The 144,179-nt window shown below is 36.8% G+C and overlaps 7 protein-coding genes across 9 annotated transcripts; 3 read left to right on the plus strand and 4 right to left on the minus strand.

Annotated features, from left to right (window-relative positions):
• Positions 1–7,531: 7,531 nt before the first annotated feature.
• LOC129248271 (protein RCC2 homolog) lies at positions 7,532–11,181 on the minus strand. Its single transcript, XM_054887757.1, has 5 exons — positions 11,075–11,181; positions 10,425–10,792; positions 9,795–10,373; positions 8,384–8,642; positions 7,532–8,326 (listed from the first exon to the last, which is right to left on the minus strand). The coding sequence occupies exons 2-5, from the start codon at positions 10,752–10,754 to the stop codon at positions 8,049–8,051; spliced, it is 1,446 nt and encodes a 481-aa protein (XP_054743732.1). The 5' UTR covers positions 10,755–10,792; positions 11,075–11,181; the 3' UTR covers positions 7,532–8,048.
• A 4,454-nt stretch (positions 11,182–15,635) lies between these two features.
• LOC129248189 (sesquipedalian-1) lies at positions 15,636–21,583 on the minus strand. Its single transcript, XM_054887651.1, has 4 exons — positions 21,270–21,583; positions 21,013–21,207; positions 18,176–18,361; positions 15,636–16,216 (listed from the first exon to the last, which is right to left on the minus strand). Exons 1-4 carry the CDS (start codon positions 21,469–21,471, stop codon positions 15,951–15,953), a joined length of 849 nt encoding a protein of 282 aa, XP_054743626.1. The 5' UTR covers positions 21,472–21,583; the 3' UTR covers positions 15,636–15,950.
• Positions 21,584–23,852: 2,269 nt separating this feature from the next.
• LOC129248492 (protein slowmo) lies at positions 23,853–25,106 on the plus strand. Its single transcript, XM_054888053.1, has 2 exons — positions 23,853–23,964; positions 24,067–25,106. Exon 2 carries the CDS (start codon positions 24,152–24,154, stop codon positions 24,785–24,787), a length of 636 nt encoding a protein of 211 aa, XP_054744028.1. The 5' UTR covers positions 23,853–23,964; positions 24,067–24,151; the 3' UTR covers positions 24,788–25,106.
• A 3,582-nt stretch (positions 25,107–28,688) lies between these two features.
• Positions 28,689–29,468, minus strand: LOC129249159 (uncharacterized). The gene has a single exon (XM_054888825.1). The coding sequence runs from the start codon at positions 29,347–29,349 to the stop codon at positions 28,753–28,755; it is 597 nt and encodes a 198-aa protein (XP_054744800.1). The 5' UTR covers positions 29,350–29,468; the 3' UTR covers positions 28,689–28,752.
• Positions 29,469–32,445: 2,977 nt separating this feature from the next.
• On the plus strand, positions 32,446–48,079 carry LOC129249372 (phosphoribosylformylglycinamidine synthase). Its single transcript, XM_054889161.1, has 7 exons — positions 32,446–32,981; positions 35,735–36,669; positions 39,113–39,192; positions 41,987–42,247; positions 42,301–42,515; positions 42,572–44,375; positions 47,325–48,079. Exons 1-7 carry the CDS (start codon positions 32,904–32,906, stop codon positions 48,017–48,019), a joined length of 4,068 nt encoding a protein of 1,355 aa, XP_054745136.1. The 5' UTR covers positions 32,446–32,903; the 3' UTR covers positions 48,020–48,079.
• On the minus strand, positions 48,080–60,760 carry LOC129249374 (FAST kinase domain-containing protein 1, mitochondrial). 2 transcript variants are annotated; one of them, XM_054889162.1, is made up of 9 exons: positions 60,356–60,760; positions 58,983–60,295; positions 58,760–58,908; positions 58,426–58,705; positions 54,637–54,787; positions 54,424–54,547; positions 48,605–48,714; positions 48,453–48,535; positions 48,080–48,397 (listed from the first exon to the last, which is right to left on the minus strand). In XM_054889162.1, exons 1-9 carry the CDS (start codon positions 60,695–60,697, stop codon positions 48,196–48,198), a joined length of 2,754 nt encoding a protein of 917 aa, XP_054745137.1. In that variant the 5' UTR covers positions 60,698–60,760; the 3' UTR covers positions 48,080–48,195. The 2 variants fall into 2 exon arrangements, with proteins under 2 accessions (XP_054745137.1, XP_054745138.1); XM_054889163.1 differs by lacking the exons at positions 48,080–48,397; positions 48,453–48,535 and having other exon boundaries at positions 48,674–48,783.
• A 3,925-nt stretch (positions 60,761–64,685) lies between these two features.
• On the plus strand, positions 64,686–85,919 carry LOC129247192 (ER degradation-enhancing alpha-mannosidase-like protein 3). Of its 2 annotated transcripts, none has more exons than XM_054886195.1 (7): positions 64,686–65,507; positions 65,578–65,724; positions 76,845–77,263; positions 77,333–78,127; positions 78,183–78,445; positions 84,387–84,485; positions 84,574–85,919. In XM_054886195.1, the coding sequence occupies exons 1-7, from the start codon at positions 65,371–65,373 to the stop codon at positions 85,261–85,263; spliced, it is 2,550 nt and encodes an 849-aa protein (XP_054742170.1). In that variant the 5' UTR covers positions 64,686–65,370; the 3' UTR covers positions 85,264–85,919. The 2 variants fall into 2 exon arrangements, with proteins under 2 accessions (XP_054742170.1, XP_054742171.1); XM_054886196.1 differs by having other exon boundaries at positions 78,183–78,418.
• Positions 85,920–144,179: the final 58,260 nt, after the last annotated feature.

Raw genomic sequence — 144,179 nt, forward strand, 5'->3', positions numbered from 1 at the left:
TTTTTAGCGTGGTAAATGAACGAAGTACTCGCATTTTCGGTGTCACTAAATACCTGGTTGAAATTATTTACTTATACGAATACATATACTTAGTCTTGCCATAAATTCAGTGACAAATTTTAGACTCGGCAGATGCAAGCAAGTTCTTCGTGCCACGCGGTCAAAGATGAGAAAATTTTCACTGATGAGAAAATGTTCACTGTTGAACAAGTTTTTAATAAGCAAACGACATAATCTATGCTAAAACTTCCAAAGGCGCAAAATATGTTGCTCCAAGGTTTCAGCGTGGCCACCATCCAGCCTCCGTAAAGGGAAGCGTTGGATTTTCCAGCAAGATTCCGCTCCAACCCATAAGGCAAAAACTACCCAGCAGTGGCTGCTAAAAAAAATATTCCTGGGTGGCCATTTCGAATAAAAATTAAATATTTTTTAATATTTACATTACTAAATAAAACTAGCTTTATTAAGAAAAGAATTAATTTTATATCTAATAACGTACTTAACTTGTAACAGATCTTAAGGAGTTCCACGCAAAAATACGGTGGATTGCGTAGCCGGAGTTGGACTGATAAGGGCTATTTTTTTGTAAGCGCGGCCGAAGGCCGCCCACGCGAAAAAGAGTTCCACGCAGAAATACTGTGGACTGCGTAGTCGGAGTTGGTCTGATGAGAGTTATTTATTTGAAGCGCAGCCGAAGGCCGCCCACGCGAAAAGGAGTTCTACGCAACCACCCTATTTGTTTTACAGATATAATAGTCGAATTTTTGTGGAGAAAATCCGTTTATAAAAAGCATGAGAACCCGTTTGTAAAACTGACCGAAATAATACAATACACTTATAAACCGTAATTTTTGGCTTTTAACTACTTTATAATTTTTTGTGATACGCTTAAAAAAAAATAAATAATTGGCGCGTACACTTCTGTTAGGTGTTTGGCCGAGCTCCTCCTCCTATTTGTGGTGTGCGTCTTGATGTTGTTCCACAAATGGAGGGACCTACAGTTTTTAAGCCGACTCCGAACGGCAGATATTTTTATGAGGAGCTTTTTCATGGCAGAAATACACTCGGAGGTTTGCCATTGCCTGCCGAGGGGCGACCGCTATTAGAAAAATGTTGTTATTAATTTTGCTTTCACCGAGATTCGAACCAACGACCTCTCTGTGAATTCCGAATGGTAATCACACACCAACCCATTCGGCTACGGCGGCCGATACGCTTAATATCATTGTTTTTAAGTTTCGATGAGTTGTATGTTTTTATTTTCAAAAATATTTCTTAATTTTAGATTACAGCAAAAAATAAAAACCCTCCACTGAACATCTCTGCATATGAACTTCGTTTTTATTATGTATGGCAACACCAACTTTTCACTAAATTACAGAACTTTAACATTAAATTACTTAAAAACTATAAGGCTTCCAAGGGTGCGGTTTTCAGTTTTAAGATGAGATACACCGCTCTATCCCCCCCTTTTAACCTTTTTTTTCAAAGCGATAGATATTATACTAAATTTTGCCCCCCGTCAGTGTAAGTTGAAATAACGGGAGTTTTGTTTGCGGGAATTCATTAGGAATGTAACATTCTTACAGTGACCTAAAAGAAATATGTTGTAACAGCAAATATTTTGCGCAACGCTAAAGTTTTTTACGTAACACGCGGGGGGACGAATAAATTGTGTGACCACACTATGTACCAGTGATGGTAAATGATTTTTTGAAAAACCCCTACTCAGCCCAAAAAAATTCCCTACTTTTCCCTACGCTTACAAAAAATTTTCCCTACAAAACTCCCTACATTTTTTTTCTCCTGTGTTTACACTATAATGAGGCACTGGCAACGTCAAAATTGAATTATTTGCTTAAGTTTTGGACTTGGTGCTGTTTTGACACTTTCTAATATAAGCAAATTTTATTTCAAATATATATAAATACACATATTTATAATATTATAAACAAATACGTAAAGAAAAATTCAGCAAAAAGACTTTTTTACATTCAGTTCTGTTTAAGACAAGCAGAGTTTTTATTTTTTCAGAGTCCGTCACGAGAGAGATTAAATGGTCCACCATATGCAGCGCGACATTTAGCTCAGCGAAGAACATGCTAAGTCTTATTTCGAAATTTCTGGAACCATTTGGTTCTGGCTTTTTCTTAAAAAAACAGTGCCTTGATATTTTTTTGGTGCATTTTTGTGTCCGCGTACTTCTGCAAATCAGACTTAGTTTAAGAGTTTTAAACTACTTTGTCGCACGCAGCGTATTTATTTGAACGGATAGTTAGCCGCAGCTTCCAACCAGCCACTAAAATTGTCGTCGCCAAGCCACTTGTTATTGAACTTTTGTTTCCGATACTTGCATTGTGTTTTCTGGTGTTCTTCTGAAGAGTCAGTCGAAAAGGAGGAGCTAATTTTTTTGTAAAATATATGCATTTTGAATATACAAAAAGCTAAAACTAAAATAATTGCAAACTTACTTCAAAAGTGAAAAGCATCAGAAAACGCGGGACAACTAACAATTTTCGCGCGAAGAAAAAATCGCGTTAGGGTTAACGAAGAAAAAAAATGGCAATGTTGCCGTATTAACGCTTTTAAAAGTATGCTGCCATAAGGAAATCTTACTGCGGATTTTTATTTTAAATCAACTGCTTAAATCTTTCCCGCTATTTGAAATTTCTTTCCGTCCCTCTTGGAAATTCCCTACATTTACAGAATTAAAAAAAATCTGTCCTTCCTTTCCCTACTCCCACCTTTTTCGCAAAAATCCCTACATGTAGGGAATTTTCCCTACACTTACCATCACTGCTATGTACATATGTACATATATCTGAAATCGATGGTAATGTTTAAAAGAGATAGTGGGAGTTATTGTCGATTTGCAACTGCTGTTCTTTGGGTGAATTTGTCTGTTGTCATTTATGTTTTCTTCTTTAAAAATCAACACCTGTGCGACGTAATTGCGTACTATAAAAGGGTAATATCTTTTGCCAGGTATTTTAACACAATATTTCAATTTGATGTCCGAATAAAGCAAACAGTTTTCACTGAATTGTAAAACGAAAGCATCAAGGTGATCATTGCAAAGCAGATATAACGGTAAATCAAAACTAATCGCGCAACAGATTGTAAGGAAATTGAAAAAGCAAAATCTAAAAAACAGTTTTTTTGACAGTGTCAAAATTGTGTGTTATTTGTTTTTGTTGCTTTAGTGGTTGTTTTTCCGAAGAATTTGAAGTTTTTCTATTAATTCCCTTTAAATTAATACTAAATATGCAGTAGCGCTCCGGTCGATTCTAAGTTTTCTGCTACTACTCCAAGGCTACTACTCTTCTTATGCATTGGGCAGAGCCACTTAAACTCCAATCGAGCGGCATGCATTCCTTCGACCATATTTAATATAGGAGCTAATGCATAGACCTTACACGCTCCAGGGGTCCATATTTGAGCCTCTCGTGACTATAGTTCTTTAGCCACTTTATTGCTTTTCACATTTCGCCATGGTCGGGTAACGGAATGAAAATCCTGTCGCCAACGATTGCGAGATCGGATCTAACAATTTCTCTGTGGCATAGACTGCTTCCACCATTCAGCGAATGGAAAAATTGTTCCCTCCCACCTGACATCGAGTTTGCGCAAGGTTGAAGTTCTTTCTTAACCCCGTTTATTATAGATGTATCTTGAACCACATCAATAAGCCGGTCAGGAGGCACCTTCCCCTAACTCCCCGAAACACGACCCTCTTCTGGAAAACTTCGAACTCTTACACCTGAACTGCGGGAGAATCTCGAACAAGATTGCTGAGATATACGAATTCACGAAACTGCACGGAATATTGGTAGTTGTGGTTCAGTATTTCCTCATTGATACCCAATGATGGCTACAATGTGCGAGCGCGATGGCGGCCTAGCCTTAGAATGTGGAGGTGTAAAGCTGTCCGTTCAGACGATGTCGAAATCGAAATAGTCACCTGCCCGGCGATATATCACCGTGATATTGATGTCCTTATCAGAGGTGAAAGCCGATTGGTATTGGTGCTTTCAACAGGCATCACGATGTTTGATACTGAAATCTTTCAACGACCGTAGAAGACAATCAAAATAATGGGTAACTAACAATTTTTAGCGCTGGTCTGATTAATAAAATAACATGGTAACATCTTGTAGCAGACTGATCGTTACACTTGCCGACTTTATTTTCTTAAATAACTACTTCTATATTAACTTTAATAAAACTAATTAGGTCAGCCTCACGAAATTGTGTAAATACACCTTCGACGCTCTTCCTATTCCCATCGATGTGCGCGTTGGCGAACGCGCCTTTCGCGAGCGAATTACTACTGCTGCTGCTAGCTTCATACCCGCTCAAGGAAATACATTCTTATTTCCCAAAGGAAGCTACCCCTTTTGCAAACGAGTGTGATCTTCTACGCTTGCTGATCTCGGGGATCCTCGGATAATATATTCCAGTTTGGAGATTCGGCAACTGGTAAATCAACATAAGTGGACTAACTGGGTTGAACATCTGAAGACCTGTAACCTCATCTCTGGTGTAAGCAAGCTCCACCCTTTGGCCTCTGTTTAATCGGACGAAGCCCAATAACAGTCGGACAATCACATTTGGTGATTGTGTTTCGAGTTATCAGACGGTGACAGAACTTGCCAAACAGTGCACCGATGAGGTCATCAGGAAGTTTCTAAAATCGGTGGCCCCGACGGTATAAACATCGGAAGTGCGGGGGTTCGAAACACAAGATAATAGAACGTTTTTTCTAACAGTGGTCATCCCTCGACATGCAATGGCAAACCTCTGAGAATATTTCTGCCATGAAAAAACTCCTCAAATTTAACCACCGTTCGGAGGCGGTATAAAGCTGTAGGCCCCTCTATTTGCAGAAAAACATCAAAACACATACCACAAATAGGAAGAGTAGCTTAGCCAAACACCCAATAAAGGGTATATTCTCCAATTATATATATATATATACTAGGGGTGGGACTATTTTCGAATAATATTCGAATAAACATTATTCGAATAAAACGAATAATACTATTCGTTTCAAATAATTCGAATAGTTCATTATTCGAATACCTTACTATTCGAATACCTCACTATTCGAATAGTTTACTATTCGAATACCTCACTATTCGAATACCTTACTATTCGAATACCTTACTATTCGAATACCTCACTATTCGAATACTTTACTATTCGAATACCTCACTATTCGAATACCTTACTATTCGAATACCTCACTATATATTCATTTATATCAGGGAGAAAATGCTTTTAAAAATATAAAAATTACATTGGCCCTTCTCATGGTGCTAATCAGTTTTTCTCGAATTTTGAACATTGTGATTTTTTGATTTGACCGCTTCATGTTTCAATTAGCTAATATGATAATATTTCTTTGGTATTGTTCTTGATAAAACATCGACAGGTATACATACTTATATGTATGTGCATAACTAAATGTGCATAAAAACATCAGAGCGTTTCTAAAAAAATATTTGGTTTTCCCTCGTAACAATTCTTGTGTTTAGACGCCTTAATATTAATATTAGGGTGGCCCGCACCGCACTTTTCAATTTCCCATATAAATTCTATGGAGAAATATGATTTCACATTTTCTATGTCCGCATCGGTTTTAACATTGTCGGTAACGGATCGAAATAATGGTTTTCTCTCAAACGATAAATATGGAGCCTTAAAATCTTCTTTTGCTTAATCTACAGATTTAGAAGTTATTCAAGGCCAATAATAGGATAGAATTATATATGTACTTATTTATGTACACATGCAGATTGCTTTGAAATTGGATTGATGCGCAAATGCATGTGTGTATGTATCTATGTATGTATGTAATTTCAAAAAATTACGCAATAGAAGAAATTAAATAAAAATATCACTTACTTTTTGTTGCTAATGTGTGTACAACAGATACATGACAACAACAACAGATACATACATGACATATGTATGTATATGTACATGTACCTACCCTGCTGAGTGGTCAATAGTAGGTAGATATTTCTTTGTATATTTAGTTATAAGACACTATTTGTGATAAATAATTATCATAGTAAATGGTTTTTGAAGTATTTATGTACGTATGCTTTTGCTAACGCTCTTCCTTTTAAAGTAAACAATTTTTTTTAATTCGATAATAAAATATATATTTTTTATTTCTCTTAAAAAGAAGTCTGAAATAGATTACGTATTTCAGTGTCACATGCAGTTTATTGCCTGAAATGTCCATATACATACATATATAATTCTCATCGCCAGTTACCTAAGCGTATGCATGGTCGTAGGACTGTCTGCACTCGTTTATCGGGCTTAGGTCAGTCAGTAGCAGGTAGAGTATATGGGTATATGTATGTATGTGCATATAATAGTACTGCGAAAAGCAAAAAACCTAAAAGAAAATAATTTCATGCCTCAAGCAAGAGTAGTCCGCTAATCTAAGTAAATATTTACCAAAATATGAAACAAAAACAAAGCGCCGACACAGTAAAAAGTAGGTAGTATTTTCATTTAACACGTTCCCTGTACGCTTAGCCACATACATATGGTTCAGTAAACGTGCGCCTGATAAGCACTGATACGTTCCTGAGCCATATGTGTGTCAGCATAGAAAAAGTTCCCTGAACCACATGTGTTTCATGAACATGCAGAAGCAAAAATGGACCATATGTGTTTCAGGTAGAAATACCCTGCATCCGTTTTTTTTGTTTAGTTATTATTATTACTAAAGCTATCCTATGACTACAAAAAAACAAATTTTTCAAAAAACCCTGTTGGACTTGACGGTCAATTTTGCATTTTTGTATTGGGACAGGGAACGTGTTAATATAAGCCTTTGCGTGGTTTTTGAATTTGCATACATAGGTACATGCACTTGTACAGAAACCGATTAGTAGTCCGCTTATCTAAGTAAATATTTACCAAAAATATTCGAATAGTGAAGTATTCAAATAGTAAGGTATTCGAATAGTGAGGTATTCGAATAGTAAGGTATTCGAATAGTGAGGTATTCGAATAGTAAGGTATTCGAATAGTGAGGTATTCGAATAGTAAGGTATTCGAATAGTGAGGTATTCGAATAGTGAGGTATTCGAATAGTAAGGTATTCGAATAATGAACTATTCGAATAGCATTATTCGAATAAACGAATAAAAAATTCGAATAAATATTATTCGAATTACGAATACCTCTCGAATAAAAGATTTTATTATTCGAATAATTTTTATTCGAATAGTCCCACCCCTAATATATACCTATATATGCTGAAGCATCAGCTCTATCGCAGCTGTAGGGCAGGTGCGCATCGCTGCCGTGATGCACACGCATGGTAAGCGTTGAAGCTTAGCCAGTGCTATCCGCATTATCGGAAAGGCGGTCCTCGATACTTACGCAACCGCTCTATATGTTACCACTGGTCTGATTATCATGAAATACGTCCATCGCAGAATTCTTGGGCTGTCATCCCCGGAAAACCCTTGCTACTATCGTCTTCTCAACATTTCTGGCAACATGTTTTTATTATTGAGTTTTATTTCAAATAGGTTCTTCGTATGTAATTGTAATACGTATGAGTACAATACTGCATTAATGTGATAAAATATAAATATGTACGCCAAACAGTAAAAAATTATAAAATAGTGACATTGAATCTTAATTTATCATTCTTACTACTAAATATGTATGGATTGGACTCTGATATCAAATAATGCACTGCAGACCTATCAAGTATTCTTTACGAACACCTTTTTTCGGATGTGATGATATTAAAAATGCAAAACCAATATAATAGTAAGTAAAATGTAAGGAAATCATAAAAATGTTTCACAAATGCACAGGCCTTACAATATTCCATGACCATGCACAAAGGTAATCAATTTAAATGTATTGTTCTATAAATATGTGTATTGAATTATCTCTTTAAACTTTATAACTCAATGTAAAACCCTCTATCACCGAGTTACTATTCTATCATAAATGCAGAGTGAGGAGTATGAAAGTCAACAACTACAATTAAATTTGGATTGGATTCAATCATCGATGGTATATTCTGGCAGTTTCTCATACTTTTGTTTAGTTGACTCGTGATCAGTATTTACGAGTAAAACTGTGTGAGAGTAACCCATTGCAACCTGAGGTATTTTTATGTTATCCATTTTGGGTACTTCCTTAGGAACAGTGGAAGACTTTTGAAATTCGCCAATACCTAGTTCCCCATATGTGGGAGAAGCGCCCCAGGCGATTAAGGTATCATCAGCTGATATAATAATAGAAGTATTTCCACATCCGATATCAGTTATGTTCCAACCTTTAAAGATGCCATTATAAATATCTTTTCAATAATTATTTTTAAAACTAATATTACCCGATAAATCCTGAACCGGTTTTGGATACATGTTTGCTTCTCCTGTCTTCTTATTCTGTCCAAATAGGAAGAGAACACCAAGTTCGTTGACAATGAGACTGAAAGTAGCGCCGCAATATACATTACGTGCACCACGTCCTTGAGTATCAAAAAATTTTATCAAACGGGGTACCATTTCATCCTTTGGCTCAGCATGCCCCAAACGTCCAAACCCTCCAAATCCCCAACTATAAACGCGCTTCTTCGAATCAATGGCAACCTGCAAGTAAAACAATTCGAACTCAATGCATTTTTACTCTGTTAAGAATATACAATTTTCAATATAATAAACAGTAGATTTAGGATGGGAATTTTTAAACGTAAATTTAAACTGCGGATTCCCCATATTTATTAGTTTTTACACTTCATAACTGAATATTTATGTACAATATATAGTTTAATATGTCTCCCTACCCCCTTTGTACCAGAACAGTGGATGGCAAATTTTCTAAAAGCCTGAATAACATACGTAAAAGGCAGCCCATAAATGGTTTTTATATCAGAAACCTAATTTTACGAAAAAAATTTTCTTTCAAGCTTGATTTCCCCCCAACATTTTCATTTTTACACAATAAAGTTTCTGTCATAAAGGGGGCGATATGATGATTGATTTTTGCTGCGAAAATTAACAACGACCGGAAAGTTCCTGGCGAAGGATAAAAATGAATCCGTTCCCTAAAGTACTCTTATCATGTTAGAAAATTTGATACTATTCTGGCGCAAAGGTGTGAAATTAGGTTTTTTTAGAAATTTTCCAACCAAGGAAAAAAGGAAGGAATATATTTTTCTCTATATCAAGTACTGAAAATCCCGTTACGATAGTGTATCTCCAATGGCTAACAAAAAAACGTAATTTTCGCACCTTGGAGAACAGATTCGTTTTTAGAATGGCAAAATCTCGTAGCCTTGTGTCATGTTGTTCCTTTATTCTGGAGTAAATGAACAAAAATTATTGAGCGAAAATATGCAAATCAGTTAAATAAAATTTGGAAGCAAAAAAAATACATATACGAGTATGTATTATTACTTATAAAACCCTAGAATACATTTCTTCATTACCCAAACTGAAGTATACCATCCTTGCTCATCCTACTACCTATGTACATAAATTAAGCTTGAAATTCGAATGAAATGTGAATATATTTCGAACGGATTTATGCGAATCCAGCCCGAAAATTTTGAAATATAAAAAAAAACATTTTTTCTATTCTTGGAAATCATGAATACATAATTTGAATTCCAGTTTCTACACAAGTTGCCGAAAATATGCATTATTAGAGGATTTATATTCTATGCTTGATAAAATATTCATAACTAATCATAATTCTAAAACACATTACGTCATAAAGTATTTATGTTACATGCCACTAACCGTATGATTGTTACCACAGGCAAAATCCACAATTTGAACGTTGTCCACAGGTGTTACATGTCCTTCCTTATTTTTTTCAATATAAAGAACGACTTTTTTGGGTGAAGATTCAAAGTGGAACGATAACTTGTTGGCATTGACAAAGTACTTTGCGTCTGTGTTATGTCCCAACTGGCCATATTCAGGTAATCCAAAGGTGTGTAAATTACCTTTGATATCGAGGATCACTGAAAATTCGGCACCACAACCAATGCGAATAATTGGTGGGCCAACATAATTTATCGGCGTTGGGATATTTACTACTGGCTGAGTATTGCCAATACCACATTGACCAGACTTATTCTCTCCGCAAGCGTAAACTATACCTGTATCGGTCAAAAAGAGGGAATGATGGCGACCACAGGCTACCTGCACAATGTTAAATTTTTCCAACCCTGGAATCAATGTAGGCTTCTCACATATCTTCACATCAGGTAAACCTAATTGTCCTGATGGATTGCGTCCAAAAGCGAGGGCTTTACGATCCATATTAATAAGAAGCGTATGGGCAGAGCTGCAACCACTTGCACAGTAGCGGTACTGAAAGATAATGGGTTTAGCATTACGAAACTTTATTGTCCCATAACTTACCTTCTCATCAGTAAATCTATGAAAATTATAAAGGTTTGGTCGTACTTTCACAACATTTTTGCGATCTCGCTTTCCCGTTAAATCCCATGTCACCATTCCAGCAATCAGCATTTGACCTGGGGTTTTTTCCAGAGATGTTAGTAAATCATCCGGCAACTTGCTGGGGGGATCCAAGTCGTCATTGGGAATCAAAACTTCAACCTGGTTTGAGGTAGATTGGCCTTCGTCGCTAGAAGCATCACTTAAGTCCTCTTCAAAATCTTCTTGCTTCTTCGGCCGACGCTTGTTTGGTCCTGCACCGTTCCCGCCAGCTTTACGTTTTGCAGACATAATACAAGGAGGTTATCTTTCAGGTATTTTGAAAAAAACTGTAAATATAAAAAGAACAGGTATTCGATAGAAGATACTGTTATACAAAACAAAATGATTTGCATGTAACGTAAACGATGACTTAGTTGAACCTAATTCCATGGGATAAAATTTAATAGTGACCATTTTAATATTAAGTATATGATTCTACCGCCAGACCTCAATGTTCTGCATACGAACTTAAATAATTCATAAACAGAACTGAAGACTTAGATTTCATGAGACGCTTTTCAAACTTTTTAAAACACTTCAAAAGTGAAGTTTTATAGAAAATAACTTACTCTTACTTCCTCAGTATTACCAACAATTCCAATTTATTTGACAAACTTTAGAGAACAAAGTGACGCTACAACGAAAATTGTGCATCAACCCCTCAACCGTGGCAATATTTCAATGTTGTTAACACCCGCCATGGTTACAGCGTTGCCAACCCGTAGCGCTCGGATCATGGTATGGAGAGGGAGAAATGATGGTATTTCAGGGAAAATAATGGTATCTACCGATAAAACAGGGTGCCTCAGGGAAATTCAAATTTTTTATATGATAAACTTCTCAAGAACATAATTAAATTTTTCTCAATAACATTAATAGTTATTCAATAGCTATAGAATCCGATTCAGACATCTTCGAAAATAGAATTATCTCCGCCATCCTCTTCCCCGCTGTCAACCGCTGTACTTCTAGTTTCCTTCGGCTTATCATAAAGAGAGTTTTCAATTGGACGGATGTGATTTGATCGACCGGAGGTTCTAGTGAATTTTTGTGGCGCTCTCGGAATGTGATTAGTATCTAGCTTTCCATTCTTACACCTCTACTTTCATGGACAGAATATAGCTAACAACAATTCAAAATAGAATAGAATAAACCGATTGATCACTTCAATTGTAGCTGCGAACGAACGGTATACAAATGATTCAGTCACGGACTGAAGCCGTGTCATCGATAAAATTGTCCAAAAACTAAGATAAACATTTTAAATAAACGCATCGAAAAAAAAATTTTTCCCAAATCATTCATTCCGTTTCTCCTGAGGAAAAAATGTTATACCATGATACCATGATAGACATCATGGTATATGGTATGGGACTCAGTTTCATGGTATAGATACCATTAAAATGGTATGGTTGGAAACGCTGCATGGTTATCCCTGCTTTAAACACAGATTCGCATTCATTCAAATAAAATTTACCACTTTTACAATACGCTTACACCTTTGCCAAACCTCATTGACCGCAACCGTGATTCTGTGCCTTCTGAACCAGAGAACGTTGATGTTTAGTCCGGGCTAATCCTCATTTTGGGGAGAAAAACAACCAGTTTGCGAAATGCACCTCAGGGTTTTTTTTAATGTTCAGTAGAATTTAACAAGAAATGGAGCTAAAACTAAATGTATGCTGACATTTAACCAAGGCGAATTTATTAAGGTGACAGCATTCACCCAGCTGAATTTTTCACCGTAGGTATGGCTTACGTCAAAATGGTATGCTTTGTTTGTATGTATTGGTATGTTTACATTCGTATGTTTACATTTGCTTGCTGATTTTGACGTGATGGTTTCACCAAACGCAACAACAAATACATGTAGGGTTTTACTTATATGTGTTTGCTGTCACCTGTAATAAATTCGCCTTGCATTTAACGTTGCATATAATTTTATTGTACCTCCTTGCTTAATTGTTTGATTATCCGTCCGATTTCTTCTCTTTATGGACCACCTAAAGTTATATAATTATTTATTCAATAAAAGGGAAAATAAATAATATATTCAGTTCAAAACTAATTATCATTTTGATAGAAGTAATTAGACATACTTTCGTTACAATACTGTTACGTTTTTCTCCAATAAAACTGCTCTCTATAGTTCCTCTGAGTCAGATCACTGGATTTTAAAATACACAAACTAATGGCAGCACAAGTTGCTTGCTTCATTAATTTCAATACTTAATCACTTTACGTTTACACGTTCACACGCTCAACTCAAGACAGATTACTTTGTAAACGTACGTTACGTCAGCTCCATGTAAACGTACGTTACGTATCAGCTAATATGATAAAATCTTATGAGAGCGTCCTGTAAATTAAAACTCACCATCGTCTGCGTGCGACGGTTACGCATGACGCGTACATCTGATGTGAGGAATTTTGATTTTTTCCACGAGGTCGTGTCAACCAAGACGAATCTATTAAAGGTGGTATCGGTAAAACAGCTGATGTGTTTTTTTTTCTTTCGCCGTGTCCATGTGGCTATCAGCCGAGAATGAAACAAGGCGGACTAATTTTTTTTTCTACTTTGACAATATCTGCCTTGGTGTCAACTGAGTGATCTCTCACCACACAGTGTTGTTAACAGTCCGTTTTAAAATCATTAACAAAACAAAAACTTAAATTTTTATTAAAATAATTTCAAAACCATGTTTAATATTGCAAATTGTTATAGCCCCTCAGCAGGCAATGGTAAACCTCCAAGTGTATTTCTGCCATGAGAAAGCTCCTCATAAGAATAAAAAAATTATCTGCTGTTCGGTGCCGGCTTGAAACTGTAGGTCTCTTCATGGAACAACATCAAGACGCCCGCCACAAATAGGAGCAGGAGCTCGGCCAACCACCTAAAAAGGATGTACGCGCCAATTATATACATATATTATAGATAAATTAACAATTTGCATATGTTGGTTTTTGTCTTTGGTTTATTATATAATACAATGAAAAATTGTAATCGACACAAGCAAAGCAGCTGCTTTTTACATTACTCTGCAGGCATACGTTTTGCTCAATTTCGGGTATCTCATGTTAAACAGATACAGCTACTTACCCGTCGAAAAGAGCGGGCACTATAATAACTCTCGTAATTTCTTGACATGGTAACTCGTACTTGCCGGCAACTTCTGTCCCGTCATTTGACATTCTTTCGCCATAATATCATTAAGTTCTTTCAATCAAATCAAATTAATACCTGCATAATATAAATCATTCACAAACATGCGAAAGGTATACAAACATTCACACAGCACTTAAAAAAAAACTCACCATTTATCAAAAATAATAATATAAACACTTTGACGACGGCAGACGATAAGCAGTACCCAAGGCGAATTTATTACAGGTGACAGCAAACACATATAAGTAAAACCCTACATGTATTTGTTGTTGCGTTTGGTCCAAGCATCACGTCAAAATCAGTAATCAAATGTAAACATACGAATGTAAACAAACCAATACATACAAACAAAGCATATCATTTTAACGTAAGCCATACCTACGGCGAAAAATTCAGCTGGGTGAATGCTGTCACCTTAATAAATCCACCTTGGCAGTCTGTCAAACACACACGTTCTTATGAGCGCAGTTATTTTGACGACGGCAGACGATAAGCAGTATCTGTCAAACACACACGCTCTTATGAGCGCAGTTATTTTGACGAAAGTCACCGAAATTGATAACATGTTCCTGTTCGTTCATATATAATTTCTTCTTATCCAACCACTAAAGCAAGCCACATAAATTTTAAATGAATAAAAATGCAAAACCTCAAAATCAGCTGTTTTGATTGTCCATTGTCAAAATATTTATTAAGCGACTTTAAGACGACGTTTGCAGACAAGGAGAATTTTACTGTCGCTACGCCATTAAATACCGTCGACAATGTCTTCATACTATAAAGTGGAAAGATGATATATGTACATATGTACAAACCAAGGCGAGTCTATTAAAGGTGGTATCCAAGGCGGATTACGTACTGAAGGTGGCGCCATTAAAAAACAGTTATTCTCCTCTGAAGTCAGCATTTTACTCAGGAAATTGCATGTTTGTGAAAATTCAGTGAATGGCTTGGTAATATTGTGATTTGTGAAATTAAAACTAATCAAACTAATGCAAATGAAGTCCCGTGTGTTAAATTGTGAAAGCTCAAATGAATATAAAATATCCAAATTCAGTTGTTTGCGTTTGTATGCTGAAGACGCCGTGGCTAGGTGTGTGTGCGTATAATTTCTTAAGTGTGGCTGTTTCTATTGCTTTCGCCTACTCTTCTTCCAGAGAACGTTAATGTATACAATATCATTAAATGTTCTGTTAATGTATACATTAACGTTCTCTGCTTCTTCTTTACAAACAAGTAATTCCCCTCCTTTTTGCTTGTTTATTCATTCGCTTTTACGACAACGCGAATTCGGAAGACGTAATCTGTTTCTCTATCATTCTTGCTAATAGCACGTAAATTTGTTAAAATTTGAATGAAACAACTGGCGCGCTTTTTTAAACTCGGCCAAAATCGCAAAGCAGTTATCGTGCCAATTAAGAAGAAGTCAATTTGTTTTCGTTTTAATTTTTATTTATCATAAGTTCATCATTGTAACTCTAGCCTGTAAGGTTTGTAACTATAGATTCAAAGAGATAAATAAATACTAAACGATAGCCAATGTAAAAGAAAAAACAGAGAATAATTTTTTTTTAACGGCAATTTCATAAAGGTCACTTACAATCCGTAGCATATGTGTATCTAATCGCATAATTTTGTCAGCTCACATGCACCGGATTGCGAATATCTCTATACCTAAATGAATGCATCTGATGAAATACATACATTTGAAACCAAGTTGTGAGCTTTCGTTTAAGCTCACTGGACCGTTTACGTTTTGAAATCGGAGTTCATATTTTTGGCATTTGTATACACAATTTCCAAAGTTTTAAAAGTTATTTTACGATCTATGAAATTTAAAGGTTTTGCGAAGTACGTAAGCATTTACATACATATATGAGCACCCTTATTGTGTACAAAGGCACTTTACCACATACAAGTTTTTTAATTATAAAATTCTTTATGGCTATTGAAAGCCAACTTGGTATCGTTTTAATTCGTTTATTGTCAATTCTGCAAACTTGTAACTTTCGAAGCTTCTGTTATTTTTTCGGAACATAAATAGCTTGAAAATAAAACTACAAAAAACATGAATGATAAAAGATACTGAATATTGGGTTACAGTATTAGCTAAAATGTATACTCCTATTGCTAAAGTTAAAGGTTGCGTTAGGAATAATTAACAATGTTTTGTTGCGAAGCAAAATGCGTTTAAGAAGTTAGCTATAGGTATTCGCAAACATATGTATGTATATTCATGCATATACTTAAGTATACTTAATCATTTATAAATAAAAACATCACAATTCTATGAGTGGCTGGGACGTGAGCAGTTGTTGTGACCTGTACTCAAGTACATCTTTCATCACTACTTCTCGGAACTTTTCATGTAATTGTTCAAAAGTACGATTATTTTTAGTGCGCAAAACATTCAAAGTAGGTGAATGAGTTTTAAGTACTGCTGGGGTATCTGAATTGCTGCAATGCTGCTGATATGGTTGCTGTCTGTTTGAGTCATTTTTATTAGACCTTAGCGGCGGTATTGGACTGTGCTGAAGGGCTGGACCTGTAGATGACAAAAATGTTTAGCGTTAGCTATTAGTAGTTTTCTATTTTAATGCGCGAGAATAATTACGTTAACATACAAACCATAATTATTTTTACACTTATAATTAATTATAAAATTACAATCTTATAACTAAACAGAGCAGATTCTAGGCACGGTCGTACAATACAATAAGATTCGGGCAGTCGTCTAGTATGTGGTTTACGGATGATGAACAGTTGCAATACTGGCACGCCGTATGTTCCTTTAATGTGTTACATTTTCAATGGCACGAACTATTTGCTTTGCTATCGAGTGAAAGTAGATGAATACATTGGTTTAAGAGTGTACACAAAATAATTATTGTAGGGTGGTGGTTGATTCATCTAACAATATCTGCTCTTTCACCGGAGACATCAGTATATAGGACTGACCAATTTTCGCAGAAGCAGGATTTGGAGATTTCAGTAACGAGTTGTTTGTGGGCCGTGTTATGAGTTTTGGGAAATTCTGTAGTCAGTTATAAACGAAGTTTGTCTGAGAAGCTTTGGAAGCTGCGCCATAGTTTTTATTGCATGTACTTCGCTTTCTATTTCTATATGATTGGCGAAGTCAATGAAGCGATTGATTTTAACTTGTATGCATGAAAGATATGTTTCCGTTTTATTTTGTTGTTATACAATTTTGGAATGAGATGATGTTTTTTTGACGTCTTATAATTCGATGTAGCCGGCTGCATGCACCAAAAATGCGGCGTTAACTTGCTTGAAGTGCAGGCGAGAGCGCGAAACGAACGACAAAGAGGCACAATCGGCCCTCGCGTTCGGCAAAGGTCGACATCTGGCTCTCTCCTACTTGAGTGAGCATATATACATATGTATGTATATGCGCATATGTATATAAATTCACATATAATATTTGTATTTACATATGCCTTCTGCCTGTGTGCATGGTAATGAACCATTTCTTTGTTAAGAATAGGACGATGATAGGAAAAGTAGGAAATGAAAGGGAGTGTTTCGAGTGTAATGTGTCTTGAAAAAGTCAAATCGATGATGGTGCCTCTTAGTGTTGTTGACTTATTAACGTCTGATGCACAATAGAAATTGAACATATTTTTCGTGAATTTGATAAATGTTTCGTAATTTTTCACGTTTGTGTAAATGTAACTTGATCAATTCCATTGCGATTCCATTTACCTCCTTCTCTATATCCATACAAAATATCTATCAAACAAATAAAATTGAAATTTTCTTTTGAAAAATGCAACCATTCCATCAATATTTTCTTATGACGTTGTCACGTTAAACTATCTTAAGTAAACCGACTTTACAGACAACCTCTTTTTTTGTTATTTGTTTTGCCATTAGAGAAATACCGGCTTTACCCTTACGTTTTTAATTGGTGCAGTGGGAAAAGCTCCAATACTTCATCTCTCTGTGACTTGGTAAGAAGCGTCAAACGCACATTTAGAAACTTAAGTTTCGTTTTAAATTTACTCGGCCAAATTATGTGCTCACAAAGTGAATATGCCGTTACATCTAAATTGACTAATATACAAAACTAAGCAAAAAAGCTTCTAAAATAGCTGCATATTATACGTCATTCAGAACAGAAAGCCAGAACAAGGCAAATTGAATACTGAAGGTGGCGTCTTCCCATAACAGTTTCTTCATTTTTCGCAATTTTGGCAAGTCTGCAGAATAATTGACTGTAACTTTAATGAGCTATCATTGAGATAAAGAACACTTTTAATTAGAGCCGATTACAACTTTACTATGACTATGCCTCTTCTCTTCTGTGACTATGCCTAACTGACTTTTAAAAGTTTGGTCTAAATTCTATCTCCAGCTATGTGATAACTGGTACCAGGACAATAACTTTCAAACATTAATATAATTCATATATGCAATAACTTATCTATAATAAAATAAGTTATCCGCTATAACGAAATACGTGTTAAGCTTATTTTCTATTTACCTGATGGTTGATGTGTATGACCTAAACTTCGTTGCATTGTCGAACCGAAATGGCCGTTTATAAACGGCTCCGTTGTAGCATTGTTATTATTGTTCATACCGGGCAGGGCTGGAGCGGGTCGGTTGAAAGGATTTTGTCTTCGAGGTGGTGGCCTCGGCACTGATATGTTTGTCACGTTAGTTGCTTCTGTAAGTATTTATATAGAAATGTTTGATACATAGATGTAATTATTATTGGCATTAAATCAGAATATCTCCCTATAATCAATCGTAAATCAAAGAAATACTTTCTTAACCCTTATGTTGCCACTCAAAAAAATCTACATACTCTGCCACCCGGGTACCCCGACGACAATTTTTTCTGTATAAGTCCTCTATATCCCGAAATAGTTGTATACATTCGATAAATATTTATTTATTTATGTTGTAAAAACATATTTCTAATTGAATACATCAATAATTATACCTGAGGTATGTTCGAGAACACTTTTGAAACCAATATATTATAGTTAAACATTTTGAAAAGCAGTATAGTTGTGTTTTCATCGTAGAAGAAGCAAGACGTAGTGGTGCGAAGTTATTACTAAGATAGTTTGGATACTTTGCGTACCTAATCACGCGTGTGTTAATATTTTATGTGATTGTGTAACTATATATTGTTTGACGTATTTTCTGAAACTTGTGTATACTTTTCGAAGTTTTTTTATCTAAAATAACAAATAAAATTGCAATAAGAGCAAAACCATGGAGGAGTTATCGAGATTGAATTTCTTGAGGTAATGTAAAGAATATATGTAAATAGGATATCAAAAATATTTATAATACACTTATTTTTTATTTAAATTGAGTGAAGCTGAAAAAGATGCGTATTTGAAACAGCTACTAGGCGAGGACGATGACGATAATTAAAAAAAAACGTTCCCACGACAGTCGGTTCTACGTTACCGGAACGACCCGGATTTATATCCGGCCAAGGACTGTCCCTTCCTACATATATGTATGGGGAATGTTTATGCTGTTACAACAACAACAACAACAACGATAGTTTAGATCTTTCGGACAGTGAAGACGACGAGTGGTTTCCAAACGGCCATAGAACGCATAATTCTCGTGATTCTGAAGCGTCAGATAATGAAGAATTTGAAAATGAAGAAAATGCAAATGTCGACGAGGAACAATAGCAAGAAAAAGAAGAAGATGACGCCAAAAGAGAAGGGGACGCTGAGGAGGGGAGCGAAAATGAAGCAGTCGCACCAACCAGCAGGTTATGCGAAACCAAGCAACGAGGCTTGCAGTCGAAAGTTACTTTGGTCGAGACGTCACTGGCAGAAATGTTGTATTTGGGTCATGCTACAATTGCAACAAGCAGCCTATTCGTAAGCGAAGAAAGACAACGAAGTGTTGTGCCGAGTGCGAGAATCCCGTTTGTGATGAGTACTCAGTATAGAGGGCAGGACTTGCTCTGAGAATTACCACACACTTTCTGACTCTAGGCCCTGAGAATAGGCAGGCCCTGAGAATAGACATAAGACCGAGGCCCTAAGTGATAGCAGCGAAATTTTGAATCTTTAACCAACGAATAGCAAAAAGAAAATATATACAAAAAACTTACAAAATTGGTTTTGTAATACTTCATTCACCATATATGGATTTGACTTGAATAAAATAAATTGTACCACTGCTGGATACACATATAAAATGAAACAAAATAAAACAACTGTAAGTAAATGGAAAATATAACAAAATTGGGCTGTTTCTGCAGGACGGAAAAATTAAAATATCACAAAATGATCGAACGTTTTTTTTCCAATTGCGGTCGACACTCAAGTAGGCGATGCAAAACCTCTGAGTGTATTTCCGCCATGGAAAAGCTCCTCATAAAAATGCATCTACCATTTGGAAGCGGCATAAAACGGTAGGTCTCTCCATTAGTGCAAAATATCCAGACGCACATCACAAATAGGAAGAAGAGGCCGACCAGATACCAAAAAAGTAAGCACCAATTATATATCTACTCATACATACATATATATACATATATATGAGTGTCGTTTGACAAGTCCGTGTAAGGTCAAAGAGATGACACTGTTGGCATGTATCGAGATTATGTTTAGTTAGTAGCGTCTTATGGAAGAACACACAGCAAGTATCAGCCAGAGCGGTCTATTTCTTTGTTTAGCACTTGTTTGAATCGAGGAAGTCGAATGATTTTCCTTTTTCACCACAACACATCAACTTATGCCTCAGCAGTTGTGTTCGCAAAATTAATGGAAATAGGTTTCCAACTCGTTCCATATGTAAGGGGTACATATTCATCCAGACTTGACTCCTTCGGACTACTTTTGTTCCTCGATTTGAAAAAATGGCTGGCACGTCAAAGATTTTATTCAAACGAGGAGGTAAATGCAGAAACGAATGGCTATTTTTCAGACTTGGAAAAATCCTATTATTCGGAAGAGATCAAGAAACTGGAACAGCGTTGAACGAAGTGTATAAGCTTTAAAGGAGACTATGTCAAATAATAAGTTTTACCCCAAACAATTAAGTAGTTATTATTTTGGCACAGACAATTCAAATGGTCCTTGTAATAAAGAAAAATAAAATTCGACCCCTAAGTGTATTTACTTTCACCTAAATCATCTGAGTTACATTTAAAAAGTTGGTACCACCAATTTGAACTTAGTTCATATGGTTAACGCCAACGTAGGAAAGATCCGAACTACATACTAATAGCATTTTTCCAACGGTGTTCCGTTCATTAGCGGAGTTCCTTGTTAATACATAATAGTACTGAATATTAGTACGAATTTTTATACTATATTAGAACCAAAAACTCACTATTACGCGTGCACTCAATTTCTTCTAATTGCCTTTGAAGTTCAGCAACAACCAGCTTCTTGTACTCATAACCGGCACATGTTAGCGCTTTCATCCATGCCTCCATACATTCCTGTGAATCTGCACTTAGCACATAAGTACGATTACCATTGAAAGCTATTTCAAAGCAATACTGATCACTTTCTTCAGATAATTCTGTAATAGATAAGTACATAAATTAATGTCGTTTAAAATTCAAGATCGTTTATGAATGTTACCTATTGTACAGCCCTCCACAATTATGAGACCTAACGGCTCTTTATCTCCTTTCTTTTCAAAGTAAAATAACAAGTTTCCCTTAAGTACGAAATATCGTCGCTGGAATGCCTTGTTGACCTCACCCCTTTTATTCAAAAAACCTTCACAATCAAATGGAGGAGTAGTGGCGAAAACACACAAATTCTTTTCATTGATTTTCATCGTTCATCAATTTTGAGTGCTTTTCACAAATTTGCATTCAAACTAATAACATAGTGAATATAAATGTATATATTATTATTTAGTAATAAAGACAGCGCGAGTTAGGCAAAACTAATTTATTAATCGACTTTTTTAAATATACATACATACATACATATACATATATTGGTAATGATTGATATCGATGTTGTATCGTGAAAATGACGGTACAGTGAAAGCATGTTCACACAATAATTCACTTTGTAATTCCCAGACTGATGTTATATAGCGCATTCGTTTTCTCTTCTACTAATAAAATTCTGGCGAATCGTTATTTGATATCTCCCAAATAAAAATATATTCAAAATAGTAAACGAATATTAAACCAGTAAAAATTTGCATAATTCACAGTTAGCTGATATTTTGTTTACTCCAAAAATTAGAAACAAAAAACGGAAAGGCAGAAAAGCTGAATACAGTGTATCTCCAGACCCATTCCGTAGAATGCAAAAGTGATAAGTAACATAAAATAAGTGTTTTGAAAAGCTTGAGTTTTGTATTTACTCTGTATTAAAATTTATTATAAGCATAAAGATTTGCGCAAACAAGCGCGGTACGGTATAGGTATATGAGAGTAAAAGAGTGAGCGTACAAAACTGTACCGTAGCGTGTATATTTTATTTGCTTAAGTTTTTTATATTACACATTTCACCTTTTTTTATAAAAATGCTGCCAATAGAAATAATTAGTCCTCAAAGAATGCAAACTGGTGTGGAACAGCATTTATTTGAGCTCTTAAAGTACGTTCACATATGCATTAATTACGAATAAATCAACAAAATGAATATACCCGTTCACATATTGCAGATTATCTCAAAAATTGACAATCAGCTGTCAATACTGCTTTAAAAGTTTTTTGTCATAGACATTACTTTGGTGGAATATTTTGGAGTTTTTGGTTTGTTTAATTATTATTAATGATATGAAGAACAGGTAAGGAGAAGGATTAGCTACTTTAATTGCGCCTTTGGGTGCTAAAAATAAACAGTTGGAGGAAATCCGTAAACGACGTTTACTGAGGTATCAAAAAATTATGGAAGCAATACGCATTCGAAATTCGATATTACATTAATAATAAGTAATAAAAGGACACACGTTTATGGACACGTTTCTGATATATTAATACCTAACAAACATTTTTTATAATTATGTGTACAAACCTGTTTTCTTTGTCGACATCCATTTTATTCAGTTTTTAGTTTGACGTTTTTTCTTCTTCTACGCGTAAAAATAATGATCTATTACATAAAAAATACAGGGTTGCATTTCAAAAAGTATGGTTATTATCTAGGATTATTTTATAATCTCAGATTTTGGGAGAGAAATTTTGTATGGGAAATCTCGCTTTTAAATTACTGATTGGGAATCAAGCACGATAAAGTAGAACATCTACTAATATGTGATTGTATTATTACTCTACAGCACTATACCACAACGCATTTGCGAGAGTGCATTTGCGTATACCATTGCCATGTATCGAACGGAGTTATGCCACCGTGTACGGTACCGTGAGCACCTGCTCTTGATAAGCGGTTTTATATTGCTGGCCAAATCTTTTCTAACGGAATCTTGTAACACTTATGCCGCCTCCGAACAGTAGATAGTCTCTTATGAGGAGTTTTTCATACAGAAATGCACTAAGTCAGTACATGCGGTGGGGCGACTGTTTAATGTCTTACTGTCGATCTTAAACAATAGAATAGCAGTTACACACATACCCATCCGGCTATGATGGCTCCGTACACATAAATTTCAAAATAAGTGCACAGGAGTGAAGATATGACGGAAAACATTGGCACTACTTGAATATATCTATTACATATATCCGTTGGTCTTATTCTGAACTGGTCAGGTTCTTTTTAGCGGTGAACATTTTATTATGTGTTCTTCGACGTTATGGCGTAGAAAAAGAATTCGGCGATACTTGCGCTCAGTTTTCAATTATTTGCACAGTTATACATACCCGTTTACATGAAGTTAAAATTTAAAGGCTACAATCCAAATATTGTCAAGTTTTTATCTAAGCTCTGGACCAAACCTGTCAAAACAGCAAGATTCCTAGACCTACTTTTAGATAAGTTAGACGAAGACGAGCGGTTATTTACACTACACTGACGGGGTTTAATGTTGCTACTACAACGGCAACAACGCAACATTCCCCTTACATGTATGGGGATTGTTTATGCTACTACAACAGCAACAACGCAATTTAAAGTTGGTCTATTTAAACACAGTCTAAAACTTGTTAAATAAATATTGGTCTGTACAATACAGGAACATACCCACATTATTTTGAAAACACAAGGGTTAATCATATGGTATGTTCCATGGCAGAAATTGCAGATTGAGTAATGGGTATGTTTAATTATAACAATACATCAGAAATTCTTTTTAAGGGCTGCATTCGTTTCGTTAAACTCGCACATCTATTTCGCTACTTAATTTTAGCCAAAGGTTATTTGAAACAAAGCATTTTTGCTAACCTCTTGAGTGTGCAAATTGCGTAGTTCTAAAATTTGTTGTGAATATTTACTTTTACGTTTCTCCCGAATATAGGCTGATTGGTAGGCTTGAGGCGAAAATTGATTGCGAAACAACTTCTGACCAACCCGTACGCTGTATTTATACACATACTTGCATAATGAAGATTTGGACATCGGAGCACACATTTAACCACCCATGGGAAACGGTTACGCAGGCTGCTTGGCGAAAATATCCGAATCCTATGACACCATCTATAATTGGCACAGATGTTGTAGAGCGTAAAGTAGTGGATGGAGTTTTGCACACGCACCGTCTTGTCCAATCGAAATGGTACTTCCCGAAATGGACACAGTCATTGATTGGTACTGCTAAAACATGTTTCGCAAGTGAACGTTCCACAGTGGACCCGCAGCGAAAACAAATGGTTCTCAAAACCATTAACTTAACTTTCTGTAGGCACATTTCTGTAGATGAGGTTCTCTATTATGAACCACATCCCACAGATTCCACTAAAACTCTACTAAAACAGGAGGCATCTGTTAGTGTGCAAGGTGTTCCATTATGCCACTATATGGAGGATATGCTTACATCAACAATCAGTAAGAATGCTGGCAAAGGTCGTCAGGGACTTGAATGGGTAATTGGACGTATAAATGAAGAAGTTAAAGGTATTACCGAAACCGCAGATGACTTCTTAATGAAGACGAAACATTCCCTGGATGATATGACGGAGAGTGCGCGCAAAAGTATGGATGAAATAAGCGCGCAAGCGGCAAAGCATATTCGTATATAAAAGACAGATTTAAGTTAATTGGCGGATCAAGTAGCAGGGAGCTTTGTTGGATTTTACGATGAGTAGTATAATGTAAAAACACTATTGTGAGTAAAGCGAGTATTTGTTGAGACTTCATCGTACAAAACGAAAATATAAATAAAATATGTATATTTGTAAATATCGAAAATAATTTTCAATATTTGCATATTTTATTAGAGACAGAACGAAATGTGAAATGATTAATATGCTCCGGCAGATAAAAATTAGATAATTGCAGCGTACAACATATTATGGATAGTATAGTATGTATGAGTTCCAAATAAAAAGACAAAATCAATAGGCCATTTTCTTAATGCTCGTTTAATATTGTCTTTTCCCGGTGATAAATTTTCCAAATAACGGCTTACACTTCTAACTTAATATGTTAAACAGAAAGTTAATCTGATCCAAACGCTCAATTATTAAAAACAAAAACAGTTATAACCTTTCAAACAAAGTTGTATTTATTACTTCCAATGACGTGGTAGCAAGGGGAAGGGATGTTGAACAAGTTTGCTTCAAGGGATGGTTAGTATTATGCGAGGTTCCTGCACAAGTTGTTAAGTTTATCGGGCTCGATTATGAATAAGTAGCAAATATAATTGCCGGAAAGTAATAATTTGGTTCAAATCTCGGTGAAAGATGAAAAAATTAAGAAAAAGTTTTCTGATAGCGGCCACCCCTTGGCAGGCAATGGCAAACCTCCGAGTGTATTTCTGCCATGAAAAAGCTCCTCATAAAAATGTCTGCCGTTCGGAGTCAGCTTGAAACTGTAGGCCCCTCCATTTGTGGAACAACATAAAGACGCACACCACAAATAGGAGGAGGAGCTCGGCCAAACACCCAAAAATGGTGTATGCGCCAATTATAAATAAAATAAATTGTTCTAGCGCAGGGAAGGTCATTTCATAGGTACGTGCTTGTTTTTTCTGCCCAAACTCTATGGCATCGGGAAATTGAGAAGTTTGTTGCTCTATTTTTTATTATAATTTAATTTAATTTTTCTTTTACAATGTTGGCAAATTTATATTAAAAACTTTTTTTGTGACATTTATAATATTATATTATATTTATTACAAATATATTGGGTGCTGAAAAAATCATCTTTTATAAACGACTTAAGTTACATGGAAAAATCTAATACGACATCGGCAGAGTATTGCGCACATTTTTTAGAAATTTCATCTCGCTTTAAAAGCACTAGTTGGCAGCTAATCTTCACCGATGGTTAAAAAGCGAATTACACTTCCTTTGCTGTCGTGAAAGAGAATGGAGAGTCTATATCGTATGGACTACTACTTCCGTTTTGTTCAATTTTCACCGCTGAAGCAACAGCAGTTCTCTACACCATGCAGTATTCGTCAAAATCGAAGGGGAAATACATAATATGCACAGACAGTATGTCCTGTTTTCAGGCCATAAAGAACTATAATAACTCCAACCACATTATTGGAACCAAAATAAATACCCTGATTTCTCACCCTCATAATATCAAAATTATGTGGGTACCAGGGCATTTATGCATTAACGGCAATACAATCGCTGATAATACTGCCAAGGATATGAGAATTACTCCTACGATCACATCAAATCTTTTATGTAAAAATGACGTTTATCGACTTATAAAGCAGCATAGGCAAACCAAACTAGTAGCTGACTGGTTTCACTATAGCCACCATTACTCCAGGATTAATCCTAATCGTACTAAACCAACTTATCTATCATCCCTCCCATCTAACTATACTACGCCATATACTCGCCTACGCATTGGTCACAGTGTAATCACCAATGCACATCTACTGCAAGGGAGGCAACCAAGCCTGTGTCCATTTTGTAATACTCCAGTCAGTATCCTGCACTTGTTAGCCCTTTGCCCTGGACTAGATTGACAAAGACAGCAGAATTTTGACGGTCATGATGCACTATCGCTATTAATTAACCCTTCCGATTCCAACATTTCGAAAATCTATAAATTTCTGAAGGACTCTGATCTTCTACGACGTATATAAACCAGGAATTCTTCACCAGCCAGCTGTAAGCCTCCGTTGCTAGCGCTGCGTTATCTTTTTGTTTATTTAGCAATTCTATTGTTATTTAAGCTTTTAAAAAATAAATAAAAATAAATATTGGGAGAATATATTAGAGATTCCCTTCTGTAGGTCACAATTCTTTGGATATTCTTCTTAATTTCATTTTTATTAATATTAAATGAAAAAACTAGCGTTCTGTGTTGTGGAACTGTGGGGTACTCTAAAAATATTATAAAGGAAATTACACAATTCTCCAATTTTTCTAAAACGTTCTATATTGATATAGTTTTGAAAGTTAGCGTCAATTTGAAATTAAAATTCAATTATGACTGCATCTCGTACCAATGCAGGAAATTGGTCCAGTAGCCGCCAAATTGTTACATTAGTATCAGAAAGAACTTAATATGTTGTAATACTTTCAATATCTTTAGCGCATTTAATACGTACATTAGAATTTAGTAAATTTTCTTAGTCCGACTTTAAATCCTTTTTTAATTGGTACAAATTTTTCTTTATTCGCTTTACATCAAGGCGCATTTATTAAAGGCGGTGGCACTATACCAACAACAATGTTCTGTACGTTTGATTGTCAAAGTAAAGTATTGGGAAACTAGAAAACAAGTAATGTTGCTTCATTCTGAGCTGACAGCCACATGGACCTGGCGAAAGAAAAAAAAAAACAAATCAGATTTACCAACACCACCTTTAATAGATTTGCTTTGCTTTAACGTAATGGGTAACAATAAAATTAAAGTTTACTTCCTAAGCAGAATATATATGTGACAGTAAAGCGCTAAAAAGAGAAAACGGTATAAAAGTCAAATCATTAATTTGACAGATTTTAAGACACGTTTATACAATTTGTAGATTTGGGCTAAGCACTAGATTCAAGATTCTAGTGGTGCAAAACTATCGATGGTACTATCGCTAATATCGGTAATTTTCCATTACAAACTATGGTTTTAAAAAACTACTAACAGTTGATTTACAGCTGTGCGTCAATGGTCAATGATCGGAAAAATAATTTTCCACAATGTAACAAAGATGCGATCCTGATAAAGATCTGGTTTCAATTCGGATTATGATTATATTGTTTTTCGTCCTTAGTTTGGCAGCACCGCGTTCTGTAATTGGCACCATATGCCCAACTCTTCTTCTGTCCGAATATCCTGCCGGCTTAAATGGTCCCAAGAGAGCTGGATTAAGTGTAATTATGGGAAGGTCTTTGTAGGCGAGAGTACATAGTAAGGTATTCTGGGTAGCTCCGAAATATTGGTCAAGATCTTTCTAACTAATGTTTGATCACTTCTTCAAAGTGTTAAGTCTTATTGCCGCGCTGTTAGCAGCGTGTTTCGCCAGCAGATTTTCTGGAAGGATGTACAATTTCGCATATAACACTTTCGATACCTCGACTATTACATCAAAGAAATAGTTTGTTGAGAGATCTTTGTAGAACATCCCACAATGTTGGAAGGTGTTACTTTATTTTTAGCTATTTCTAAATCATTGCAATATTGTGCAGTTTCGACAGTACTCTCTTACAAATACCAGGCAAACAAAAGGAGGAGAAATTACAAGTTCGTAAAATATAATAATATTGTGATTTGTGAGATTTAAGCTAATGAAAACGAAGTGTCACATGTTACATTGTGGAAACACAAATTCTTGAATTCACCGTACAAGCCACTTTCGTGGAAGTCTTCTTTTTTCGGTGTTCGGTGCAAAAATTGCAGTTTTATCTAGGTGACTGAAAAAAATCAAATCAGTTATTTACTACAATCGATTCAATATGCCTTGATATACCCATACTCACTTCACGTTTTTGAATTCAATAAAAACATTAATAAAGATAAATATTCAAACCACTGTACAACTCAAATTATCTTTACCGAACTATATTTATACTCTCCAAAGTCAATCTACACAAGCTGATTTTGTTTTATTACTTGCAACGAAAACTTTTTTATATTGATTGTAAACATCCTGGTCCATTTTAAATGTGCTTTTTTCCACCAGTTTTCGAAAACATTGCAATGTTTGCGCCTCCTTCTCCAATTTATCCTTTTCTCTAAGCATAAAAGTCTTTAGGATATCTTGCATTGCGCCTTCCATTGGAATACCACCGTTTTTATCAATAAAACTTTCTGTATCACGATGTACCGTTTGTTCTACTTGACTGCGAAGTCTCTCGTATTCAAGATCCAAGAGCTTTTTCAAACCAGCAGAGAAAGTACGCGTATGACCAGATTTTTTTTCTGGAATATCTAAATCATTGCAATATTGTACACCTTCGACAGTACTTTCGCGATTGCTCTCTGTTGAAATATTTCCATTCAAATTTTCTGTTTCAAATCCGATAATTGTTTGTAGAAGTTCACCCGAAAATTCATTTGATTGAGATTGCTGAACAATGCCAATTTGTTGAAAACTTGTAGGACCGAACTTCCCATCAATATCATAAAACTTGTAACCTAACATTTCGAGAGCTATTTCAGTTAGTAAATATGACATTATTCAATTTCGTCGAACTTAAATTTATTTCCGTCCTTGCGCCTTTGTTCTCATATAAAATTTGTACCTGAAATTTGTTTACATGATGCAACTAGTTCTGGGCGATTATGACATGCTTTAGTCGATTGTATCGATTATTCAAACAACTCGATTGCTCTGGATATTTTCTTTCGTAATCGAGTTAGTGACGAACTACCAGCTGCGGCTAGTTCAGCTCGAGGTAAAGTAATAATCAAAACAATTGACTAAAACATTAGTAAGCCGATACAACAACCACCACCAAAACCTTCTACAGCAATCAGTTTTACGTTACATGAACCAAGTATAATGGAGTACAAGCTTGCGTCTTCCGAATTCGCTGTGTCATCAGAGCTCATGAATAAAAGAACAAAAGGAAGTAGAATTACTAGTTTGTGTAGAGGAAGAGTAGACGAAAGCAACGAGAACAACGAAACACAAGAAATTATATGCACACACACACACACACATGAAAACGAAAAATAACTGTATTCGGAGGCTGTATATTAATTTGTGTTTTCACAGTTAAATACGCGGCACTTCATTTTTATTAGTTTCTTTAGTTAAATCTCACAAACCACAATATTACCAAGCCATTCACTGGATGTTCACTAACATGTAATTTCTCCTCCTTTGGTTCGTTTTGTATTGGTGAGAGACCTGACGTCAGACTTGTCAAAATCGCGAAAAATAAAGTAACTGTTTTGGGCAGGGTATTCAGTTAAACGTGTAAGTGATTGAATCAAAAGTAATAGAGTGAGTTACTAAAGCATTGTGCTGCCATTAATTTGTGACTCTTATTTAGCAATTCAGTGATCGAACTCAGAGGATTTTTTATGAAAGGATTGATTTGCATAAAAATAAGCAAAAAAAAAGGTCTACAGGTGCGAGTATAGCCCGTTGCTCTCAATCGTTCTTGCTGAAAGCTCTTGAGGGGCTGATTAATCTGTATGTAAGGTGTGAAATTCCTCGAAGGCATTCGTACGCTCAACATGCCTATTGTAAAGGCAGATCAGTGGATTACCTCCGCCGGCAGGTAAGCAGTGACACTTGCCAAGACAGTGTTCTTTCTAAAGGAGCTGGAGAAGCGAGGCTACGAGTGGGTTGTTTACGCGGATGACGTGGAACTTATGGTCAGAGGCAAGTTATTAGATACTCTGATGGAATTGATGCAGAGTTATCTAAGCTATCTAGTTGTGAAATGGACCGCAGATTGCGGTCTCTTGGTAAATCATCTGAAGGCGGTGCTCGTTTTGTTTACGTTGAAATATAAAAGACATTGAAGAGAGAAGCAGGAAGGCAACAGTCATCTTATATGGTCGTCGGGACGGTATCGGTAAAAGATGGGACCTCTCACTTAAAGTTAGTCTTTCTCGTGCTAACCGACGCCAGTTGGAAACACCAAGTGAAGCCAAGTACTTCTTCAGGTGATCCTTCCAACACAGAGGAGGCCTTCCTCTTCCTTGACTACCCCCAGCTGGTACCGAATCGAATATTTTCAGAACCGGCGCGTTCGTATCCATTCGGACACTGGACCGTAATTCGCTGCACTATGTATATGTCACCGTAAAGCTCATACAGCTCATCGTTCCATCGGCTGCGATGTTCGGCGTCACTAACGGTCAAAGATTGTTGTCATCATCAAAGCTTCTACGCCATTCGATAGGGCGGGCATGGTGAGAGCCTTATAGAGTGTTAATTTTGTTCGTCGAAAGAGGATTTTACTACTTAATTGTCTATTGAGTCCAAAATAGCACTTGTGGGCAAGAGAGATGGCAAGAGGATGATTTCGTGTGTAGAAGTCCACGCAAGTCCAGGCCAGGACTATTTTTCTGCATACGGTTCAAGTAGCTCACAACTTCCGAGCTTCGCCCAAGTATCCTCTGGGTAGTTCCCGAACATCCCTTTGAGAGCGACCTAATATAACAAGGCGAAGCATCCTACGATATCTGGTAGTTAGGTGGGTATGGAGCCCACCACGCATGGACACACACATACATGCATGGACACATCACCACATAGTAAGGCTATGGTCGCAGCGACTACACTAGGTACTGGTCTAACTACGCTCTTGCTGTCGTGATAATAGACCGCTATAATAAGCGATGCCTTTCGCAGATTATCTGAGCACCGTAGATACGTCATTGATTGCGCTTTCCCAATTCGCAATGTCATTAGAGCTGCGAATGAACAGACAAAAAGAAGAGGAAAAGTGAGGAAAGGAAATGAAACTGACACAAGAAAGTATATACATATACACACATGCACTTACTTTCCACGTCGCCACCGGCAAAAAATCAAAATAAATGCATTAGGTGGTATTGTTATAATTCGTGCTTTCAACCGCGGTACTTCATAATTTGTTTAATTTAAAACTCAAAATAATCAAACCCTTCACTGAATATGCAAAAATAAGTAGCTTCTTTTCCTTTTTGGCAAATAACCCTGTGTTATCGATAATTATTTTTACGAAAGTAAAGAGAAACGTCAAAGTAAAAACTAAATAATATAGACGCCGGCAAAGAAAACAGGTTTGTAGACATAAAACTAATAAAATTTTTGTTAGATATTATTAATTAAGCATTCATATTACAGAAAAATATCTGTGTCCGTAGACGGTTTGGCCTGTTATTGCTTATTAAAAAATGTAATATCAAATTTCGCATGCGTATTGCTGCCATATTTTTTTGCAACCTCAGTAAACGTCGCTTACGGATTTCCTACAACTGTTTGTTATTAGCAGCCAATTGTACAATTAAATGAATTATTCCTTCTCCTTGTCTTTTCTTCATTTTGTTAATAATAAAATACTACAAAATATTTCACCAAAGCAATTTCTATGTAGAAAACGCCTTCAAAACAGCACTGTCAACTGATTGTCAATTTTATTTATTTCGTTTATTCTTTCGTCATATTCATTCGTTTTGTGGATTTTTTGTTGATTACTGCATATGTGAACATACTTTTAGCGTGGTCTGATGAAATTAAAAAACATGTAACTGAGAAATATACTATCGATAGCGTTGGAAAATATTCGATACCCATGGGGGTAAAATATCGATAGTTTACTACCACGGCTATCATATTGTGGCAAACACATGCAGCGATTTTGCAACAATTTGTAAATATACAAGGATTATCTATAATACATGGTCTCTGTGGAAATATTTGCACTAATTCCTTATCGTTTGTGATGTTTTAAATTGAATCGTATTGGCAGCGGTAAAACGAAGCCGTAGGCTGATACAGAATTCCTGCCTTCTATACATGTTTGATTGTTAGCTGATAACCCTTGACGTAGAACTGGTATATGAATGTGTGTACTGTTTATACGTACGTAGTTCAATTGATGGAACCGATTAATAATAACGTGCAGCAAAAACAGAAATTGGTTTGTTAGTTACACTTTAGCTACACTTTCAAAACGTGGTTATTATTTCCAACGGCAGAATAACTTGGTACGATTGTGTAAAGTAAATTCGCGCTTTAAGAAAACCTGTTGATTTCGAATCAGTTTCGTGGGTGTGATTGTTACCATGCCGATTTTACGTTATTATTCAACGCACACATGGAGCGATCCCTGCAAATTACGAATATTGGCGCAATTAACGCAAGTAAGAAAATATAATAATTTTATTAATATGTAATTACATGAGCGCATATCGGTGTGTGACTATTTGATTCGCGTATTTTGCTTTGAACTGAAATAATTCTGCACTTTAAAAAAGGTAATGAAGCTGATTGAACAACCCGGATATATGTATGTCACAGGAATGTCACTTCAGCAACATACCCTAATAATGTGTAATGATTTATTCTGTTACAACAGCAACAAGAACAATTAGAACCCATCAATTTAGTGGCAAATGTCAAGCAACTTACAGTGTAACATACTTCTGATCGGTTCGCTTAAGATGGAAACTTTTATGAAATAATGTACCCATTATTCAAGTACCAGTTGAATTCTCGGTTAACTCCGCTTAAAATGAACAAAAAATTCCTATTAAATCGGAGTTGTAAATAAATCTGCTGCAGAAAATAAATATTGTATATATAGGTATCATCATTAACAACAGATTGACATTTAACAAACATATTAACAAGGTTACTCTCCAAGCGTTTAAAACACTTGGTTTTATTACAAGAACCAGCAAGGACTTCACAAATAACAACACCTTACTGAGCCTTTTCTCCTCCTTAGTCCTTCCAATTCTGGAATATGGCACAGTAATCTGGTCTCCTTTTACTGACTCTGCAATCAAACGCGTTGAACGAGTACAAGTAAAACTTTGCAGAAGCCTGGATTACCGAAACAGTCGCCAAGGAGGATACAGATCAACACTTGAGATCTATGACCAGTTCCACATCAATAGTTTGCAAGCACGTCGGCAGGTAGCGGACCTAATATTCTTTTTCAAAGTTGTGAATGGCCTGATCGATGCCCCAGATATCAATAGTTGGTTTGAATTCGCACCTGTTGGATTTCCACTGAGACGCAATCGCCTGCTAAAAACCACAAGGACAACTAAAAACTATGTTTTTAACGGTCCACATAACCGAATAGCTAGGATCGTCAACTCTCTGCACAACGAGGTGGACTTTTACAGCGGATCACTCAATACCTTCGTACCAGATATTAAATCACGTCTTTTTTTTTTTAATTTGTTTAAACCTTTCCGCTCAAAATTCAACTCATTTTTTCTCTTTTCATTAATTGTTACCAAGTTGTATATTGCCGATTGGCGTTTGTGTATTAAATAAATAAATAAAAAAAAGTCCGGTACTTCCCTGAATTCACTCAAAGTTTCGGCTGTAAACTTTTGATAATTGAAGTCATGATTCAATTATTAAAGTTGAAGTATTTTATACCAAGCTTAAGAAAAATTGTAAAAAGAGCATTTGCAATGCATGAAAAATATACAATAATAACGTGATGAAAATATTATTGAAGAAGACTGCGTAGATGCAGATTTGGAACAGTCCGAAGATATAATAACAATCGCAGACGCTATGAATTCGTTAAAGAAATTGGAGCTACATTTTCAGCAAACAGAGGATAAGTTGAATATAATTGGTTGACTTGACAAAGTCGAAATCATTTTACAAAAAGATGCCAATAAGGCATATACCCAAGCAAAATTCGTCAATGAACGTTTTACCAAGAAATACTCAAAAAGACACCTCTTACAAAAAAGAATTTAGAACTTACAGCACTTATTCTTCATCACTCTCTCCAGAATCGCATCTTTCTTTGAGATCGATAGTCTGTTTCTCTTAACGAAACGTCTATTGCTACTTAAGAAAGATCCGAGTTTAGTAAAAGGCTATTTAATACGTCCTCATTGCCTCGCATAATTGGCCAATCAGTATAGGGCATCCGATGAATTACTCAGAGCATGAATTAATATCTATTGAATTGCTGGCAACATATATACATATGTTACCGAGCTTACAACTGTACGTAATGTTTTGCAGTGTCGATGGTGTATGTTTAATCTGGCGGAAGTGGGGTGGCAAAAGTATACCAAGAGTATGTGGCAATGCTTTTATATTAAAATACTAGATAAAAAATGCAACTGGCCACACTCTCGTCAGGTTAAATTGGTGAATTAATTCGATGTTGGTGTTACCATAACCAGCATTTTTAATTTCAACTAGCGACCCCATTTTTCCTTAAATTCTTTTTGCAAGAGACATTCTAAGAATCTTTGAATTTGAATATATCTGTTGTTTCTGGTAGTACTTTATATGATACAATAGTTATCATTGCTTAATGATGATTAGAAATGCTATTTTATAACCCTTTTTGAGCGCATATTTTTTATATTTTTGAAACGATTAATTACAGTTAACTGCTCAGATTAATACATACAAGCATACAGTATACATATGGCTAAAATTCAAATGGAAAGTTAAATTAGATAATACCTGGCTTAGAAGAATCCATAACGGAAATAACTTAATTTTTTTTTTGCCTGAAACCACAGAACTTTACTAATAACGATATTTGAGCGTATCGAAAAATTACGCAATACTCGTAGAATAATAGTAATTATCGCGGAGAACTGAGGCCCTGATGTAGGTGGAGGTGTTGCCTGAGTGGCATGGCTCAGACCCATTTAGCACAAAAGTTGAAATTTTAATACATTACTTGTTGAATCAATGCTTTTTAATCGTCGAAGCATCTTGATTTGATTATGAATCGCCCTGTGTCCTTTATTTTCTTTCCTGCATTTTTTTTAAGTTAATTATAGAGAATTCCCCCAGAATTGTATGTTGGAGAGCAATAATTAATGTCAAATTTCATTGAAGGAATATTTCTTTTCATATAACATAAAATACATCTAATATTTCTTTTTTTTTTTAGATTTCTGGCGATATTTCTTCGGTAGAAGTAGAGAGATGCTATCATGTAGAATCAACTATTCCAATTAAAACTGATACACAAGAAGATTATCTACTGCGATGGTTACTTAAGGAGCCACATGCCGAAATATCTTCATTACAGAACAAAAGCTTCTTTGTCAGCCAACCTCAAGCGTGGCTGATTGAAATAGGTCCGCGATTTAATTTCTCAACTGCTTTCTCTACCAATTGTGTCAATATATGTCGAAATGTTGGCTTGAGTCATGTAAATCGCTTAGAGATGTCCATCCGCTATCTCGTTAGGCTTAATTCAATACAGGTGCTGACAGAAAAATTGAGATCACAAATCGTGGATTTGTTTGGTGATCGCATGACCGAATGTGAATATACTAGCGAGAATTTACCAATAAATAGTTTTAATGAACAGCTGCCGAAATGTGATAAGCCTTGGTATCACGTGCCCATTTTATCGGTTGGCCGACAAGCGCTGGAGAAGGTAAACTCGGAACTGGGCCTCGCATTTAGCGAATGGGATATGGATTATTATGCTCATCTTTTTAAGGAAGTTTTAAAACGAGATCCCACCACAGTGGAACTTTTCGACTGCGCTCAAAGCAATAGTGAGCATTCGCGTCATTGGTTTTTTCGTGGAAAGATGATCGTCGACGGAGAAGAAAAACCTGAGTCTTTAATAAAAATGATAATGAATACCCAAAATCATACCAATGCTAATAACACTATTAAATTCAGTGACAATAGTAGTGCCATACGCGGTTTTATACACAAATCAATACGGCCGAAAAAATGTGATATGCCCAGCTGCGTACACTTAGTAACCACTGAATCGGATTTGATTTTCACAGCAGAAACACATAACATGCCAACGGCAGTTGCGCCATTTAGTGGAGCTACCACTGGCACAGGTGGTCGCCTTAGGTAAGCACTAATTTTTATAAAATTATTGTTTTATTATTGCTTATATGTATTATATTGGTATTGTTACGAGGGTTGCGTTTTATATTTTGCGCCCAATAATGAAAACATAGTATTAAATAGAAACCTTTACGCCACAGTTTCTGTTTTAATTTTGTTATAAATTTTCTTTATTCAATTATTCGCCATTCGAAAAAAAAAATGTATTTCAGTTCCTCTACGTATTTCAGCCCATACCTGCCAAGGGAAAATAAAAATGTATTTCCATAAACATCACAAAAAAAAAAAACCATTATTAACCTTAATCCATTTTGCTGCCGTTCTAACTGGTGGTCCCAAGCAATTCAGCTCCGTTGTAAATTCCTCCCATTTTTTTGCTGCTTGTACTTTGGTGGAAATCCCTTTTGCGAATTGTGGATTCTCTTCCATTAATGCATCTAGCCTTTCTTTTTGCTGTTTGGTACTCACGACTTTCGACCTGCATAAAATTAACAAAATTAGTATATATTTATTATCTGGTTACTATAAAACAATAAATAATCGCAAACAACTTACATTTTAACAAGTTTTCCCACAATACGCTACACAATCGAAAGCAAAATTGCATTCGACTCTAAATTCGGTATACAACGAAAATTTCGACAGCGTTGCACCGCTCATAATACCAAATTGACATTCGATCTTCGACAACCAACGAATATCGAAGATCGAATGCAACTCATAATAGGGGCCATAGTAAAATAATTATAAATTATTGCTTTTCAAAATATTGTCCTTGGAAGTCAATACACTTCTGCATTCGCTTGAACCAATTTTCAAAGCACATTTGCCACTCAGAAATGGATACCTGCTAAACGAGCTGTTTAAACGTTAACAGTTTCTTATTTTTGATATTCGGGAACGATCCGCCAATCATTAGGTGGCAAATCAAGGCTGTAGGGCGGATGACTCATTAATTCTCTTGAGTGCTCAAAAAGACTCTTGTATGAGCCGATAGTAAGAGCTCGCAATGTATTGGTGAAGCATGATTCGCATTCGGTAGTTGATTTTCCTTAATTCTACGAAAACTTCTGGCAAAGAAATTGTTGTGTACCACCAAGACTTGACTGTTTTAACTTTCTCTTGCGGTACAGTAGTAACGCATAGATCTTGCAAAGAATTTTTCTATCGAAAGCTCCTAATAACCCCCCATCGATGTTCGTCAATGTCCAGGACTCCACGCCATATAGTAAGACCGGGAGGATGATTGATTGATAGAGGGTTTTTTCCGTACGTCGAGAAAGGACTCTGTTTTTCAGTAGCATCTGTTGGCAAGAGCTATTCTTCGCTGGATCTAATGGCTGACGTTGCTGTTGGTGTTAATGCTGGATCCTAGGTAGACAAAGCTCTTGACTACGCTTGATTCGTAATTGTCATTTGCAACCTGCTGCCCAATATGCGTAGACGTTTTGGTTGTTGACACAAGTTAACTTGACTTGCCCTTGAATCACAAATAACATCAAAAGCAAGTATCAATGACTGAAGGGTACGTCTGAAAGGAAGGGACCCCAGATATATTAGCATGCACTGATCACTGTAGGGTGTTAGTGGATCAGACAAAATGAAGAGGTTGCAGAGCGAATCGAATAAAATCCCGTTGTCTGTTGTCAATTATATTGGAATTAGAGGCATATATTGGGTTTCTAACCGAATACGTATGTTCGAGCTTAGAAATGCATATTAAAAAGGAACATTAAATTTAATTTTACGTTTCTCAATAACAACGCCTTGGTGAACATATTGCAGCCGGGGTTTAGATGTAGTAGGCGCTGCATCACAGCATTTCTGAAAGTGGCGGATGATATAAGGCTCACCATTGACAAAAAGCATGCGGCCTTTCTTACTCTCCTTGACCATTCCAAAGCATTTGACTCTATAGATCATACACTTTTAACCTTGAAGCTTAAAAACTTATTTGGCTTTTCAACGTCGGCTTTAACTCTTATGGAAACATATCTTAGTGACCGATGGCCTGTGCTCCAAAGTGAACAGCTACCTCACCGACCTTTCTCGCTTTTTCACTACGAGGAATCTCCAACTTTCCCCCACTAAGTCTACGCCGACCCTCTTTACCACCTGGAAAAAGGAGGTCAAACTGCCTTTCAAGGTAAAAGTCGATGACACACCACTTCCGACGGTATATTTTCTTGTATATTTTCTTATTTGCATTACTAATTTACTATTACATAATATTGTATTATATTTCACTTCTGTCATTATCATACTTTCGTCTATGTGTCAAAATTCACTGATATTTTGCACTTATGTATATTTTTATTATATCCTTATATGTTATAGTATTTATGGGACATCAATATCGAATAATTAGGACTTATAAATAATTTATTCATACTCCTATTTGAGCATTTTAAATATGTACATACATATATTTGAATGTCTATTGTAGGGATGTACAAGGTGTTGGGCGTGGTGGTGTGCCCATTGCTGGAACGGCTGGATATTGTGTTGGCTGCTTAAACATTCCAGGTTCGTACATACTTACGTTTATCTGCGGATAGCTGCAGTATACAACAATGAATTGAGAAAACTGATAGTGTTTAGGGCGAATATGTTGTTATCACTTAGGGTTTATTGAGTTTAGATTATGCCTTTCTTCTTTTCACCCGGGTGTTGTCGCTAGGCGAATGCAAACACAAACGGTCGCAACCGGGTAAAAATTACCACATAATACATATATAGGTGTATAATTAATTAAATATTTATTTTACGTAGGGAGCGCGTCTTTTGTTTATATGCAGAAAGGTACTTGAAGCGGTAGGTCACGATATTTTGTAGAAAAAAAGTTAGAAGTGCTTTTATTACCTCTGTGGTAGTTTTTACCCAGTAGCGACGATCGCCGGGTTAAACACTCGTAATAGTAACGGCGCCAGCAATAGCTGAATGGGTGTGGTAGTGTTTGGGTTGGAAACCCGCTGGGGGCACGAAACACCAAAATTATAGAAAAGGTGTCTTCTAATAAGAAGAAACCGTCTGCCACTTGGGGGTGGTATAACACTGTGCGTCTCTCCATTTGTGGAACAACATCCAACAAAGGATGTGTGCGCCAATGCATATATCCATGGACTAAGGCTTGCGTCTTTAAACGTTTTTGCGTCTCCTCAATTTGCGTCTTGGTGTTTTAATCGAACAGAGTTTAGCGTTATCTCTAATCAGCAGTTAACTTTTATGAAAAACTTTTTTGGCAGAAATACACTCTCAGGTTTCGAAAAAAAGGTATCTCTAAAACTTAATGAATGAAAAAGAATAAATTATTGTAAGTACAGACGAATGATTTGAGACTAAATGATTTTGGACAAATATACTTCTACTTGTTACCAGAGAATTTATTTGCCACCATCTTAAGGAAGATTGTATATATGTATATACATATCTATATAATTGGCGCTTATACCCTTTTTGAGTTTATGGCCGAACTCCTGCTCCTATTTATGGTGTGCATCTTGATGTTTTCCATAAAAGGAGGAACCTACAGTTTTACGCCGCCTTTGAATGGCAGACGGTTTCTTTTATATGGAGCTTTTTCATGGCAATAATACATTCGGAGGTCTTCCATTGTCTACCGAGAGGTGATTGCTATTGGAAACAAATTTTCTATCAATTGGTATTTTGTGGCCGGGGTTTCGATCCTGTGCCCTTCCGAATGGTAGTCACGCACCAACCCATTCGGCTACGGCGGCCACCATGGAAAGCATAGTTATTTATTTAATATAAGAAATTCTATATATTTAATATAATAAAGTTTAACGACTCATAGTTTAACGAATTTGAAGCACAGATAAATTAAAATCAAATGGGCAATCTACCCTCACTTCATAGGGTAGAAAATGATGAAACTATGATGAACTATGTCTTTATATAGTTAAAACATCACTTCATCATAGAATTTGTAATTAGTTTTAAAAACAGTCAACTTGTATTTATGGCGTTTTATTTTCTCGCAATAATGTTGCATTTATTCTACTGTCGAATGTTCGTGCTCTTTTCTTAAAATGTTGTTCTCTGCGCGATGAAAATTGCATCCTTTTCTACCCCTATGAAGTGAGGGTGAGCATTGCCCAGCTGACAGTTTTTCCAAAATAAATTTGTCGCCGTGAGTTATCTGGTCGAAGATCTATTTAAATATATGTATATATATATATACAGAAACCTATAAGGAAAACGGTTTATAAATGATCGTTAGAATACCTGGTAGGAGTTCACTTATACTTGTATGTTCATTGAATTTATTTTTGGTCGAAAATATAGCACACATTTTCGAGCAACTGCAAATTTGGGAATCCGGGATAAATTCCACTTTTACCAGGACAATAATCAAAAGCATTCTGCCCATGTTGTAAACGAGATTTTATTGAATAACTCAAGGTTCGTCCGAATGCCTCAATTCGCAAGCCTCAATGCCACAGAGAACTTGTGATATATTTTAGAAATAAATATTGGAAGGTATTTCACAAACTAACTACTAAGATTGCCAAAAAAAAAACTCTCGCTATAAAAATGAGTCCCGGGTACATCGAAGAACTAGTCAAAACGATGCAAAGCCGTCCGAAAGAGGTTTCAAGCAAAAAGACAAACGAAACAAGTATTACTTTTGCTCAACTTTAATTTTTTTTAATATATGATTGTCACGGTGAGCCTTATGTATGTATATCTAATTGTTCCTAACCTCAATTTAAATCTAATATTTGTTTGGTTTACTTCATTTGAGTTTCCTTTATTTGCTAATATCTATAAACTAATAAAAGGAATTTGCTTTAATGTGTTTTGTTTATTTTTCGCAAATATATTGAAATATATGATTTTAACTGGACTTACTGTACCTTGGACATTAAATTTTGGTTGACCGAATTTTTATATTGGTCCGTGATCAGTTGATATTATTTCTTTTTTCATTGCATTGCTAATGTAAGCTTCGGCAATACTTTATGTACATAAGTAATAAAAATACTAATTTGTATCAATATGCATACGGAAATTATTTTCTGCGGTTAGCTTACATTTAGCGGGACGTGGCGTGGCATTTGTGGATGAAACAAAATTTTTGTCGAAACCTTATATTCTATGAAACTTGCGTTTTTCCAAGGTAGGCGAACCTTAAAAAACTTGTAATATTCTTTGTACTATGTTCTGTTGATCTATGTTAGGAAACCTAATTTTAGAGAAAAACTTTATTATTTGACAGCATTGCTTAATTATCCAAAATTCCGATGCCAAATTATCTCAAATTCATAACATAACTTGCGCATTACTTACAAATATGCAGGTTATGCGCAACCTTACGAGCAGAAAAGCTTTGGATACCCTGCATCTTTTGCTAAACCACTTAAAATTTTAATTGAGGCAAGTAATGGAGCATCGGATTACGGCAATAAGTTTGGTGAGCCTGTAATTGCTGGTTTCGCAATTTCCTATGGTCTTGAGGACTGTTGTGGTGAACGTCAAGAATATGTAAAACCTATTATGTTTAGTGGCGGTATGGGTATTATGGATTCAACAATGCGTCAAAAACTTGACCCAGAGAAAGGTAAGTCAATAAACTTACAAAAAAAAGTAGTCTTCAACTCCAGTTGTTCGTAGGAATGTTGTTGGTGAAAATAGGCGGACCAGTCTATCGAATAGGTGTTGGTGGCGGAGCTGCCAGTTCTGTAGAAGTGCAAGGCTCGAGTAGTTCTGATTTGGACTTTAATGCCGTTCAACGTGGTGATGCCGAAATGGAGAACAAATTAAATCGGGTTGTGCGTGCGTGCATAGAAATGGGAGAAGATAATCCGATACTAGCAATACACGACCAGGTAAAATTTGAATTTCCTACTTGTACCTGATTAATATGATATAATTTTTTATTTAGGGTGCTGGCGGCAATGGTAATGTTTTAAAGGAATTGGTGGAACCTGGATTTGCAGGAGCTATAATATTTTCCAAGGAATTTCAATTGGGTGATCCTACCATCAATGCCTTAGAGTTATGGGGTGCAGAATATCAGGAGAACAATGCGCTAATTTGCAAGCCCGAACATCGAAAACTGCTAGAAGATATTTGCTTGCGAGAGCGTTGTCCAATTAGTTTCATTGGCGTTGTTAGTGGAAATGGCAGAGTGACACTAATTGAGAGTGAAGCTCAGTTTGAACGTGCTTTGGAATTTGCTGATGATCTTAGTTCATTCGGCTCGATTCCGTTTGATCTAGAGTTAAAGCATGTACTTGGAGAAATGCCGAAACGAGAATATAAATTGGAGCGTTCCCCAGCAATGCTGAAGCCTTTGTCGTTAAGCCGGGATTTTAATAAAGATGAATGCTTGGAGCGCGTTCTAAGCCATCTTGCAGTAGGTAGCAAACGATTTCTTACTAACAAGGTTGATCGGTGTGTAACCGGGCTTGTTGCGCAGCAACAGTGCGTGGGTCCCTTGCATACCCCCTTAGCCGACTACGGTTTAACCGCAATTTCTTACTTTAGTAATGAAGGCATAGCAACTTCGATAGGCACCCAACCTATAAAAGGCATTTTAAGCGCATCTGCCATGGCGCGTATGTGCGTAGCAGAGGCACTATCTAATTTGGTGTTTGTAAAAATTACCGAGTTGGCAGATGTAAAATGCTCTGGAAATTGGATGTGGGCTGCTAAATTATCCGGAGAAGGCGCTCGTTTATATGACGCTTGCAAGGAAATGTGTCAGATAATGCAAGAACTGCACATTGCAGTGGACGGAGGAAAGGATTCCCTTTCCATGGCTGCAAAAGTAAACGATAAAACTGTAAAATCGCCAGGTACCCTTGTGATTTCCACTTATGCACCGTGCCCAGATATTACCGTGAAGGTTACGCCAGATTTAAAAGGACCTGCACTTGGTGAACAAACAGCGCTGGTGTGGATCAACATTGAAAACAAGTTTCGTCTGGGTGGATCTGCACTGGCTCAAGCGTATTTGCAGCAAGGTGACGAGTGCCCGACAGTGTTGCGAAGTGATATTCTTGAGAAAGCATTTACCATTACCCAAAATTTATTGCAGCAACGCAAGCTCCTGGCTGGCCATGATATCAGTGACGGAGGTCTCTTAATATGTTTATTAGAAATGGCATTTGGAGGTTTAAGTGGAATTCAAATTCAGTTAAGCAATGTAATGAACCAATTGAAGGATGCTCATATCGATAAAGCCGCTGAAATGATTGGTAAACCGGAATTGGCTGTCCTATATGCTGAGGAGTGCGGGTGGGTTATTGAGGTTCCAATGAATCTGCTGCCTGAAGTTCAAGCTGCTTATACTAACGGTGGGGTCCCAAACTACTATCTGGGAGTAACATCTGGACATGGTCTAAAATCCAACATATGCATTAAAAATCATTCCGAAATAATACTTGAAGGAGATATTAAAACACTTTTGAAAAAATGGGAAAGAACCAGCTTTGAAATAGAAAAGCTGCAAGCTAACCCAGACTGTGCTTTGGAAGAGTACAATTCGTTGGATTATCGTTCTGCTCCAAAATATTATTGCAGTCTTGACTTGAATGCGGAAATCATTGCATGCCGGGCAACCAAAATTGTCACAGTTGCTGTAATTCGTGAAGAAGGTGTAAACAGTGACCGAGAAATGATGGCATCTTTAATAAAAGCTAATTTCGAGGTTCACGATGTAACCATGTCGGATTTACTGAGTGGTAAGTAATTTTCCTCAATCTAGTTTATTTGTATAGGTTTGTAAATTTCGTAAGGTTGAATTGAAACAAAGGAGGAACGATGTATCAAAAAGTCGGATGTATCAGTTGCATCAAAGATTTCGTGTCGGACTGTATCTGCCGATGTTTTGACATTCTATTAATATGTGCTTTGTTTTTGCTTACATCCTTTGTTGTTGTTACATCCACCCTCTATTCGTGGTGCGTGCTTGAGTTGGGAAACACTTTTCTATCATTTGGTGTTTCATGCTCGTGGTTTTAAACGCTGTGGCCATTCGGCTATTAGGGCTGATTGTTGTACTTATCGCAAAAGGAGAACCTGTTAGGTGAGGTACGTTAAAGAATATGCCCATGTTTTAGGTGGATCCCTTATTGTTACAGGGATGTTAGCGGCAATATTTATTTTTGCTCTAGATGGATTAGTATGTTTTTTAATTGTCCATTAGCTCTTTGTGCCTCTTTTTTGCAACTACGGTGAGAATATCCTTTTTCTTTAGTGTGCGCGTTTCCATTATCAGTTATTCCTATCTATTGGTTTGATTTTTCCGGGAGTGATTACTCGTATTAGTGTACTGCGGATGATGTTTTCTTCATTTTGATCAATCAATGGGGTTTCAATGGCATCAATCATGATTTGTTATCGCTACATTAATAAACTTGCACTTAACATACATAGGACAGTGTTTCATGTTAGATATCTTCATTCTGTTACTGTAAAAGATGTATTGTGGGATGTTTGGGGACCGTCTGTGATTATAAAGCTTCATCCATTGCTGCTGTTGTAAAATTAATTTTCTTTTGCAAATATTGCTTTAAATTTAGTTAGGTGTACGAAATTGATTTCGGATTCAAGTTGTGTGACTGGTAGCGAAATATAGGGTGAATTGGCTGATTTTTGGTCCAGCTTCTAAGATACGGAAAGAATTTTCGATTATGAGGTGGAGGATAAATAGGATGCAAAATGGAACATCAATAGAAATTTGTCCATTTTTAGAGTTGATATGTGAAATAGCGATTGTATTTGGGAGACGGCAAGGGTTTTCATTCTTTTTTGGAATTTGTTGACGGTTAATGTTAGAACCAAATTTTTAAAGCGCTTTTTTCTAATTTGAAAAAGGGCGATGGGTCGGAAAAAGGGGTAGGCGGGCCATCGTTAAGGATTTCTATATTAGATGAAGTTGAAACATATTCGGCTTTAACCCTCTTAAATACCCACTTCTAATGATGCATTCGCAGTTAAATTAACAAAGCAGTTGTGTGAGATCAGACGACGAGCAAGACGAGCGTTGTGTACATACAAGCTGACATTAAATTATTTTATTTGTTGTAAGAGAGTGTAAGGCTCCTAATAGGGAAGAAGTGACAAAGTTCGGAGAGGTAGTCGTTTCATTTCCTACACAGCTCACCAATTTCATGGCCGCACAACGTTGTTTAATACTCCTCGGTTTAGAGCTTTATTTTTTTTAAATGTTGCTGATGAGGGTCGACTACTCAGATAATTCATAATCAACCAGCAGCTCAAAATCAGTTAACTACGCAGGGTTGAAAGTATTTTCTGCATGACCAAAAAAAAAAACCTGGTCTAATGCGATGAACCAAAACACTGAGGAAACTTTACTCACTTATGGACAACTTTTCAATGCTCTAACACTCACTGAAGGGCGATGTAATGAGGCCAGGTATTGTGGACAGCATGTGTGAGTTTGTTGAAAGATCAGTGCTCGGTTGATTTGGCGATTCACCTCCTTGTCGCGCAGTGTCAACGTCTAAATCGGGAAATATTTTGAAAACAACCGCAATCGGCCATTTTCCTTGACCCTTAAAGTGTTTGTCGTTGCTGTAGCAACTTTGATGTTATTGTTGTTCACCGGTCGTGTTCGTCTAGCTCATCTAACGGTAGGCCCAGGAAACTAGCTGTTTCGACGGGTTGGGTCCAGAGGGAGAGGGGTGTTAGATGAGTGTGTTTAATATGGCATGTGAAAAGGTGGTTAGTGTCGTGCGGGGTACCTTCACATGCTGGACATATGTTTAATATGTCGGGGTCGATTCTGGATAAGTAGGAGTTTAACCTGCTACAATATCCAGAACGTAATTGTGCCAAGGTTACGTGAGACTCTCGGGGAAGTTGGAGCTCTTCGTCTGCGATTGGTGGTGGTTGGACTCCGATAGCGGCATTCGGGGGTCGGGAGGTTAAGAAGGTGGTAAGAATCTCCCGATGAATGTCGTTTATGGCCTGTCTGTACACTGTCCGATCCAGTAACTGTCTGTTTGTTGTCTGAGATCTCGTCCGCGTAGTTGAGGAAATGCCTCCTGATGTGCCTGGGAGGTGGCTCAGGCTCGAGCAGGTGTCTGCATGGGTGAGGCCTGCGGTAACACCCTAGCAGAAACTGCTTACTGAGCAGTTTGTTATGCTCCTTAACAAGCAGCAATTGGGCCTCGTTATGTAGATGTTGTATAGGTGACATCAGAAGGCATCCTGTCACGGTCCTTAAAGCAGTGTTTTGGCAGGTCTGAAGCTTCGTCCACTGCGAATCACTGGTTCCAGGCGACCACACAGGCGCAGCATAGTTTAGAACCGGTCCGCCTATTGCTTTAAAAGCCGACAGCAACATTTCCTTGTCTTTGCCTCAAGTGCTGCCGGCGAGCGACTTGAGAACCTTGTTGCGATTCTGTGCTTTAGTTGCAATAGCGGTTGTATGCGCTGAGAAGGAGAGCAAGCTGTCAAGGGTAACTCACAACATTTTAGGGTTGTTAACCGTCGGAATTTGTGTATTATCGACTTTCACCTTGAGTGAAAGCAACTTTACTCAGCGTCGCTTAAACACATATTTTCATATGCCATATTTCATCTATGTGCAATTTGTTCTTTTTGTTTTACATTTAGGTACTTTAAATCTCTCACTAATAACTACGTTATTTTTCATTTTGCAGGAAAAACCACTTTGGATCGGTACCGCGGCATAGTATTTCCGGGAGGCTTTAGCTACGCCGATACTTTGGGTTCGGCTAAAGGTTGGGCCGCTAACATTATGTTCAGTGATTTGCTTGCTCCGCAATTTCAGGCTTTTAAACGACGAAATGATACCTTCTCTCTGGGCGTGTGCAATGGCTGTCAGCTTATGGGCTTAATTGGATGGGTGGGACTTGACGACTCATCTAACAAACAAGTAATTGATGTGCCAGACGTTGCCGTACTACACAACAAATCTGAACGGTTTGAATGTCGGTGGGCAACCATTCGTGTCGAGAATAGTAATTCAATGATGTTACATAAATTGAAGGGTTCTATTTTGGGTTGTTGGATATCTCATGGCGAGGGTAGATTTTCATTCCGTACCAACAAAGTTGTAGATTCATTAAAATCAAAACGCTGTGTTGCCATAAGTTATGCCAATGACGATGGCAAACCAACTGGATTATATCCATTGAATCCAAATGGAAGCGTGGACGGCATAGCTGGTCTGTGCTCCGAGGACGGCCGTCACTTGGCATTAATGCCACATCCAGAACGGTGCAGTTCCATGTTCCAATGGCCCTATGTGCCAGCTGATTTTAAAGTTAACTCTAAAGAGAGCCCATGGCAAATAATGTTTAACACGGCCTATGATTGGTGTACGAAAGCATAGAATGTACAACTAATATCGAATACTAGTTCTACAAATAAAGTGATGAAAAATTAAAAGAAATTAATTTGTATCAATTTAGAGTTTTAAACACAAAACAACCTACTTAAATACTTATTGGAAATACATTTACATTACATCCTTATGTAAATAAATAACAAAGTTGTATATATAAGATGTTATATCTGTAGGAGACATTTAAGATAATTTGATTTTGAGTGAGGAGAATTCATATATCTTGTGTTCCAATCATGCTCGTTAATGTGTATCACTTTGTAGCCCATCATTTCCAAATGTGTTGTTCTAAGGTGTTCAGATCCACGCAGCGCCGTCAAATCATTTTTACAAAAAGAGTCTAGTCGCATCAGCAAAATCGCCACCCTAAAATTGAATAATTTTTATTTCATAGCCATTATTTTTAATACACGAAACTCACTTCGTAATGCGGTCTAATACAGTAGTTTCTGCAGGCACGGGAATAGGTTTGCGATTTTTATCGAAATGTATCACGAAATCGATCTACGAAGAAATAAGGCAGTCAAAAGTTAAAAAAAAAAATAGCATGTTTTGTAAAACGAAAGTACTAACTTGATATCCGTAAGGTGTTATATGATTGCAGGTGAAGAAAGTCTCGCTGCTTAAAATCGCGGTTAGGAGCTTTTTCACATCATCCCCAAATTTACTTTGATTTTTAGGCTCTAAACCGTAGAAGAAATAATGAAAAGAAATAGAAGTTTACCGCATTCACTGTAATTTAATCACGCGACCTAAAAATAAATATACGGGCGTGCAGTTTCTGTAATTCCGAGTAAATTTAATGAAAATTGTCTGGCAATTGCTTTGAGATTCAAGCGGAAATGAATTACAGATCTTGCCCGTTACTTTTATTGAAGAACAATTCGGGAAACTCCGCAATATAGTTTTCAATTCAATCGGCGAATTTCGCAAACGATACAACAATGACCTGTTAGAGCTTTACGGCGACATAGACATAGTATAGCGAATAAGAAACCGCTGGATAGGTTATGTCGTCTGAATGGATACAAATGCTACAGCTCTGACTCGATGCGATACCAGCTGGTGGTAGCAGAGGAAGAAGAAGACCTCCTTTGCATCGGAAGGGTCAGGTCAATATTGGCGCGTGCTTTGTTAAATTCGGCCAAAATTGCTTAAGCAGATCAAGAAGAAGAACAATCAGCAGATGGGTACAAAGTGATTTTTCAGATGAGGTTAGCGAACATCTGTCAGTTAATCTTGATAAAGTTGAGCCGGCAAGATAGTAACCAGAACAAAATAACCAAAATATTTTGCTTTGCCATCGTTTTAACTTTTTTTAAGAACGGAGTATTTTTGGCGAATTGCCCTTCATTTCTGTTAAGTCAAAGGTTTTTTAATTATTATAGCTAATTTGTACGAACTGATAAAATGTCCAATGTTATTGCAAAAGTTTCTTAGTATTTTTTTCGATCGCCAATTTCTTGCTTTAGCTTTCATTAATTTTAAATTATTGCCACAATAATGGTAAACAGAGATCATCTGAATTGAAGTTTTCGTATATTCACTACAAATTTTTGGAAATTTCTTTGTAAAATCACCGGTTAAAGATGATGTCATCTCGCCGTTTCACAGAACGAGAATTGTCCTCCAGTAATCAGAAGGCAAAATGCAGCCATTTATTTCATGAAGCAATAATTAAAGGTGATGTAAGATGTCTGTGATTTTCACCCTGTATCGGCATCTTGAGCTACTTAATAAATTCGTGATGTCCTCTTGGAAAAGCTACTTTTTATTTCAGAGCAAAATCTAAAAAAAGTAGTCAAAAGCAAAGATTTGATAACTTTTGCTAAAAAAACTTTCTTGCTTGACTTTCGTCACCTTCTCTGATGCATTGGTGCTACACGGCAGCAGTTAGACCGATATTGCTGTATGGTGGACTGCGACAAGAAAACTGACATACTTAATGCCACTGAAAAGGATTCAGCGACTCGCTGCTCTGTGTATAACAGGAGCGATGCAAACCGCTCCAACGGCGGCGCTGGAAATGATGCTCAGCATGCCACCTATTGATCTTATGTCGGAAAATCTGGCAGCGAAATCCGCGGGGAGGTTAGTGGCTGCTGGAGTATTCACCTGCAGAACCTTCGGTCACAGCTCAATAGGAAAGTGGAGCTCAGGTTGCACGGACTACATTACTCCGTACTTTAATTGGGAGAGAAGGTTTCGCACAACAATTGAAGAGGAGGGATGGCACAAAGGCATGAAGCCTGGCCATAGAACTTTTCACATCTATACGGCTCTAAAACTTTATACGGAGTTTTTGCTATGGGGAAAGCCGCGGAGCTAGCCTACACTAGAACAATTAATATATACGTGGACAGTCAAGCAGCATTAAAAGCAATAAGCTGTATTAAGTCTAAAAATGTTCGACGGAGCAGGGAGGCCATAGAAAGGCTAGCCGCAAACAGTAGGCTGCATATCTACTGGGTACCTGGTCACAAAGGCATTATGGGGAACGAAATAGTAGATGAGATAGCAAAAAGTGCTGTTAGACTACCTTTTGAGCAAGACAACGACATACCAAAACCGCTAAACACAATACACAATGATATGGACGACCACATGAAAAGGCGAGTGGAAGCTAGGTGGACTAATCTAACCACATGCAAAACAGTAAAAGTCATGTGTAGAACTAACGACAAAAAAACTGACTCAATTCGTACTTACGCTCTCGCGAAAGGACTGCAGAACTATCATAGGTATGCTAACAGGTCATAATCTATTGGCTGCACATGCGTACAAGATGCAGGAAATGCAGAGAGGATGTTGAGGAAACTTTAGAACACCTTCTATGCGTTTGTCCGGCATTATTAACCCTTTGCACTCGAGGGCTCCAGAGCGGAGCCATTTAAAATTCGTCTTCAAAGTCGAGGGCTCCGCTACGGAGACAATGGAAATAATTTTCAGTTTTTAACATGAGAACAAAAACAAATCGTAAAAATTAGTTATAGGATATTTCGCTGTTGGTAAATGCATATATATTGTACACTTCTGTTAAAAAAATAAATAATGAAAAACCAATGACACACTTGAAGTTTGTAAAATTGTTGGTGGACCAATTGATTGGGAATTTCCGACAAAACAGCACATCTCGAGAATACAGTTACACACCAAATACGGAGGCCAGACTCAACAACCACCTACATATTATACGTTCTGGAACCAAGAAAGATTGTGTAGTGTGTTCGAATAGAAAAATTCCAGGCGAAAGACGGCAGACCCATTATTTTACATGATACCTGTCTAGAGAAGCCAAGATTACATATTGGCAATTGCTTCGAGAGGTATCACACTTTGGAAGATTACAAAATGTAATAATTTTATAATTTTTTTTATATATCCTAACATTTGTATCCATAAACAATTAAACAAATAATAACATTCAACGATGACTTTCTTTCAATGCGTATATCATGAACTTACATGTGAATATGATCTTTTCACTCAAATGGCTTCGAGTTGCTGGTAATATGACTCAAAAAAAACTTCGAGTGCAAAGGGTTAAAAACTAGTCGCCTGGGAGCCCCACTGAATGCCTGGGAGCCCCACTGTTCGAGGGTCTGGAGGACGTCTCAAAAGCGGAGCTCCCAGCTCTACTTAGATTCGCCAAAAGCGCTGACATCCTACATGATGTCTACTTTAGATATTCATAGAGGTCGGTTTCCATCTGGTATCGCTAGGGACCAAAAGGTCTATGCGTGGCTTCTTGCCAACCAGGCTAAACTAACCTAACCTTCGCACCTTTCGATGTACCTTACATGCAAAAAGGCAAACATTCAGAACTACATTTTTCTTAACAATCATCGGGGTAGATTTTATCAAATATGCCTATGTTTTTGATAACTATTAATTTTTAGTTTGAATCTTTTAATATATCAAATATGCCAACACCAACTGTGTTTTGTGCCAAAACGTGATGATGAATTTATTTAAGGCCAATAAAAAATAACAGGTGCCCATTTTGGTTTACTTTTTTCGTTCGATGTGGCTCCTCTGATTTACAAAACTCAGATAAATGATTGAAAATAAGCGAAAGCACAAAATTGCATACCGAAATTTATCGTAATAACCCTTTAAATCCAGAATTCCCAAGTTGGAGTTTTGTATGGATATTTGCGGATTATAAAGTTAAGCTAAAAGCGAGATAATTAGCATACATAAACATACAGGCGGCCGCCGTAGCCAAATGGTTGGTGCGTGACTACCATTCGGCGAACTCTGTGAAACAACAAAATTAAGAAAAAGTTGTTTCTAATAGCGGTCGCCCGTCGGCAGGCAATGACAAGCCTCCGAGTTTATTTCTGCCATGAAAAAGCTCCTCATTAAAACCATTTGCCGCTTGGGGTTGGCTTAAAACTGTAGGTGCCTCCATTTGTGGAACAACATCAAGGCGCACCTCACAAATAGGAGGAAGTTGTAATTAATAATATATACCAGGTGTATAAGCTTAAATCCGCTGTTTTTTAGTAAAAAAAAACCCTTTTTTTATAGAAAGCAAAAAAATAATTTATGCAAAGTATTTGCCCGCGCTAGCTATACATTTTTCCCATCTCTCGGGCAATTTGTGTATACCACGCCAAAAGAATTCTTCATCTTTCGAGGCGAACCACTCGTCAAGCCATTTCCGGACGTCTTCGTACGAATCGAAGTGCTGTTCGGCGAGCGCGTGACCCATCGATGAAAACAGATGATAGTCCGAAGGGGCCAGGTCTGGTGAATAAGCGGGACGAGGTAGCACCTCCCCATTGATTGTCTCCAAGTAGTTTTTGTCGTGGAGGAAAATCAGCTTCTCATGTCTTTGTTCATAACGAGGCCTTTTTTCACGCAAAGCACGGCGCAATTTGATGAGTTGTTGGTGGTAGCGATGAGAATTAACAGTTTCACCAGGTTTCAACAGCTCATAGTAAACGACACCCTGCTGATCCCACCAAACGCACAGCATCGTCTTGCGTCCAAAGCGATTAGGTCTTGATAAGAAGTTGATGGTTGGCCGGGATCGACCCATGATTTTTTTCGTTTAGGATTCTCAAAGTATATCCACTTTTCATCGCTAGTCACCACAAGATGCAGGAACGACTTTCTTTTATGGCTAGCCAGCAAGATTTCGCATGTGTTTTGGCGTCGCTCCATCTGTCTATCGTTCAATTCATGGGGTACCCATTTTCCGACTTTTTGGACCTTTCCCATGGCACGTAAACGCATGGAAATGGCTGGTTGAGTGACACCTAACTGCTCGGCAAGCATTTTTTGCGATTGGGTATCGTCCTCATCCAAAAGAGCCTGCAATTCATGGTCCTCAACTTTTCTGGCCCGATTTTCACGCTTCTTGTCACTCAAGTCAAAATGCCCGTCTTTGAACCGACGAAACCAGTCTCTGCAAGTTGTTTCCGATAATGCACTGTCACCATAGGCCTCCACAAGCATTCGATGCGATTCGGCAGCCGATTTCTTCAAATTAAAGCAAAAAAGTAGAGCTTCCCGCACATGCTCTTTTTTTGGCACAAAATTAGACATGATTACGCAAGGAAAAAAGTGTGTTGCTGTATGAAATCACTGATGATGTGCAGTGATTGATGTAAACAGGTGTCGAACCCATGCAAAAAAAAATATGGCATTTCTATGGTAACTTGATATGCTCACTAACGCCATCTACGAGCAATCAGCGGATTTAAGCTTATACACCTGTATAAACATTATATTATGACTTACGATTAGTTGTTATTAGGCATAAGACTTAGGGGTAAGTATCGGGTGTTTTTTAAGAGCTTGGGAAGTTAGAACGCGAATACAAAACATAAATATATAGTTGAAAAGAATGTTTTTGTTTTGTATTATAATCTGCAAGATAATTTTATATCATTTATTTATTGAATATGATGTCCGGCCGCGGCTACTATGAGAAGCTATTTCGTTATATACAGCTGTATTCTTTTGTACCCCTTAGTTCCAGAAAAATAATCGCTTAAATGTCGATTTACATGCAAAACAACTCGTATATATTAACCTATATATGTTAAAATTATACTACTTGGAGTGCTGCCAGGTTCAATTATGGCTGAATTGTGATTGATCATAGAAAGGACTTGGAAAGTCTCCGTTCTAACGTCAAAACATTTCTGCGAAATCAAAACAAAATGAACCAAAATACAAATTAAGAAATAGAAACTTATTTTCAGAAGTTGAAAAACATAAACAAAGATGGACTTAGAAGGAGTCCGAGAGGTTTTTGAGTTGTTATTATCTAGAAAGACTGAATTAGAGCATCCAAAACAACCGGCAGCCATAGGCTCCAAAATAAATAATAATAGGAGAAAGGAGTAAAGGTAAATTACTCATGACTATTAACTTACTTTTACTGAGTTGTGCTTCGAGGTAGTTTTGTTGAAACCAGGGTATATTTGCCTCTGGGTAATCCAGACAGATGGTGCGGTTTAATTGCATTATCAAATTAAGTACTCGTTCTGGATATGTTGCCTGTATCCGATTAAGAATATTTAAATTAAATATAATTGTATTAACAAATACATACCTAAAAGGTTATACAAATAATTACAAATACAAACCTTTGAGTAACACATATGAATCTCCTCCTCTATTCGCTGAATGAACTTGACGCAAAACACCATATCGATAAGACTTTTTGGCATCGATTTGTAGTAACTCAGCGCTAAACATGCCTGCACTATCGACAATCCACTCATATGCTTGAAGTCCCTAATGAGTTGAAATTAGTTAAATATATATATTATATGTATGTACGTGATTTATGTACATAAAAAGGTATTCAACATTATCACTGAATCCATCTCGAAAAAGCAACGAATATAATGCCTGCTGCGAAGGCGATGAAATTGGTGTCACCGAAATCGAAAAGTTCATATCCAGATTTAAATCCCATATCTTTTTTAGCTGAAGCAAAAGTAAACATAAAAATTTTGCGATTTAATGTTATGATTTTGGGATTTTTTTCAGATAATTTTTTTAACAAAAATAACTTCTTCTTTTGTTTTTGTACTTGATTAGGAGATAAATTCGTTTAAAATTTCTAGGTGTTGAAGAATGCAAACAGTAACCTCGAATGGCGATGTAGGTGAAATAGATATACATTGCATAGATTTTAATTTCAAATTCATTATAAATTCCCACATTGAAATTTATTTCGAAGTTTACTTCCACAGCCATTAAGGGGTTACATGGGTTCCGTGGGTTCAAAAAATCGATTTTTTTTTTGGCTTATTAATTTCTACATCCAAGATTATTATCCTAAATTTTCAAGTCGGTCCGAATAATAGTTTCGGAGATACAGTCCTTGGAAGGTGTGCGCTCCAAGCAACTTTTATTGTTACTCAAAACTTTAAACGCGTTTTTCTTGGAACCGTTTTTTCAAAGTCGGTTGTCAAATGTTCTCGAAAACTACTGAACCGATCTTGACGAAATTTTACACAGGTGTCCGAAATACAATTTATTCGAGCTTGAACGAAGGATTTTGTTTTTTTTTTTTCAATTAATTAAAACAAAATGTCAAGCAAATTTGACCGAAATTTTATTTTTTTTGGAAAAATTTCTGCCAAAATTCCAATTTTAACTTTTTTTCTTTCCTTCGTTCAAGCACGAGTTTATGGTCTTAACATTTATTTTTGTTTTTTTTTCATTTTTGATGATCCTGTCAGGAGTTATGCTGACAACACGGACGCACCTTTTTATCGAGGGGTCACCGGAAATGACGTCACAATGGAGGAGTTTTAATTTTTTTTTTTGAAAATTTCAGAAATTATTCTTTAAATATGTATCTATAAGACAGAAAAATTAAATAAAAAACTGTTTACATAGAAAAAAAAAAAAATATTGAAAATAGGCCTTTTTACCCGACGAAACCCTTAACAATGTCAATTCAAAGCATAAATGTTGAGCTAAACCTTCCATTTTCTAATTACATAGCTATTTCTTTTTTTTTTTGCTAGTTTTAAAGCTGCTTTTCCACATTTTGCAATTACACTCTCACTACTTTTTTATGCACAATGTGAATCGTTGCGCCAAATTGTGGACATCTTTACACAAATTTCACCAAATATAAAAAATTTTAATGTATGATTTTTGCGATTGAAGGAATAATAATGCTCAAATTTTCCGTGTCGTGGAAATTTTATACGAAAGTCTACGATTTCACATTAAAAGTGATTACGGTGATGCGACTCAGAGAATTTGGAATTTGCGTTCTTAACTATTCGAGTTCGGCAATAGAACTTTCATAGATTTTCCCCACTATCAAGCCTACGATGGATTCAGTGATAGCGCCGATTGCATATATTTCATAAATTTAATATTTGACTCTTCAAATATTGTATCGTAGTTGCGTAGCGGCAATTCTTATTATTCTTAGGGTAAATTAAAAAAAAAACTGAATAAATATTTAGTATTGCCCTACTGTGACTACACCAATATTTTTTGGTATGAGAAACGTTTAAGAATATTGTTTGTGACGCACCCGAAAGCTTTCCAGTATACCTGGGCCGAAATTTGCAAAAATTACAATAATAAAAAATCAACCTAGCGAATAATTTTTTTTCAAATTATTTCTTATCACAAGCGCAACCTCAAGATTTCCTTTTTTATACGTATAAATAAGTGTCAAAAGAACTTATGTCATATTTTTCATAAATGTCATTCCCTGAAAAAAAAAAATTTTTTGCTTACACTTCAGGGAATGTATAGGGCCGGCCATCTATCGTTACGGATTTGAACTAGGTATTATTTGAAGAATGGTAACACATAGCTGTCATCTGATTTGACAGAAAATTAGTTTTATTCTTCCGCTGAACGAAAATGGTTGTGTATACGCTCAAAGAACGCTGGGAAATATTGCGACATTACTTTGAAAAGATGGCGCTACTTGCCACACAGCGAATGCTACGGTCAATCTTTTGCGCACTGTCTTCGAAGATCGCATTTTCAGCCGAAATTCTGATATCGTTTGGCCGCCTCGGGGCTGCGATTTGACGCCGTTGGATTATTATCTTTGGGGTGCCGTCAAAGACCAATGTTATGCCAACAAACCAGCAACAATTGATGTACTGAAGACCAACATACGCGATGTCATAGCTAAAATACAGCCGCATACAATCGAAAATGTGTTGAAAAATTGGACCGATCGTATGGGATAGTGCATGGCTAGCCGAGGCAGTCATATGAATGAAGTTGTGTTCCATCATTAACCGGAAGGATTGTACTTCAAAATAAAAAAAAGAGTTTGGAAAAATATTGAGTAGTTTCTTTTTTATAGCATTTTCAATTCCGTAAAGTTATATGGCGGACCCTGTATCTACCTATATATATATAAATGGCGCGCATACTCTTTTTGGGTGTTCGGCCGAGCTCCTCCTTATTTGTGGCATGCGTCTTGATGTTGTTCCACAAATGGAAGGACCTACCACTTTAAGCCACCTTCGAACGGCAGATATTATTTTACGAGGAGCTTTTTCTTGCAATGGTAGAAATACACTCGGAGGTTTGCCTGCCCGGGGGCGACCACTTAGAAAAACGTTTTATTTATTTTGGTGTTTCACGGAGATTCGAACCAACGTTCTCCGAATTCCGAATGCTAGTCACGCACCAAACCATTCGGCTACTTTATTTTGCTCAATTTTTGACGTGAATTAAGAAGACAAGAATGCATCACTAAACTAAAATGATTATACGGCGAGCACCTTTCCTTCTTTTTCTTGATTGGCACAATAACCGCTTAAGCGATTTTAGTTAGATTTAGTTATGTTAAACAAAGCGTGCCAGTCGTTTCTTTCTCGTACTAACCGGCGCCAGTTGGACACACCAAGTGAAACCAAGTCCTTCTTCACCTGATCACTTGAGAAGGTAACGCCTTCTACGATCATCCTTTAACAGTAAAAAACTGGTACAATGAATTTTCTCGTGATCGCCGTTCGTTCGCCGGTGAATTCCGGACGGTCGTTCAAAATCAGTTGTTGTGCCAGAAAATAACGATACTGTGCGGAAATAGATTGAGCAAGATCGTCAAGTCACATACCGTGAAATTGAAGGATCCTTGGACAGTAGTATGACGGGTGGTAAAAAGGTATGTTCCATCTCGCACAAAGTGCTTCGAAAATTGATTCAAATCAACGCAAAATGTATTGATCATCATGACGAATATTTTGAAAAACAATAAAACCGTTTTCGACCACCAATGTTAATTTTTCCATTGTTAGATTAGAAATATAAATAGCAAACCTCATACGTGCTAAATTAGTATTGATCAATATTGAACGAAAATTTAAAATAATTTAAAATTGAAATTTCGAATACTTATTAACTACAATCAGTTAGTTTGCAATACATACCGTTTTAAAACCAAAGCGGCTGTATGAAGTACAGTTTCCGATTGTGGGGTATAACCAAGATTATAGGCACAGGTTAAAACCTTTTCCACAGTATCGCCAATTACATGTTCATGATGCTTTTCAAGGTACGTGAACATTGCCTCTAAAGCAATGGGTGCAGTACAATTTGAGGCGTTGAAATTGAATGCCATTTCCCGTATTGTGCGTGAATTTATTTCACTATAATCTACATGCTTGTACCGCTCCAATGCTTCATGGTAAATAGTTGCATTTTTTAAAGCTGCAATAGACGAAAATAAACAACCAATAGTAGCTAAAAAGAATTCTTATTTACATTTCCTATATCCAAGAGTTCGCACGATAGTATTTAAATCAAATATTGACAAAAACTTGTTTTCCAAATGTCGCCCAACGCAGTCTGTTAGTACACTATCTAAGGTGGCCAGCTGCATTTTTAGTACAGCGGGAATATTATTACGAAATCTAAAACATAGATTTGGATTCGTTTATTCATTTCTTATATAAGTTAAACCAAAAAAACATAGATTGCAAATTACCTTAATTCCAAAGCAATGTGAATGCCACGACTTAGAAAGAAGCAATCCATTACGCTAAACTGGTTGGCCATGGATATGATCTTAGAAAGTAATGTGTTGGGAAACTTCTTCCAGTCAAAAGGCGTATGCCCATATGCCAATGTAAAAGCGGCTAAGCGGGCAAATTTAGAGGGCAATCGGCCAGCTATATCGTTTTCTATGGCTTGCATAGTCAATTCGGACAGCCGCCGCTCCAAAGGAATAAATCGATATGTTCCACCCAAATTATTATTAAAATGCATATATCGATGACAGTGCCTTAAGAATCGTAAATTAGATTTCTCGTCGGGGTTTCTCTCCAATGAGTTTAGCACATTGCTCCAGTAAGCATCACATATCTTTGCATCAGATATCTTTAAGGAACGAATTATTTGAAAGCAGTCGCCAGCAGCATAAGAACTTTGCCAAGTTTCTGAAGTTGATAGCAAATTTCTAAAAATATCTTCTATAGACTCTCGTCGATGTGTTTCTAAAAATGGCATATATGCAGCGAGAACGTCAGTCTTATGTTGAGTTTGAACTAAATCCTTCATCAATGTACTTAAAGTATCAATTAAAGCCGCGGGTTCTAAATGATAACCGAAAATTTTACTTGCAGTTTTAAGATCCGAGATATTCAGCTTTGATAAATTATGTTGCAATAGAATCAAAAGTTCTCGAATATGTCTGCCGTTTCGTTGTGACCACACCGGCAAATTCAACAAATGCAGCAACTTTAAAATAGTTTTTGGAGATTGCGCCGTAATTGCTCCCTTTTGAATTAGAACATCTAATTTTGTTTTAAATTCTTCCAAAATGTCTATAGTGATCAATGATTGTAGGTTTATCAGACATATTGAAAGCAAGCGGAAATCTTCTTCATTATTACATTGTTGAATATGAGACATTATATGAGGAATGAAGGGACCACACACTGAAGGAACGTGGAAGTCATTTCCACTATTAATACCAACTGCGAGGCGAGATAGTGAAGGCAAGGCGATTGGATTATCTGTTGATGTAGTTATAATTTTATTCAATGTCTCCAATAGTAGCTGACGCATAAAGGCATTCGTGTTTGAAACTTCCAATCTACGCAGATATAGGTAACAACAGCTTTGCTCTTTGATATTCATAACTTGTATATGAGGTTGCAAGCCACTTAATATCTCTCCTAATAATTCTTCTATATCATCATTCCTAAAACCATGAAACAAGTCTTTAAGGACTAGAATTGACTGGATAAAGTGTTGATGGTTTAATCTTTGGCGAGACTCCTTTATAAATCGGAGCAACTGAAAGAAGATTTAAGAATAAGTTGATATTATCTGCTTAGCCATCGAACCTTTACTTACTTGCTTCTCATCTTTACAAGAGTTAAGCTCCGATATAACTTCATCTGAATTTTCGTCATATAACAGCGACTTGAATTTAAAATTTGAAATTTCAGTTTCAGATTCTGCTATTGGTTCACTGACATTATCATCCAATGCAGTACCACTTCTGTTCCACAGAGTTTCTGTCAATATCCCTCTATTTTTATTGGTAGTGGCAGAATATGTAATAAATCCGCGCCTTATTTCCTTGCTGTAGCGTTTATACAAGGGTACGTTCCGATTCACAATATACAAGCATTCACCATTTTGATAGAAACGAGCAAACAACTTAAGTTGTCTTGTTCTAAGACTCAAAAACATTTCTTGCTGTCTTATATCAAAAATAAAGTAAAAAATACTTGTTTATTTAAAGCGTATTAAGCCCAGGATACGGCATAATAAACAGCTGATAAAAATTAAAAAAATGCCAGATGCCATAATTTTTTTATATGAATTGCCTGAACCAATTTACCAGATCTTGTAAAAATATTAGGTATTTGTTATCGAAGTTAGTAAAAATGTACGCAACGCCACTATCATGACATTTCTCTTTTGAGTACACTTTTTGGGCCTTCGGCACCGGGTCGTATCGTCATCGTAGCGCATGCGACGCTTCGTTGTCGCACAATTGCGTTCAAATGGCGAACCGCGCACGAGTCGTCAGCTACTCATACTCGTCACAGCAAGCATGCAGCATGACGCTCCCACGACAGTCGGTTCTACGTAACCGAAACGACCCGGATTTATATACAGCCAAGGACTGTCACTTCAGCAGCATTCCTCGTATATGCACGGGGAATGTTTATGCTGCTACAACAACAACAACGCTTCTCGTACAGCAGAGTCCTCAAAAATCCTGTACGCTTGAAGTATGTTTTTGATTTTCAGTGTTAGTATTTTGATTTGGAATAGTCGGCTTCAAAATTTCTATAAACTCCTTAAAAGCATTTTTTGACATTCTGTAAAATGTCTGAAATTTATAATCATTATAGTCATTTGTGTAAACAAAAGTCTGATATATGTAATCATCCTAAGTTCCTAAATTCAGGATTACATCCGTGCTAGAGGTATTCCATGATAGGCCAAGGGGAGGTCATGTGGGTATCATTAAAGCGCTGGAGAAGATTGAGCAGTGGTTTTACTATGTAAAAGTACGTTCACATATGCATTAATTACCAATAAAGACACAAAATTTATTTTCATATGGCAGATTACCTGCAAAATTGACAATCAGCTGTCAATACTGTTGTGAAAGGTTTTTCTTCACAGAAATTGTTTTGGTGGAATATTTCGGTATTTTTGGTTTGTTTAATTATTATTGACAATATGAAGAAAAGACAAGGAGAAGAATAGCTAATTTAATTCCTTAATTGGCTGCTAAACAGATGGAGGAATTCCGTAAGCGCCGTTTACTGAGGTTTCAAAAAATTATGGCAGCAATGCGCATTCGAAATTCGATATTACATTTTATAATAAGTAATAAGAGGACACACGTGAGTCAATAACGCTTTTTTTCAGTTATATGAATGCATAGTTAATAATATCTAACAAAAATTTTATTAGAATTATGTCTACAAACCTGTTTTCTTTGCCGGTATCCATTTTATTTAGTTTTTACTTTGACGTTTTTCTTTACACTCGTAAAAATAATGATCTATTACACAGAAAACAGAGTTGTATGTCAAAAAGTTGGGTTATTATCTAGGATTATTTTATAGTTTTAGATTTTGGGAGAAAAATTTTGTGTGTAAAATCTCGCTCTTCCATTACGGATTGGGAGTTAAGCACGAAAAAGTAGATGATCAACTTATATGTGAACGTATCATAAATTGCAAAGAACCAGTTGCCGAATGGATTCGAAATTGCGGGGTGTGCATAGCAGCGAAAGGTCCAAAGGAGAGAAGTCGTGGAAGATTACAGCAATACAACGCGGGCTTACCATTTGAGCGAATGGTCAGGGATGTGGTGGGCCCGTTTCCAACTAGTGACTCCGGCAATAAATATTTACTCGTTGTTATAGACTACTTCAGTATGTTAAGTGGCCAGAAGTGTATGCTCCACCAAACCAAAGAAACAAAGGGGCTTATTTAAAACGGCGATCATCCTGAGAAGGTTCATTAAAAGATTGAAAGACGGGGTGTTTACAGCAATAGAAAAGTGGAAAGGGAAAATTCAAAGTAGTTCACATGGCGAGATCGGCTTTATCTGGATCGAAGAATTCGTTGTCTAGTCGAGAAGATCCCACTTAAACAGAGTTGCACACTGCCACACAAATATTCCAGAACCGACTGGCAACAAATATCGAGCGAATGAAATGCAATGATTGAGCTTAGAGGAATTGTTATGACACGTTTTATTTATATAAAAATGTAAGAACTTCGTAACAATATATTCATGGTCACCCATTTCCGCGAAGCGAACGACATCGCGACGTCCAAACTATATTTAGACAGGCCTTAATCAAAGTGGGCAACTCTATTTGGAGATATATCGATAATTTCTATATATCGTTTACGTTAGGATGCTTTTCGAAGGATTATCTAAAGATGTTGCGGTACGAAAAGTTTCGATACTAGATGAAAAGATATGGAATAAGGTGAATAGATTCTAAATTTGTATTTGTACTAAAGTAAGGTATCGTTATTGAACCTTTTTGAAACAAACATTTAAACGATTAATTGAATATAAATCTATTAACGATAAAAAATAAAACACAGAGATATTATCACTAAAGATTCATGAGTCAATTGAAAGACGAGGTTTATTTAAAAGAATTCCAGCATTAGACCGTATTCATAAAGCGAAATTTTTTTGGTGCAAATTGTAACTTGTGGAAGAGGGTCGGCGAGAAAAGGAGAGAGGCATCGAGTTGCTCGTTCTCGGTCAAGGCGAATTTATTACAGGTGGCAGCAAACACATATAAGTAAAACCCTACATGTATTTGTTGTTGCGTTTGGTGCAAGCATCATGTCAAAATCAGCAAGCAAATGTAAACATACGAATGTAAACATACCAATACATACAAACAAAGCATATCATTTTGACGTAAGGCATCCCTACGGCGAAAAATTCAGCTGGGTGAATGCTGTCACCTTATTAAATCCACCTTGTTCTCGGTCAACAAGCTTTGATTTTTCGCTGTTTTCAATGTTGTTGTTGGCTGCATACTAATAAGTGTAAGACGCATTTATTAAAGGTGGTAGCCCTATACCAGCAAAAATGATTTGTACGTTTGATTGTCAAGGTAAAGTATTGGCAAAGTAGAAAACTAAGAATGAGCTCGGCCGTGTTTCATTCTGTGCTAACAGCCACATGGACGTGGCAAAAGAAAAAAAAAGCAAATCCGCTGATTTACCGATACCTTCTTTAATTGATTCGCCTGGAATAAATAAAACAATTGCAATCGCAAAGTTGAGGCAGCAAACGTTTTCCTGAATACAGTCTTAGATAAGAACCTTTGTTTTGGGACAGAAGTTGCCTTATTGCCTCTTGATATAGTAAATATATCGATACTAGAACGAACCGAGAAACTTCGCCAACCGACTGGAAACAATTCCGAGCGAATGAGGTACCAAAACAAAAACGCGAAATCGCCTTGGCCAGACAGAACTTTCTAGAAGATATAAGTTGCCGAATCTAGAAAGTATGACAGTCATTAAGCACAAGGATATAAACAGAGATGTAGGGCGATCTGTCTTAAGTTAAGCATGCGAGCGAATAGTAAAGTAATAAAGTTATTCACTAAAGCAAGCAACTGATGTTGCCTTTAATTTGTGACTTTTATTTAACAATCCAGAGATCAAACTAAGAGGAATTATTGTGTGACGTTTTATTTGGATAAAAACATAACAAAATCGTAACACTATCAATATTGCATAGGGCCACTTTTATTCGCCACTTTTTAAGGCAGCTCAATTCCAGCGTTGCCAGGATATGTTCATTTATTCCAGTAGTACAGTATTCATCTATTCGCCACTTGCTAATGTATCATAAACAAATATAACGGTACGAATAGTCACGAGTCAAAATTTAATGCAATATCGAAAGGAAATGCCCATATGGGTATCAATAGTATCGCCGCATAGTTATTGAATATCGATAATACTCAGTATCGAAACAAAAGTATCGATACTAAGATTATATCAGTAGTATCGCACATCATAGCTATTGCCCACAATACACATGCACAAAAAGAAAGCTCCTAAACTTCTAAAGGGATAACAAAAAAGTTAAATTTTAGTTTTCGACAATGATTGTTTTTTATGTGCTCTTTGGTTAAATTAGTGTAGTAAAAATGCCATCTAAAGGCGACGCCTAGAATTTAACACCACCTCCGGATGTTTTCCGTTTGTTCTTCGATATAACGAATTATTTGTAGATTTAATATATTTTAAATATAGTTTTTTGGTATGGTGTTGCAAAACGTTGAATCTCCAATGGAATTAAAGTTGCGAGATCTGCCAAGGGCAGTAAACACAACGACAGTAAAATGTTCGTATGCTCTTAATTCGGTAGTCTCTCCCGTGTGTTCGGCAAGAATAAGTACTAATAGCAATATAATAATTAGTGAATAATTTTTAAAGGAATCATAATAAGCATTCGAATAATTTAATAAAAATGCAGAAAACAAATTTCTACGACCCAAACTATTCGTCTATTGTTCGTTGTTGTGACGTGTATTTTTAATAATCGCTTCGCTTTGGTTTTATTGTTCGGAAAAATTGGTCGCTTAGATAAGATCACATACATATATTTAAAAGTGCATATAAATAATACACTGAAAAATAAGTTCAAAGTGAAGGTGAAAAAGTATCGGAGATAATTTCATGGCCCATATAAACTATGTATAAAACTCAAAGATAAAATCTCATAGAACGGGCAAGGCAATGTGTTTACCCTATTAACTGACAAATCAAAAACACATACTTGTTGGGGACTGTGAATCTGTTGAAACCTATTATCATTTTATCAACTTCTCTTAGCACAAAAGCAAAATGACCGACCAAAGCTTTGCAATGCGTTCCCAACATATTATAGTTGTACTAATTGTTTTAACAATTTTTGCTGCACTGACTTTCAGTGAAAGTATTCCTACTCAAAATATGTCACACAAAGAACGAATTGATTTGCGGTAAGTCAGTTTTTAAGCATAAATAAATGTCTATAAATAAATGACTTTCTAAATTTAATAATAATATTAGGAATGAAGCCCGTGAAATGTTTTATCACGCATACAGAGCTTATATGGATAACGCTTATCCAGCAGATGAATTAATGCCCCTTTCTTGCAAGGGGCGGTATCGCGGCGTTACACCTTCGCGTGGCGATATGGATGACATTTTGGGCAAGTAAGTTATACGTTTATTTGACACACCAAGGTTATTTAATGTATATAAGTATATAAAATAACGAGTTTTCGTTGTTTTGTATCATTTTTTAAAGGTCAACAAAGATCCGAGTTTTTTAAGGGTTCCAACAATAGGAGTAGACAACGCATAGCATCTACTAGGATGCACCAATGAAAAAGGTTAGATAGATGAGTCGGTGTAAGTTGGAGTTTAACCTGCCATAATATTTTGTTAGTAATTGAGAACAAGTGAAGGATATGCTTATTTGGCTAAAAAAATATAAAAATCAGCTGCTATATAACTTTATATGCTGATTGCAATGGTACTAAATTCCGAAATCAAAATTGGAGGATCTAGCGAAGGTCAACGTTCAGGTTAATACATTTTAAAATAGTGAATATCTTTAAAACTTCGTATTTAAAAGTAGAAATAGAATGGAAAGAATCGAAATACCTCGTACCAGCCAAAAGTAATGGGAAATAGTTGGGTTAAAAATTGCGTTTCTTTGATTTCAAACTGAATACAAAAGTGGTTACGGTTGGTGAAACTTCTGTGAAGAAAATACCTAGTTTTGCCTTGTACTTGTGAGTTTCAATCGGTTCAAACCAAAGCCGGCGCTTATAGCGCGGGAAGCAAATTTCTAAACCCTAAACATTGCATTCTAAGAACCTCGGTTTATAAAATACATAACTCTCCCCAAGGATGAAATGAGAATGCTCACGGACAAAGCACCTTTTCCTTGAATGCCGCACTATAGCGCGGAGAAGATTGTGACATCTCGGCCATTTTCAGCCAGAAGAAATACACATTCAGTCCAACATAGCTCCATCTTAAGCTTACTAAGATAACTGGGTGGGGATGAGGTAGTGTGATGAGTAGAGGGCAAAAAGGACCATGCAACCCTAGGGTAAGATACTGGTCGCCTGGAACCAGTGATACGCAGTGGACGAAGCTTCAGACCTGCCAGAATACTGCCATCAGGACCGCGACAGGATGTCTCCTGATGTCCCCTATCCATCACTTACATGACGAGGCGCACATGCTCCCGGTTAAGGAGCACAACAAAATGCTCGGCAAGCAGTTTCTGCTTGGGTGTCACCGTAGGCCTCACCCATGCAGACACCTGCTCGAGCCTGAGCCACCTCCCAGGCACATCAGGAGACATTTCCTCAACTACGTGGACGAGATCCAGGACAAAACGGACAGACCACACCAGGATCAGAAAGTATACAGACAGGCAATTAGCGACATTCATCGGGAGACCCTTACCACCTTCCTAAGCTCCCGACCCCCGAATGCCGTTATCGGAGTCCAACCACCACCTATCGCAGACGAAGAGCTCCAGCTTCCCCGAGAGTCCCGCGTAATCTTGGCACAATTACGTTCTGGATATTGTAGCAGGTTAAATCCCTACCTATCCAGAATCGACCCCGACATACTAAACATATGTCCAGCATGTGAAGGTACCCCGCACGACACTAACCACCTCTTCACATGCCCCATCAAACCCACTCATCTAACACCTCTCTCCCTCTGGAACCAACCCGTCGAAACTGCCAGTTTCCTGGGCCTACCGTTAGATGAGCTAGACAAAGACGACCGGTAATTACACTACACTGACAGGGCGAAGATACTGCTACAACAACAACAACAACAACCATGCAACCCTCTAATACATCTAAATCTAAAATCTGAGAACCTTGGTTGAAGCGACGAGAAGGAACATGAAAATAAAATGGTGCAGTTCAATTTTGCTTTGAAACAGCAAATTTGTTTTTGTGCGAAACTTTTCTTCTTATTCTTAATTGGCGCGATAACCGCTTACGCGATTTTGGCCGAGTTTAACAAAGCGCGCCAGTCGTTTCTTTCTCGTGCTAACCGGCGCCAATTGGACACACCAAGTGAAGCCAAGTCCTTGTACGCTCCACCGCCAGCAATTGTACGCTCTTATAAAATATTGTGCCTGAGCGATTAAGTTCTGCGGCTTGAACGATGCTTAAACGAGGTTAAAGAAGTCACACGACAGCGAGTCACCCTGTCTGAAACCTCGTTTGGTATCAAACGGCTCGGAGAGGTCCTTCCCCATTCTGACGGCGCTCCTGGTGTTGAGCAACGTCATCTTGCATACCCGTATTAGTTTTGTGGGGATACCAAATTCAGACCTCGCGACACACAAGTAACTCCTTTCCGGACTGTCGAATGCAGCTTTGAAATCGACGAAAAGATGGTGTGTGTCGATTCTCCTTTCATGGGTCTTTTCCAAGATTTGGCGTATTGTGAATATTTGGTCGATGGTAGACTTTCCAGGTCTAAAGCCACACTGATAAGGTCCAATTAGTTCGTTGACGGTGGGCTTCAGCCTTTCACTCAATACGCTCGCTAGAACCTTAGAGGCGATATTTAGAAGACTAATCCCACGGTAATTGGCACAGATTGCAGGATCGCCCTTCTTATGGATTGGGCAGAGCACACTTAAATTCCAATCGGCAGGCATGCTTTCATCCGACCATATTTTGCATAGGAGCTGATGCATGCACCCTACCAGCTCCTCGCCGCCGTGCTCAGCCCGCAGTTCGTCGGCGCCCGCGGCTTTGTTGTTCTTTAGCCGCGTTATCGCTATTCTCACTTCGTCATGGTCGGGTAGCGGAACGTCAATTCCGTCGTCGACGATTGGGGTATAGGGATCTTCACATTCTCTGTGACATGCGCAGCTATCACTGTTTAATAGGTTCGAGAAGTGTTCCCTCCATAATTTAAGATTGCTCTGGATGTCAGTCACCAGTTCGCCGTCTTTGTTCTTACAGGAAAACGCCCCGGTCTTAAAACCTTCTGTAAGCCGCCGAACTTTCTGGTAGAATTTTCGGGTGTTGTTCCTGTTGGCCAGCATCTCAAGCTTTTCGCACTCACGTATTTCGGCTTCTCGTTTCTTCTTTCGGATAATACGTCTCTCTTCCTTTTTTAGCTCTCTGTAGCGGTCTCACATGGCTCGCATTGCGCCCGATCGCAGCGTGGCTCTATAGGTGGCATCCTTTGCAAGGCAGAAATACATTCGTCGACTTTTACAAACAAATTTCTATCAATTAATGCTTCATGCTTGCTCTGGGCCTCGAACCCGAGACAACCGAATGGTAGTAACGCACAACTTATTCAGTATTTTTACTTCTGAAACCAAATTGTGGTAGTTTGTTAATAAAAAGGGTGCTAGATGTCTAACAAATTGTAGAATATTTCTAAATAATAACCAAAAATACATTCTGTGTATGAGGTACCCGTAATTTATCATTAAAAATTCGCATAATGGTGCTACTGTTACAAGAAACCATACGTAATTTTAACGGCAATCTCCCAATCAGTGGTTGACAGCAGTTATTATTTATTATTATTATTTATTATTATCGTACTTCTGAGTGCTTTTAGGTTTTTACAAATGAGCCGAAACTCAAAAAACCGCGTGAAAGTCTCTCGATAATCGAAGCATTAGCATTAATATTGGACAAAAAATTAGTATTGCAAATGAAATTTTCTTAATACTTTAGGTTTAATGGCAAGTGGAAACAGGTTGTGTTTCACGATTTCGGTAGTCGCTGACAACTTCTGTTTCATATAGTGACGTGAGTGGAGCAAATGTTAAGTGAATTAAGAGTTGACACTTAATTAGCTTATGACCGTTATTAAGGGGTAACACCACTGTACACGCGTAAAATAAACACGATTTTTAAAGAATTTTTTTGTATAGAAGGAAAGGGGAAACAATCACTCTGATTTGGGAAGTTATTACTTATATACTAAAATACAAAACTACAAAGTTTGATCGAAAAATTTTACAAAATGGCGGCATTGGAGACATTTTTGTAATGTGGTTTCTCTTGAAGGAGCTCCGCGGCACGCAGCACAGAGGGTGCAAATTTTAATCTGGAACAAAGAAACATTTTTTTTCTTAATCTAGATAAGAATAGCTAGAGAAACACGTAGGGGATTTAAAAAATATTTATTTTTGTGGAATTAGCAAGCATTTGAAGGAAAAAACTCTATTTTGGACTAAAAAAACGGCACTTAAATAATTATAACAATCGTTTAAATTAATCTATCGAAAATCCCCTACGCTCTTCTCTTAAGAAGGTTATTATACAGACGTAGTGAAAAACCTGATTAAAAATATTTAAAATTGTTTGAGTTATGCTGCATGCCAATTTTGAGAAAAACGCGTTTAAAGTTTGGAAATTTGGAGAAGTCGTTAGGTAGCAGTCACTAACGCTTGGTTAAACGCTTAAAATATTTATGAAATAGACTTCGGTAACGTATAAAACTTTTTGTTCTGTATTTTAAAAGGTTCAAAGAATTTTTTAAGCTTATAAAAAAAATCAATTTTTTGAAATTTCTACAGTGGTGTTACCCCTTAATGCAACAAAATTTACAGTGGCTAAACGAATAAACGGGCAAGCTTTATTTCCATAAAAACTATATAAAAGTATGAAACATATTTTTTAATTTTTTTAATAATAAATACTTATTGTTTTTGATTACTTTAATAAACTTTTTATTCAATAAAAAAATATTTTTACTGCAATTTTTTTCAGTAATCAGTAAAAAAATATTTTTACTGCAATTTTTTTTCAGTAATCAGTAAAAAAATATTTTTACTGCAATTTTTTTCAGTAATCAGTAAAAAAATATTTCTACTGCAAATTTTTTCAGTAATCAGTAAAAGTTTACTGGTAATGGAAATTAACTTGCAATATCAGTAAAATATTATATTTACTGCATTTTTACTGTTACTGCAAAGTGCCCACCTATGCTCTTTATGATGTCGTGGGCAATGAAAGCAACTATTGTGCGCACGGATTTTTCTATAACTATAAGCTGTCGTGGATCGAAAGAAGCTTTTTTGCCTTTTGGAGCTATATTTCCTAATGCACGACTTAATAACTTCAGTATTCACAAAAAAACATAACTTAGTTTTTAGAAAACACAAATTTGTGACAGAAAAATTCTTTGAAATGCCGCTGGCGAACAAAACATTATCCAAATTAGCGTTCAGCTGTGAAAAATGTGTTTTTTATATTGAAACAAGCTTTTTTCTTCAAAATGGGATCTCCTTTCGGCTTTTGGTGTTAATATTACTAAAAGATTAGCAAAATCTGCTTACTTATTTTGCAAAAAATTAACATCTTTTTAATTTTTTTTATGTCTTCATACAATTTTGTCTTATTTGCTTATTCGATTATTCGTTGTACCCACATTTTTTATTGAAAATGGCTAATAAGGTTTTCTTTTCAAGAAATATGTTCCTTATTATATTCCGACATTACGAAAATATTCCATACGGCCTGTGAAAATGTTGCGTATTTAATATGAGAATAGAACAAGAAAAATTCAACACTTCCATAAATTATATATTTAGTTAATATAATAAAATAACTACAGTGGCTCACAGCCAAAATGATCAGTTATGGTAATATTACCCTAACAATTTGTTTGGTATTATTACTTAATTTCATATATTTCTGTACTTTACAAGCACGTGAAACATACACATATGTACATACATACATACCTACACGCAAATATGTAGTCACAACCAAAATGATGCACACAATTTAAAATAAATGTGCAGCAAGTGATATTAGTGACTAGGAATAAAACAATCATATTTAACACCAAAAGATCCCGGCACCGGCGAAAACTATGTGCAACATAAGGCAAAAACTGCGCATAACAATGACAATAATTCCAAGCGGATCTTGCGAAGAGTACGTGAAAACCTACATGAGAGTGCTGCCACAATTACAAATGAAGTGGAAAAATATCTTGGAAAAAGTACCATCCTGAAACTGCCCACAGAGTCCTAAGAGAAGCTCATTTCCATGGACGTACAGCCCGCAACAAGCCATTTATTGGTGCCAAACAGTGTACTGCCAGATTGGAATTTACAAGAGACCATATAACGAGACCATGCGGACGAAGGCAAATTCAACCTTTTCAGATCAGACGGCAAAAAATTTGTTTGAAGAAAACCAAATGCAAAGATACAACCACTTAATCTGCGTAGCGCTGTCAAACACAGTGGATGACACGTGATTTTATGTGAATGCATGCCATCGAAAGGCATCAGAAATTTAACTTTTATTGAAAGTAATATAGATAGGTCAAAGTATTCGGATATCTGAAAGGTAAATTAGTGCCTAACAATAAAGTTCCGCTTATTATTTGGAACTACCCGCATATTATTGAATACCTGTGGTAGGTTTTAGATAGAGAAATTCGAAAATATCAAATGCGAAACTAATCTGATCTCAAAATAAGTTAAAGGATGAATGGCGAATGACATTTATCTTTAGTGATACGACTTCGAGGACTTTTTATTTGTATTTGAAAGTGAACAATATTTATAGATGTATTCCTTTGAGACAACATTTTTAGTGGCTCCGACAAGCGTTGTATTGTTCGAAAAGTGAATATGAATCGCTAATCATTGAGCACAAAGTTGATTGATGATAGATGCTCAGCAGGAATTGGGAAAACATGCAGTGCTGAAACTATCCGTCGAATGCCTAGTGAATACCATCATTAAAAGCTGCTTGTAAGGAATTATTTAGTAGCAAAATAAACCAAGGGTAAGGTCAAAGCTTCATAAGGACCATCATTGCAAGTGCTCAGGCTTTTCAGTGTAATGACTTGGAGCTGCATGTCCAAATCCTGTGTAGGAAACTTGGTGTTTATTGAAGGGTAATGGCCAAAACTATGTATTTTGATATTCCTAAAAATAGTTTAATTCAAAGTACCAAGAAACTTGGTAATAAGCGGACAGTTTCGATTGTAATGATCCAGCACATTAAGCCGCAACCGTAAAATTATGGCTCATATGGAACTGTCACCATTTGATGACACCTCCGGCACAGTCTCCTGATATGAAAATGATTGACAATTTGTGTGAACGAGGTGTTGAATAGTATGCTATTAGAGGAAAGGCAAAAAATCACTCCAGAAGCCACACAAAAGCCAACCAGGAACTAGGAACTTCTTAAGGCAAAAGGCCAAAATAGTAGATTCTTAACCCAAACTGTATCAAATAACCTGTGATCTGAAATGAATGCACATGAATTAAAAAACATAACAGTTTTTATTTGCTCCAAAACTTAATTTAATAAATGGTGCTTTCGGACACCATTGAATGAAGCGTAGTGTTTCTGATTCGATAATTAGCTAAATTAGTTGACAGTGACTTGAGCCAAGCCCATATAAAGTTCGAAGCAGAGGTGCTAAGTCATGAACCAATTAAACAAGATCACGTATTCATGAACGAGAAAGAAAACAGTAAATTTTTTGACGTGATGTCGAGTTTTTGACACCGAGTTTGTTGTTATGCAAAGTTACAAAAAAGGAGAATAAAGAAAGAAAACAAAAGTAGTTTGTGTTTGAATGCGACTATTCATGGTAAAATATATTGAAAATTAACAAAAAGTATTTATAAAATATGATTTTTATGATAGAAAGTGGTTTACAATCATAACAGAAAGATTAAATTAAGCAAAATATAACATTTCAAGAACACTACTTCCCGATTACGTGACTATTCACTAATTGGTTCAAGGTGTTAAGTAATGCAATCAACTCGACTTAAAAGCGTTGTAGTCACATTCATTGAATAATAGTTTTTAATCAGAGACATAGCAGTTATAAGTTTTATCTCAAAAACTCTGCTCTATAGCAACATCTCAATACTTTCAGTTGTCAGGCAAAGTAAAAAATAACTGTCATCGACAACGGGAAACATTTTTGTCATGAAATAACCGTTTTGAAACTACCTTTTCGTTAAGCGTCAGAATTCGGGTAACGATTTCAATTTGTAAATTCGAAATAACTGCTATTTTTGGTCCCTGTTTTGAGATGCAACCGTTCAGTCACTTTTTTCAATAAAGGCTGCAAAGTTAAAGTCCCAAGTATGTATTTCTATTCTTGCATGACTGGTAAGTCATTTGACAGTCATACCCGGCATTCAGTGCACCTGCCCACAAAATATACTGTTTAATTAATAAAGAATGAAAAGGCTCATAAGGTTATATCATAGCTCATATGTCGTGGTATTGTTGACATTTTGTTTTTCATTCGCAGTACTCATAAAATAACGTACACTTTCTGAATTTCATATATTCATATGATTTGGCATCCTGCAGCGACTATTTTCTAATCCTAAAACAGCATATGGCGGTGAAAGGAAATCGTCATGAATGTATAGAAGCAATTTAGTGAACGTGATCACCATCCTATCCTAAAAAATTTATCACAAAACAAATACTGGTTATTTCGACTTCTGGAAAGTTCAGTTAAAAAAATCAAGCTTCACTATATATTTCATTAATTTGAAAAATTTAATGGTATTTATTTACTCGTACCATTTACTCGTTTCATTTCTTCTGCTCTGCGCCAAAGCTGTCAATTTGTCCTATTTTTTCTCATAAAATGCATAGCGTTGCGAGTTCTTTTCTCAAACTGTTGACCAGGCAAATGTGTGGCATTTTCTGTCTTCTACAAAACGTGAGAGTGAGCATTGCCCAGCACTGGTTTTCGTTTATCTGTATGCACAAAAATAGTTGTGCGAAAACTTTCATTGTTACAAAAATTGCTAAATTTTATTATATTCATTACACTGTGTTCCCAATAATAGCGACATTTCACATTTAATTTCTTTTATTTATTATTGTAGAATTATATGTAGTTTATCCTATGATAAAACCGTGTAACTTGAAGTTTTTAAATTTTGTAAAAAATTAAAAAAACTCAACACATTTTTATCAACACATTATATCCCATTGAATTTTGGTGCACGTTTGAGGTCGCTAAAAAATCGCATTGATTTTTAACAATTTTTTTTTTCTTTTTCCGGCGGTTTTATGCATTTTCTCCACATACCACCAAGTTTATTACTCAAATCTGTTGGGTCCAGCTCTCGGAACATTTCTGGAACTATATTTTCGGTATAGCCAGTATAGCCATCAGAATCGTTTTTAATTTTTCTATTACTTCTTTCCGCTGTTAAAACGCGTTCCCTGTAGTGGTTTTTTGACTCGATTAAACATAAACAATTCGTATGACCTTCTGGTGAAAATTCTTTGTGTACAATACCGTTGTAATCCGCAAACACTGCGAGCATCGTTTTCATTGAAGTTGACTGAAAACGACGCGCTTTTTTTCGTCTTGCTTCATTCGGAGCTCTCCACACATTCGCCTGATGTCTGGTTTGTATGTCGTACTCATAAACCCACGTCTTGTCTACAGTAATGAAGTGTGCGATGAATTTCGGGTCGGATTCAGCCTTGGAAATCATGTTTTTAGGCAAATTCAGGTCCACCAAGGACCAGCTTTGGAGCAACACGGCGCAAACCCAAATCATTACGAATACATAAACATTGTTCAAGTTCACTGCCAGCTCAATTAAGTTGCGGTTATTGATCAACTTTTCTTTCACTTTATTGATGTTTTCATCAGTTTTCGATGACGATGGCCTGCCTCTATGTTCGTCATCCCCGACGAATTCAAAAATTCTCTTTTAAAGCTTTCCATGCCACTTGTAAATGGCTGCTTTCTTTTGAGTATCATTACCGAAACAGTTTCCCAATATTTCTAAGGTCTTCGCACCATTGAATCAATTTAATACAAACTCGTTGTTGCAAATTAAAATCCATTTTTTAAACTGTAACAAATCGAAAACACGCCCAGAGGTAGATTTACTCAAGACGTCGTAACTTTTACAAATGTCAACAATGGCGATAAGACCTTGGTAGGAATGTTAATCACAAATGTTGCAACCCAACAAAAAAAAACCTCAAATCAGTTGACTTAGAGGGTCATCTGGCGATTGTTCTGGGAAATTTGTGATCAAAGTGGGGAAAAACTGTATCAGAAATCAACGCGTATTTTGAAAATTTGAAACTGTAAAATAAAGCAATGGGATGAAATGCATATTAAAATGTAATATCTAGTACACTCTTGAGCATAGCATGCTACATGGGCTTCGTCGGGTAAAAAAAGGCCTATTTTCAATATTTTTTTTTTCTATGTAAAAAATTATTTATTTAATTCAAACTTTTTTCTGTCTTATAGATACATATTTAAAGAATAATTTCTGAAATTTTCAAAAAAAAAAAAATTAAAACTCCTCCATTGTGACGTCATTTCCGGTGACCCCTCGAAAAAAAGGTGCGTCCGCGGTGTCAGCATAACTCCTGACAGGCTCATCAAAAATGGAAAAACAAAAATAAGTGCTTTATTTAAGACCATAAACTCGTGCTTGAACGAAGGAAAGAAAAAAAGTAAAAATTGGAATTTTGGCAGACATTTTTGCAAAAAAATGAAAATTTCGGTAAAATTTGCTTGACATTTTGTTTTTTTAAATAGTTGTAATCGAAAAAAAAAACAAAATCCTTCGTTCAAGCACGAGTAAATTGTATTTCGAGCACCTGTGTAAAATTTCATCAAGATCGGTTTAGTAGTTTTCGAGAACATTTGGCAACCGACTTTGAAAACACGGTTCCGAGAAAAACGCGTTTAAAGTTTGAGTAACAATAAAAGTGGCTTGGAGCGCACACATTCCAAAGGCTGTATCTCCGAATTTATTATTCGGATCGACTTAAAAATTATGGATCATATACCTGAGATGTTGTAAAAATTAATAAGCCAAAAAAAAAAAAAAAAATCGATTTTTTTAACCAACGAAACCCATGTAACCCCTTAATGTATTTAGAAGAAATTTTTTAGATTATATTGTATTAAAACCATGTATATCACACTGTGCAATTAGTCAGAGTCAAAACGTTTAAATTAAAATTGTAATAAAATTAACAATAAGTGTAAAATGGAGTATAAGAAAATACTAATGAAGATTAATTAAATTAATAATTAAATCGTGAAAGTGATAAAATTTTGATGTTCGCATGGCAAAATTTTCGCAATGCTGCCATATAATTAGACGCCATTTGTTTTTCAAGTAAAGAAAACTCTTCAAGTTTTCAAATGGACTGTCACGCACAATACCATGACGATTTGGAAGTATTTGTGGGTTTATTTCCATAAATTTTGTGCGCTTCTATTCATGTTAATTTTTTCTTTTTACAATTTTTTAGCTTTTCAATGACTCTGGTTGATACCCTTGACACATTGGTATTGCTGGGAGATTTTGATGAGTTTGAACGAGCTGTTCGCTTAGTAATACGAGACGTGGCCTTCGACAGCGATATAATAGTTTCCGTTTTTGAGACGAATATACGCATGGTGGGTGGCTTGCTTTCGGCGCATGTTTTGACAGAGCATATACAGAAGAATAATGGTGCTATGCTGTGGTATAAGGGAGAAATGTTAGAGATGGCTCGTGATCTGGGATATCGTTTATTACCAGCCTTTAACACATCAACCGGAATTCCGCATGCTCGCGTAAATCTACGTCATGGCATGAAAGATGAGTTGTTAAAAAAGTCACGAGAAACATGTACGGCATGCGCTGGGACTATTTTACTGGAATTCGCAGCATTATCGCGTTTGTCTGGTAAGTAGCCGGGACCAAAACATGTCATTAAAATTGGTTCATTAATTTTCACTGCATTTTTTTTTAAAGGTGATCCCATATTTGAGGCACGTGCACACACTGCCATGGATGCGCTTTGGAAGTTGCGGCATAGAGGTTCTGATTTAATGGGCACAGTACTTAATGTTCATTCAGGGGACTGGATACGTCGTGATTCGGGTGTTGGAGCTGGTATAGATTCATATTATGAATACTTATTTAAATCTTACGTGCTACTGGGTGATGACAAATACTTAGCACGCTTCAATCGCCACTACAATGCAGTTATGAAATATGTTAGCGAAGGTCCAATGCTTTTGGATGTACTCATGCATAGGCCTCATGCGAAGTCACGTAATTTCATGGATTCCTTGTTGGCATTTTGGCCTGGGCTGCAGGTGCTATCTGGAGACATAAAACCAGCTGTACAAACCCATGAAATGCTTTACCAAGTAATGCAAATGCATACGTTCATTCCAGAAGCATTTACTGTCGATTTTCAAATTCATTGGGGGCAACATCATCTACGCCCTGAGTTTATTGAATCCACATACTTTCTTTATCGCGCCACTGGCGATCATCATTATCTTCAAGTTGGAAAAAAGGCATTAAAAACATTGCAGAAATATGCAAGAGTTCCTTGTGGATATGCGGCTGTAAACGATGTTCGCACTGGAAAACATGAAGATCGGATGGACTCCTTTGTACTCTCAGAAACGTTCAAGTACTTGTTTCTGCTATTTTCAGAACCGCAGGATCTGTTAGTTAATGTCGACGAATTTATTTTCACTACAGAGGCGCACTTGTTGCCACTAACTATCGCACAACTAGGAAATACAACATTTAGTACGACTAATATGATTTTGGATATCAAATATTTTACCTTTCAAACAAATTGCAGGTTTTAGGCAAACTGACGAACATAATATGCTGGATTTTATGCGTACATGCCCCAACTCCAACAAACTTTTCCCAGAAAAAATACGCAAGCCACTGCGCAACTTTATTACGGGTTCATGCCCCCGTGCACCCATCGGAAAAAGATTACGAGCTTTGGACTTTCAAGCAAGCAATGCTGATCATTTGCGGGCTATTTACGACATGGGCATTACCATGGTGTCCCTAGGTGATGGCAAGGTGCGCCTCTTTCATAGTTTCTATAACGTAAGTTTTCTTTTTGACTTTCGTTTCATATTGCTAATTCGATGCAGCACGGGTGGTGAGACCGTTTGCAAGAAAATATGAGGAATAACAATTGTATCTACTATCTTTAAATAAGCTTAGGCTATCGAGTAATTTTCGAAGTTATATTTATTTGTATCAAGGACATAACGTCCCAAAAATAATAGGCAGCGGTTGTTGTTATAGTAGTTTTTCAAACTCTGCCGGTACAATGTAGTTGCCGATCACCATCCTCAATCCAATTTCAATCACCTCGACTACCGCCAGTGAAGTAAATTTATGTAGCTAGGTTACTCCTAACACTTCTTAGGCCGGACACTGAGTCTGACCCTGTGGCCGAAGTTTATTTTGCTGCGTTTGCCAAAGACGGCTCCACCCGAACTACACTTCGGTTAAATGTAAGTAGTAAAACGGTGGTGCCATCTTAAGATCTACTCAAATACTCAAACCTTAAAATTCAAAGGGAGTGTACCACACGGTTTGTGGTCACATGTTGCTCTCGTCATCAAGCACCTCCAGCCTTTGCGCCTTCTACTTCGCACAATACGCTGGTACCTCCACTAAGCACCACAATCAAAACCGCTACGGCTTCTCGGAGCTACCCAGAATAGCCTTCCTCGCCTCTCTTTCACCCCCACACACACCCACCAGCAAACCTGCTCCAAAAAAAGAAAAAGGGCGTTCTTTGGCAGTGCTTTACACAATTGCAGCGCAACCGATTGGTAGGATTCATGGTCCGTTTCCACGACAGTCGGTTCTACGTTACCGAAACGACTCGGATTTATATCCGGCCAAGGACTGTCACTCCGGAAGGCGCCAAGTCTGGTGAGTAAGCCGCATGCACCAGCGGTTCCCAATCGTACGTCTGCACCAATTCCCGGGTCGCTCTTGTTCGATGTGGCGGTGCATTGTCATCAAGAAAAATTACTTTGTGACGCCGATCGGCATATTCTCGATGTTTCGGTGTATAGCGCTGTTCAAATCGGCCAATTGTCATTGGTAGTGTCCACCGTCAACTGTTTCACCTGGTTTTAATAGCTCGTACCAAATCATACCACGCTGATCCCAGAAAACACACAGCATTGTCTTGCGGCCGAAGCGATTTTGTTTGGCCGTTGTATTTGGCTTGTGGCCAAAAATTTTAAAACTTTTTAATCAGAATTAAAAAAAAAGGATACGCAGTTTTAAATCCCATTAAAGTTTGTTACAATAAAGTGCAAGTTGGAAGTGTCTAAAAATGTTTGTTGAGTTTTGATAATTTTTCCCTTGACGCTGTTCAGCACTTTCTCCATGTAACGAATATCCCTGCGGCGTTCCATACGAATCTTTGATTGTTCGAAATGCGTGCCGCTTTCTCTCTCACATCTTCAATGGATTCGGACTCCTTTTAATGCAGAGTTAATACCGGAATGCTCTATAAATGGTTGAAAATTTTTTTACAAATAATGCGGAATTAGTCGACACGTTCTGTAAAGATCGACACAATTTGCAATTTTTATTATCAATCGATTGTAAGCCCTAACGAACGAAATATTTTTTATAGAAGCCTCTGAAGGGAATAAAGCCTTATATTTAAACAATTATTGATACTTTCATTCGAAAGAAAAGTTGTGTGGAAACAAGTAAAAGATGAGAGTGCTGATATTTATATATATTATATAGTCCTTCGAACCTACAAGAAAGCCATTTATTGATAAAAAAGTCCGAAGGTGTAAAGAGGGAGGCCGTAGCCGAATGGGTTGGTGCGTGACTATTATTTGATAGGGCCCAGGCTCGAGACTCCAAACAGGAAACACCAAAAAATAGAAAAAGTGTTTCTATTAGAGGCCGACCCTCGGCAGGCAATGGTAAACCTCCGAATGGATTTTTGCCACGAAAAAGCTTCTCATAAAAATCTATCAGCTGTTCGGAGTCAGCTTAAAACTGCAGATCTCTTCATTTGTGGAAAAACATCAAGAAGTATGCCACAAATAGGAGCTCCCAAGAAAAAGGGTGTAAGCGGCAATTATATATGTTTGTACAGTATAGTGGTACAGATGGGATATGTCAAGATTTTTTGAAAGAACAAGTGCCAATTTGCTTTGAGGTGCTTCTCCAGCGAACAAACTTTTTTGAATTAACAACTATACTTTCGATTGCTGTTTTGTTTTCTGCTCATATGCATAGATCCAAGATTCGTCACCTGTTACGATGTCATAGATGTGACAATAGACTCCTGATTCCTGTCCTTTTTTAGGCGATTGCTAAATTATGTGGTAACGAGAAAAAATCTTCTTGACGACCAAATATTCATGCAATATTGAATATATGCTGGTCCACCAATGCCCACGTATATGTTCAGACTAAGTTTCCGTCATTCTGTCTGATTTTATAAGTTATAATTCTAATTAGCATTGTCTTTGATTGTAAAGAATTAACAGTCAGCCCAAATTAATTTTTACTTAAATGTACGCGGGTGAAAGCACATTAAACACAAGGATGATAGATTACCAGTTTTGGCCTTCAGCTGTGGTGAACACCGAAATTGAGCGAGTAATTGTGCTACCACTGGGTACTCGGCAGCAGAATTATGCTCGCTCATTTTACACGCATTCATACACTCGTTCAATCAGTCGTCGTTGTTCAGACGGCGTCGAAGCCACATGAGGGGAGATTGCGTTGGTTTTTTTCGTATATCACCAATACAATCTCAGTTGATTCGTAAACAACGTCAGCCAATCAGTTGATTCTTTCGCATTCGCTGAGAGCCGATTAACGGTCTGATATTGACCAGACCTCTGAAATCTTTTCACCATCCATTGAACAGATAGCAGCAGCAGAATAAACCACAACAAGAGCAATGAGTTTTCTTTTTCTTTAAATAAGCATTGAAAGTTTAGTGCAATTTAAAGAAAATATTAAAATATAGAGAAAAAATAAATAGAAAAAAATCAAAATAGCTGCTCTACTGATACTACCGGTTTAATGAGCCTTGGCGCGGGTATATAAAGTTCGCTCTGAACCAAACTTAGTGTTCCTTACATGATTTTTTGTTTCTCTCTTCTTCTTCTCTTCTTCGTTTTATTGAACATACTTCTTTTTGTTGAGTTTGGCTTAACTTATGTGCAACTGCTAGAAATTGTGTTTTTGAATAAATTTTGTTGCCTATGCAACACGAGTCTTTGTACACACATTTTGTACCAAATGAAAGCGCCAAATATTCGTAGTAGTGCCCAAACCCGATAAGGCGCGCCCGAAACCTTCTTATTACAGACCTATTTGCCTGCTAAACCCCACAGATAAAGTACTAAAGCGAGATCGAAGCCGAGAGGGAAATGCCTGATAACCAGTTTGGCTTCAAAAAAGAAAGGTCTCCACCATTCACGCCGCGAATATTGCTTCGAAATTAGCAGTACAAGTACAGTAAAATTAGCATAACGGCACAAAAAGCGAGAAGTGTTACTTGATGATCTGAAGGCTGCAAAGAGTATTTGCAAACTGCGGTTCCCAAGATAGATCTGAGCAAAGACTAAAAAATACAAATACCTGACAGAAAGGATTGGCGGACCAGACTCAAATCAATTGCCATATTTATATTGACGGTTCATTCAGATGGATAATGGCACTAGATCGGGAGTTTACTCGGAACAATTATCTTTAAATTGCTCCTTTAGACTCCCAGACTGGTGTAACGTCTTCCAAGCTGACATCTAGGCTATAGACCAAGCAGTAAAAGCGATAAGACTGCTGGATTTACATCCAGTAAACCTTACCATTTTTGTTGACAGTCAAGCAGCGATCAAGGCACTGGCCTCAGCGCGCATCAACTCAAGATGTGTTAGGGAATGTGGAAGGTCCCTCTCGCTTATCCAACAACACAACACCACACTTTGTTGGGTCCCCGGCCACTCTTGAGTGGAGGGAAATGAAAAAGCGGATGAGAGTGCGAGGAAAGGCTCTGAGCTTGACCTTCAACGAGTGGTAGAGGACAAAAGCGTTCCTCTAAACGAAGTGTGAGCGTAATCGCGAAAACCAATAGAAGGTGGTCTCTGACTACTAACTGTAGGGTCTCCAAAGTGCTCTGGCCAAAACTGAATATTAAAAGAATAAAATACCTACTTGGATTCAACAGATCAACTACCAGCTTCCTCACAGGTGTTTTAACGGGTCACTACACTATTGGCACCTTAGCCAGTAGAATGGGTGTACATCAAAATGACTACGGCAGGAGTTGTGGAGATGAAGAAGAAATTGAGTCGGTACAACACCTCCTCTGTGAATGCCCTGCACTTCAAAGAGACCGCGTCAAATATCTTGGCGATTATTTCTTCGAAGAGCTGGGAAATTTGCAGAATGTCTAACTGGAGGGACTATAGTTTCCTTCTTAAAAAGATCTTAGTGGCTTAAGCCACTTATTTAGGGCATGGAAATCAAATGTAGGTATCACAATAGGCCTTAAGGCCACTGAGTGTCTGGTCTTTGACAAGCAACCTGGCTAACCTCAACTAATCTACGCGAGCCATGCAGAGACAATTCAAGAGTTTAAATATAAACTCAAAATTTTCATTGGTTCGACACTAGCGAATATGCACTGGAAACGTGAATTGACTGATGGGCTGAAAAGCCAGCTGTGGAAATTTTGTTCCATTTTTAATGGCGGTATGCTGGCTGGCATGGACGCATGCAGAAGTAGTCAGTTTTTAACTGGCCATAGATGCTTTAAAGCATACATACTACTGTGGATGAGACACAGTAGGACGTATATGTTTTATGGGATGAAGAGTTCCACGAAATAACAAGCTTGTCCTGATTTCATAGGACTTGAGGGTGGCACATAACGATGAATATTAAGTTGTGCGTCCCGTATGATATACATACATAACTGCTCAACACTTTTTTGCCTCCTTTGAAGTTTTTTTCTTAGCAGTTGAGTTTTTTCAACAGTTTTTTGTCAAGACGGTCGCACTAATCTGTTAATGTGAAAATGTACATACAGGATGGGCCATATAGCGTTTGCTTTTTGAACCACCTAATTTTTTGAGAATGGTAATACAAATGACATGTCAAATGTGTTCATAATTTACTTAAAGGTTTGACATTTACGAAATGGGACGCTATACGCTTGAACAAAATTGGGAAAACCTATTTCCAAAGTGGTGAGTCTTCTTCTTCTTTTCTGATTTTCACATCGGTGGCTACGTTAATAAGCAAAATTGTCGGATTTGGGGCTCAGAAAATCCACACGTTACTGTAGAGAAGCAAATGCATCCACAAGGAGTCACTGTTTGGTGCGGTTTTTGGTCTGGCGTCATCATCGCGCCATTTTTTTTCGAAAATGAGCGAGAAGCCGCGGTTACAGTAAATGGCGAGCGTTACCGTGACATGCTCAACGAGTTGTTTCCAAAAATTGAAGAGGATGACATGGAAATTTGGTTTCAACAGGACGGTGCAACTTGTCACACTGCCAAAGTTACACTCGAACTTTTGGCTACCGTTTTCGAAAACCGAATAATCAGCCGAAATTCCGATATCAATTGGCCGCCTCGGAGCTGTGATTTAAGCCCGTTGGACTATTTTTTGTGGGGAGCCGTTAAGGACAAATGCTATGCGAGCCATCCAGAGACGATTGATGCTTTAAAACACGAAATCGAAGTTGCCATTCATGAAATTGGAGCCCAAACAATCGAAAATGTGCTTAAAAATTGGGTTGATCGAATGGCCTACTGTAAAGCCAGTCGTGGCAGTCATTCGAATGATTTATTTTTCACTCATAAATGACAATGTTCAGTCTTCAAAAGAAAAAAAAAGGTTTGAAAAAATTTTGATTCGTTTTTTTTTATAGCCGATTCAAAAAGCAAATTTTACATGACCCACCCTGTATAAATATATAATATATCTATACGTACATATACATCATTTTAATTTATTGTTGCTTATTTTACAGGCGAAGAGCCCAGAAGATGGGGAAATGGGTTTACTCTTTATGCAAGAAATGCTAGAATTGACCAAAATTCAAAGCATGAACCAACTAGCCCAACTTCAGGTGAGCCTTAAACAAAAAAAATTGAAATTGCTTCTAAAAGTTAAATCCATAAAATTAATAAAAATATTTTCTTTTATAATCTGTATAGGCGGTTGCTTATTCTGTAGATGGCAACTCCAATGAGTGGACAGCGTTGATGGCTGGCCCATCGCATTTTAGTCCCGAATTGGTTGGAGAACAATTTGTCGAAGGAGAACTGATTTTTGCAACCCCCTTTCGGGCATGCAATGTACTTACAAACAGCGCTGAAATCAGTGGGAAAGTGCTAATTGCTGAACGAGGAGACTGCACATTTGTAAGCAAAGCACGTCTGGCACAATCAGCTGGCGCTCTTGCACTAATAGTTTGTGATAATGTACCGGGATCTTCTGGGGAAACCCAACCCATGTTCGCTATGTCTGGGGATGGCACCAATGACGTTACGATACCAGTCGTCTTTATGTATTCGCTAGAGTTTAATAAACTCGCTAACATGATGGAACGCAAACAAAAATTGAACGTGCGAATAATGCAAATGATCGAGTTTAAGCGTTGGAAACTAGCCAAAGATTCAACACGGCAACCAACTGTAAAAAATTTCGGATCGACAATTGGCACTGAGTCATACGTCGACCATAAAACCAACCCATCAACTGACCGAACAACGCAATTTCTAGCGTCAGCAGATGACGTAAAGTCCGATGAAAATTTAGCGGGAGCAGTAAACTCAGCTACGACTAAAGTTCCAGTGGCGACGTTGACAACGGCGGAATCGGAAAACACTAGGGAAGAACTATAGTGATGGCGCAATTCTTCCCATTCTAAGTAAATTGAGTGCCCAAAATTTTTTTTAAATTATTAAGTGTACCTTATGGTTTAATTATTTTTTTGAGGGTGAAACATCTTTTAGAATAACCAATTCTCGCCATGTAATAACAAAAAATATATACATATTGAAAAGTTCCGAATTCAGTCAAAGCTGATAAATATGTTTAAATGTAAGGTATTTCATAATAATACCGATACAGTGATACAATGATATATATTTGAATTTTCAGTTATGTATAAATAGGTTTTATAGATATACTGTCGAACTAATTTAATTGAGAGAAATATAAATAAGCTGCTATGCAATTCGGAATTCTGTGCATATGTAGTTTAAGAACTTTTGCAGTGCAGCTTATATAAACGTGATTATCTAATCCTGTAACATAATGAATATAATTTAAACATTAAAACATTGAATTTGGTAAACCTAAACCTAAGTAATACCTCACGAACTATGAATGTATTGTTAACGGTGTGATGAAGTACGTGTTGAGGTCTAAGATAATTTTATAATTACGATTTAGACTACAACATTTCAAACGCAATGAATGAAAATTAAATTGTAATATATAGCCTACGATATACAGGAAAGTAATTGAATTAAAACATTTGTATAGAATAATTAAATATGGTTTTTTTTTTTTAATTTTTGAAACGCGAAAGGTTAGTCACAGAAGTAGGTAAGTATTATATTTGGGAAATTGATCTCGGCCGTTTAGGATTTTTTCAATTTCTGCAAAATTTGTTTAGGAGAAATTTACTTCGAGAAAAATTAAAGAAAATGAATGAAATGAAATCTGTTCGCGCAGTTTATAGAGCACTGGCGGTATCATCGGCCCTTATTTCTTTCGAAAAGAGGAAGGAGCTGCCGTTACTGTGAATGGCGAGCACTATCGAGTCATGCTGACTGAATTTTTGTTTCCAAAAATTAACCAGCTAAACATGGACGACATTGGGTTCCAACAAGTTGGCGCAACTTGCCATACAGCGTGCTTATCAATCAATTTATTGCAATATTCAAGCCTTTGTTTACCTTGTTCTCTATGTCCTGCTGTGCTCCGGCCACGGCCGGTTTGCTATTTAACTTGTTGCCCGGAACTTACGTAAACGCCGATTATTGTAAAGTTAACAAAATCATCGAATCATCGGTCTTGAAATACGCTGTATACTCGTATTAAGAAATATTGTGTATCCCACAGCACTCCAATAAACATCGAATTGAAACTAAGCTTTGTAATGTCACAATTTTTTCGAAATAATCAAAATCAATAAAATGGTTTAGAATGATTTGAATATTTTTCTTTAAAGTTATTTTTCTTAAATTTATTTTAGTTGTTGGCGTAGCAACGCGCGGGGTACAGCTAGTTTTAAATAAATTGAAAAAGCGATGGAATTCAATATTACTCTAATTCGTAAGGGGTGCGTGCTTTTCTGTGTATTTGTTTCTAACACAAGTTTATACACGTACATACATACAACATAAGCTTTTTTATTTGTTTCAACTGGTGAAGAGCAGGCTGCGGTAACTTCCAGATAACCTCAATTCAGTGAGGTTCGTGTCAATGTTACAACAAAGGGCTTTATGGTATAAAAGTTCAACGAAAACACGCTTTTAGAATAAGCTATGCTTGTATTAATATCAAAGCTGAGGAGGGTACAGCTTTCAGCGAAGTTGAAATTTGAATTTACAACATTCGCATCGCATCCGTAAACTTATTTTGGTAAGGTTTTCCACTTGTTTAACCCTTTCAATACTAACGGGACACATACTTCCCAATGAGTGTTTTCGTTTTACTAAATGCCAAATATTTCTTTGCATCGCTGTGTATTTTCTTCCCATCAGTTTTTTACGAGATATACCATCAATTATGCTCCGTATGACCCGTTATACTTTGAATTTTTCTCTACACATGTTTTGCAGTCGTAGTTAAATCGTAGCACGTGCTGGGTCAGTAAGTAGAAAAACGACAATTATAGATCTACTGAGTGTGATTTTTTTGTGAAATTGGTGGGAAAATGGACAGGTAATATCGTGCGAATAAAAATAAACATTTGTGAAATTGATAGTGTTAAAACTGTATATGATATAGATCATAATCTAAATCTGGGACATATGTGTCCCAGCAGAGCTTGCCATTGGGATGCATGTGTCCCAACAGTATCATATTAAACAATTATAATTTTCAACTTTTTTCAACCAGCGACACAACCCGGGATAGAAAGCGTTTACGAATAAATGATGAAGACGTAATACGAAGCTTATTAGAAGAGAGTGACTCTGAGAGCTGCAGTGACTTCGACGTGTTATTGACCCAAATTATTCAGATGAAAGTTCGTACGAAAGTGATTCGGATTTAGATTATGATCTTACTTTGCCAGTGCAACGTGTTGAGGAGATGCAAGAGCCAGTCCCAGAACACTTAGTATGGGACAACAATAATTCCAATTTCATTCCCAGAAAAACTATTCCGGCTTTGCAAATGCCGACCATTCTTGCTAAAATTGATAGAAGTTCAAGAGAACTCGATATCTTTTTCAAGATTTTCCCAAGAAGCTTGTTTATACAAATTGCCGACTGCACAAATAAGCGAATCGAAATACTTAACAATAAAATAAACAATAGTAACCGATATGCTTCTACATCTAAGAAGGTAAAAGCCTTATGGCACTGATCGAATAAAGCCATCAAATGCTACTAAAACTTATTATATTGATGAAAAATATACTTTTAAAAAATCTCGCACTGACTGCGTTTATCAATCGATTGACGAAGCTATGGCAAAATTCAAAGGAAGGTCTACTTTGAAACAATACAATCCAATGACGCCTATCAAAAGAGGAATTAAAATTTGGGAAAGATGTGATTCCATAACTGGGTACAGCTATGATATTGATATTTATTCTGGGAAGGAATAGGTTCAAGCTGAGGGTACTCTTAGAGAACGAGTTGTAAAAAAATTGTGTGCAACAATATCGAATCCCATGGCAGTAATTTGCTGTGATCGGTTTTTTACTACCGTACATTTAGCACAATCTTTGGAGTTTGGTTTAGTAGGCACCATTATGAAGAATAGGAAGCTATTACCAAGTACTGATGGACCAAAAATGGAAAGGGGTGCCTACGTCTTCAAATTTAACAATAAAGGGTGTTTGGTCTGTAAATGGCAAGACACCAATGAAGTTTTACTGATCAGCAATTGCCATACTGATAAGATGACAACCGTACAAAGAACCAATAGACAAGGAGAGAAATTAGATGCTCCATGCCCAAAAGCTATTTCATTTTATAATAAATATATGGGCGGAGTAGAACTTTCAGATCCATTTTCATCTCTCTACGATCCAAATAGAAAATCTGGGAAATGATGGAAAAGAGTTTTTCAAAAGCTTCTTATGGTTTGCGTTTCTAATTCTTGGATCATTTTTGAAGAAACTCGGCATACAAAGGTTCCATTGATTTCCTTTCTCGTAGAATTATCAGAACAGCTTTTGGCATATGGAAAAGATCGCGCAAAAGTTAAACGTCGTAGTACAAGCGGCCGGTCCTCTCACCGATCAAAATTTTTATCCGGAGTTGGAGAGCATCTTCCAATAGAGGAGACAACTCGACGTCGTTGCAGAAGTTGCGCCGATAAGAAAAAAGAACAACGTACGAAAACTATATTCTTCTTGTAATATTCCTTTATGCAAGGCCTGTTTTGCCAAATATCACACAAGCTAATTTCATATACATAAACTTTGATTCAAAATATTGTTTGTTACCTTGTGAAAGGAACTAAATGAATTCAATAAATGAAAATAAAGAAGGATATCACCGAGTCCTTAATTTAATAGTTTACGTTTATAGGTGCTATTGGGACACGTGTGTCCCAATGTTCATTACGGGTGGGACAATGTTTTCCCAGGCCATTTTCTCAATTCCTAGAAATAATTTCTTTATTTATACAAGAGGACATACTATTTAGATCACTAGTAATAACTTTTCATGGTTAAATATTTTTTCCCCTTAAAAAAAAATCCGTATTGAAAGAGTTAAAAATAAAATCCAATAAATTAAATAATTAATAATAAATAATCAAAATAATTTAGTACGGGTGTTAAATAAAATAAACTTAAAAAAAAGGTACTTTGAAAATATTTTTGTATAATTATAATATAGTTACCACTTTTTTGAAAGAGTTAATCTAATTGTATAAATAAGTTAACTGAAATACATACAACTATGAAAAAAATTAAAAAATTTGAGTTTGTATATATTTTTGAATGGAATTGCAGCCTGTTAAAAAATTCAGTAAAATGAGGATACTAATACTAACTTGTATCTTTTTCCTGTTGTATTGGATTTATTGTCAAGGCAAAAAAAAAAACATACGAGTACTATTCGGAGGATCCCAACATTTGGTAATGTATCATATATAGGGAATTTGTTACGTTCTTATATTCTCTAATAACTATTTGCACAGTAATATAAAATGCTACGTTTCTTATGTTTTGTTAACATTTTTTTGATAGGATGGACCGTCTCGAGCTCATTCCAGCAATGCAATGCATTCAAGGGGCATCCGAGGAACAGCACTAAACAACTTCGCCGTCTTCCGATCTGATCCGATTTCGAAATCCGTTGCCGAAAATTGATACACGTAAACTTTTTCGCTTGGTTTCAATGAAGCGCCGCACAATTTCACCCAATTTTTTCTTTTCATTTTGTTTTTTGGGACATAAACAAACTTAGCACCCTCTTTTGCCCGTTTGCTGGGTTAACAAACACAGTATTGCCTGCTAACTTTTTTGGCAAAAGTTTTCGTTTCTATGCTTTTGAGTTCTCCTTCTTTAGAATTTGCTCTGAAATAATATAGAAATAATAGTAGCTTTTCCTCAAGGATTTTTCATGCTTTCAACCATTTCATGTTTTCAACCATTCAGAACTAATTTACATGAGGCGTTACTGAAGTTAAAAAGAGGTTGTCTGTAAAGTCGGTTTACTGACGATAGTTTAACGTGACACCGTCATAAGAAAATACTGATGTAAGGGTTGCAATTTTCAAAAAAAAATTTTAATTTTATTTGTTTGATAGATATTTTGTATGGATATAGAGAAGGAGGTAAATGGAATCGCAATGCAATAGGTGAAGTTACATTTACACAAACGTGAAAAATGACGAAACATTTATCAAATTCATGAAAGATATGTTCAATTTCGATTGTGCATCAGACGTTAATAAGTCAACAACACTAAGAGGCAACATCATCGATTTGCCTTTTTCAAGACACTTTACACTCGAAACACTCCCTTTCATTTCCTACTTTTTCTATCATCGTCCTATTCTCAACAGAGAAATGGTTCATTACCATGCACACAGGAAGAAGGCATATGCAAATACAAGTATGTGAATTTATATACCTACATATGCGCATATACACACATATATATGCTCACTCAAGTAGGACAGAGCCAGATGTCGAACGTTGCTCTTTGTCGTTCATTCCGCGCTCTCGCTTGCAGTTCAAGCACATTAGCTTACATTTGCTTGCGTACGGAATAGATTCGTATATTTGATATGTCCATATGATTTGTATGCATCTTTACATATAGATTTGTTCTTTTTGAAAATTGCGCGAAATTGTATATGTATATGCATGTTTATAAGGTATGTGGTAAATATTACCATACATTTTTTCCTTCATATATAATAAAAAAATTAATAATAACATTAAAACAACAGGTATTATTAACAAACTTGGTTTTATTTTAAATTCTTCAAGTAAATCAAATTAATAATAATCAATAAGAAGGCATATGAAAATTCAAATACGTGAATTTATATATGTACATATGCGCATATACATACATATTAGGGTGGTCCAAAAATGCATGGGAAAAAATTTATATTAAAATTTTTATGCTGCCGCCCCCCATAATGGTAAAGAATGAAAAATAAAAAGACCCGTATTTTTTTTTTTTTAATCAGACCATATTTAATAGTGCCGCCGGGGCTTTGAAATATCCCATGTATTTTGCATGGGAAAAAAATACTTTTTCGTAGATTTCATGTAAAAACTGGAAAATGAATATATTTTAACCGGATACCTCAGTTTCTCTTCATAATTGGTCAGGGAATAACAACCAATTATAAAATAATTAATTTTTTTGTATTAACTATTTTTTATAGAACCCCAAAAAGCCCCCATAAAACGAAAATCTAAGAAAAAATCGAAAAACAATATATCTATAAAAAATAGTTAATACAAAAAAAATTAATTATTTCATAATTGGTTGTTATTCCCTGACCAATTATGAAGAGAAACTGAGTTATCCGGTTAAAATATATTCATTTTCCAGGTTTTTACATGAAATCTACGAAAAAGTATTTTTTTCCCATGCAAAATACATGGGATATTTCAAAGCCCCGGCGGCACCATTAAATATGGTCTGATTAAAAAAAAAAAAATACGGGTCTTTTTATTTTTCATTCTTTACTATTTTGGGGGGCGGCAGCATACAAATTTTTTTTGGACCACCCTAATACATATATACGCTCACTTAAAGAGAGCAAGATGTCGAACGTTGCCGTTCGTTTGCTTTGTTTGCTTTGTCGTTCGTTCCGCGCTTTCGCTTGCAGTTCATTCAAGGTAACGGCAATGAGCAAGGTAACGACAAATGAGCGAGGTAACTACACATTTTTTCGTGCGTGCAGCCTGTTAAATCGAATTATAAGACGTTATTACGTCAAAAATAGTTCAAAAAAACAGACAAGTTTTGGTTGCTAGGCTTATTTTGACATTTGTCTAAAACACTTTGTCAAATGTGCCACACAAATATGATTTGATATGATCAGAAAAATGATTCTCGCACACAAATTTTTTTGGGGCGAATGAAATTTAGTAAAAACTTAAAGTCCGGCAGCATGATTTTCTCACTGTTCAATTTTTTTATTAACGTTTATATTGTTTACGCGTCCTCATATTGTTTATGCTTCAATTGAAAAAATTGTTGTTAGGTGTGTTTCTAAACTTCCTTTTTGTTCTATTACGTGAGTCCGTTTTTGCATTTTTAATATTTTAAATATGCTCTCTTTGAGAAGGCAAACAACGTATGTAGATTATCCACTGGGAAGAGATAAAAAATTAATAAACAACATTTTGTTTAATATTTTTGATTGATGATTGCTGATGATTTTTGATTGATTATAATTGATTGCTTTTACTTTATTTATAGAGCCGTAGCAGGGACTTAAGGCGTAGCAACTGGGACTTTTGTAGATGGGGGGAAGCTTACATCCATACCCCTGTTCTTAAAAATTTCAATAAGAACGAATGTACATAGGTATGTACATACTTATAGTTAAGCTATCGGGTCTTTCAAAGATCCTTCCCCAAGTGCCAAGTTGAATTTTGCTGTTAAATCCGTAATTTGTCCCTGCCAGTACGGGCTTGTCGCAGATAGATTGACAATTTCTAATCTCGTTGCATTCAGTGCATATTGTTTTAAGTCTTTTTCGTCTGCCTTTCAAGTCGACTGCATTTACACAGACTTTTTAAAAAAACATTCGACAAAGTATTTCAGGAATAAACTTGCTTGTTCGGGCTTTCACTTGGCCTTCCTGCGTTGGATTAGCTCCTATTTGTCTAACAGACTTTGTGTTGACCTGTGGAGTACTATTTTGTTGCTTCCTCTGGCGTACCACAAGTCGGTGTCTTTAACCCGCATCATACTTTTTATAACAGATCCCAGTAGATATTTTACCTTTGCGGAATTCCTACTTTACACAGATGACGTATAAAAGTATTCTCGGAAAATAAACGCTCTTTGAATGTTATTAATACATAGACAATCTTGACATATGGTGCTCGATCAAATGTTTTCACATGGTTTAAATTTTAAACATTTTGGCTTCAAGTTGCAGTTTATCAAATTGTTGAAATTAAAGAGTAATTTTGATAGCAGGCTCTCTGTTACTAGGCTTATTAGTTATTTATAACATCCGTGTCTGTACTAGGTTTTGTAAGGCGTCATGCCTCTAAATTCTCTGTTCCACATACATATAAGTTTCTTTTTGCATCATTTATTAGGCTACCTATTTAATATTCTATTTTAATAAGGAGGCCAGCCAATCAGCTTGCCACCAATAGGATTGAACATGATCAAAAAATGTTTCGTAAATTCGCTCTTCGCTCTTTAAGCTTTAGTGAACCCATCCCGTCATATAAAGGGTTTTCCAATAGGAGGTGTTATTTTGATATTCAAAGAAAAATGGTATTTTTTCATATACCTAAATGATCGGATATTTATTTCATTATAAAGAGGAAGGTATGCCGTTAATAGTGGAAAATAACATCAGGCAAATGACCACCACGACCACGCTTACAGGACAACATCCTTTTCATGAAATTTTCCATAACCGAATTGCAAAGTGGCTGCCCTATGTCCTCGATAGCCTCACGAATTCCATCTTTGAGATCTTGAATCGACCCTGGGCTTTTGGCGTAGACCTTCTCTTTCACATGACCTCAAAGAAAAAAGTCACAAGGTGTTAAGTGACAAGATCTCGGTGGCCAATTGTGATCACCTCTTTGAGAGATAAGACGGTCCGGAAACTTTTTTCGTAATGATTTCGTTGCTTGTGTGGCACTTAGCGCCGTCTTGTTGAAAATAAACGTTTTTCAGATCAATACCATCCAATTTCGGCCATAAAAAATCGTTAATCATCTCTCAATAGCCTTTTATAAATTTAAGGTGTTATGTTATTGGAAAACCCTTTACTTTTCGTCTATTGCTTATACATCTTAAATCCCTTGAAAATCGCAGATCTCTCCCAAACCTTTATTTTACTTACAAAATAATCAATATTTGTTGGAGCGAATCAGATTTCATATTCGCCAACGACCGAACCGTTCATTGGGGCAATGTGAGAACTAATGAATAGTTAGTTCTCTAATGCTCTTTCAGCTGCATCTATTCGTGAGTTTATTGCTATTGGTCAAATGTCATTTGCTATTCGGAGGCGGCATAAAATTGTAAGCCCCTTGATTTGTAGAAGAGTATCAAAACGCACACCACAAATTGGAGGATGAACTCGTCCAAATATCCAATAATGGGTATTTACCCCTTGACTTTTCTGTTTTAAGGGCAGCTTTTTTAATCTCTTAAATTATGCTTTTTAGTATTTGAAATTATTACATGTAATTAGTTCTAAGTTAAACTTTTTAACTTTGTGCTATTCGTATTCTGTTAATTCGTATACTAAATAAATATATAAATAAATATGTATATATATTAATATATTAATAAATATTTATATATTTTTAAGAATAATAAAATCAGTCAATTTGGACACATCTACACGTTTTTATTTTATCAGATTTCGTCTTTTGTCAGAGAAAAAATACTATCAAAGCGTTAGAGAAAGTTATTGAAGAGACGGATGAAAAATTATTAAATATCATAATTCAGTTTTACAATTTTGCATTCAGTCTTATTTCGCAGAACAACACTTTGTATATTACCTTTAAGCGATTTTTTGAATTTATAAAAATATTTTTATACCTCTAATTTACGAAAAATATAACGAAAATAACGAAATATATATATATATATAATCATTTTATCCGGAATAAAAAAAAATTATCATAAATTTCGTAAAAAAAATTAATCCATTCGAAAATTGATCACATTTTTTTCCGAAACCGTTTTTACTAAGACACATCGAAGGGGAGTATTCTTCATTCATTTATAATTATATATAATCTACAAAAGACACTCATTATATCAATATCACCGATAATTTCATAACAATGAGTCCAAAACTTAAATTATTATTTTTTAATTCTTTGAATGTAAATGAATGAATGAAATGTAAAATTTTTATTTTTAGATCTTCTGAAGGGGGGCCTCTTATTAGTCGGCTTCAAAAAATCGATCTTTTTTACTGCAATCGATAGATATATTATAGGAGAATATGCCCTTCTATAGCGAAATTCAAAGAGATTTCGGAAATACAGGCCTTCTGAAAACTTTGAAACACGTTTTCTCAAAACCATGTTTTTGAAAATGGCGTTTCAAAGCGATAATCTATATAAAGATAATTAAAATGCGCAACTAATTAACTAACAAAATACAAAAAAAAAAAAACAGTTTTTAATGTTATTTAACACCTTTTTTGAAAAAAAAAATAGCGAAATAATGCACTTTTTTTCAATAATTATTTGTGTTTTAATTTTTTCATATTTTTATACAAGAGTAGTCTATTATATGCGGGAAAGCCTTCTGAATAAGAAAATATTTTTCTTTTGTGTTTCAGGTGAAAACTACGACCACAATCTTACACGCCGATTTACAAGCGCGCAACGAGAAGCTGTGCGAGATTCCTCATAAGTCCGCCATTTTGTTTTTTTATTTATGTTAAAAAATTGTTTATTACTCTTCAATCATGCCTTCAAATAAATGCATAAGATTATTCCTGTGTCGCTTTTTTCGCCTCGAAAAAAAAATTGAGAAAAAACATCTTTTTTTGAAGCCACTGATAAGAGGCTACCCTGAATGAAAATGAATGAATGAAAAGTTAAATTATTTTTTTTAATTCTTCTGAATGAAAATTTAAATCATATTTTTTGATTCTTTTGGTATCCCCGAAATAGCAAAATTATTTAAACTTTTCTTTAGATATTAAATGGTAAGCCTTGAATCAAATCAAAACTTTTTAATCAGATTAATTCCTCAATATCAAGATTTCAGAAGGGCGTTGTGCCATAGAAGTCTACTTGTACCAGTACCAATCTTACACTAATTGTTAACAAAATATTTAACGCCTTCGAAGATCAAGTAATTGGGACGTTATTTATACTGATTTTACAAAGTTGACCACGCTAACCTTATGAACCAACTATGTGTGGATTTAGAGGAAATGTAATATCTTAGATATCAGACATTGTATACGTGTGGTCGGGCATACTATACTTCAGGGGACACATTGTAGATAAATCTTGTTTCTCATTTTTTTTAATGATTTCCCAACACAGAGCTGAATGCTAAATATTCGCTGATGATATCAAGCTACATATTTTTGAAAATCTGATATTTGACTGATAGCAGCGATCTTTTGGATAATCTGGATATTTTCACGCATGATGCGTAATGAATAATTTATACCTGAATTCTCAAAAGTTTTGTATTGTTACATATACCATTGATACAAAGAAACCTGGTCCATGTAATTTTAATTGCAAGTTGGGTCATACAGGGTTTGATTGCAAAGTAATGAGCCTTATTTTTTTATGCAGTTTTATTAAACCTTTTGGCTTATGCAATTAATATTCTTCAAAATAGGACCCTTGAGCGTCAATACACCGCTGGTAGTGGTCCTTCCACTGCAAGAAACATTTTTTAAACTCATCCGCCGGAATCGCGTTCAATTCGGCTGTCACAGTTTTTTGGATCGCCTCGATGGAGTCGAACGCCTCCCCTTCAGCTTTCTTTTCCAGCACATTGTGATGAGTTAAATTTAACTCTTCACTGATCTCACGTAGACTAGCACGACGGTCAATGTTCAAAAATTCACGAACCCGGTTCACATCTTCGTCTGTTTGCGTCGTCGAAGGCCTTCCAGATCGCTGTTCGTCTTCGACGTCCTCCCGGCCCTCCTTGAACGACTTGTGGCATCGTTTTACCTGGGCACTGGACAGAGTTTGGTTCCCGTAAGCCTCCTTGAGTAGCCCAATGGTTTCGGTACTCGTTTTGTTTAGCTTTACGCAAAATTTGATCGAGTAATGTTGCTCCAACGTTCGCTGCATTTTCGCCACTGCAAAATTCTAACACACTTTTAAAACAGCTTTCACGCGCGGAGCGATGTTGACTGCACCGCTGTAGCCAGTGAACTGGGACCGTTTTCTAGTGGAAGGGGAAGGTCCAACGATAATTTTCCCCCACTAGCCGATTCGGTTGATCGCTTGGCAGACGCTCCGCGAGGGATGGCTCACTACTTTTCAATCAAACCCTGTAAGACTTAAAAAAAAATTACGTGATTAGGGTTTGATTTTCGATTCTACATTAACTCTTGTGAAACACGTCAATCATATTGTGTCAAAAGCATTTTCAATGGTTGGACTCATTTGTGTATCTTGTGTATTCCTTCTTCTTAAATGGCGCGATAACCGCTTACGCGATTTTGGTCGAATTTAATAAACGCGCTGGTCGTTTATTTCTCGTGCTAAGTTGGACACACCAAGTGAAGCTAAGTCCTTCTCCACCTGATCTTCCCAACGCAGAGCAGGCTCTCCTCTTCCTCTGGTACCAACTGGTATCGCATCGAATATTTTCAGAGCCGGAGCGTTTGTATCCATTCGGACGACATGACTCAGCCAACGCTGAATCAACGTAGCAGCTGGAATCTGTATAATTAAACTCCCTCCAAAAAGTAGAAAGAGTGCAAAATACTTTCTTAAAGTTTTCTACCCACAAACTTCATTGGACGAACGTGAGAATTTGGGAAGATGTAAGCTTTTGGGCTTGCAAAGTCTAACGGATAGGAGGTATTACTTTTATGGGATGTAGGATGGGAAAGTTTATAAAGGGATGTGGGGATAGGACGGTTTATGAATTGTTTAATTTCCTAATGGTTGGCGAGCATTAATCTAATTACGCATATAATGAGCCGATATCAAAGGTTATTTGAAATTGAATTTATTTAAGATATTTAATTATTCAAGTACTCAAATACTCTGAAAGAACCTCTGATGAAATAAATATATAAACTATACTAAGCATATTTTTAACATTATATCTGTGAAAAGTTACTGCTTTAAATCCCAGGCAATTAATTATTAATAACACTACAAGGTGTCTAATTACACAATAAACACTTGAAGTTGGTGTTTAAAAGGATTGCAAATAAAATAGTCAATTGTGTGGATGGTCGAGTAAATGGAAAGTAGTGATGAATGAAATTTTCCCAAAGGCAAAACGCTGTGATATTCTTAAGCACATAAATGACTGGTATGTGAATATGTATGCAGTTTTGTGTTTATTGTGCCGGGGTGCTTGTAGGACCTTTGACGCCTTTGCCTTCTGAGCAGTCTTCGCTCAAGTAACTTGGAGTATTTGCAGTTGACTCACATACGTACGCACCATTTAAACGAAAGCACAGCATACGCCAAGTGAACAGTGAGAAAAAAGAATCTCAAATTGCAGCCGGCCAAACATACCAAAGCATTTAAACGAACAATTAAATGGGCGGTTTTTAACCCATGTTACTATTCAAACTACTACATGGCACTACTTGTAAATGATGTACGAGTACGTAAGTGTGGGCGGAATACGGGCGTAATCGATTGAAGTGAAAAATTATCCACTCAAAGGATGTAGAAAGAAAGAAAGAGCCTAGAATTAAAGCGCAGTGCAACAGTTTAGATAGAACTTACACGATTGCAATTGCTTAAAGTGCGCTAGTTACTATTTCTGTTTCCTGCCAAAAGGTCTCATTTCAGATATGTACTATGAGCCAAAAAAAAGACAGATAGCCTACTAGTCGCTGGAACCTTTGTTGATTTAATGATGCAGTCGGAGTACAGTCTTGAATGGTCTTGTTAATAAGCGTAATCTGGATCTATTCAGGGCTTTACAGTTTCTGATCACATATTCAGGTTTTTTTTAGATAGTGGGCCTTAAGAAATTAATATATGGGGCATTCTTCGCCAACCGGACACCCCCATCTGCCCAGAACAGTTTTTATAAAAAAAATTTTTCCCTATGCCGAAATAAAAGCTTATGTCATGTACTCTAATTTGTCATGTGGCACTTTTTAAATATTCAAGATGGACCTACTTTTCTAAAGGGATTAATGCATCGATCTCTTCTCGACTTTCCCGACATTTTTTAGGCGATAATAGTTCTAGTTTAGTTTTAGTTTAATAGTTTATTCGTTTAGAATTTTCTATAATTTGTTCAAATTATTTCTGTACCGTTTGACATGTGAAATACATCAAGAACTAGTGCTGTTAATGAAACAATCGAACGTTGCACCAGAATCTCTCTCTCTACTTTTCTTAACAAACTACTTCATTTTTTTTGGTGTTTTCCAACATATTTGTCAATATTCGTCGTCCATCTTGAATATTTAAAAAGTGCCACATGACAAATTAAAGTACATGACATAAGCTTTTATTTCGGCATAGGGAAAAATTGTTTTTATAAAAACTGTTCTGGGCAGATGGGGGTGTCCGGTTGGCGAAGAATGCCCCATATGTACATATATGCTGTATTTTAAATATCAGTATTAATAGGACTAGGAGAATAGGAGACTAAATCAACATCCTTTGCCTCGCAAAGGCCCTCATTGATTTTGAAGGGTCCTCGTTAATGTTCGCTTGCACTTGTTGAATAAATTCTGCAGATTGGACAGCGTCAGAAAGTACTCTTCATGTTTTTTGCTTTTTGCGACAGATTTGGCATCGCCACCTGATGCTTCTAATTCACGGTGAACCTTATGAACGAATGAATGGGCGCACTTAGAGATTTCGAAATCGGTGTGATATGTACATATAGTGACCATAACTGTGTGTCTCTTCATTTCTTGAGCTAAGCTGTAGTCTTCCATGTCTTATCTGAAAAAGAGCAAAAAAATTATGTTTTCGAACGCACCCTGTATTATAAAAAGTGATTTTGTTCTTCATTTAGCACGAAAAAAGTGTGCATGAAAAGGGTATTTAAAATATTCAAAACATATATTTTCTAAATGGTATATCACTGTATACTATCCAGTTTACTTAATGGAGCCAAAAGGTATCGAAAGTTTTCCCTACAGGGACATGTTAAATGTACATTGTATGCGAGTGCCCTTAATAAATGGCCGGTCATCAATTTTTATTGGCTGTCGTCTTTAGAAAAATATTGGTAACTAACCTTCAATAAAAATGCAGTGCATCAATGAATTACCCGGACAGTCTGGGATTAATCTAAGGATTTTTTTTTTAGGTTGACTGAACATAAGTAAATTGAATTTATGGTTGATAGTTTTGTGTGTTGTTGCCTTGCAGGTAAATCAACTGGTTACAAATTGTTATCCGTTTCTTTTGTTTTGAAAATACTGCAGCAAGGTAGCACAACCTTGTGCTTCATGTAATCCTTTTTTAACAGTTTTCCAAATTGTTTATTTGTAATTTTTTTTGTTTAAACGAACAGGTACTCGTACATCCTGCAATTTCCTAAATTCTTTACGCAAAGGCAGTTATTTGTTGCTAAAAATTAGAAATAATCAGTGCGGTGTGCCTCCACATCTAAAGGGTTTTCCTATAAGAGGTGTTATTTTGATATTCAAAGAAAAATACTATTTTTTAATATAAATGATCGGATGTTTATTTCATTATAAAGCGGAAGGTATGCTGTTAATAGTGGAAAATAACATCAGGCAAATGATCACCACGACCTCGCTTACAGGACAACATCTTTTTCATGAAATTTTCCATAACCGAATTGCAAAGTGGCTGCCCTATGTCCTCGATAGCCTCACGAATTCCATGAGGTCTTGAATCGACCCTGGGCTGTTGGCGTAGATCTTCTCTTTCACGTGACCCCAAAGAAAAAAGTCACAAGGTGTTAAATAACAAGATCTCGGTGGCCAATCGTGATCACCTCCTCGAGAGATAACAAGTTCCGGAAACTTTTCCCGTAAAAGATCAATGGTTTCATTACTTGTGTGACACGTAGCGCCGTCTTGTTGATAATAAACGTTGTCCAGATCAATACCATTCAATTCCGGTCATAACAAATTGTTAATCATCTCTCGATAGCGTCTGTTAGCTCGATGAAGTGGTATTCGATATTAAAAATTAAACAAAAATTGGCTTTCTACATGATGGTAAGAATAATGAAATGGCACCTATCGTAGTACTGTTACTTTGCTCTCAGTGAATTTGACAATGAGTGACGTCATATTACCACAATTGTTGACCAGTATGGCCACATTACCGTTTTCGTAACTTAGGTTAGATTAGGTTATGGTGGTAGTCGGTTCGTATGACCAACGTTGTAATACCACTGTGCGACACGGGAACCGTGTTTATTTATTTTCCTGAACCCATTTTGAGGCGCAGGATTGGTCTAATCCCCGCGCCAGATAGTTCTGTAAGATAATTGAAGAAGTGTTTACCTAGACAACCTGCTCTGATTTTAGCTAAGGCTGGACAATTGCAAAGGAAGTGTTCAACTGTTTCTTCCTCTTCCTCATCTCTACAACTTCTGCAATATTCATGGGAGAAAACTTCTAGTCTCGAGGAATGCCTGCCAAATAGCCAGTGGCCGGTGACACAAGCTACGACCTTCGAGATATTGTCTCTTGAGAAACTAAGCAATTCCTATGTTCTTTTCTTGTTTATTTGCGGCCATAGTAGCCTAGCTGTTAGACACGTATCTTCATTTCTCCATGACCTATTGGCCTCTTGGGTAATGTGGTTTTTTATTATTAGTTTACTCGTGACTATGGGTATTCCAATGGTACTTTTATCACTGAGAAGTTGAAGAGCAGTACCTTTTCTGGCTAGCTCATCAGCTCTACAGTTTCCCTCAATGTCTCTGTGTCCCGGAACCCAAATAAGGCTGACCTTGAATACGACGCTAATATCATTTAGGGCTGCTCGGCATTCCAGTGCAACCTTTGATCTTAGTATAGCCGCATTCATTGATTTAATGGCCGCTTGGCTATCCGATAATATATTTATAGTCGTTTTTGTTACGGTATGCATATTTAGGTATTTAGCCACTTCTTTTATGGCTAGAACCTCTGCCTGATAAACGCTGCAATAGTCTGGTAGTCGAATGGATAGTTCCAGTCCTAATTCTTTCGAAAATATGCCGTAGCCAACTTTATCGTCTAGCTTGGAACCATCTGTATACAAATTTAATTCCCCCTCTTGACGGTATACTTGTCTCGAAAAGCTTGTCGAAGATAAGTCTAGCGCTTTATTTGGGGTAGTCCTTAAACCACCAGAGATGCCTAAAAGAGCTGTTCTTTGGACCTTTCTCATGATTTTAGCGTAACTCGCCTTCAGAGCAGATGGCCACCATACTACATTTTTCTAGCCTGTTCTAATTAAAATGTAATGTTTATAATTTTGTAAAATAAATTTTTTTTTTAATTAGTTCAGTTTTATTTATGTAGCTTTACTTTTTTTAACATCTGATGACATTGCCCGCGATTGCGGTTATTGTTGGTGTTCTTCTCCTTCCAGCAGTCAAATCTCTTTCTCGCTACTGCAGTGTTGCTTAACTTTGGGTATAAAAACGCACTAAAATACCCATTTAAAGAAAATGAAATACCAAATTGCCTTCAAAATGTGGGTTTTTATAAATAAATGTGTTATGGTTATGTACAATTTAATTTATGAGTTTTTTGTTAAGAGAAACTCTTTTGTTAATAGATTGAATTTTTGCTATATTTGAGGTTATATAACAAGATACATTTCTCTCTTTGTAAAAATGTTGTATGGTTTCTTTTATTATGAATAAAATTCTTGACGCCCTATGTCCCACTAAGGATTGAGGGCCGAAAGAAACGATTACACCTCTATGATTTTCATTCGTATTCAGTAAATTCAAACGCTTTTTAAAATGTGTAAAAAGGTTGAATAGAATAAGTTTTTCGACTTTCCCAGCCCTGTCATAAACCTTTATAACACTCATACATATACTTATAGTATACATACATATACAGTTCGTATCTGTGAGAATGTGATAGATGTGCATCATTACTTGCCATCATAAGTCCCCCCTTTTTGCAGCCTCAAACTACCAAATTTTCTTTAAATTAATATGGATGAAATGTTGATAGCTCATTAGCTATCAATTCCTTTACAATTAATTGTAAGTACCTCATCGTAGAAGTATTCAATTTCGCTTGTGTTAATTGCAGTTAATTCATTGCTATATAAATTAATTTAAATGAGGTTGGTGCGGTGTGTATTTTAATACATACATATTTATTTTATACGGTGGTCGCTGTAGCTGAATGGGTTGGTGCGTGACTACCAAATGAAGAAAGAGTTTTTTCTAATAGCGGTTGCCCCTTGGCACGCAATGGCAAGCCTCCGAGAGTATTTCTGCCATGAATATCTGCCGTTCGGACTCCGCTTAAAACTGTAGGTCCCTCCATTTGTGGAACAACTTCAAGACGCACACCGCAAATAGGAGGAACAGCTCTTTATATATTTATATTATATAGGGTTACCCGAGCCATGGTGTTACATCGTGTCTGTTACGCGGCTACACGAACTCTGGGAAGGAGTATCGTCACGTGCATTTGATGAATACATGCTACGGTATGCTACTCGCCAAGTCGCTGATGTTAGCATATTTTCTTTCAGAAAATTCATCGGAAGAAGGTGACTGAAGACATGCTTGAGCAAGTGAATTCGGACCCAACGTTTATCCAGCGCATTATAACAGGTGATAAGACGTGGGTGGATGAATTTGACATGCAAACCAGTCAACAGGTGGCTGATGTGGCTGAATTCTATCTACAGGAGCCGAAACCCAAAAAAACCAGTCATGTTACTCGTTTTATTTGATTATCACTTTCGGAATTCATTCCAAATGATTTTGCGGTAAATGCAGAATATTATTTGGAAGTTATGTGATATTTGAGAGAGAATGTGCTTAGGAAACGGCCCAATTTGTGGAAAGAAAACTCATGGATCTTACACCATGATAACGCACCGTCTCAAAAGGCTCATACTGTGAATACTTTTTTGACCAAAAAGAATGAATTGCTTTTGGTCCCATTTCAGCATACCCCACAAATTATCGAAATTAGGTAGCTACCGTGCCAAATCCTGACGATATGTTGCACACGGATACGCTCAGCTACGACACATTTTTTATTTTACATTGTTTATTTAAAGGGGTTTTCCATACCGAATTTTTTAATTCTAAAGACTTAAAAAATATATATTTCTATTCATTTTAATTTGCTACGAATGTACATAGATGCATCAAATGCCAATGATGCAATGAATATACTTACTGATACATATATAATCGTACAAACATATAATATCTATCGGCACTATTAAGAAATTTCTTGAAGCGTATGAATTGCAACTTTGCACAAGTTCTACTTCAATTCGCCATTAATTTCTGTTTGAAGGATGGAAAATATTCGATTACAAAGGATAGCCACAAGGTGCAGCGGAATGATTGGCAAAGCTGCGATTGTCCAACACGAAAGTCAAGTAGCTCATTTACGATTTACTAATTTGCTTACTCACCTAAAGGTGAATACATGCATAGAAGCAAAAATATTGTATTATAACCCCATAGGGAATATGGCTCATTTGTTTTCAAATACCCTCGAGTTACAGCGGCGGCGTTTTATACAAAAGTTGGCCATAAGTATTAAAAATTGATTTAGCAGTTTCGAATTTCGGTAAGGTTGGGGTCTGGTAAAAGTTGCTAATATGAACTAAATACCCCTGCAGATGCGCCCACTTCCTACATAACGCTATTCTTTAAATTGCTATATTTTGATTTAGCCCTTAATGCTAGAATGCCGTGTCCTGATGTGCAAAATCTGAAATATAAGTGAGGTTAAATAATACGTTTTCGAAGAAGGAAAAAGCTGCAGAGATTACAAATATGTATGTATATACGAAGTGTGTTTAAAAAATAAAGCGAATTTTCAAATTTCGCGGGTATGTACATTCGACTTTCGTTTATTGATTTTTTATGGTGGTACATTCGTCTCGAAGATATGTTCCAGGTTTTAGCGATATAGCACGTTTAGTTTGTTTGTGAGAGACATAAATATGACAAGTGTTTTGGTGTTCGGCGATTTTCTGCTATCGACTATTGGCTCTCCTGGATTCTTCCATTAGGGCGATTGGGCTTTGGCTTCGATATCTTATGCCCATGATTCGCCACCAGTTATGACCCTTTTAAGCAAATCTGTATCACCGTTGACGCCATTCAACAATTCCTAAGCGATGCTCATGCGACGTTGCTCATGGCCTGTCACACCCTTTATGCCCAGAATTTTCGAAAAGATTGCATGGCATGAGCCAACCGATATGCCGACATCCTCAGCAACTTCTCTATTCGATATTCGACGATTCTTCATAACAATTTTCTTCACTTTCTCAACATTTTCAATAGTTGTTAATGTGTTGGGGTGTCCAGAGCGAGCATCGTCATTCACATCTTCTCGACCTTTTGTGAAAAGCTTTCCCCCCCTGCAAACATTTTTTTAGACTCGGAGTACTCTGAGCATGCAAAATGCTTCGGGATCGCTGTTGGGAGGGAGACATTAATATTTTTTCCGATAGCCAAGCTGCAATCAAGGCACTGTCGTCGCCGTATTGCAGCTCTCTTCTCGTGAACTCCTGTAAGGAGGAATTTAAACGCCTCGAACGTGCAGGAAACATTTCCCTCATCTGGGTTCCTGGGTACAGGAATATAGAGGGAAATGAAATTGCCGATGAGCTTGCCAGGAAGGGGGCGGCAGAACCGGATCCAGCTGCCCACTTCTCAGACATCGGTATCCCCTTGGCCGTCGTTAAAGGGAAACTACACAACTTCTTTCTTAGAAAAGCGCAAGACAGATGGAGGTCTGTCTCATCGTGTGCCATTTCAAAAGCACTATGGCCTCAATACGATATAAACAGAATGCTTAAGGTGATGGGAACCCCCCGCCATTCAATTTCCAAACTCATTGCGGTGATCACTGGCCACTGGGTGATCGGCACTCACGCGGAAAAGCTTGGAATTCCGTACAACCCCCATTGCAGAAGCTGTGGGGATCCTACAGAGAAAGAGACTGTAGAACACTGTCCGGCTTTGGCGGCTAGGCGCTTGAGATTCCTCAGCGTCCCCTTTGGGCATGACTTGATGAAATTCTCCAGCCTAGATCCCTTTTCTCTCCTCCGCTACATCAACAGCACTGGATGGCTGTAGACGGTTTTATCTCCTCCCTTAATCCTTTCACAGGTAGTGGTGCACTTTATGGTGTCAAAACGGCACGTAAGTGCTACTTGTAGCGTACCTGGGGTACTCTTGCCATCTTACCTACCTACCTACCATACCTACCAGAGTACTCTCACCGTTTGCCACTGTCAACATTTCAAGTGTTTTTGAGCACTTAATTCCATTTTTTACACAAAATTTTATGCAACTTCTTTGTCTTATTTATGCCTCACACAAACAACACTTGTCTTATTTATGCCTCACACAAACAAACTAAATATAAATATATATTTTAATTCCAAATGTTTGATTTGAAATATTGCTGTCATACAGGATTTTCACATTTTGAATAAATGTAGCGATTTTTCATTTGATTGCACACGAAGTTGACAATATTTTCTAGTGCCGAATGTATCTGCCCCGCTTTTTGTAGGTATTACTTGTCGAGTCTTTAACAAAAAACTAAACCAAAAGATTTGAAATAAAGAAAGATTTTTATACAAAAGGTCTCAAAAGACAAAATATTTAGTTAACATTTGCGAGTCTGCAGAAAAAGCATATAGTACATGGTTGCGCGTACTAAAAGGGCGCGAAGGTTATGCTATGTATTTGGTGGGACCAAGTTTATTATGAACTGTTGACCAAGCGAAACCATCACTGGGGATCGGTATCGACTTCAATTGATGCGATTGAGCCGAGCACTGTGCGAGAAGCGGTCGCAATACGCGGAGAGGCATGAAAAAGTGATTCTACGGCATGACAACGCTCGGCCTCACGTTGCCAAACCCGTTAAAACATACCTGGAAACACTGAAATGGGAAGTACTACCCCACGGCCATATTCTCCCGATATTGCGCCGTCCGATTATTACCTGTTCCGATCGATGGCACATGGTCTAGGTGACCAGCAGTTCCATTCATATGAAGACATCAAAAAATGGCTTGATCCGTGCATAGTCTCAAAAGATGAACAGTTTTACCGTGACGGTATACGAGATATACCAGAGAGATGGGGAAAAGTAGTAGCCAGCGATGAGCAATACTTTTAATGATTCACTTGTAACCATTTTTTCAGAATAAAGTTGTATTTTCATTAAAAAAAAAGCGAGAACTTAGTTGCACACCTAATCTTCTTCTTCTTCTTAATTGACGCGATAATCACTTACGCGATTTTATCCGAGTTTAACAAAGTCGTTTCTTTCTCTTTCTTACCGCATGAAATACTTTCAAAGCCGGAGCGTTGGTATCCATTCGGACGACATGACCCAGCCAACGTAGCCGCTGGATCTTTATTCGCTGCGCTATGTCTATGTCGTCGTGCACCTATTAGTTTCTAACCTTTTTTCTTATCAATACTTGAAAATACATATAAATCAAGTGAGCATGATTGCAACAAGGTATTGATTTGCTTGAAATATATTTTGGCCTCGACAAGACTCAGTTGGTTGCGTTGGTTTCGTTAATCTGTTTTTGATTTCTAACAGGGTAGGTGATTAGCCTGCCGCTGCCAGTCCTAAATAGTGGAAATGCTCACCTATCGTTGCTTAGGAACAACGCTTTCTTACTGCTTAGAGCGCCATCTGTGTCTCACATTTTTCTGCCAGAAGGATCGCACAGATGGTTGAGGAATTCGTTAAATTTCGTGTGTCTCAGATTACATATACCGTTCATAAATAAAAAAAAGCATCGTTGCATCATTGGGACGTGAAGCAATTTTAAAACTTGCTTTTTTTGCTTCTTTTTATTTTACATGTCAAAAATGGTTATAGTAATACTTAAATTTTTTTTATTTCTGGTCACAATCCCCCTATATACGACCGTAATTTGATTGAATTTTAGTAAATATTACAATTTTTCATATAAGTGGCCCGCGATTGAGGAGAAGATTTTGAATGCTGTTTTAATATAAGAAGTTCTAGAAAATTTAATAACTTTTCTGCCGAATACTAAATTTGCTTTAAAATAACTTTTAGTGGGAAAGGTTTAAACTCCGTAAAGAATGAAAAACTTATTTTTCATTTCTTTTAGCTAAGCGCTAAAATTACGCTAGAGGTTGTCTACTCAAATATGGGTATGTATTTCGAAATAGTTGCCTGGAAATTTCCAGTAGGGAATTATTTATCGTTGATTCTTTGGCTCTGCTATTAATAGCGGATATGCTAAATTTTGAGGTGAAGTGAAGCATCTACTTATAAAGGGTGGTTAAGTTTCAAGGGCCGGTGTTGATTTTGAATAAAATATTATACAACTTTTTTAGGAAATTATTGTCATTTCTCTTTGTCTCTCTAAACAAATTGCTCGTTAGTTAATAAAATTTGCTTTGTAACTAGTCGCAATGTAAAATAAAAAAAAAAAAAAAATTCTCTTTATTATGATAATATTGGCATGGCTCAATTACGTATTGAACAAAATATCGGCCAAATGGCCTCGCCGGCACACCTCCATCCGAGGGTCGAAGTTTTCGATGACGCTGAGGCATAATTGATCTTCTATGCCGTATACACCTTTTCTTTCAATAACCCCAAAGAAAGAAGTCCAACGGACGTTTAGGTGTGGTTCATATTCAACATCGGGCCTTGAAATTTAACCACCCTTTATAAACAAGCCTCATAAGCAAAGACTCCACAGTAAACAGGGCTTTATAAAATTAAGAACAGCAAAATATAATTTTATGATTTTGAGATATTCAACTCTAATTTTAAAATTTTCGTAGAGGATTTTGGTTGGCCCTGGATCAATCACCGGATTTTCCAAGGATTTTGGTTAGCCAAAATTTTGTTTATAATTCATATTCTAACGTTAGGTTTAATACAAGGGGGTGCAAAATTAATCATCCAATTTTATTTTTTGGATAACTTGCTTACAAAATAAATAAAAAATATTTTGAGTGATGGAAAGCCTTCTTTGAACTTTTAAAGTTTGTTTACTAAGTGGTAAACATGATATCCGTCAAGTGGCTGTCGCTAGTGTGCCCTTATTATTTCATTTTCCATGACTTTCCGCAAGACTTCCAGGGCTAACTGTTCGCATTCTTGTCGAATATTCTCCTGCAGGGCTGCGATTGCCCGAGGCTTGTTGGCATAATCCCGCGACTTTAAGTAGCCCCAGGAAAAAAGCCTGGGTTGGTTGAATTGGGTAATTTTGCTGGCTACTCCAAATCGCCAAAAAGGGAGATTACGCCGAAATGCTTTCTTCACAATATTCATTGTGGTCCGTGATGGTGTGGGCTTCTTGTTGGAACCACGTGTTCACCGAATTACGCTCAACCAATTCCGTCAGTGAGAAATCGTTTATTATGGTCTTGTAGCGTTCGCCAGTAACAGTGGCTGTATTGCCGATGATGTTGTCAAAAAAATACAGCCCACTCACTCCTATTGCGTGAACGCTGCACTACACAGTGGCTTTGAGTGGATGTACCATCTCTTCGTGCATCACAGGAAAATTTTCAGTGCCCCAAAAATAAAGATATTGCTTATTGACATAATCGCTTATGTGCTTCGTTATTCAAGATGTTTTTCGACACAAAAGTGTCTACTTCGTAGTTGAAATTGCTCACACGCGATTGACAGTTAGCAGGTGTTGACTAATGCACTGTACTTCACTAATATTCGCTGTAAGTCTGTCTGGTTAATGTTTCTTCGTTCTCAATGACATCAGCAGCTACACAAGCGACATTCTTGGTCGAACGACGGGTCCGGTGGGGTCCACGGCCTGCAACGTCTCGAGAAGTTCCAATCTGTTCGAGTCGAGCAGCTAAGCGTTCAAATGTTTGTGCAGTTTGCGCGCCACGATTAGAAAGTCAACGTCGATATTAACGCTGCGCCAACACTTCCGTCCGATTATTGGTAAAAAAATGGAGACAATTATTTCACGTTCTGTGGTTCACTACAGTTCTTAAGTTACAATTTGTAAAATTTATAACATCTTTCGGTAGGGTGATTAATTTTAAGTCGCTTGTTAAAACGTATGGCACTCATAAGCTCCCCCTGGGTTCAACAATCGACACCATCAACTTGGTTCGCCAACAAAAACTTTGACAAAGCTTAAAACCAAAATTAATAAAAACCTAATAGCAATAAATCTGGCTCTGTGTGTCCGAATGTTATGGTATTTCTGATATTGTTTACTTTGGAATGCACCTTGTATATGTTTTTGTATGTGTATAAATTTGTACGTATATAGCATTGGGATAGCGGAAGCCACAATGGCAGATGGAAAGCAAATTATTTACGTAGGAATTGCCTGGAAAGCAAAAAATTATAAGATCGCTTTAGCTTTATTGTACATGTGTACATACATACATACATTTAAAAAGAAATGGCAGCTCAATATAAATTGTATTTTGTACCTGTGGAATTCGATCACCTGCATTGACTTATTATTTGCCTGGCTAATTCAATATGTAAATAGCCGCGAAGTTTATGCCAATGCTATTTTCTCTCTTTTTAAGTCAACTATGAACTCATAAAATTGTTCAGTGAAAAGCTAATTAATTCCAAATTCATAAATACAAGTGCATCCTGTATTAAAAAAATTACGAGGTTTTTATGACTGGAAATACCCAAACGATAAATTGGGACAAATATTCCTTATTAATCAATATATGCATATGTAAAGGATGATTTTTTAAGAGCTATGGGAAAGTTTTTCAAAAAAACTCACGTAAAAAGAAAAATGCATGACAGTTTTATTTAAATCGTCCATGTCCAATTTAATGTTTGAAGATTATTTCATGCAAATGCTGACCGCGACTGCGCTTCAAATAGTCCATCCGCTTAGTGCAATTTTGGCATACTCTTTCCAATGTTTCGGCCGGTATCTCACATATAAATGCTTTAATGTTGTTTTTCAATGCGCTAATTGAAGCAGGTTTGTCTGAATAGACATGAGCTTTAACATAGAACCACAAAAAATAATCTAAAGGCATTATAACGCACGATCTAGCCAATTGACTGGTCCCGAACGTGAAATAAAATGTTCACCGAACTCGCCTCTCAACAGGCCCATTGTTACGCGGGCTGTGGGGCATGTGGCACCGTCTTGCTGAGACCACATGTCATGCAAGTCAAGCTCTTCCATTTTGCGCAAAAAAAAGATGGATATCATTTCACGGTAGCGCTCACCATTCACAGTTACGTTACGATTCGCAGCATCTTTGAAGAAGTGCGGCCCAGCCCATAAACCGCACCAAACTCTGACCTTTTCTGGATACATTGGTAGCTCTTGCCATTCTTCTGGCTGATCTTCACTCCAAAATCGTCAATTCTGCTTATTTACGTACCCATTGATCCAAAAATGAGCTTCGTCGCAGAACACAATTTTTCGACTTTAAACTTTCTTAACAGAACACGCATTTTTATAATAAAATTCAATGATTTGCAAGCGTTGTTCGTTTGCAAGACGATTCGTGGTTAAATTATAGACCAAACTGAAAATGTTTGACAGTGAAACAAAACACGAAACGTGCGTCAGCTGTTTAAACCACCTGTTTAAAAAGATAATAGCTAAAAAATCACCCGTTATCTATGTCCTTTTTAGGAACTTGGTTTGAAATGGAGCCCACAGGGGCTTGAATAGCTTCAGTCCTCATCTAGCGTTTTGACGATTAATTTCAAGTTCATAGGTATCATTTGGTTGCGCCCGGGCTCAAGACCCACTGTGGAAATGATAGAAAAGGTTTATTCTAAAAGCGGTCGTCCCTGGGCGGGAAATGGCAGAACTTCCAGTGTATTTCTGCCATGAAAAAGCTCCTCATAAAAACCATCAGTCCTTCTGAAGCGGAAGACGTACTGAACAAAAAGACGTAGCCCACAAAAATTTTGACAAAGGATATATAATATTTGTCAATTATATAAGTAGGTATATATAGGTCATGTCTACACCAATACCGAGACTTTTCAGAAAGTTTGGCATTTTATAATGCAATTCAGTGGATTTTCCACTAATTTTCTGTCCGCAGTGATATATTGTGTATTAAATCAGGAAGTAACTGCAACATGTGCAGATGGCACTTCCATACTTGCAGTCGATAACACTATCGAAAACGCAACGAATAAGCTCCTGGAACGAATTAAACGCTCGTGGTTATTTTAGTCACTTCATTGTAGATGCTGCTATGTAAAAGTATAATGCGGATGCACTGATTTTGCGGACTACCAAGCCATTCTCGTATATGCTTCATTTTGGTCAGTAATGCATACAAATAAATACTGGATTTTGTTTTTATTATTTGAATACTCTGAATATGTCTAATCTGCAGCTTTGTTGGCTTCAATGGTGATTGTTTTTATGTAGTGCCACAAAGTCGGATTTTGTGGTGCTTTACTTAAGGCCTAAGCCACTGTAGCAATTTCAAAAGAACTTATTCATTGGACGTGTAAAGTAATAAACTAATAAGTGATAAAAAGGTGTCGCTGCTGATATTATTTTTTTGTTCACCCTAGTAATGTACTGGTGATTTGAAGGTGTATATGCGAGATCTCGATCGCATAAGTTCACATTCGTTTGAAGCGTAAAGATCCATTTTTGTCTGACGTCAAAAATGCCTACGTTCATCCCGAAAAAACAGCATTTGCACGAAGTCACGTTTCATTATTACCTTTTAAAGAAAGGTGTAGCTGAAACACGCTCCATCAAATACAACTGGTAAAGAGTGGTTTCGACGCTTCCAAAGCGGCAATTTCGACATGAGTGATAAATTTCGCGAAGGAGCACCGAAAAAATTCGAAGATACTCAACTACAACAATTATTGGATGAAAACGCATGTCGAACCCTTGAACCGTCGGTAAACGTTTGCACGCGATAGGAGTGGTCCAGAAAGCACTTAACTGGATGCCACATCAATTGAAGGAGAGGGATATCGAGCGACATTTGGTGACGTGTGAGATGCTTTTTGAACGGCAAAAAAGAAAAGGTTTTCTACATCGCATCGTCACTGGCGATGGAAAATGGATCTATTTTGATAACCCTAAGCGTCGAAAATGTTGGAGCCAGCCAGGTGAACCAGGTCCATTGACAGCAAAAAAAATTATTCATGCTTCACAACTTATGTTGTACATCTGGTGGGATCAGAAGAGTGTCATCTATTTTGAATTCTTTAAACCATCTGAAATCGTCACTGGCGATCGTTACCGACTGCAGCTAATGCGTTTGAATCGAGGTCTGAAAGAAAAGTGGCCGAAATGGGACGATAGACATGACAAACTGATTTTGCTGCATGACAACGCCAGGCCACACGTTGATAAATCGGTCCAGCAATATTTCGAGGGACTGAAATGAGAAATCTTGCCCCAACCGCGGTATTTCCCAGACATTGCACCTTTGGATTACCATCTGTTCCGATTAATGCAATCAGCCCTTATTGGAGAGCGGTTCACTTCTTACGAGAGCGTTGCAAACTGGCTCAATGATTGGATCAAGTGAAAAGAACTCGAATTTTTCGTCAGAGGCATCCGTATGCTGCCTGAAAGATGGAGTAAAGTACTATCAGGTATTATTTAATATAATTGTTTAAATAATTCATAACTTTGGCTAAGAAAGGACGGAGACTTATTTCCATACCCAATATTATTTTAGATTTTAGCGTAGCCATTCGCCAACCGATGTATGTTTCGGCTGTCTTGAAATATTGTTTAATTTTTTTTTAAATCGCACCCTTTTTGTAAAATAGGATATATCATATCAAAAAAAAAAAAATGCTACGTAATTATTTAGCTTATCAGATTTACGAATAGAAAATTTTTTTTTGGTCATAAAAAACTTCTTCAACAAATAAAAGCAAACGTCATTAAAAATAAAATGAAATTTTGGAAAAAAAATATCACAGACCTACAAAATGTATACCTCTTTTAAATGAGACTGGCTTACGATGTATTTTTATGGTCTGACGATACGAAATGCATATCAAGGACAGGGTTTGGAACAAATCTGTGCTCAAAACTCATAAATACGTGAATTTTGGTGTTGTTACGACTACTTTTCTAAATTAAATAGCATGCTAGAGACCTGAACCTGTACTCAAATTAATAGCCATATATGGAAGTTCCAAAAAAATATCTAAATAAACAAAACGCGAACAGCTTTAATTAAAATGAAGTGGACCCTATAAGGTCTATTAATTGCAATAGAATTCCACACAATATTAAACGAAAACTTAGCTAAGCTCACAAAAATGGATACTCGGGCTTGTTGGATCGCTCATTACAAGTCCGTTGCCAGTTTTTCAAAATTCAAAATGGGGGTTGGTTGGTTAATGTGGTGATTTATCCAGAATCCAACTAGCGCTTTCACACCATTTTGTTGCCACATCCTCGCTACCGACTTGTTTAATGGTTATTTACAGCATGACTATATCCAGTTGTTGACGCTTAAGACAGATAGTTGTTCGAGACTCTCGAACAGCGGTTTGCCAAAGGTTGACAATCTCTCCTTCCATAAGGCATGACATTCACAAAGGAAATGAAAAATCGTTTCCTTTTTTCTGCTGGTGTACAACTCTGACAGTGTGTGTTGTGAGGGATGCCAATTTTGGCTGCTTGTTTTCCGACGGACTAAAATGCAGTTATTACCGTTAAGAGTCTGCTCTGAGGTCTCTCTATCTGCATTATGTAATTTCTAGGAAATTTCATTCTTGATTGCAGCCAGTGGTGTGAATACCGATTCTGCAAGAATGTTATTCATGGCAGATTCCAGTTCGACCTATTTTCGTTGCCTTCCATGTTCCGATGCCCCGTGACCCATATTAAGGTAACTTTATGGCTTACACTCAAGGTGGTAAGGCTATTTCTGCTTTGTTTCACCAGTTTAGAGGTTATTGTAGTGTGCCTGCTGGTTATCCGAAAGAATAGCGATATTGCACTTAAAAGAGTAGTTCACAAGCTTCACCTATTGGCAGTATTTTCGTCTGAAAGTATTGAGAAGCATTCAAAATTAAAAAAATTAACTAAGGCCATCAATTGAAATTTTGAAAAACTTGCGATGGAATTGTAATCAGCGAACCCAAGAAGCCATTAGATGTATTTCCTATGAGCTAACCTCATAATAATTTTCAACCCGATCGCCATCGCTGGATATTAAAGGATTACCCCTTTTTTTGGGTAATTGTGTAAGATTCAAGCTTTAATTTGATAATAGTTGCACTTCTCTAGCACGTCAGGTTTTTGAGAAAACTAAGGGTAAAAATACCCAAAAACATGTTTTTATGGGTTTTCACTCCTAATTTTCTCAAAATCCTGACGTGATAGGCACTTTGGACCTCAGATTCGTATTCTGCAGTTTTTACAAATATTTTGGAAACCAGTCTCATATAAAGAAAACCATGTAGAGCTTTGTAATTTGTTCAGTTTATGAATAATAAATCATGATTTACTTCACAGTTCCCCTATAAATATTCTCAAAATATGTTTTTTCCGCTCCTACACTGGTTCCTCTAAGGTGGACACCAGCTTGCAGCTGCATCACCTAGTGGAGGACATTATCGACACTAAAACTTAATTTGATTTGCCGAAAATAATTCTGGATGTTTATAAAGTGTCTTAAAATATTACGCAAAACAAAATTAAACGTTCACTCGTTTAGCTCAGTTTCAAATTTGTGCTTTTTTGGTTTGACATATATGAGTTTTTTATTGCTACGTAATTGATCCGAAATTCAATTACCTTATTGTTGTTTTGGCACCGTTAAAGCCAATCGACATGAACGCCCCTCTCCAGAAGAAAAAATGACCTATTTCATCCACTAATTGCGTGCTAAGAATGTGCGTAGGGAGCACTAAAGTTAATTTCGCTCACATTTGGCCTAATTGCCCCAGACAACCGCAAACTTTTGCTGAGCAAAAAAATAAAGGCACGCACTTTGTTAATTTTTTATGCAGGCTAAATGCAATTGGTAATTGAGACTAACTTGATTTGCGTTCAGAGTAGTGAAAGCGGAGGAAGCAGCCGCCCAGGCAGACAAGCTGTGGTTTGCAAGATAAAAACAAATACACTTCAACGTACAGTGAAAACAGCGATTGATAGGATGGAGTGTGGGATTTTAGACATCCAATCATTCATTGATTCATTCACAACAAAAATAATGATTTAGTAAGTGAGTTAGATGGAAGTAAGAAGAGTGTGGGGCAATAAAGATAACAGATGCTCACAATGACCTATCAAAGGCGCCATTTGTTGGGTTGGAAGCAAAATTTATCATGATTATGCCAGTAGAAAATCGAACTGTTTTCAGATTTGCACAAAACTAGTCCATTTAGGAACGGTATTAGTCACATTCATTGTCATTGGCATTGGTTGACATGATGAAAGTAGGTCAAGCTCTTTCCCATAAGAGTGACTCTTTTCTAGAGTTCGGTGAGCTACAAGAAAAGATCATGAAATTAAAAATACTATTGGGATACGAAATATGAAATGATGGAAAAAGTATTTTCCGATACGGTTGCCTCATGGTAAAAGCCAATTTCTTAGTTAATTTCTGCCATGAAAAGTCTGTTTATAAAAAGCGTCTACCGTTCAAAAGCGGCATAAGGTTTTTCCATTTGTGAGGCAACATAAAGAAGTACACCATAGGTATATTGGAGAAGAAGATTGACCAAAGAACTAACGAAGAATGTAGGCGCCAAAGATCATATAAATACATATAAAAAGAGTGCCGTGACAGAATTAGGTTTTAAATGTAGAATTTATCCCAAAACGCTGAGCGGTGAGAGGACCGTACTAGCTTCGTTATTTGTGCGGGTTATTTGGTCACGATGTCGCAGTGAACGGGTGAACAACGGCGTTGGTAATCGAACGGTATTTTAAGGTTAACTGCTCGTTATAGATTTTTGTCATAATTTTCGAAGTTTACATGGAAATTTGATTCACTCATGGGTGTGAAGGTTCCCGGCAACAAGTTTGGTGACAAACAGTTCACGGCCGGGGCCCAACGGGACATCAAGAATTAATGAAAATATTGAACTAGTCGCCTCGTCGTATGCACGCGTCAGTCCGTGTAGAATGGCTGCCATGGAACTTCCAAGCGCTGCAAGCGCTTAAGTCTAACGATTACAATTTGCGTAAATATTTTTGCGAGACAATGTCGGAGCGATTTCGTATGATCAAGACTATGTTTTGGAGTGATGAAGCTCATTTTCATTTAAAGGGAAGTGTGAATAAGCAAATTTGCCGTTATCGGTCACCTAAAGGACAGGCCTACTATTAAAACATTAACAGTTACTTCACAGTCTCTAAATGACGGTTTCGCGTCCATTGTCAACCAGTGGAATCATTATCTTTTCTTTTATCTCCCATTGGAGCATAGGACTCCACCAGCAGTAGAATAACTAGACGAAGTTTTTTTTGGAAAATCGTCGAGGGCAAGCAATTTCTGGACGCTTGGTCTTATCGGCATTTGCTGAACTATTATTTTCTGCCTTCTTTCAGTAAACACACATAGTTTCAGCAAGATGGAACTACGCCGCGCTCGGTTGGACTTATCATAACAATCGATAAATCGTTTTGGTGACATCCTGGCCATTCAGGTCGTCCGATGTTACACTTATGGACATTTTTCTGTAGGGGGACCTCAAAATTCTATGAAACCAAAACTCTATGAAAAGAACTTACCATAAAAAAAAATCGTTTGGTGAGTTAATCGCATCCCGACATCACTTCTCCAACGAGTGGCACGGAGTATGGAGATCAGTTTCCGAGAGTGTATCCGACGTAACGGTCAATATGTAGAGGAAATAATTAAAAAAAAAATCAAAATTCGCAATTGTCTTCTTTGTAAAAGTTATTGAAATAAACTTTTATCATTAGTAGTTCTTTTAATTCCTAATTCTGTCACCGGACACTCTGTACATATTGGCTAAGATTATTAACTGTGATACGTTGCATATTCTGAATACATTTTGGACTAGTTTTGAGTTAGTTTCGAATATTATATTGTGGTTGTGTTGAATTCAAGGTGTTCTGGGTTTGACTTTTCGAGGATACAGTTCGATAGAACTTTACTTCACTTGCCTACAGTTTTCAATCTTTTATTTGTATATGCCTATAGGTCGTATTTGCCGCATAGGCCAATAACTTTTAACATCAGTATCAGTGATAAACCGCCGCTGTCAGGAATGAATTAGAAAATCGTTTATCTATATATTAATACGGAGAGCAAAATTTTGTCGTACTTTTTTTTTTAGTATTTATAGTCAGAGAAAAATGTTGAAACATATACCAATGGACAGCGTATGTGGAGACGGTTTGCACAATGTATTAAAATAGATACATGAGTGAAAAGGTTCATGTACAATAAATAATTATAATTCGAAGGTATTGAGGTAAGCCAGTGCGTATGAGTACTGCGCAGAGGTAGATAGCAATTTGCTGAGATGTTACGTATACGACAAGGCAGATTTACATGAGCATGTTTTGGCATAAATTTATATTTGTTAATGATATCCCTGATTTCATTTTAGAATTATAATGCAAATTCTGCGCGTAATAAGATACTTACCCGCGCACTAAGAGATTTTAATGGGATATCGAGTTCTATTCCGCTTCACTTTTCGGTGTGAAGAAAGACGTTTTAGAATTTATTTATTTAACTATCTTTAATAACTTAAGCTTATATTACGTTTCAGAGGTCTGTAAAAAACTTTACTATATTTTAGACTTGAAATAAATGAAACAAAATGAAATGAAATGAAAATGTAGACGGTGTATTGTATGAGCTTTAGAATTTTAAATGATAAAAAAAAAACTGAAATATTATTGAAAGGAGTTTTTTTTCTTATAATCTGGTTGATAATTTCATGGTGTTTGTTTTTTGGGTATGATATGCGGCTTGCGTCCGCCATGGCTACGAGTTATATATCCCGTTTGATGAGTCCAATTTTTGACTACATTTACCAATAAATCTGAATAATAAATTTAAAGGAGCACAATCAACAAAACTGTGAAGGAAGCAATGATCATTTGGCTTCAAGTCTTGTACGTGCTGTATTTTATAGACACCTAAGCGAAGATCCTTACGTAAAATTTACTACGTTTTCGAAAGGCAAAAGCCAACAAGTTGAGACCGATGACAAATCAACATTTCGGCGTCTTCTGCGGTATTGGAAGTATTCTGTGGAGGCAAGGCGTATCTATACAAGGTGTTGACATTCGAGCAACAACAACGTTTTTAAAATTAGAAATGTCAAAGGAAGAGAAAAGAAGAATGGAATAAATGGCAAATAAATAAATTTGGTTCGTCGTGCATACCCAATGCAACAATAACTTTCAGTCAAACCACTGTCAAACCATAGTTATCGATATTGAAACTTCTCACGCAGCTAAACAAAGCACCCTAGACATATTTCATAATGGTCAGTAGCACTGTGGAAAGCGTAAAAAATCGATGTATATATAATATTAATACGGAGAGCAAAATTTTGTCGTAATTTTTTTTAGGATTTATAATCAGAGAAAAATGTTGAAACATATACTAATGGACAGCGTAGTTGGAGACGGTTTGCACAATGTATTAAAATAGATACATAAGTGAATAGGTGCAGGTAAAATCAGTCACACTATTTTACCTGTATTTATAGTGTGTTGGAGCGGGAGAAACATATTTTTACATATATATAGTCGCACTGTAATGGCAACAGAGTTGTTTGTTTGAAAATTGCTACATATATTATGTATATAATCGCACAATAGAATAGTGTGAAGATGAAATACAAAACAATATTTCTATGTATGTGTATACATACCAAATAGCCTTTGTTGCTAAGTTTTTGTTACAAGCAGCTCTGTTGCCATACGCATATAAATATTAAATCGTATAAACGAATAATGTGAAGACGGAATAAGAAACATAGCTATATTATTGTGAATGCAGAAATTATGATGATCATGGATTAATTAATGATTGTTTTTTATTATAGTTTAAAAAAAAAATTTTTTTTTAGTACTACATGAAATTAAAAGTTTCCAATTCATGAATAAAAAAAATTATATTTAAAATACACAAATCACATTTAATTTTACTACATCAATTCACATATATCATGTAAAAAGTTTCAACATAAGCTATCCATTTATATATGTTTCAACTTTTTTCTATGACTATAAATACTACAAAAATGTATGACTAAATTTTGCTCTCCGTATTTATATAACGTCGAATAACGTCGAAACTTCGACGTACGGGCGATCCTAGTACATATTATTTTGCTTCAGCTTTGACTACTGTTTCGCTCGGCACCCATTTTACAGCAGTTTAAAGGAAGACTCGAAATACCTCAGTTTTTACTGCGGGGTACATGCACATAAAGTTGGATAAATTTGACTCGCTAGCCTGACAGCAACTATGCTGCCGAAAACTTATATATATCTACATATACGTACACGGTTCTAAGACAACTTAAAGAATCCAAATAATCAAAAAACAAAAAGCCAAGTCAGGCTAATAAACTTTTTATTTATATATGCATACAAACATCTTGCACACATTCTTAAGCTCTGTGTGCTAGCCTGGCTGCCAAACGCCTTGTGTTAGATAACGCAATAATTTATTTGAACTTTACAGCATCATTAATTTAAAGCTTACTCAGTTGTTGAAGATTTATTAAATTAACTTCCTGCGAGTTGCAACGATGTGTGCTTGTTCGTTGAAGGCTATGCTTCGGCCACAAGTGGCTGCAGGAACATAATTGCTATAGGGAAACATATTTTTAAGCTCTAAATCTTACTTACTATAAATATATTTAAGTTGCCTGTGGCAACGCAACTTGTTTGATTGTGTTCAGTCAGTTTTGTTATCGATTTCTTGTTAAATGGGCTAGACTTTATTGGCAAGAATTAATTCATGTAATGATTCAGAAACATACATATAATTATTATATATTGAATAAACCTTCACATTTCTCCTACGCCGCTTTTCTCTCTTTATTTCAAGAAAGCACACATGCTTCAGCAAAACCTATTACCCAAACCTTTGTAAAATTATCCTGGCTAGGAGACTGTTCGCATAGGAGTGACGATGTGATTTGTGAGCGGGCTTATCGTAAGCAAATACGACAAAATCAAGGTAACATCATCAACCTGATGAAATGGTTGAAGTGCCAGTCTGGTCCTCCTCAAGTAGCACTTAAGCGCCGTTTTGACACCATTATGAGACCTCCAACAGGAAGATATCTAAAGCCAGCCAGAGCTGTTGATATAATGGGGAAGACTGACGCGGCTTAGGTTGGCACACTGACCCAGGATATTGCAGAAAGGAGCACCCAGTGACCTTAATCGCTTAGCTGCCAAGCCCGGACATTTACAGAGAAAGTGCTCAACAGTCTCCTTCTTTGAAAGGTCCCCACAGCTTCTGCAATGTGGGTTAAATGGTAACTCTAGCTTTTTCGCATGTGTGCCGATCGTCCAGTGGCCGGTAAACATAGCTACGCGTTTGGAAATTCAATGGCGAGGAGTCCAAAGGACCTTCTGGGTCCTTCGTATATTGTACTGGGTGCTAGGATTTTCCAAATAGCACATGAAGAAATGGAGCTCCATCTTTTCTGCGCTGTCCTAAGAAATAATTGGTGCAGTTCCCCTTTATTAGCCATCAGGGAGATGCCGAGTAGGAGGTCTCTGAGTCCAATTCAGTCCCCGTTCTGGCGAGCTAATCAGTAATTTCATTTCTCTCTATTTTCCTATGTACCCGCACATCCAAGAGATTTGATCTCCTCTTTACAGGAGTTAACTATATAGTATCGTTCTGCACCATGGCGTCATGAGAGCCTTGATCGCGGATCGACTATCGGAGAAAATGTTAATATCCCCTCGCTCCCGCGTTGCCTAAGAGTGCAGGATCGCAAAGACATCTGCTTAAAAAAACGCTGGCTGTTTTAGAGGTAAAGGTAAAGGTAACATCACATTCACAGACATTTTTTTCGGCGACGAAACAAGTTTATGATTGAACAAACAGTATTGCTAGATGAGTTTCTTAATAATAATAACAATTTTTTATAAAAATATATTTTACTTTAAAACAAAAACCACATGAATCCAAGTTCAAAGTTTTTTGTGCAGAATTCGAATTTCCATCAAAATTTCAGACTAATTACTCAGAATCTCTAGAACATTTCAGGGTATGCAGTTTTATAAGCTGTATAATTCTAGCAAACGCGAGATAGCTTAAAACTCCCGTTGATTTTTTATATATTTTTCATGACGATGTTGCGCATTTTCTCCATATAAAAAAATTTCGTGCATTTGAAACTTGGAGTAATGTGGTCTTGTTTTTTATAGACTTAACTATATTTTTATAAAAAAATAATTTCTATTAAAAAACTTTAAAATTAATTAAATAGCTAAAATTTCTCAATATGAAGTACTTTTATAGGTTCATAAGCCTACCAACTAGAGATTGGCCTCGACTATTCTATGTTTGGTCATTAATGTTTGATTCGACCTCGCGAAGAAAAGTGTGAATTTCAGCAGAATTTTTCAAATATTTTTATAAACCCTTAATTTTTCTAACATTCTTGAGTATTGGCATGAAATCAAACGTGTTCAATAAAAATTGCTTTATAGGATGAACCAGCATGTAAGTATGCTCCGGCTCTGGGTGTGACTAGTGACAAACTGTTCAGTGCTTTCGGTGAGGTATCGTATGATTGATGAGTGGTTCCACTTGCTCGACACCAATGACTATACGTTTTTGTTTTTACATTACAATTACATAATTATCCCTTCCTTGACTTCGGTGGTTGTCTCGCGGACATGTATGCATAGCTGGACTGTACCATCAGTTTGCCTAGGCATACCATTAGGTCCCCTTATGTTGGAGAGGTCAGGCTGGAGATGTTAGACTAATATGGGAATATGACTGGATGAGCCAGATGACGTAGCGGCAAAGATAGTTGAAAACGTGGATGACAGTGAGGTGACTGTGAACTTCTCGCTGGTACCTTACGAAAGTGAGAGAATCGGCGATGTTGACAACAAGCTCGAGGCGTTAGGAGAAGTCGGCATAAGAGACTTCATCGGAATATCACTGTCAGACCTCGATGTCATGACAAACTGTCGAGACAATAGATGAAAGTGAAGTGATGAAGAAGTACTATGGTCAACACTAATATTGTTTAAATAAACCCTCACCATGCCAAAGCCTCCCAGCCGGTAAAAGCAAAGACAATTATCAGGTATAAGCTGAGTGCAGTGCTGGTCCAGGAGCTCTGGGTCTTCAGGGGCCAGAATAGAGGTTCAACAGCAACAATTACGCAGACAATATGGGGCATCAGATATGACACCCTCAGAATATCTATCATATTGACTGGTAATATGCACTTTCTATGTCTTTCAGAGTTTTGATCTAGAGATCAATAAGTAGTAGCGGTACAAGTATCGATTAGCATCAGAGGATGCCAAAGAAATGTTGTGGTGGCATCTTTGTGTTTACTAGGGAATGAAACTCTGGTACCACTTGATTTAGTCTGCAGACTGTTAGAACTTTGTGGTCAAATTTTAAATGGTGTACAAAACAGAAATGTTGTTGGAATGAATTTTTTTTATATAGTTTGGTAGATAATTCCATGAGGTTTTTTGTTTTTTGAATATGATATCTAGGAGCTACATGGTCTATTCCATCAGTCCAATAAATCGATTGTTAAGCGCGCCATATGGCAGGTAGCACCGTCTTATTCTAACCAAATGTCGATGTTTAGCTGATTAATTTTTGGAAAAATAATTCAGTCAGCATGACTCGATAGCACTCGCCACTTACCGTAGCGGTAGCTTCTTTCTCATTTCGAAAGAAATAAGGACATATGATGCCGCCACCGTGTAAACCGCACGTAAAATGGACGAAGTGCTTTATAAACATCGCGAACAGATTAATTTTTTTTTTTTCAAAGTAAATTTTCACAACTTGGAAGCATTGTTCTGGCGTTAGACGATTTATAATGACTTTTCGAACCTAACTGAACAGAAATGTGAACACAGTTTGTCATTCTCGGCTATCAAGCTATGGTTATCGATATCAATCGTTCTCATGCAGAGAAGAAAGTAAAATTCAATAAAATAGGAAAAATACAAAACTTTATTGTGGAGGGCTCAGAAAAATTCTCTGAATCCATGCAGGGGGCGTAAATCCCATAACAATAATAGCAAAAATAAAAATTAAATAACTATAGCAATTTCGAGTATTAATTGCAATGTTATGCAACATTGCTTTTTCAGCAAGAAGAAATTAGTTCGTTTAAATATATTAGATTTTGACATGCCGCGGCACACTGTTTTCGAATTTAGTCTCAGGAATGTAATACCATATTACAATTTAAAATTTAAATTCACACACCTGTATATTCTCATTTCTGACTTAAACGCTGCACTGAGTAAAATTTTCAAATTCAGATTTGGCTCTCCATAGAGATATTTAAAAACTGAAGTTATGTTGCGCAGTTGTGAAGTTGGCGGCCGCCGTAGCCGAATGGGTGGTGCGTGACTACCATTCGGAATTCACAGAGAGAACGTTGGTTCGAATCTCGGTGAAACACCAAAATTAAGAAAAACATTTTTCTAATAGCGGTTGCCCCTCGGCAGGCAATAACAAACTCCGAGTGTATTTCTGCCATGAAAAAGCTCCTCATACAAATATCTGCCGTTCGGAGTCGGCTTGAAACTGTAGGTCCCTCCATTTGTGGAACAACATTAATACGCACACCACAAATAGGAGGATAAGCTCGGCCAAACACCCAAAAAGGGTGTACGCGCCAATTATAAATGTATATATGTTGCGCAGTGTTCCGTACTTGCAAATATTTTTAAAAATTAAATTTTTAAATATGCCTTGCTCTGAGGATCAGAAGAGTCCCAGAATATTTAATTTAAAAGTCCGGTTCTGGTCATATAGAATTTGGAAGACTTCATATTTGTGTAGTCGCACCTCTAATTCGTCTAGCAAGGACCTTTTATTTTTCACTATAGAGCATTCATGTGGAATCAGCGACGTTTTACTGAGATATAAATGATGTTTTTAGGTCACAGTACTCTTACACCCAGTATTCCACCCAATATTATCTTTATCCCGAAAATAAATTTTTGTGGTGACCGAGAGAACATTTTAACAAAGCGGCATGCAAAATGCACCAAACGCTTCAAATCGCTCCTTTGTCAACTTTCAATTACACGCTGGACACTTAGGAAGGCTTGCAGTTTATTTTTTGTTATTAGTGCATATTAAATTAAATGCCACTGACGCGAATCTCAACAAAATTATACTCACTGGCATTCCTCAGCACAGAGTTAGGCAAAAGTTTGCACATTACTAGTATTTCATGAGGCATCAACTTTGATGGAACTCGTTTAAAACAATTATAAATCTTTCATGTCCTTTGGGAAATTAGTTAGTAAATGTCATGCCATCGACATTGCTGCACGGCGACGTTTAGCTGCCATGGCCAACATGTTCGACAAAAGCCAGCAGTGCGAATTTCAAATGAGTAGTGAAACTAAAAAGAAAGTTTAAATCTGAAGTCTTTATGTAAATGGTAGTACGAGTACATATTATCAAATGGATTTAATGGAGGAGGTCATTATACATAGACACATACATATGTACGCGTATATGTCTGTTCAAGTATGCTGCAAGAGAACTCAGTAGTTGGCAGTAGAAGGAAAGCTCAGTTGTTGGCTTCTAGTGAATATAATGGGTGATTTTTGAGCTATTATCTTTTTAAATAATTCGTTTAAACAGCTGACGTACGTTTCGTGTTTAGTTTCACTGTCAAAAATCTTCAGGTTGGTCCATAATTTAACCCTGAATCGTCTTACAAACGAATAATGCTTGCAAATCATTGAATTTTATTATAAAAATGCGTGTTCTGTTAAGAAAGTTTATCGCGCGCTTCTTCCATTTTATGGTCAGTTTAATCGACCCACTGAAGCAGCTATTCGAGCTATTGTGACTAAATTTAGAACCAACTTACGTGACTGCGAACTGAAGAAAACATCGCAGCTGTATCGGCCAGTGTTAATGATGACCATCAATTATCGATTCGTCGCTGTTCGCAGCAATTGGGCCACTGTTACTCAACAACGTGGAAAGTTTTTAAAAAAATCATCCTTTATGTAAGTATAGTCTACATTGAACCATACAATATTACCTGAAATATAGTCACCCAGAATACAGAAGTTGCCATTATTGAATCGTTTATTATATCAGCCATTGGCATTATGTGATGGTATAGCTGGAATATTTTCCTCCTACATTGTCGGAGCCAATACTCGTATATGACACACAAAACAATAGACTTGAAATATTATTCACGATATTCACGCGTATCATTATTCTTCAGTATCAAAAGTAGATACTGGGCGGTTTTTCCGTAGAATTGGGCGAATAGTAGTATTTGCTTTATTAAACTTATGCATTGCCCTCTTCCTCAAATCTAAGTAATTTTTTTATTTCAGTTGCAACGGCTTCGTACTTTGTGCTACTACTTTTGTTGGCATGCATTTCACTAATTTCATTCATTAAAAGTTTTTCATATTTAATTTTATCACCACCTACAACAACAAAAACTGTGTTTTTAATGCGAGATGATAAGCCACAATGGAGTTGCTCTATGGTCACGAGTATGTAGGAAAAATCTGCAAAAAATCTTAAAATGTTGTAGAGTAGTAAATTAATTAAGTATTTTTTCTGCTCTCTTTTGAATTCTGTGACTTCGGCATTGCAGTGTTTGTGAAGCATCTCGTCATACATTTGTATGTGTGTATGTGTACATGTAGAAAAGGTGACTTGATAAATTTCGCATGCTAAATAACTCGATTTTTTAATTGTTTCGAGTTCTCAACATACGGGGGACTAACAAAAGTTCGGCAAGTCGATGGTATTTTTTATTTTTTTCAGTTTTGCTATTGTCATAAAATATTTGATTTAAAATTTCAGAAAAATCGATTAAAATGGAGACGAGAAAACGTAAAATAATTAATGCAATGTCACTAGAAACTCGGTGCACTCGGTGCGGCGCAGCGGAAAATTCGTTACTAAATACTTTATAGCCTTCGACGTACGGGTTTCGATGATCGGAACAGCTTACAAAGCTTGGTTTTTAAGCAGTACTCAGACACCAAATAACAGTCCATGGCATAGAGCTCGAAAGGAGCAATTCCACCTGTGAAAGCCAGGCAGCAAAAATCAGCAAAAAAAGGGATGATGAGATCCTTCTCAGACAGTAATTGTCGAATAGTGTACTGAAACCTGCTTACCAAAAGTTTTCAAAAATTTACTTAACTTCATTACGCTTTATAGCATTGAAGAAATTCGTCCATCCCATATTCTCCGGATCTGGCATCGCGTGATTTCTGGTTATTTCTAAAAATTGAGAGGAAAAGTCTTTGGTAGAATGAAGAGATAACAAATGCGTTTAATGCTGAATTAAAGAAGCTACAAAAATCCGATTTTGAGGACTGTTTTCAACAGGGGATTTACAGATTTAAAAAAAAATTTTGAAATTAATAGTGAATATGTGGGGAAGGTAAAAAATAATGAAGATTAAAAATAAAAAATAAACAAAAACGTATACTTTTTTCAATTCAATTCATTGAACTTTTGCTTTTAGCAGATATAAAGATATAAGGCGAGCTTTGGTCGCCGTAGCCGAATGGGTTGATACGAGATTACAATTCAGGAGTGCGTAAGTTCGAATATCCGTGCATGAACATCAAATAATAGAAAAAGTTTTTTCTAATAGCGACCGCCCCTCATCAAGCAATGCCAAGCCTCCGAGTGTATTTCTGCCATGAAAAAGCTGCTCATAAAAAATATCTGCCGTTCGGAGTTGGCTTGAAGGTAGGTAGGTAGGTAGGGTGGTTGTCGTAAGACACACTTAGACCTTCAGCAGGTCCATTGTGATGCCACTGGAGCTTATTCTTACTCTACGTGTTCCCTTTCAAACCATCCGGTTGCTTTAATAAACGAGCAGAGCTTCGTTAGCTTTAGATGGGCTATATCCGCTACATCGGTTAGAAATGCTGTATCGAGGGTGCGCAGCCTTCTCCTAGCTAGGCTTTCACACTCACATAAAAGGTGTCTGACTGTTTCCTCTTCTACTGTATTTAGACAGCTTCTACAGAAATCGAAGTAAGGTAGTCCTAACCTTCTAGCGTGGCTGCCTATTAAACAATGACCTGTTAAAACACCTATCATTTTTCTTATAGATTCCCTGTTGAATCTTAGCAAGATCTTCGATCGACCGCTGTTCCAGTTCGGCCATGTCTGTCTGCTTAGTTCGCATGTTGTGAGGTTTTGCCAGATTGTATTTACCTTTTTGATGGTTTCCCTGTCTATAAGTAATTTACAAGTGGCTAAAGGTATGGGTAGCAGCGCCTTATCCGGTTCGAGATCGAGCGTTGTACCGGCTCTTGCAAGTTCATCTGCCTTACAATTTCCTGGAATGTCCCTGTGGCCCGGTACCCAGATAAGGTGCACCTTGTAGCACTTAGATACGTCATCTAGTAGTTTAAAACATTCTAGAACTGTTTTTGACGAGTGTGTTTTTGATTCCAGCGCTTTTATTGCTGCTTGACTGTCCGAGTAAATGAAGACTTCATTTGTGGATAATACTCTCGTTTTTATCTCTTTAAGCCCCTCTTTTATGGCAGTGACTTCCGCCTGAAATACACTGCAATGATCAGGTAAGCGGAATGATTGGCATACTCCGAGTTTGTCGGAGTAGACCCCTCCACCTACTTTGTTATCCAGTTTTGAGCCATCTGTGTAGATGTTTACTTTATTTATCTTAACAATGAGCCCGTTATTCCATTCCTCTTTGGAAGGAAATACTGTGACGAAGGATTTATACAAATTGATGTCCTTGGTTCTACAGAAATCCGTTGTGTTGGGAATGCAGGGGAATTGTTCTAAAATTGAGGAGTGTCCTCTTTGGTTCGTTCTGAGTAGGCCGATTTCTCTTAGTCTGAGAGTTGCTTTGGCAGCTGTTTGCTTACCGTACTGCTCTATTGGTAAGATGTTAAGCATGATATTTAGTGCATCTGTGGGTGTGGTTCTGAGGGCCCCGCAAATGCAAAGACTGGCCATTCTTTGTACGTGTGCCATGGTTCTTTTAATGTACAATTTATCTAAAGCTGGCCACCATACTAATATGCCGTATGTTAGGATAGGTCTGACAATTGCCGTGTAAAGCCAATATACGATAGATGGGGAGAGACCCCAACTTAGTCCTATCAGCTGTTTACAAGAGTATAGTGCTATTGTCGCCCTTTTTACTCTATCTTCGACATTTGCCTTCCATGTTAGCTTTCGGTCCAGTATTAGACCTAAGTAGTGGGCCTCATCACTAAATGACAGTGCCGTTCCTCCTAGAGTTGGAGGAGTTATATTCGGTATTTTGTGTTTCCTCGTAAATAGGATTAGTTCAGTTTTATTGGGGTTGACGCTTAGCCCATTTGCTTTTGACCAGTTTTCAACCATATTTAGTAAATCCTGCATGATTTCTATGAGTGTATTGGGGAATTTCCCCCTTACTACCATTGCAACATCGTCCGCATATGCTACTACGTGTTGTCCTCTCTCCTCTAGGCTCTTTAGCAATGAGTTTAGTGCCAGCACCCATAGGAGAGGGGACAGCACGCCGCCTTGAGGTGTTCCTCTGCTAACTTTTTTCTTGATCTCTGAGGCCCCTAGGGTTGCGATCACAAATCTGCTCAAGAGCATGTTTTTGATGAACTCAACCAGAGCTCCAGAGATCCCGAAATCCGTCAGTGCCTTTATTATGGTATCCGGTAGGATGTTGTTGAATGCGCCCTCGATATCTAGGAAGGCTACCAGTGTGAATTCTTTGTTATACATTGACTTCTCGATTTCTGTAACAAGTGAGTTAAGTGCTGTTTCGGTTGATTTCCCTTTACAGTACGCATGTTGTGAGATGCTGAGCTTATTAGGGCTGATGTTAGCCCTAATGTGTCCTTCTAGAATTCTTTCTAATGTCTTTAGCAGAAAGGAGGATAGGCTTATTGGCCTGAAATCCTTAGGTGTTGTGTGTGAACTTTTTCCCGCTTTGGGGATAAAGACCACTTTTACCTCTTTCCATGTTGATGGGACACTTTTCAGTTTCAGAGCGGCCTTAAATATGGCCGTCACCCACTCCATGATGTAGTTGAGTGAATGTTGTATTTGGGCCGGGAATAATCCATCTGGGCCCGGTGATTTGAATGGTTTGAACGTGTTCACTGCCCAGGTTATCCTAGTTTCAGTGATTATTTCTTCAATGTCAGAATTTGATCTTTCCGTACCATTGTCGATTACTACGTTAGATGATTCGTTGCAGGGAAAGTGCGTGTCCACTAGCAACTTCAACGTTTCGTCACTCGAAGTAGTCCAACCCCTGTCCGGTTTTTGGAGGTATCCGATGGGATTGTGTTTTTTTGAGAGGATTTTGCGCAGTCTGGAGGCCTCTGTGGTTCCTTCGATTTCTCCACAGAACTTTCTCCAACCAGACCTTTTCGCTTTCCTAACTTCTTTTTTGTAAATTTTTAGTTTACTGTAGTAGCAGTCCCAGTCTTTACTCTCTCGTGTCGCTTTCGCTCTGTTAAACTGTTTTCTGCTGTCGTTTCTTAATGTAGACAGGTCTTCTGACCACCAGGGCGGCTTTTTCTTCCCCTTATACCTACTTAAAGGGCAAGCCTTGTTTAGCGCAGTTCTACAGACCTCCGTAAGGGTTTGTACGTGTTCGTTCAATGATTCTCTGTCTTCAATAGTAATATTTTGGGAATTTGGAAGTCTTTCCTTAAGTTCCCGTTTATATATATGCCAGTTGGTCTTTTTCAAGTTCCTGTTGGCGGGTGGAGCCCGTGGGTTGTTTCCCCCAAATTTAATTTCTATGTAGCGATGATCGGAGTAAGAGTGTTCATTCAGAACCCTCCACTGCGTCATCTTTCCGTAAAGGGACTTGCCAGCGTAATATCAAGAACTTCTTGTCTATTGCGCGTAATAAATGTAGGTTCGTTGCCTTTGTTACACACTAAAAGCTTACTACATATAATATAATTAAAGAGAGACTCACCTCGTTCGTTTGTATCCGAGCTCCCCCATATGGTATGGTGGGCATTGGCATCCCCTCCTAGTACTAGTTTGCGGTTGTGAGCTTTGCAGTCTTCCACAAGGCTTCTTATTAGCGGTGACGGCAGTGGACCTGTGTCGTCTCCGGCAAAATAGAACGAGGCTAGCCAGGTGTTGCTTCCGCTCACTTCCCAGCTAACCGTCGTAGTATCTGCGTTACTGAAATTATGAATCATAAAGATATTAAGATGTACTTTTGCCATTATGCATGCTCTTTTAGTACCTTCACAATTAGTCTTATATACTTTATAACCTGATGTCCTCAGACCGCAGATTTCGCCATTCCGTACCCAGGGTTCCTGGATGAGGACTACATCCGGCTGATCTTCTGCCAGACGATCCAGGAGGGCATGGCAGGCTTCCTTACAATGGTGTAGGTTTATCTGAAGAAGATGCATTAGCTGTTAACGTTACGTCTGGGTCTTCTTTGCTTTCGCATAAAAGTTCCCTTTCGGAATACTTACGCTGTTGTGTGGGATACTTACCCTCCCGTTCGAAGTACAACCTCCCTAAGCCCATTTCTGAGCCTGAAGAGGCGTATTCTTCTTCGGTGGGCTGGTCGTCCTCGCTCATTGGCTCGGTTTCGCTCATGGGTTCCAGCTCCCTCCTTGGCTTTTCGCTTTCGTTAGTGGCGAGGAACTCAATAGCATCCGTGTCGGTTTTATAAATGTGGAGCTTCACCTTCACAAAACCGTACCGCAGTTGCCCGTCGCATTTCGCTAACGGTTCGATTGAGTTCTCCGTGAGGAGCAGGAGAGCCTGCATGGTGGCGCGCTTCTGCTCTTTCGATTCGTCCGCGCTGTTTTGGTTGGTAATGGTTTTGACGTATCTCCACTCCTGCGTTGGGATATCTGGATTGCAGACCCGGATGAACTTCATAATCTCTACCGGGTCTTCGACGGTTGAAGGTAACCAAACCCTTGCTCGAGGCCTGGACGGAATATCCTTCCTGTCCACGACCACTAGTTTGGCATTTGGGTACACTTCTCCAACTTTGGAGATGGCCTCTTTGTACAGCTGAACCGATCTCTCATCGTCGCACGCTATTATTTTTATCTGGCCTTGGTGCCAGTCTAAATCTTCGCACGCAGGCGGGGGGCCGGGGTTCTCCAGAATGACCTTCAGTGCCACTTTCGTTAGCTCGGCCTCTACCCATTTCCATTGGGCCTTGGGGATCATACCTTCAGGATGGTTCTGGTCCAGGACCCCTATGATAAAGCGGTCTTTTGCAACCTCCGCAAATGATTTTCTGGGCGTCACGCCCATTGGTTTGTGCCTTTTTGCACTTGGCTTATTCTCCTCCAAGGACCGTTGTCGTTTTGGAGCCGACTGTGTTGGTTTGAAGTCAGGGTTGAAATCAGGGCTTGAAACTGTAGGTCTCTCTATTTGTGGAACAACATCAATACGTACACCACAAATAGAGAGAGAGAGAGAGAATAGAGGAGTTCGGACAAACACCTAATTATTTATATTATATATTTTTTATTATTGCTTTTCAAATCGTTCCACATGAAAGTATGAAAAATTGCTTGATCCTGTTGTAAACGTTCAAAAGACAAGCGCCCTGCTTTTCGTCACATGTCGCTCAAACTTTTATGCATGTATGTACCATACTTCAATTGATTTTTAAAGCATGCCACCTAAAGTATATAAAAAACAAGAACGAAAACGAAAATTTCCCCGAGGAGCGGAATTCTCTAGCGAGCAGGGAAGTAATGAATCGAAAGTGGCAACTACGCGCGAACTAATACCAAGAAAACTCCTAGAGTTGTGAAACAACCAGTCCACAATAATGGTGGATCAAAGCTCGCACATCATTGACTTTTTACAATACGATCTTTTAGTCAAAAACCATTTTCACCGGATTTAGCTTCCGGCGGTTTTTTTCTTTTTCTGAAAACTAAAAAACTCATGAAAGGATACATTTGCTACTATCGAAGGATAGCTGGAAGAGCTGACGGCCATACTATAGCGCATTTAAAAATTGTTTCTCTGTTTTGACCATATTTTCCCTGATTTTCATTAAAATTATTTAAAATGAAGAAGTCAATATATTTTTTTCCAAATTAGCGTACAGTTCTTTTATACATTAAAATAATATAAATTTTTTGTTTTTTTTTTTTAATCATTTAAAATGACACTCAATTCGCAGCGGGGCCTCTCAATCGGCGGGTATTGTAGCATCGGCGTCAGTGACCTGAATACAAAAAACCAAAAATTTTTTGTTTATTAATATCGTAATTTCTATATGAATTAAACAAAAATAAAAAAAAGAAATTCCCGGAATAAAATGATTCAAAAAAAAAAAAATGAATTTTAGGGCGAATTTTCCTACTAACTATTTTTGCCTCGAGAAAATAATTTTTCCGAAAAATTTTCGAAAACTTGTATTCACATAGAAAGTAATATCATAAAAAAGATGTGTTCAAAATTTCAGGGAGATCGGTCAATAACTTTTCGAGTTATCGTGTACGCTAAAGTCGGCAACGTAACTATGTTATACCTCTCCCAGCGCTCGAACGCAAAGAATAGAGTCCTCACGGTTAACGATCTCTAATATAAGAAATACTTTTATTTACGTTCTAAAAATTGTTTGACATATTTTTAAAGGATTATATGTGACCTGGTCTACGAAAACAAGTTTTCGAGAAAACAGCAGTTAAAGTTTAAACTTCTAAAAAACCTTGTAACTTTTTTAAATATTAATATTTTTCAATCCGGTTTGCTTATTTTCTTCAGCATAGATCACAGAAGCAGTGATTACACCTCAGACTGTTCAGGAATGGGTCAGTTTTTAATTTGCACAAATTATTGTCTTCGTTATTCTAATTTGTATCATGACAAAAAAATCAGTCTTTTTCGTATTTGTACTTTTCTTTTTTTTTACTTTGAAGAAACTTTTAAACAAATTATGACTTTCTAGTTTTCACCATTTTAAAGAGCCTTTCACACACTCTTCGAATCAACAAAAAAGTGAAAAATGATTTTTTGACGCGTAAGGTACCTTTTCATAGACCAGGTCACATATTAACATTTTATGAAAAAAAATTTTTTGTACAGGTATCTGTCCCCTTAAGGGCATCCAATTTGTTTCGAAAAAATCAAAAAGTCACCTTGTTTGAAAAAACCGTTTGCATTTATATGTATTGCCACTTATTTTTTTATGCCAATGCATCCCTGTAGGAAATTTCTGAGCTAGCAACATACATTTATGGTGCAGAACTAATACCATTTCATGCATTCTGAGCCAATTCGCTCCTAGTGTTGTGGTTGGGCTAAAGAAAAAATAATATGCATACGATTGCCCTTTTGATTGCTGCTTGTCTTCTGAAACATTATTCGACGTGGTTTTTTCTCAAATATATACAATAAAAGTAAGTTTTTGTGCCACTTTTGATTTTCTCTATAATTTAAATTATCAAATTTGATAAATTAAAGGGCTGTATAAGTACAATAGTTCTAAGAAATTAAAAACATTTAAACTGAAAACTTGTTAGTCTCTGCCAAGAATCGAACTTATCATCTCTTCAATGCTCCATCATTAATTTAGTCGACTTTTTGGACAGCGGCAATATGTTGAGGCAGGTGTTTATTTCGCATGGATAGAATTTGAAGAACTCCACACTGATTCGAATTAACCGGAAAAAGGATATACAGCGTCCAAATCTAATTTACGGAAATTAGTACTAGTTCCGAACCAGTGAAGAAAGGATGCCACAGGGTTAAGTAATGCTTTTCAGGATATTGCAGTAGAAAATTAACAAGTTGCTTATGTATATGGCAAAGAGAAGTAAAGCGAAAGGAGTAATGATGATTTTTCCAGCATGGATTATAAATAATTCTTGTAGATAAGTAATGTTTGCAAGTAAAGCAACTGCGGAAGCCAAAGATCATTCACAGATTAACTTGGTCAACTGGTCACTGTTGGTCATATGAAAATATATTTACATAGATATCTATGTGTAGTCGTATGCAAAGGACTAGAACAACAAATTTGACGGACTGATGACTAAATTTCGGTGTAAAATAATGTGATAGAGGATTTAGCCAAATTTACGTGGCAGTCAACTCTTACTCGTACTATGTTTGAAGATAATTATCATCAAAAGTAAGTAATTAAGTAGAAAGTGTGTAAAAAAATGAATAAATGTTGGCGAATGAAAAATATAAAATTTTCAATGAGCAGACGATTTTTTTTCCGCCAAAAAAGTTGAAAATTAGTGACATTAGGTTATGTCACTTCGACGAGAATTATAAATTCGCCTACGGTGGTGCTATTAAAGGAGTAATAGGTGAATGATCGAACGATGGCTATGTACTGTTTCTTTGCCAATTGATTTAAGTATTTTGACCCTGTCGTAAATTTTTCTAAAAATTGGTTTATTTGTATGCTTCAGTATAATAAGCGCCCGCCGTAGCCGAATGGGTTGGTGCGTGACTACAATTCGGAAGTGCCCGGATACGAAACACCACATTAAAAAAAAAAAATTGTACATATTTTTGTTGAAAATTGTTTGTCGAGACATTTTTTATGTAATTTTTAGAAAAATTCTCAACTCAGATTTTTTTTATTTATTTTTTATTAATAGATGTGAGACTAGCTCAATAATTCCTGCAAGTTTTGTAATGGGGTCACCGTAACTTCCCGGGTTATATTCAAATATGTGCAGCAAAATATTGCGAAGCTCTGTCTAGTTTACTTCTTATTACTAGTATTGCCCATGGTCGAAAATTCGACCAATAACAGTTTGCTCTGTCCAAAAATGATAGAAATAAAATTGTACCTATCATACAGTGCGTAACGTCCCACTAGTTTAGTTGTGCAGTGTTTCTAACCCTTTGCTCTTCACAATAAATTTAGTGCTTTGTATACCCAAAATGCGACAATTTTTTAGTTTGGTGTGGAATTTGAAGCTACCAAAACGATAAGTTAAAAAAAATGTGTATAATTAAAACTCGATATAATAAACTCGAAAAAAAAAACGCGTAAGCGGTTATCGCGCCAATTGAGAAGATAAATATGAATTTTAACCAATTTTCACTTTTAATGCTATTTAGAATAGTAAATGCATGTTTAAGTAGAGAAGAAATCGAAAAAATTCTACCTGTTCTGTGTTCTACATTTGTGTGCCAACAAGTTTGGATCCTTTTCAAGGTGCGACCAGAGTAATAAATTACTCGAGAGAATGTTGTCAAAATTTTCGCCTATTTCATACCAAGATATATAATATATATTAGGGTGGTCCAAAAAAAAATTTGTATGCTTTTTTTATATTATATAATGTTATAATAATTTCATTAAAAAGCCCATATATTCAGTAACATATATATATATATATTAGGGTGGTCCAAAAATGCATGGGAAAAAATTTATATTAAAATTTTTATGCTGCCGCCCCCCATAATAGTAAAGAATGAAAAATAAAAAGACCCGTATTTTTTTTTTTTTAATCAGACCATATTTAATGGTGCCGCCGGGGCTTTGAAATATCTCATGTATTTTGCATGGGAAAAAAATACTTTTTCGTAGATTTCATGTAAAAACCTGGAAAATGAATATATTTTAACCGGATACCTCAGTTTCTCTTCATAATTGGTCAGGGAATAACAACCAATTATGAAATAATTAATTTTTTTTGTATTAACTATTTTCATAAAAGTAATATAAAATATTGTTTTTTGATTTTTTCTTAGATTTTCGTTTTATGGGGGCTTTTTGGGGTTCTATAAAAAATAGTTAATACAAAAAAATTAATTATTTCATAATTGGTTGTTATTCCCTGACCAATTATGAAGAGAAACTGAGGTATCCGGTTAAAATATATTCATTTTCCAGGTTTTTACATGAAATCTACGAAAAAGTATTTTTTTCCCATGCAAAATACATGGGATATTTCAAAGCCCCGGCGGCACCATTAAATATGGTCTGATTAAAAAAAAAAAATACGGGTCTTTTTATTTTTCATTCTTTACCATTATGGGGGGCGGCAGCATAAAAATTTTAATATAAATTTTTTCCCATGCATTTTTGGACCACCCTAATATATATATATATATGTTACTGAATATATGGGCTTTTTAATGAAATTATTATAACATTATATAATATAAAAAAAGGTTTGATTGTATTGGCTTCCAGGCATTTTGGCATCATCAAGCAATTCCTTTTCTAAAGTGACATTTACATAGTCGGTCCGTACGACCAACTCACTTAGACCATACAGGTCCGTTGTGATACCACTGTGCGACACAAGAACCTTGTTTATTTATTTTCATGAAACCATTTTGAGGCCCTTATGAAGCGCAGGATTGGTCTAATCTCCGCGCCAGATAGTTCTGTAAGAGAATTGAAAAAGTGTTTACCTAGAAAACCTGCTCTGATTTTAGCTAAGGCTGGACAATTGCAAAGGAAAAGATCAACTGTTTCTTCCTCTTCCTCTTCCTCATCTCTACAACTTCTACAATATTCATGGTCAAGGAATGCCTGCCAAATAGCCAGTGGCCGGTGACACAACTTGCTGAACGAGAACTCTTCCTTGAGTGATGTAATTGGTATCGTTGATATCTTTGTTTCTCGCTTCTTATGCATCCTTAGACAATACTAGATTCTTGAGCTTTTGAACATCCGATCTGCTCCAGACATATGTATCGAAATATACTTCTGTTAGGTGTTTGGCCGAGCTCCCCCTCTTCTTTGTGGTGTGCGTTTTGATGGTGCTACACAAATGGAGGAACCTACAGCCCCTACATCTGAACGGCAAATGGTTTTTATGAGGAGCTTTTTCATGGTAGAAATACACTTGGAGGTTTGCCATAGTCTGCCGAGCATTCATGGTAGTCAGGCAGCAACGTATTCGGCTACGGCGGCCGCGTAGATCATTGTTTATGAATACTATTATAAATCAACTAAGCGGTTGATGTCTTTGTGAACTCTGTTAATCTGGCAGAGGTTATATTCAGCACAAGTGTAAAGTTCATTACATTCCTTCTCGCTTTATACTCCATATGGCACTAATTTCTTTGCATCCTCGTTGAAACACCAATTAACATTGGGTAAGTTAGTGTCATACTAAATAATTATGTTTTGATCTTCAGTTAGTCTTGAAGGAGGTATGTAACTTACACTAATGAATAATTCGTGCGATTTGGTTTGCGTTATTTTTTTATTGCGGTCTGTATCTATCTCACAAAATCAGGTTTTACTGTATATGGAATAGAAAAATTATGTATCAGTATATAGGGGCTTTTTTTTCAAAGCAAATATCGTAAATTTCCCTTAATTTCCCTTGGTACTAAATTCTTAAAATCGCATAGTTCTATAAAATAAATACCTACGTTTTCATATCTCTAACAACTACCATCACTCTGGAAGTTTTACTAGCTACGTTTGTGGAAATAATTTGCCATCAAAGCCAGCTTCCGCCTTTTTTTATGCTACTAGTCCTTACGTGAAATTACGCACATCGATTATATGGAATTTCAACGCATTTACCTTCGGAAATTAACCTACTTATACCCACACACCTTCACACTATAGCGTAATGTGCAATGCATATCATATTGCGCGCATTAATGCTGACTCGATAGCGGCGTAAACTTTTCATAAGCACTGAAGCAACAAACGACCAATAAGAACTGTTTACTTATATACATACATACTCAATTCCAAACATATATATGGACATATGCGCAGACGTACTCTTATGCAGTACACCGTAGTTGCATTTAAGTGAGTTTATTTACCATCATTATCGACGGCATAAATTAATTATGCGCTCTCAGCTGTGTATGCTGAGATATGCCTAGGTGCACGCAAACAAACACTAGCTTCGGTTGTTGTTGCTTTTGGTCGTTTTGCTGCAATCTGAGTCCTTATTATCTTCGGCGATAAAATTTCAAGTGGCATAAATTGGCAGTCACGTGCGTTAAATGCGTTAATTACGTGCTTGCATGCGTTTTTGAATGCCTCTCTCTCTCTCTCTCTCTTTCTCTGTTTTCTACTTCCCACATTTAAACTTTTGATTACTCATACCACCCGGCTGGCCGGTATGTCTATTGGAATGCGAACGCAACCGCCTTGGCGTTCGTTTGCTTACATTTACGCCTGTTGGTAATTGGTAGTAAGTGTAGCTTAAATTATAATTTCCTCTTTAATGACTTATGAGTGAATGCGCGCAAGTCGAGTTGGCAAATGGAGATATACAAGTATGGAGGCACTTAAAAAGTGTTAATTGTTAGTTATTGCAAGTTTGACAATTTATTATACGTATGTGCTAGCTGTGGCACTTATTATTACTGTACTTTAATGCACATATTTAACAAAAGTAATTACTCTAGTGGCCGCCGTACCCAAACGGTTTCGGGCGTGACTACAACCCGAAACCACCAAACATGAAACAAAACAATGCTAGAACATATTTTTTCTAACAGCAGTCACCCCTCCACAGGCAATGGCAAACCTCCGAAAGATTTCTGCCATGAAAAAGCTCTTCATAAAAAATATCTGCCGTTCGTTTATTAAACAAAATATAAGAAATAAAATAAAACCCAAAAATTACAATCAAAGAATAAAAAAAGATATACAGGGTGAACGATATGAAGTTTTACCTATTCAAAACACCATAACTTTTTTGTGTGAAATTAGTTTTTATTGATTTATTGATTACAATTTTAGCATATGACCACCTTTTGCCTTGACTATAGCCTTCAAACGGTCAAAAAATGAGTTGCATGCTCCACGAATGTGATATTGAGGTATTTTGGCCCATTCTCGTATATGCGCTTTTTTCAGCGCATCCATACTGGCATATTTTTTAGTCCTCACCTTGCTTTCCAGACCAGATGGAATAGTCCATCGGATTTGCGTCTGGCGAATTCGAAAGCCATTGTGTGGAGTGGACGAAATGAAGTGTGGAACATGATTTTTTAAGCATTCTTGGTTCACACGAGCTTTATGGGACGGTGCCGAGTCCTGTTGGAACGTCCATGGTACGATCGAAGTGTTTGCATGTCCACGGCTCTAAAGCAGCTTCTAAAACATTTTCCCGATAATGAGTCGCATTCACTTTGACATCAGGCTCTATGAAAACGATTGGAGAGCGTCCATCAGCGATCACTGCGGCCCAAACCATTAGTTGCGATGCGAAATTGCTTCGAGTGGCCATACGTAGGCTCAAATTCTCGTATGAGCGTTCGGTCAAGTAAACACGATCGTTTTGAGTGTTTATGAACTGCTCCTTTGCTCTTTCGCACCGAACTTTGTTTTGCTGGGGTGAAAGATCGAGTGCTTTTTGGAACTTGTAAGCCTTGACTTTGAGCTCATTTTTCAATATGCGTCGAATACTGTCTTGCGATATTTTCAGTTCTTTGGCTATTTTTCTTCCACATCGACGTGGATTTCGTTCAAAATGAGCCTTCACTTTCCGAACCATTTCTGGCGTTGTTGCGGTTTTTTTTGGCCGACCCACCACGCAAATGCTTTTGATGGCTTATAAACAATATATTGAACTGTCATTGAGTTGGTAACACTTCATATCGTATAAAATAATATAAAAAACATATAAAAAAATAACACAAAAAAAAGTAAATAAAAAATAAATAAATCACGATAAAACAAATTAAAGGCAAATAATTAAGGCAAAATAAAAAAAATGTTAAATAGAATTTAGTTTAATTAAAAACAAATATTACAGAACAAATATATACAAAAAGAAAAAAAAATGAAGCAAAGTATAAAATTAAAATAAAATATAATAATAAACGAGTTTATAATTTTAGCCAAATTTATTTAACAATTAGATATAGCAAATGTGACAAATCGTGGGTATATGGTGATGACATCGAAACCTAAGTCCAATCGTCCCAGTGGAAGAGTGCAGAAGAGCCAAAATCAAAAAAAGCACGCCTCACTGTTTCCTTCGATTACCATGGCGTAGCGCATCAGGAGTTCTTAGCACAAGGTCGTACGGTAAATAAGGAGTATTACTTTGAAGTTATGCGCCGTTTGCGTCAATAATAAAAAAAAAACGAACGGAATTGTGGAAAAAAGTGCATGGCTCCTGCATCATGATAATGCACCTGCTCACTGATCTTTGCTTGTGAGAGATTATTTGGCTGAAAACAACACCGTTATCATGCCCCAGTCACCGTATTCAATAGATTTGGCCCCTACGACTCTTCCTGTTCCGACTGAAGAGGCCCACGACTGTCATTGCTGAACAAAACCCTTGTATACAAAACTGTGATTGTGCCAATTTGGGCATACAGCATAGAAATCTGGGGACCTGCAAGTAAAAGTAACCTTGACATTATTCAACGACTACAATCAGAAATACTAAGAACTATAACCAATGTACCTTGGTATGTCCCAAACGAAGATATTCATCGCGACCTCAACATCGATACAGTAGCAGAAATCATCCGCAAACGCAGCACAAATCATATTGCCCGTTTAATGAACCATACAAATACTGACATGCGACAACTCCCATCAGCAGAAAGGGCAAACTCCAGGCAGCTCAAACGACCAACCCCAACTCAGCTGATAACTAGAATATTTTGAAGCTACACTTGTAAACTCACACAAAAACTTAACCAAAATGTAATATTGATAATGATTAATGTTATGAGATCCAAGCTGTAGAAAGAATTACTTAGTGTCATACGACAGGTGTAATTAATAAAGGAGCAAAAAAAAAAAAATTATAATATTCATATGGTTATAATGCGATATTGCTTTAAAAATTGAAAATGAAGTAATTTACCACTCTGAATATCGTCTGCAAAAAAATTAGTTTTCTTTCAAAACAAACCAATTCTTTTACCAAAACATAGGCCGGATCTCCCGCAGTTATATCCACCATAAACTAATGCCCTTTTCATTTGCGAATGTATTTATTTTATTCAATCACAAAGCAAAACGCTCCAACACCTTATCTTTTGAAAGCCATCGTACTTTATTGTGAAGAAGAAGATCGGAGTCTCCATTTCGTTCAGGAATTCTTTAAACTGATGTTTTTTAAATGTTTCGTTTTTTTTTTTGATAAAATAAATAATATTTGCGTATGGAACTAAAAAGCCGCATGTAGCTCGCGAACCGCAGTTTGCTGACCCATAGTATAGATAAATATTTTTAAAAATAAATATTTGAAAAAATGTTTTATACCATAACATATGTTACATGCTATACCTTTTAAAGATTTATCTACCATCTGCATTTGAAACAACTGGCGCAATCGAGGCTAATTTGCCGCAATTGTCCTTTTCACTTACTGTTGTCGCCTATGCTGTCATAGCTTTGCTTAAGAGGTACAATGTGGGACGTTAGCGTGCTGACTACTTGACTGCTGCATTGCCATTGCGGTAATTGTGGTGGACGATGAGCAGTGAAATTATGATTAAGTATACGCAGTGTAGCGTGTGATATGCGGATATGATTAAATGCACTGCAATAATATGATTATGTATGTCCATATTATTTATATGTATTAAATGTTTATTTAGTTATAATATAGGCAGTATAAACATTTCTCTACAGATTATTTACCGTTAACAAATAAAATATAATTACTAATTATTATTCAGTAACCGCTTAGATCTTGATTTTAGTAGAAAAAAACTGTGTCAAAAGAATATGGGCGCTTGTTATATTCCTTTACCATTCTGGCATTTCTTGACTAAGAAACATATATTGCTCTTACTCAATCTAATATAAAAATATCATGAATTTCGAGGCTTCTGCATGGAACATTAGAACGAATACATTAAAGTAAGAATGGCATAGCAATCGCAATTCGTATTGGGTATGGGAACAGGTTTTCGCCCTCGTAAAAGAGGTGTCACTGCTGATACTATTTTTGTGTACGCGTTCTAGTAGGTTAGGCTAGGTTGAAGCGGTTGTCCTGTGGGACACACTCAGGCTCATAGCCCATTGTGATGCCGCTTGGGGAGCTTTCCCTATTTCTCTTAAAACCAGTGTGTGCTTTTCAAATATTTTTTGAAAATTGTTTGCCTAAAATAATAAATCTAGACAATTTCTACAGATGTCATGTGCTTGCACACCCAACATTTGGGCGTGCCTACCTATAAGGCATTGCCCCGTTATGACTGAAATCTGTGTGGCACTTTTAGCTTAGCAAAGATTCTATGCGGCCACAGTTGACGGGCAATTTTGCAGGTGGCTTCATTACGCCATCTTTCTTCAAGGATGTGTATTGCCATTAGTTCAGCCTGAAAGACACTACAGTAGTCGGGAAGTCGAAAGCTGAAGGAGATCCCCAGATGTTCGGAGTATACACCTTCGCCCACCCTGCCCTCGAGCTTTGAACCATCTGTGAATACATGGATAGACTCACCCTGTCTTACATCGTCTCGTTCCCACTATTCTCTTGAGGGTAGGAGGGTCGTGAACGTTGTAATGTCAAGTGTAGGCGGGGGTGCATAGTCCACCCATCCGGGAACCTGCGAAGGGCCTGCCTGGATTTTGCCGTGACCGTAGCTCTTATTTGACCATTTACTTAGAGTGTTCAGCCTTACTGCCGCACTACGCGCGATATACCGATAGACTAAGTAGACGACTGAGCAGTAAAGTCCTCTCTCGACGAACAAAACTAACACTCCACAAGGCCCTCATCATGCCCGTCTTAACGTAGCGCAGAAGCGTGGACGATGGCAACATTCGATGAAGCGACGCTTGAAGTGTTTGAGAGAAAGATTCTGCGCAAGGTTTTTGGATCTTTGCACGTTGGCAACGGCGAATATCGCAGGCGATGGAACGTTGAGCTGTATGAACTTTACGACGACATAGACATAGCGCAGCGAATAAAGATCCAGCGGCTACGTTGGCTGGGTCATGT

Source organism: Anastrepha obliqua, chromosome 5 (assembly GCF_027943255.1).
Source record: "Anastrepha obliqua isolate idAnaObli1 chromosome 5, idAnaObli1_1.0, whole genome shotgun sequence".
Lineage (NCBI taxonomy): Eukaryota > Metazoa > Arthropoda > Insecta > Diptera > Tephritidae > Anastrepha > Anastrepha obliqua.

What these genes read in the sequence shown, in the direction of transcription:
- LOC129247192 (XM_054886195.1), top strand. Translation starts at nt 65,371, where the DNA reads ATGACCGACCAAAGCTTTGCAATGCGTTCCCAACATATTATAGTTGTA. An exon ending in AAAGAACGAATTGATTTGCG is followed by an intron (nt 65,508 to 65,577) that starts GTAAGTCAGTTT and finishes TAATAATATTAG; the next exon opens with GAATGAAGCCCGTGAAATGT. An exon ending in ATGGATGACATTTTGGGCAA is followed by an intron (nt 65,725 to 76,844) that starts GTAAGTTATACG and finishes ACAATTTTTTAG; the next exon opens with CTTTTCAATGACTCTGGTTG.
- LOC129248189 (XM_054887651.1), bottom strand. Translation starts at nt 21,471, where the DNA reads ATGAAAATCAATGAAAAGAATTTGTGTGTTTTCGCCACTACTCCTCCA. An exon ending in TGTGGAGGGCTGTACAATAG is followed by an intron (nt 21,208 to 21,269) that starts GTAACATTCATA and finishes TATCTATTACAG; the next exon opens with AATTATCTGAAGAAAGTGAT. An exon ending in AATTGAGTGCACGCGTAATA is followed by an intron (nt 18,362 to 21,012) that starts GTGAGTTTTTGG and finishes AAATACTTACAG; the next exon opens with AAGCAACTAACGTGACAAAC.
- LOC129249159 (XM_054888825.1), bottom strand. Translation starts at nt 29,349, where the DNA reads ATGTCATATTTACTAACTGAAATAGCTCTCGAAATGTTAGGTTACAAG.
- LOC129248492 (XM_054888053.1), top strand. Translation starts at nt 24,152, where the DNA reads ATGAAGATTTGGACATCGGAGCACACATTTAACCACCCATGGGAAACG.
- LOC129248271 (XM_054887757.1), bottom strand. Translation starts at nt 10,754, where the DNA reads ATGTCTGCAAAACGTAAAGCTGGCGGGAACGGTGCAGGACCAAACAAG. An exon ending in ATAGATTTACTGATGAGAAG is followed by an intron (nt 10,374 to 10,424) that starts GTAAGTTATGGG and finishes ATTATCTTTCAG; the next exon opens with TACCGCTACTGTGCAAGTGG. An exon ending in CCTGTGGTAACAATCATACG is followed by an intron (nt 8,643 to 9,794) that starts GTTAGTGGCATG and finishes TTTTACTTGCAG; the next exon opens with GTTGCCATTGATTCGAAGAA.
- LOC129249372 (XM_054889161.1), top strand. Translation starts at nt 32,904, where the DNA reads ATGCCGATTTTACGTTATTATTCAACGCACACATGGAGCGATCCCTGC. An exon ending in GGCACAGGTGGTCGCCTTAG is followed by an intron (nt 36,670 to 39,112) that starts GTAAGCACTAAT and finishes TGTCTATTGTAG; the next exon opens with GGATGTACAAGGTGTTGGGC. An exon ending in AAAACTTGACCCAGAGAAAG is followed by an intron (nt 42,248 to 42,300) that starts GTAAGTCAATAA and finishes AGTTGTTCGTAG; the next exon opens with GAATGTTGTTGGTGAAAATA.
- LOC129249374 (XM_054889162.1), bottom strand. Translation starts at nt 60,697, where the DNA reads ATGTTTTTGAGTCTTAGAACAAGACAACTTAAGTTGTTTGCTCGTTTC. An exon ending in CACATTGCTTTGGAATTAAG is followed by an intron (nt 58,909 to 58,982) that starts GTAATTTGCAAT and finishes TCTATGTTTTAG; the next exon opens with ATTTCGTAATAATATTCCCG. An exon ending in CGAAGCACAACTCAGTAAAA is followed by an intron (nt 48,715 to 54,423) that starts GTAAGTTAATAG and finishes TCTACGGTTTAG; the next exon opens with AGCCTAAAAATCAAAGTAAA.